The 109,830-nt window shown below is 46.6% G+C and overlaps 5 protein-coding genes and 1 long non-coding RNA gene across 21 annotated transcripts; 2 read left to right on the forward strand and 4 right to left on the reverse strand.

Annotated features, from left to right (window-relative positions):
• Window positions 1-6,116: 6,116 nt before the first annotated feature.
• ZFP3 (ZFP3 zinc finger protein) lies at window positions 6,117-20,432 on the forward strand. Its single transcript, XM_014832693.3, has 2 exons — window positions 6,117-7,723; window positions 17,864-20,432. The coding sequence occupies exons 1-2, from the start codon at window positions 7,618-7,620 to the stop codon at window positions 19,381-19,383; spliced, it is 1,626 nt and encodes a 541-aa protein (XP_014688179.1). The 5' UTR covers window positions 6,117-7,617; the 3' UTR covers window positions 19,384-20,432.
• A 2,021-nt stretch (window positions 20,433-22,453) lies between these two features.
• ZNF232 (zinc finger protein 232) lies at window positions 22,454-35,266 on the reverse strand. The gene is given in 8 exon segments (XM_070482489.1): window positions 22,454-28,806; window positions 28,808-28,992; window positions 28,995-29,212; window positions 29,214-29,255; window positions 29,257-29,515; window positions 31,791-31,917; window positions 32,188-32,659; window positions 33,245-35,266. Coding segments are annotated over 8 exon segments (1,359 nt in total). The 5' UTR covers window positions 33,256-35,266; the 3' UTR covers window positions 22,454-28,761.
• A 100-nt stretch (window positions 35,267-35,366) lies between these two features.
• LOC106825650 (zinc finger protein 594-like) lies at window positions 35,367-44,275 on the reverse strand. Its single transcript, XM_070482185.1, has 3 exons — window positions 44,071-44,275; window positions 39,936-41,006; window positions 35,367-36,750 (listed from the first exon to the last, which is right to left on the reverse strand). The coding sequence occupies exons 1-3, from the start codon at window positions 44,273-44,275 to the stop codon at window positions 36,728-36,730; spliced, it is 1,299 nt and encodes a 432-aa protein (XP_070338286.1). The 3' UTR covers window positions 35,367-36,727.
• Window positions 44,276-47,826: 3,551 nt separating this feature from the next.
• ZNF594 (zinc finger protein 594) lies at window positions 47,827-62,236 on the reverse strand. Of its 16 annotated transcripts, none has more exons than XM_070482499.1 (7): window positions 61,879-62,059; window positions 60,105-60,409; window positions 58,461-58,627; window positions 57,336-57,459; window positions 52,762-52,818; window positions 51,459-51,590; window positions 47,827-51,362 (listed from the first exon to the last, which is right to left on the reverse strand). In XM_070482499.1, the coding sequence occupies exon 7, from the start codon at window positions 51,360-51,362 to the stop codon at window positions 49,362-49,364; it is 2,001 nt and encodes a 666-aa protein (XP_070338600.1). In that variant the 5' UTR covers window positions 51,459-51,590; window positions 52,762-52,818; window positions 57,336-57,459; window positions 58,461-58,627; window positions 60,105-60,409; window positions 61,879-62,059; the 3' UTR covers window positions 47,827-49,361. The 16 variants fall into 16 exon arrangements, with proteins under 16 accessions (XP_070338600.1, XP_070338597.1, XP_070338596.1 ...); XM_070482496.1 differs by having other exon boundaries at window positions 59,844-60,409; XM_070482495.1 differs by having other exon boundaries at window positions 51,459-51,656; window positions 59,844-60,409.
• Window positions 62,237-73,670: 11,434 nt separating this feature from the next.
• On the reverse strand, window positions 73,671-97,210 carry SCIMP (SLP adaptor and CSK interacting membrane protein). Its single transcript, XM_014832696.3, has 5 exons — window positions 97,047-97,210; window positions 83,737-83,860; window positions 82,026-82,080; window positions 79,043-79,116; window positions 73,671-76,929 (listed from the first exon to the last, which is right to left on the reverse strand). Exons 1-5 carry the CDS (start codon window positions 97,053-97,055, stop codon window positions 76,721-76,723), a joined length of 471 nt encoding a protein of 156 aa, XP_014688182.1. The 5' UTR covers window positions 97,056-97,210; the 3' UTR covers window positions 73,671-76,720.
• LOC139040014 (uncharacterized) lies at window positions 74,735-85,760 on the forward strand. Its single transcript, XR_011493606.1, has 3 exons — window positions 74,735-74,843; window positions 79,266-79,411; window positions 85,458-85,760. It is a non-coding gene; the product is annotated as an uncharacterized lncRNA (long non-coding RNA).
• Window positions 97,211-109,830: the final 12,620 nt, after the last annotated feature.

The raw sequence follows: 109,830 nt of genomic DNA on the forward strand, positions 1-109,830 counted from the left end.
TCGCATCAGACCAGCCTCAATGGAATATCGACATAGTTGGTGGTAATCAGAGTCCAATACTATATCGGTGGATAAAAAGGGCCTTCCATACAGGATTTCATAAGGGCTTAACCCTAAACTGTTCTTAGGGGCCGTTCTCATCCGTAGGAGGCCAATAGGTAAGAGTGTAATCCAAGTTTCCTGAGTCTCGAGACTTAACTTGGAGAGATGTCGTTTTAGAGTATGGTTTGCCTTCTCCACTTTCCCTGAGGATTGTGGATGCCAAGCCGAATGCAAATAATATTTGATTTGCAAAGCTGAAGAGACCTGTCGTGTTATTTGAGCTATGAAAGAAGGACCGTTATCGCTCTGTAAGGTCTTGGGCAAACCAAAGCGTGGGATAATCTCCCTTAAAAGGGCCTTTGTTACTTCGACTGCCCGTTCACTTCGACAAGGGAAGGCCTCAATTCAGCCTGTAAAGGTATCGACAAATACCAAAAGATATTTATAGCCATGACATGGAGGCATTTGGGTAAAATCTAGTTGCCAATCTTCCCCGGGATAGGTGCCCCGTCTTTGTATAGGCTGTAACAGAGGAGGTGGTCTAGCTGCCCCCTCTGGATTGATTCGAGCACAAGTGGCACAAGAGCGGCAGACCTGTCTAATGGTGGCATGGAAAGTAAGGCCATCGAAGGATTTAAAAAGTAGCTGAGTCAATGATTGTTTGCCAAAATGGGTAGCCTGATGAATTCCATTAACTAATTTCCATTGAAGGCTTTTAGGTAAGAAAATTTTTCCCTGGTCATTAATTAGCCAAGACTGTTTTGTTTCCTGGGTATATCCCTTTTCTTGAGCCAGGGTTATTTCTTGAGTTGTATAAGTAGGACTAATAAGGCCCAAAGCAGGGGGAGTGGGAAGTAAGCTTAAAAGGGTACTTTGTTTAGCTGCCTGTTTAGCTTCCCGGTCAGCAAAGTTATTACCCTTGCTCTCAAGGGATAAATCCTTCTGATGTCCCCGGCAGTGGACCACAGCCACTTGCTTAGGAAGAAGCACAGAGTTTAAAAGAGCCAAAATCTCTGCTCCGTATTTGATAGGGGAGTTTTTTGTATTGAGTAAACCCCTTTCCTTCCATATGATCCCATGTGCATGTAGGACCAAGAAGGCATATTTTGAGTCAGTGTAAATATTGATAACCATATCCTTCGCCAGGTGAAGGGCTCGGGTAAGAGCGATGAGTTCAGCCTTTTGGGCAGACGTATTGGCTGGAAGGGCTTGTGCCTCAATGACGTGCAAGGCGTTTACTATGGCATAGCCTGCCTTGCGTATGCCCTGCTCTATGAAGCTACTGCCATCTATAAACCAGGTGTCCTCTGCATTATCTATGGGGGAATCCAGCAGGTCAGGCCTGCTAGAGTACACTTGTTCTATGACTTCAGAGCATGTATGCTCCAAGTCCTGGACCGGGTAGTCAGGACCGGGCATAAGTTCTGCTGGATTAATTGTCTGACAAACCTTAAGGATGATATTAGGGGTGTCTAGGAGGATGGCCTGATATCTAGTTAGACGTCCTCCAGTCATCCATTGATGTCCCTTAGTTTGTAACATGGCTTGTACCTGATGAGGAGTCATGACTGTTAAAGGCTGTCCCATAGTTAATTTAGAGGCCTCCTCAACTAACAGAGCTGTAGCTGCTACAGCCCTTAAGCATGCTGGCCATCCCAAAACCACTGAGTCTAGAGTCTTTGAGAAATATCCAACAATTTGGGTCTCTGGGCCTAGTCTTTGGGTGAGGTTAACGAGGGCCTGGCCCTGCTTTTCAGTAACATAAAGAGTAAAAGGCTTGTTGACATTAGGCAGAGCCAGGGCTGGGGCGGAAGACAGCTGCTGTTGAATCGACCGAAAGGCCTTGTCTTCCTTTTGTGTCCACTCCAGAGGTTCTGTATCAGGTCCTCTGGTTGCTTCATATAAAGGCTTTGCTATTACCCCGAACTGAGGAAGCCATAAACGACAGAATCCTGCCATACCCAGGAAAGTGTGAAGTTGTCTTTTTGTCTTTGGTGGTCCAAGTTCGAGGATAGCCTTTTTCCTATTTATAGAAAGTGCCCGGTGTCCTGGGGTTAAATCATAGCCCAGATAGGTCACTTGCTGTTGTGAAATTTGTGCCTTTTGTGGGGACACTCGATATCCCCGTTGGGCTAAGAAATTAAGGACAAGGACAGTATTGTGGTCAGAATTCTCCTTTGTGGGACTACAAATAAGAATATCATCAACATATTGTATTAAACCACCAACAGGGAGTTGGACATCCCTCAGATCCTTGCCTAGGGCACTTCCAAACAAATGGGGGCTATCCCGAAAACCTTGAGGGAGGACTGTCCACGTCAGCTGGATAGGAAGAGCTTCATTAGGAAACTTCCATTCGAAGGCGAATAAAGGTTGGGAAGTTTCATCCAGAGGAATACAAAAGAAAGCATCCTTTAAGTCCAGGACTGTAAACCAATTTGAGTTTTCTGGGATCTGGGAAAGTATAGTATATGGGTTAGGCATGATGGGGTGGATGGGAACAGTGGCCTCATTAATTATGCGGAGGTCCTGGACCAAACGATAATCTCCATTTGGCTTCTTTACAGGCAAGATAGGAGTGTTATAGGGAGATTGACATCGTTTAAGGAGGCCATGACTGAGGAATTTTAATATAAGGGGTTGTAATCCTTCAATTGCCTCTGGCTTTAAAGGGTATTGCCTCTTATGAGGTACAAGAGAAGAGTCCCGCAGAGTAATAGAGACTGGCTGTGCTGTTATAGCTCTTCCTGGAAGAGAGCAGTCCCAAACCTGGGGATCAACTGCTTCCCATATATGGGGTGGAATATTAGAGGGTATCTGGGAAACAACAGAGCTTGGAAACAGAGCGACAAACAAGCCATCCTCCTCACGTGTTAGAATAAATTGGCTTCCTAATTTTTTCATTAAGTCTCGCCCTAATAGTGGAGTAGGACAAGTAGGTAGGACTAGGAAAGTATGGGAAAACACCTGAGTTCGATATTGGCAACTTAAAGGAAAAGTTTGGTAACAAAACTTAGAGTCACCCTCTATTCCGACAATTTTTTGATGGGACTTACGAGTTGGGCCAGAGTGGCAAACAAGTACAGAGTAAGTGGCTCCTGTATCAATAAGAAAATTGATCTGCTTACCTTCCACATCCAGAGTAACCCGGGGCTCAGTCTGTTCGATGGTGATGGGAGCCGGACTGGCCTCTGGGCCCCTTCAGGCGGAGTCCTCAGGATCACATCTCCGGGCAGGGAAGTGTGTTCTTGGCCCCTCCTCACTCTGGAGGCGAGGACAATCACGCTTCCAATGTCCCTCTCGCTTGCAGAGAGGACAAGGCCCAGGAGGAAGATCCTTTCTTGGGCACTGTCTGCTCCAGTGTCCAAATTGACCGCAACGGTAACAAGGGGACTTACCTGAGCCTCCGGCAATGGTAGTCTGAGACTTGGGCCCCTGGTTAGCCTGTTTCTGTGGCATATCTGCAATGGCGGCTGCTAAAATGTGAGCCTGTACCTTACCCTGTAACTTTGCCCTTCTGTCCTTATCCTGTTTAAGAGTCAAGTCCCAATCATTAAACACCTGAGTAGCAACCTCCAAAAGTCTCTGTACAGGTGTTTGAGGACCTAAGGCCAGTTTAGTCAGTTTTCGGCGTATGTCTGGGGCAGATTGACTAATGAAATGCATGTTTAGAATAGTAATCTCTTCTGGAGAAGTAGGGTCTAGATTAGTGTATTTTCGAATAGCTTCGGCTAAACTACCCTGAAAAAGGGCAGGGTTTTCATCTGTTCCCTGAGTTATTTCCCGGAGTTTGTCAAAATTGACTGGCTTTGTAAATCCCTTCTTCATTCCCTCTATTAAACAAGTAACCATGTGGTTCCGTCGTCCTCGATCTTCTTCATCCCTATAATCCCATTTGGGGTCTGTATCTGGCACTGCAGTGCCTCCTACTGGATATTTATGTCTGTCTCTAGTATGTAATTCATCTGCAAATTCACGTGCTCCCGCCCAAATACAATTTCTTTCATCTGTAGCACAGCAATGAGTAAGAATAATATAAATATCCTGCCAAGTCAACTCAAACATCATGACAAGCTGTTGAAAGCCATCAATAAACTGGGAAGGATTTTCTGAATATCTACCCAGTTGTGTCTTAAGTTGAGCCATATCCGACATTGAAAATGGCACATGGACTCGAATGGTCCCCATTTCCCCATTTGCTACCTCACGGAGGGGGAAATGTCCAGTATTATATGAGGTCCCACTCCTCGTACAACCTGTAGGGCTTATGGGGATTGAGGCCTCAATTTTAGGTTCCCTGTCATAGGGAGGGGGCATTTTGGTCTTTGAATCCTCAGGAGAGGTTAATTCGGCAGGAGCTGCAGGAGCCTTAGGAATAGGTCTAACAAGGCAGTCATCATCTAATATATCAGGGGTAGGTTTTTCTACTTTAGTTGGGGAAGCTAGACACATGTGACAAACCGCTCTGAGTTCAGGATCTTGATATAGGGCCATGAATGCTTGAATATAAGGGATTTCAGACCATTTTCCCAGGTGGCGGCAAAATAAGTCTAGTTGAAGAATAGCATTAAAGCTTAGGGTGCCGTTCGTGGGCCATTTTTCCTCATTCAGATTATATTGAGGCCAAACAGTATTACAGTAAAAGATACGTCTCTTTTTCTTTAGATCTTGTAGGTCAAATTTTGCCCAGTTATTTAAAAGGCAACCCAAAGGTGAATCCTTAGGTATGGAATTAGAGGCTCCCATGGTCCTAAGAAGCAAAAAGACAAAAGAAGAGAGATGAAAGAGACGGGTCCATTACCTTGAAAAATCCCCCCTGAACCTAGGGCAGCGTCCTAACCATTGTTCCTGCTGTGGGGTTCCTATAGCAAGGGGTGATGGGGGCGTCCCCCGGCATTGCATCCCTTGTATACCTTCCCTGTTATGCCTGGCAGTAACAGGTGCCTGGTGCCTATTCTGCCTGACAGCATAGGCCTGGTGAATGGTCCCCGAGAGAAAAGGAGAAAGAAAAGGGGCCATTACCTTGAAAATCCCCCCATTGGGGTTCCTGTAGCAAGGGATGATGGGGGCATCCCTTGAACATCTTCCCTATTCTGCCTGGCAGGAATAGGTGCCTGGTGAATGGTCCCAGAGAAAGGGAGCCATTACCTTGAAAATCCCCCCAATGGAGTTCCTGTAGCAAGGGATGATGGGGGCATCCCTTGAACATCTTCCCTATTCTGCCTGACAGTGATAGGTGCCTGGCGAATGGTCCCCAGGATAAAAGGACAAAGACAGTGAGAAAGAGAAAGACAGTGAGGAATTTTCCGCCAGTCTGGGGGACATTCTACCCAATTGCATCCTGGAGCCATTCTCCCAAGAAGGGGTTCCCATACTCCACCAAAGGTTAGAGTTTGGTACTTCCCTTGAACTGGAGCCCCGAGTGGGACTTTCCTCGCAGTTCAGAGCGTGGTCAGGTGCCAGAGGGAGGGATCCCAATCCAGCCTTAGGAAAAGAAACCTTCCACGGGAGTCTTGGAGATTGGCGGCCGTCCTAATGACTTAAGTGGCCGACCCGCGCCCACGTAAAATTTGTCTATTAGAGATAGAGTCAGGAAGGAATGGATTAATTCATTCTCCATCACCCTGAGGCTTAAGGTACTGATTCTCTTCAAGCTGAATGCCACAATTTGCCCCATGGAGTAGCCATGGGCAGCAAACGTGGATTCATACAGCTGTCCGAGAAAGTTCCCGATGGAGCAGTGAATCTAGATCCATCCTTGAAAAAGAGCAGGAAGGAATGGATTAATTCATTTTCTATCACCCTCAGGCTTAAGGTACTGATTCTCTTCAGGCTGAATGCCACAGTTTGCCCCATAGAGTAGCCATGGGCAGCAAACGTGGATTCATACAGCCATCCAAGAAAGTTCCTGATGGAGAAGTGAATTTAGATCCATCCTTGAAAAAGAGAAAGGCACAAGGAAGAAAAGGGCACTTACCAGAACTCGAGCTCACAAGCCGATGAAGCAATTCCCTGTACGGGCCACCAGAAATGATGCAGGGTCGGTTAGCCGAGGAGTCAAAAGAAAGATTTCTTAGACTCTCAAGATCTGGCAGTAGTGCTCTTTTATTTAGAGAATAGTGTGGAATAGCATGGGGACAGGACCCATGGGCAGTCAGAGCTTCTGCTGCCGCCGCTTCTGCTGCCCCCGCTGGCATGGGGACAGGACCCATGGGCAGGCAGAGCTGGTGCGTGGGGACAGGACCCACGGGCGGTCAGAGCTCCTGCTGCTGCCCCCACTGGCACGGGGACAGGACCCATGGGCAGGCAGAGCTGGGGTGTGGGGACAAGACCCACGGGCAGTCAGAGCTCCTGCTGCTGCCCTGAGTTGAGGGTTAGGGCTAATTTTATAAGGCATGGGTACGTGACTTATTTTTACTGGAAAAAAAAGAAAAGATGATGTAAAAAGTCATTAAATGATTTCAGTGCAGATGGGGTCTGGTTATTGTGCGGTCATATAACTTTAGATACGAATCTGGCCATATAGCTCGGCATGCAGGTGAGGATGCCCCGGGCTTCTCTCCCTGGGGCAGTCCTAATTCATACCATAAAAAAAGTCCACTGGGTCATATAGTTTGGCATGTAGGCCAGGTCACCTTGGGCTTCTCTAGCTGGGGCAGCCTTAATCCACATCAATTCTACCACCCTTTTCCCGTGGGTACAATGATTGGTTCAGGGTTGAGCACCAGACCCAAACAGGGCCAATCATAGTCCTTCCCTGTATTTGATATGTGGGAGGGGTGGTGTAATTTGAGGCAACATTAGATAGGAAGGCTTCTCCAACCGGGGACATGAATAACACGAAGCTCGTTGGGCAAAGGAAGGGCAGAGGAAGTAACACGTGACAAGCACACAGGTTCTGAGGAGAAACGAGCCAAGCTTGTTCAAGAGATAAGGCTAGCTAGCGTAGAATGCTGTTCCCATTGCCTGAACCGCTCTCCCCCTCACTCTTAACCTGGGTAAATTCCCGCAAACCTTCAGATCAGATTTCAGTCCAAACACCACTCCCTCCTGTAAGCCCTTTCTGACCTCAGAGCAGGTCTCCTCTCGCCCCAGCAGAGGACCAGCCTCTTCCAGAGATCTAGGGGAATGTGTTTACCAGACTCATGGAGCTTAGGGAAGGGAGCGACGGGATAACGGGTGCGGGTTGGGGGCATTAAGGGGGTCGCGCAACCCCTACCCCGCGAGAAAGGGAAGCCAAATCCCAACTTCTCAAACCCAGATCCATGCTTGAGGAGCGACGGCAGCGCGCAGAGTGGCCGGTCACAGGGCGGAAGTGCATCCCTGGAGCCGTTCTAGGAAATCCGGAGGACCCAGCTCGTCAGTGATCCTGGGGCTGCAGTGGGCATCGTCCGGGACACAGGGCCACTCCAGGGAGCAGGCAGAGGCGAGATGGCACTCGGGTTAGGCCGAGAACCGCCAAAACGCAAGGCTGGAGAAGGTGAGGAGGCGTCGGCGCGCTGACCACCTGTGCCTCCGGCGGAGTGCGGCGCGCGCTGATTGGCTGGAGTGCAGCCCGGGTACCGGAAGTGGCCGATGCCTGTCGCCAGTGAAACCAGGACAACAGCTGCGGGTTCTGCGCCAGCGGCGGAGCGGCGCCGGGAGCCCGAGCGGAGCGGGCGAGGGGCGGCGGCGGCCTGCGGTGAGAGCTCGTTCCGTCACAGCAGGGGGGAGGAGGGCACTGGGCTCCCGACTCCCCGGCCCGCGAGCCCCGCGGAAACCCAGCGTTTGGGCCCGTTCTTGACCCGGGCTCGCTGTGTGACCTTGGGCTTTACGGTCCCCATGTCCCCCCCTGCACACGGGGGCTCTGGGGCCTGGACACCGCCAGGGCGCATCCCCGCTCCAGTTCGCTGCTTGTCAGCCGCAGGGGCGGGAGAAGCAGGGACCCTTTCCTCGGTCCCGACGTGGGCGCCGCTGGGAGCTGTGCTTTTCTCAGACGTTCTATCCCCTAGTAAACCGCGGGGACGAAATGGCGGGCAGCGTCAAAAACTTAAGGCCCCTGCGGCAGATTGTGCCCCGTCCTGGCAGACAGGATGCTGGATTCTGAGGGTTAGTCGTGAGAAGGAGGCAGGTTTGAGCGCAGAGTTGTTAGAACATTCTTAATCGTGCGACCCAGGGGGAGGACAGAGGAAAGGAGAATAACAGTGCCTTAAATTAAATATCCTGTAGATTGGCAGAAGGAACTTATTTTTACAAATAGCTATTGACATCAGCTATGTGTCAGACACTTTCCTAGGCTCTTTAGATACAAAAATGAATGAAGTGTCCTTAGTCCCCACGAGTGTCACAGATTCCTAATGCAGATAAGATGTTTACACAGATTCATTTACCAAATATTTACTAGGTGCCCAAAATGTGCTAGGCACTGGGAATACCAAGATGAATAGAACATCATCCTTGTCACTGTCTAAAGAAGATAGCAGACATGAAAATAGACTAACAATACCATGAAGTAACTACTACAAGATGAAGGAGATCTGTCTGTCTTGGGTTCAGGGGCAGGGAAGAAAATGGGACTGTCTGTGCATGAGCTGAATCTTGTAGGTGTTTGCTGAGTGCACAAGGTGGGCAGTAGTGTCTCAGGAAATGGGAATAACCTGTTCTCAAAGGCAAAGAAGCTTTAAAGAACAGCAAGTGTTTGAACTACCGGACCCTGAGCATGACTGCAGCTTCCAGCAGTCACTGGAGGGTGTGGGACAGGAGATGGGAAGGGGGCCAGGGGCCTGACCAGGAGGGCATTATGAGCCTTGTTAAGTTTTTATTCTGTAGGCCTTGGGGAGCAGTGGAAGCGACATGATAAGTATAGTACAAAGAAAGAGGTAAGTGAAAGGCTGGTTGAGAGGACCAAGAGAGGACCTCCTTGCTGTAGAGCTTAGTGAAGACTTTGGCAAGGAGGTGATCCTTGTCCAGATATTAAGCATTTGGTAGGCTCTGGCCTCTCAGAAGTTAAGGGAAAGTATTTGTATTAGTTAAGATGCTCTTCTCTGTAAGTAACAGAATCCAACCCACGCTGGCTTCAAAATATGCAGGTGTCTAAGCTCTCATAATTGGCAGTCGAGAAGTATAGTGGTTTCAGGATTGACTTAATCTAGTGGCCCTGGCTCCACTTCCCCTCGATTTTCTTAGCTCTACCTGCCTTTTTCCACAAGCTGGTAGTGAGATGGCAGCAGCAGTTCTAGGCAACAATATATAGAAGTCTTTCCCTGTGGTTGTCTCAGATAGCAGGAATCTATTCTCAGAAGCTTCCAGCTAACTTCCTCAAAATATCATTGACCCAGATGAAGGCATTTGTCCATTCCTGGACCAATCGCTGCTGGTTTGAACGGTGACTTGCAAGGGGGATGGTATTAATTTGACTGGGTTAACTCAGTTGTGGCTTACTCTTGGGTGCGGTCAGATCTCCTGCAAAGAGAGCAAAGCCACTGCAAACTTTTTTGCTCAAATACCCCATCAAATAATTTGAAAAGCTTTGTATCCCCTTACACATTTGTAAGTTGACCTCCAAAATGTTTCATCATTTTTTCATCATAAATTGTAATAGTTGCAAAGGATATTATTGTTGGTGTATTATAATTTGGACATTTCAAAATAAAACTTCATCCCAGTTTCCAGGATACCTGCCCTTGGTTCTGTGTGTTCACCACATTCTTTACCCTTTCTGTGAACTCCATCTGTTAGCATCCCACCTCCCAACTTCCCCCACTTCCTTCTCCTCCCTGTCTCACTCAGCCATCTCAGCTGTGTCCTGGCTAACATCCCCAACCTCACTCCCTCAGTCTTCCACCTCACATGTCCCCAGCTTCCCAGCCTGCTCTGGGGCTTTCAGAAGCGGTGCTGGAGGAAGTCAGTGTAGCATGCTGACTGGCTCCTCCTCACACTGATGCTCTCCATTCCACTTGTCTCGTAGGGAGGTTGTGAATGTTTAACAAGGGAGTGGCTATAAATTGCTTAGCACACAGCACATAGTAAGTGCTCTTCATTTACTCTCCACATCACAGTGTCAGCGCACCCTCACTTCTCTCTTTCCATATTAACTCCAACTCTGCACATGCTACATTGAGTCAGAATGTCCTCTCTGTTACCTTTCTTACTGCTTCTGTACTTGGCGTCTGAGGCTTTGCTTGCCCATTCTCTATCCAGAATGCTGAGGTGCAGTCTGACCTGAAGTACTTGGAGGGGGTATACAGACACATTCTGTAATGGCTGTGGGCACGTGGATTGTTAAATGGGAATCAGTTTCTAGATCTTTGACTTCAGTTTGTATCCTTGCTTGAAAATGGGCCTGTGGCCTGTAGCTTTCTCTTTTCTCACCTCCTCTTTCACAAGTGCTCTTTTCGTCTTTTATAAAAAAAGACATACCTCTTACTCACGTCCTCCTTGTTTTTCTGTGGCGCATCACTCTGGGGTGGAAAATCCTCTGGAGTGCCACACAAAGGGGCAGTTTGTTGAGGAAGTAAATGATTTTTGGACCTTTTGTAACTGAAGTCCCGATTTTTACTTTTAAAAAAATATTAAAAAGACCTACTCAGACCATCTGCTGATAGATCTGCTGATAGATTAATTTTTGTTTACTACAAATCACAACGTGATTTTTGGCAGATAAAGTTCAAAGAATTAAGTGATATTGCTATCACAAGAGATTGCTGTAAACTGTGATTTAGGCAGTTTAGGCCAACTCAGGTCCAGTAACTCGGGTCGGTCTGATAAACATAACGGAAATGTGATTTTTAATCCAGAAAAGGGGATCTAGTCAGTTGTATTTTTAAGATTTTATTTTTTCCTTTTTCTTCCCAAAGCCCCCCAGTACATAGATGTATATTCTTCATTGTGGGTCCTTCTAGTTGTGGCATGTGGGACGCTGCCTCATTGTGGTTTGATGAGCAATGCCATGTCCGCACCCAGGATTCGAACCAACGAAACACTGGGCCGCCTGCAGCGGAGCGTGCAAACTTAACCGCTCGGCCATGCGGCCAGCCCCTAGTCAGTTGTAGTTTATCTGCCCAGTCTGCTCTCGGAAGTTTAGGGTAGAGGAGGGGCAGTCAAGATGGAGGGTAGGAGAAAAGAAGTCAGAGCAGGAACTGGCCGGGTACCTGTAATGCTGCTGCCTCACATGTGTGTTGATCTCCTTGGGAGATGAGACCTGGGATAGAGATGGATGTGGCAGATTGAGAGTGGGATAACTCCAGTCATTAAGACTGTAACACAGGGGCAGCCCGGTGGCACAGCGATTAAGTTTGCATGTTCTGCTTCTTGGCGGCCCGGGGTTCACCAGTTCAGATCCCGGGTGCGCACATGGCACCGCTTGGCAAAAAGCCATGCTGTGGTAGGCGTCCCACGTATAAAATAGAGGAAGATGGGCACAGATGTTAGCTCAGGGCCAGTCTTCCTCAGCAAAAAGAGGAGGATTAGCAGTAGTTAGCTCAGGGCTAATCTTCCTCAAAAAAAAAAAGACTGTAACACAGTGGTTTCCAAACCTGGCAGGGCATCAGAATCACCTGGGGCACTTGTTAAAAATACAGATCCCTTAGCCCACCCCTGAAGATTCTAATTCTGGGAGGTCTGAGTTGAGACTGGAAATTAGTATTTTTAACAGATTTTCCCAGTTAATTCTTATGCATCTAGCCTAATTCCAGGCTAAAAACCATTATTTAAGAATCATTCACTAAAAAGAAAAGATCTTCCTGCTATGATTGCAAGCCTATTAAACAGTTTTCAGTTTTATGTGGCTTCCCATGCAGATTTTCATCTAGGTAGTGATCTTTTCAAAGTTTTATTTCTTCCTGTTAATTAATAGGTGGGTATCTGGTTTGTGCATCAGTATTTTGTGAGTGAGGCCTTCTGAGCCTGCTCTCCTCGAGTGCATTGGAAAAAACAAATGCAGGTCTGCAGAGTCGAAGACCGTCTTTTGAACTACGGAGGCTTAGTAGAGGTCTGCGTGTCGTCCCCCAGACTGAGGACCAAGGAGGTCAACCTCCTCCTCGGGGGCACGTCCATCTCATCTCTCTTCAGAAACAGCTAATTTCAGATTTAGAAAAAGGAAGATGTGAGAAGCAGAAAGATAGGAAATTATGTTTGGAAATTTGAATTTAGGCTACGAGTAATGGACTATTTCCACCTGAGGCTGAGGTCTGATGTGTGGCTGTCCCTCTGGGGAAATCAACCAAATGGAGATTGGGTTTGATGTGTATATGAGAAGGGACCTATAAAGCAGTATTTAACAAATGACTTAACATTGTGTCCCTGGCAGAATGTGAAGTAAAAGAATGGTCAGAGAGGATCACATTTAGTTGGGGAAGATTTTCTGGATTTGAATTTTGAACCAGGTCTTGCTAGGCATAGAGACATACCCAACTTCTGCACCTTGTATCTTGTTGTTCTGTAGACAAGTGATTTTCCAACTACAAGTGATGTAAATTCTAAGTTCTATAAATGCTGATGTGGTAAAGAGCTAGATGTTGGAAAAGCAGTAACTATAGAGGCGATGAAGGTGAAAAGGAAAGACCAGAGAGGGGATTAGAAGTAGATAGAGACAGAAATATCAGCTGTGGAACTTGTTCTTGGCTGAGGATTTGAGAGAAATATATTTAAACTGTACTTCCCAACTCAGATGGTACCGTGGATGAAGAAGACAAAGATAGCTAAATTCTTTACAGTGGGTCTTTACAATTTTATAGGTACATATTATCTATAGTTTTCGAAAATTTCAACACAAAGGAGAAATCCAGCTGTTGGGTACTTGCCCTTACTCCATGGAAAAATTAGAGAAGATGCTGATGGGGGGAAAGTTGAAGAAGATTCCAGGTCGTTTTGAGGGGTAGCACCAAGAGCTTCCAAGGCTTCAGGATTCCAGTAGCTCAGGTTCCTTCTAGGTGTCAGGGCAGGGGCGTTACCGGGGCTGCCCTGATGAGTGAGCAGAGAGGCCCCAGGGAGGACGGGATGGATGACTGGCGGCTGGGCAGGGGAAAAGAGCAACACAAAGGTCACCCCAAATCACCACTTTCCCCTTCCCTCAAGCTTGACCCGTCTCTTCTGCCTTTCAGGGTCTTCATTTCTTTAGGAATCTCATCTTAACCCGCTTCTCTCTTCTGGCACCATCTCTTCTAATATAAACATATTCAGATCTCTCCCATCAGGGAAAATCCTTTGATCCCATAGCACATTCACATTACTGCCCATCATGATCCTCTTTTTTCATCTAAAATTTTTTTTTTTGGAGGAACATTAGCCCTGAGCTAACATCTGCTGACAGTCCTCTTTTTGCTGAGGGAGACTGACCCTGAGCTAACATCTGTGCCCATCTTCCTCTACTTTATATGTGGGATGCCTGCCACAGCATGGCTTGACAAGTGGTGCCATGTCGGCACCCAGGATCTGAACTGACGAACCCTGGGCCACTGAAGCGGAACGTGCGCACTTAACTGCTGTGCCACCGGGCCAGCCCCTCATCCAAATTTTTTGAAAGAAGCAGCAAATTCATTCATCAGTCCACTGCCACTTGGCTTCTGCCTCTGCCATTCCACTGAATCTGTTCTCACAGGTCACCTGTGACTGCCTAATTGTTCCAGTAGATGTTTTCCAGTTCTTATCCTACTGCATCTCTCAACTGTGTGACACTTTTTAATTCCCTCTGCCTTTGCCCTGGTGACTTCTATGACTCATATTCTGGTCCTTCTCCTATTTCACCAGCCATTCTTTCTCTTACTGGCAGGCTTCTCTTCCTCCACCCACCCCTTTATTATTAGAGTCCAAATAGGAAATAGCTCACTCAAATTGGGATAATTTGAGAAAGGTTTATTTGCAAAGAGTTTAATTATAAATGATATAGCTGTGGGCAGGGTGTTGAGGAACCTGGGGCTGGCAGTGGTGGAGTGTCAGCAGCCCGGCCTGAAGAGACAAGAGGTAGGAGAAGTACTGAAATCTAGACAGTCAGATGATTGAGTAGGATAGGCTCCTTGAGAGGAGGAGTGACCTTCAATTGAGGGACATCACCAGCCCAAGGCGACCTCATAGGAAAGAGCCTGGGGAGTAAATACCCTGGCCTTACTCTGCTTCCTCCTTCCAGCCTCCTGATGGGGCTACCCATTGGTGGAGCACAACTGGGTATGCCGGATAGGTTAGCCTTCTGGGGCAGAGGGCAGGGGGAGAAAGGTGGAAAGATCTGGAGGGGAAAATGGAAGATAACTGGAGTGCTCTTGCATGTTAGCTTTGGCTTTCTAGGTTCTGTCCTTAGTCTCTGACAGTTCTCACACTATACTCATTACCGTCTATGCTGAGTACTCTCACGTCTGTCTCCAGTTCTAATGCTCAGAGCTTTAGACCAGTGTATTTTGATTGATTCATTGATGCCTCTGTATGGATATCTTGAAACTCATCTTGTCCAAAGCAGAGCTCCATCTATCGTCTTACCTCCTCAACTAGCCACTCTCCGGTACAGTAGTCCCCCCTCAGCCACAGTTTTGCTCTCCATGCTTTCAGTTACCCATGGTCAACCACGGTCTGAAAATATTAAGTGAAAAATTCCAGAAATAAACAATTCATAAGTTTTAAGTAGTGCACTGTTCTGAGCAGCGTGATGAGATCTCATGCTTTCCCTCTCTGTCCTGCCCAGGACGTGAATCATCCTTCTGTCTGGCATATCCGTGCTGTACACACTACCAGCCCATTAGTCACTTAGTAGCCATCTCAGCTATCAGATGGACTGTCATGGTATCACAGTGTTTGTATTCAAGTCACCCTTATTTTAGTTAATAATGGTCCCAAAGCTCAAGAGTGATGCTCCTGGCAATTCAGATATGCCAAAGAGAAGCCATAAAGTGCTTCTTTTACATGAAAAGGTGAAAGTTCTTGATTTAATAAGGAAAGAAAAAAAAAATCATATGCTGAGGTTGCTAACGTTTATGGTAACTTTTATTACGGTATATTGTTATAGATATTCTATTGTATTATTAGTTATTGTTCTTAATCCCTTACTGTGCTTAATTTATAAATTAAACTTTATCATAGGTATGAATGTATAGGAAAAAACATAGTATATATATAGGGTTTGGTACTGTCCATGGTTTCAGACATCCACTGTGGGTTCTTAGAAGATTTCCCCTGTGGATAAGGAGGGACTGCTGTATTCCCGACCTCGGTGGCACCGCTGTGCTTCCAGCTACCATTTCTCAAATAAAGGGAGATCTGGGCAGCATCTTTGACTCCTCCCTCTCCCTTACACCTAGAGCCAATCACACACCAAGTCTTACAGAATTTGACCTCTTAAACATTTCTCCAGTCTGTCTCCTCTTCATTCCCACTCCCACTGATGGCCTAGTTAGATCTCATCACCCCTTGCCTTGAGGACTGCATCAGCCTTCTAACTGATCGCCCTGTATCCAGGCCTGCTGCTTTCTAGTTAAGCCACCAAATGGCCACTAATGTGCATTTACCTGAAATGCTAACTGACCACGGACTGTGTCACTCGGGCTTCAAAACCATTCCACGACTTTCGTTGTCTGAAGGATGAAGTCCCCTAGCTTCCCATTCCCCTTTGAGAATCAGCTTCCACAGTTAACTTCTACTGATGGTTGGATTGTGTTCCTCAGATTTGCTGTGGTGCACAAATGCGCTGCCCTAGGCACTTCAATATTAGCTCTGGGTTGCTTACTACCTGAACAGAGGCCAGGCTCATTCTCCTAACATTTGAAGCTCATTTCTGTGACAGAGATGGCTAAATCCCCAGGGCTGTTGTACCAGTTAGGAATAGGTTTGGCTTCACAAATAAATAAAAAGTGATGGCTTGGGGGCCGGCCCCGTGGCCGAGTGGTTAAGTATGTGTGCTCTGCTTCGGTGGCCCAGGGTTTTGCCAGTTCGAATCCTGGGTGCGGACATGGCACATCAGGCCACACTGAGGCGGCATCCCACATGCCACAACTAGAAGGACCCACAACTAAAAATACACAGCTATGTACCAGGGGGCTTTGGGAGAAAAAGGAAAAATAAAATCTTTAAAAAAAAAAAAGTAATGGCTTAAGCAAGGCAAAAGCTTACTTCTCTCTTGGATAAAAGAAGTCCAGAGGCAGGCATTCCAAGGCTGGTGTGGCAGCTCCAGGGAGTCATCCGGGACCCAGGTTCCTTCCAGCTCTGGTCTTGTCGTAGCGTGTGCTGGTGTATTCATGGTCCAAGATGGCACTCCAACTATGACGTAATGCCCCAGGCACAGCATGGAAGACGAGGGTAAGGAAATGCATCCCCTCACCCTTAAGGAGACTTCCCAGAAGTCTCATGCACTTTCACTTCATTTTACTGTCTCATTGGCCAGAATTTGGTCACATGGGCAAACCTAGCTGCAAAGAAAGCTGAGGAATGTATTTCTTTAGCTAGGCTCATTGCCACACTAAATAAATTCATTATTCTGTTGCTGATGAAGCAGGGAAGAATGGATGTTGGGGTGACAGTTAAAATCTTTGCCACAGCCTTTTAGAAGTTAAAAAAATATATAGGCTTTAAGATCTATAAAAGTATTAAGAAAATTCCATGAAGAGGCTGATTACAAAATTAGTATGTAAAAATCAACAGCATTGCTATACGTATATATAAGTAGTGAGCAGTTAGAAAATGTAAGAAAAACTCACTAAGAGAAAAGACATACACAGACATTCTGGATATGAAAATATCAGAATAAGTTTGGGAATTTTATAAAATTATACTAAAATTTATTTGGAAAAATATGAGAATAGACAGAAAATATTTGAAACAGAAGACTGAGAGAGAACTTTCTCTAACATATTAAAAATTTTAATAAAACTACAGTAGGTTGAACAGTTTGGTATTGGAGCAGGAATAGATAGATCAATAGAACTGAGTGGAGTCCAGAAATTGACCCAAAGATTTATGGACATTTAGACTATGGTATAGGTGGCCTTTCAAATCTGTAGGGAAAAGAAAAGTAGGTATTGATACAGTTTACTAACCTTCTGGAGAAAATTAAGCTGTTACCTTACTCCATCCAAATGTAAGGGAGCCAAGAGTAGTTACTTCTGTTCTAGTTATAGGTAAGTCACATTAACCCTCTGCATGCTAACCCCTGTATATACAATTCCCTGATGTGTAGAGCTGGTGCGTACCACAGGACTGAACTATGGATATTGTGGTTACTGCCTCTATAAACCCCAAAGTTAGTTCTTTCCTTTTTTTGAGGAGGAGGATTGGCCCTGAGCGGACATCTCTGACCATCTTCCTCTATTTTATATGTGGGATGCCACCACAGTATGGCTTGCTAGGCGGTGTGTAGGTCCACGCCTGGGATCTGAACCGGTGAACCCTGGGCTGCCGAAGCAGAACACGGGAACTTAACTGCTGCTCCACCAGGCCAGCCCAAAGTTATTTCTATTAATTTGTCATTTTCACCCCTTCTCTGAACCTTTCCCATATACCCATCTATTAATATGGCCACCGTTTTCCCTCAATATTTTCCTTGCTACCAAAGTCAGGTTCCACTCCAACTCACTGTTAATATTGCAGAACTTTCATCAGCATCTCCTTAACATCTGTTTCCTATTTCTCTCCTTAAATCTCTTCCTCTGATAATTTCTCTCACTCTTTTCAGTCAGTGTTTGCTGTTTGTTGAGCATGTCCACCATAATCTTAAATCTCCTTCTTTAACAGCACCCTGTCATTTCACCAGATACTAGGACTGTGTTTGAGTGCTGTGAGCACCATGACAAAGCTCCATACTCCTCTAGCATTAGCTTCCTTTAGATATGATACAGCCACTTTACATACTTGCCCTCTCTCATTTCAGACTGTGAGATGGGGACTGAGAACAAGGAGGTGATTCCCAAGGAAGAAATTTCTGAAGAATCTGAGCCACATGGGGCAATATTAGAAAAACTTCCAAAGGTGGTTTGCCAGGGTCATGAGTTTGGAGCAGCATGTGAAGAAGACATGTTGGGGGAGCATTTGAGAGAGTCCACAGAGAACATTATGGAGCAGATGTCTCCTCAGGAGAGAGACTTTGCATCAGGGTTGATTATCTTTAAGAAGTCACCCTCAAGTGAGAAAGACCAGGAGAATAATGAGAGTGAGAGAGTCTGTAGACCCAGCCCAAACCTGATTGCACATCATCGAGGTCCTGCAGCCGAGGCAGTGAGCACATTTGCTGCCTCTGGCCAAAACTTCATAGAGAACTTGGAACCTAACAAAACACAGAGAAGTGCTGTGGGAGAAAAGCCTCATACTTGTAAAGAATGTGGGAAAGCCTTCAATCAGAACTCACATCTTATCCAGCATATGAGAGTTCATAGTGGAGAGAAACCCTTTGAATGCAAAGAATGTGGAAAAACATTTGGAACTAACTCAAGCCTTCGAAGGCATCTGAGAATTCATGCTGGAGAGAAACCCTTTGCTTGTAATGAATGTGGAAAGGCCTTCATTCAGAGTTCACATCTTATCCACCATCATAGAATTCATACTGGAGAGAGACCTTATAAATGTGAAGAATGTGGTAAAGCCTTCAGTCAGAATTCAGCCCTCATTCTACATCAGAGAATCCACACTGGAGAGAAACCATATGAATGTAATGAATGTGGGAAGACCTTTAGGGTTAGCTCACAGCTGATTCAGCATCAGAGAATTCATACTGAAGAAAGATATCATGAATGCAATGAGTGTGGCAAGGCCTTCAAGCATAGCTCAGGCCTTATTAGACACCAGAAAATTCATACTGGAGAAAAACCTTACCTGTGTAACGAATGTGGGAAAGGCTTTGGTCAGAGTTCTGAGCTTATTCGGCATCAAAGAATTCATACAGGGGACAAACCGTATGAGTGTAATGAATGTGGGAAAACTTTTGGCCAGAACTCAGAGATTATTAGACATATTAGAATTCATACTGGTGAGAAGCCCTATGTATGTAAGGAATGTGGGAAGGCCTTCAGGGGGAACTCAGAACTTCTTAGACACGAGAGAATTCACACTGGAGAGAAACCCTATGAATGCTTTGAGTGTGGAAAGGCTTTTAGGCGGACCTCTCACCTTATTGTCCACCAGAGAATTCATACTGGAGAGAAACCTCATCAGTGTAATGAATGTGCAAGAACCTTTTGGGATAATTCTGAGCTGCTTCTCCACCAGAAAATTCATATTGGAGAGAAACCTTATGAATGCAATGAGTGTGAGAAAACATTCAGCCAGCATTCCCAACTTATCATACATCAGAGAATTCACACTGGAGAGAAGCCTTACGAGTGCCAAGAATGTCAGAAGACCTTTAGTCGGAGCTCTCACCTCCTCCGACATCAGAGCATTCACTGTATGGAATGATCAGCAAAAGAAGAAGCTTTCTGTGGGAAAGCTGAAGTCGTACTTATTAATTTGTTCATAATCTGCACTCCAAGTTTTTAGATCAAATGAATGGACAGACCGTCTCTGTCCTTCCACTGATTTTTATTTAAATAGTTGAAAAGGATGAGGCACTTTTATGAACTATTCATTGAGAAGTTTAGTGTACTGAGTTAAAGCATAAAAGCTGTTTCAGGCCTTAATTCTCCTCTGTCCCTTTTTCCTTCTTCCCTCCTCCCCTAGTGGATCACATGACATTAGGGGTCTGTTCCAGTCATCCAGCCTGAATTGTTAACTCTTCAGGAAAAATGGAGGAACGTGATTCCATCACCTCCTGAAAATGAGAGAGTTGACTCATTGAATGTTTTCCCCTGAAATGTCAGAAAGTTGTGGCCTAGAGGACACACCTTGTTTTCCTGTCCACTGTTTAGCATTGGAATAATTTAGTAAGCTTTTATTAGCTTCAAAATCTTCCAAATATGCTATCAAGTTCCCTTAGAAGATGGCAGCATTAATGAAGTGGGAAGCTTGGGTCATTTTACATCTCCCGCTGTGCTTCCTCGCCTGTCTGAAGAGGGTGCCATGATGGAGGAAACTGACAGGCAATTCACAGGATTCTAAGTGAAGGCCCTTAGAATCCAGAGGGGGTGATGAGCAAAGCCAGGGGATAAAGAAGTGAGGCCAGACTGCTCAGCAGGGGCAGAAGCAGCTCTTTAGCAGCTACTCCCCACTTGAGGGCTGCTCAGACTTGACTGCTCCCAAGAACTCTGCTGCATTCACTTGGCACCAGTTCCTGTTGCTGCTGACAGATCCTGTGTCAGGAAGTAGCCAGTGTCATCAGGACCTGGCCACAGTGATGAGCTGGTTCACCTGACTGACCAGGGCCTTCCCTCGCCAAAGCACTTAAGCTCTCATGACCTGGAGTCCGCTGCTGGGGGCCCTGGCTGATGGGCCAGGATGTAACGCCTCTTCTCTGTGCCCTTGGCCTTGTAATTCTCTCTCCAACATCTCTACATGAGTTTTCTGTGTTTTCCTGTGTGTTATTTTTTTTTTGAGGAAGCACATCCTCGATTTTTCACGTGTCTATGTTGCTGAGGGAGTGGGTGGGAGTGGGAAGTGCACTAATGGGGATCCAGCAGGCCTGGGGTCTGGTAGAAGACCTTGAATGAGGCACTTCACCTGCTGGGCCCTAACTTTCTCATCTGGAAAATGAAGGGACTTGAACTGAATGATCTCTGAAGTTTCAACCAGCCCAATAATTCCTTGATTCTTTTTTTTTTAATCTAACTTTATAATCTTCAGTGTTCTATGCTTTAATCTCTTCTTTATTACATTAATACTAATCACTAGTATTATTTATTGTTTATTATATGCCAGGCACAGTGCCAGATAGTCTACATTTTTATTTTCACAGCATCTCAATGATGTGAGTACTCTTAAAAAAAATGTTTTATTGAGGTATAATTGACACACCATAAAATTCACCTGCTTTTAAGTGTTCAGCTTTTTAGTTAATTTACAGAGTTGCACCACCATCAATGATGTGAGTGCTCTTACCCTGATTTTAAAGATGCAGAGGGGCAGGGGATAAGTACCTTACCCCTTGATCACCCAGCTGGTAAGTCCGACAGCCAAGACTCCAACCCTGGTCTGGGCTCTTAACCCCTATGCTGTGTTATGGATAGGCAGATTCATTACTGCCTTATTTGAAACCTTGTGCACATTTTTTACTAGTTATTAATTACTACATGGATTTGAATATAATAGATTTAAATCGTGTCCTTGGAAGCATAACTGGTCACAGCCAAAACCCACAAAGTGGCTTTATTCTGTACCCCAGTATGTGTTCCCCAGGTTCAGACCCTTGACTTGAGGGCTGTACACACAGATCACAGTTTCCACATCATGTACCTCTGCCTCCAGCAGTCAGACTCTCAGCAGAAGTTCTGTGACATCTCTTTCCTTACAGTGATTACAAGTGCAGTGTGCTCTCCTTCCTTTGTTTGTTGCTCATGTTCAAATTGAATTATACCCAGACTACCTTTCTCACGTGAAACCTGTATGTCACCTATCTCTTTAACTTCTTATTCCTGTGTTTGCATATTTTATTTCCACATTCACCCCTTGCCAGCCCCTGATATAGAACTCAGCAACTCTTCAAGCTCCCGCCAAAGAATCCACTCACACAAACGCATCCATGAGTAGTATGGACTTTACTGAAGATGCTGTAAGAGGTAGAGAAGGGGGTACATCCTATTAGACATTTTGTTCTCAGAAGTCCCTCTTGGCCAACCTGCCACTGTAGGTTTTTCTCTTTGTCTTCCCCCTCTCCGGGCTCAGTCACCTCAACAACTTTTTTCTTGCCGGATATCCAATCTTCTCCCCCAGCTTAATTACCGTCTTAAACCCACTACTTAGCAAAAGAAAAGGCCCTTTAGTTAACAGTCCACGCATTGGAACCTTAGAAGCCAATTTAGTGACCCACTTGTACTGTACCTGAGCATATTCTTAAAGGGACGTCTCACATTTCATTCCAAGAAGAATCTTCCAGTATATATATGCACACATATTAGTGCTTTCCCAAGAGGAATTCTTGTGAATGAAATGATCTCCACCTTGTTACATACGCCATGCACACTTTCTGTAACTTCGTTCCCTGGTACACCTCTCACCTGGTTATCTCAGGAAGATTGCTCTCTTTTCTTCTGTTTGCCTCCTTCCCTCTCAATTTACTTGGGAGTCAAAATCTGACCATAATTATGACTGGTAGTCACAATTTTGTGCAAATAGAATTCTATCAAGGGAAAGAAAAGACATGAATTTTCTTAATTTTAGACCATTAGAAAAACCAGGCCTCACAATCTCAAAGATCTACCTAAATACCCAGAAATACCCTTCAGAATTTTTGCAGCTATGTCCATATACATTTTCATCCTTCTCAAACAGTTTTACTGGTATACTCACACTTTTAGGTGAATAAAGTATTTCTTTACAATTTTACTGATTTGATACCTTTCTAATGTTTATTATTCCAAAGTACATTATTTCATTATGGTTTTAATATGACTTTGTATGCCAGTTTCATTTCCGTCCTGTAAGTTTCACCCTTACCTAAGTACTCCACATGCTGTGCTCTGCTAGCGTCTGGTGTTGCATGTGCTCTTCACTCTGTCCTTGATGTGCTTTCCTTGCTGAGATCCTTTACCTTTCATAACAGAACAAGTGTTATCTATTTTGTTAATATATATATGAATATATTTATCTGTATATATAAATAATATATTAGGGGTATATTTACACGTTTTTCATGATTCACTTAATGTAAGAGATTCTGAATCTGGATAGTCTATTTTTTTAAAAAAAATCACATTATTGAAACTGAAGGGTTGGTGTCTATTATTGTTATTATTACGTGTTTGTACGTGTTTTCTAAGTGACTCCTGGTGTAAGGCAGGTTCCTAAGGTTAGGTCAGGGATCTCTGAGTCTCAGGAAAGCTCTGCCTAGAAAAATGTGCATGCAATTTCAGGGAATTCATGAACCACCTGCAACCCATCCTTGGACCCCTGTACTCCTTTACACTTTCCTAAAAGCAAACTTTTACTTTTCAAAAAGATTACCAAGTAACCTGCAATAACCTATCCCTCAGCGCATTCCTCAGCGTTGGGGATGAAGCTAAGTCAAAACAACCTACCTGAGTGAACCCCTGAAAATGGACAAGAGCTGGAACCTCACTAAAACCCAGTGGGAAGGGGCGGGGACGATTCTGGCAATAACCTGAGGAAGGGCGCCTCAGTAACGCAGGTCGGTGCGCGGTCATCAACCACTTGCTGAGTGCCTGCGAAGCGTTACGACCTGTGCTAGGCGCGGGGGCCGAGCTCTAAGCGACACGGCGGGCAGCGCCGCGGAGCAGGAGAAGGCGTCGCTGCCGCAGTCCGCAGGTGATCACCCGGCGCCCCGCTCTCCCGCAGCTCTGAGAGCTGGGAACGAGAGAGGCGGCGTGAGGGCGGCGGACCGCACAGGCGAAGCCGCCTCCACGAGCCGGGACCCAAGCTCGCTCCCTTCTCCATGCCCCGCGCCGCCCCTCCCCGTCCTGGTCTCCCAGCCTGGGGCTTGGCACGGGACTCGGCCCGACTCCAGTGTCTCCTGCAGTACCGCCGACGGGAACACTCATTTTTCACTTGTTTGTAACACGCTTTGCAGCCAGGGTTTTCCTCTGGGGGACCCAACTCTGCCTGCACCAGCCGCTTCGCCACAAAGTCGCCAGCTGCGCTCGGCCGCCACCCCGCCTCCGGGAGAGAGAGAGGCAGGAGCTCCCCCGAGAGAAGCGCCGGCCGCGGTCGCTGGGGCCGCTCTAGGAAGCCGGGAGGACCCCTCGTTAGCGCAGGACCGCGGCGGGCCCGGGGGCGGGGCTTGAGGGCCTGGGGCCCGGCGCGGCGCGCGGGTTGATTGAGGTCTGCGGTGCCTTTTTGCCGGTGACCAACGGAGTCAGGACGCTAAGGACCGAGCGAACTCCGGGTGGGTTGTCCGCCGCGAGCGCAGTCTGTGGAGCGCCAGCTGACTCTTACGTCCGTGTCCTGGGGGCGACGGCGGGGCACTTGGGCCTTTGTCTCTCAGCCGGATGTGATTTATAGGTTGTGAACATATTTCACATCCCAGAGTGTGATTCATTCATCCATTCCACAGACATTTATGGAGTCCTTGCCGCGGTCCAGGTCCTTCAGGACTTCCAAACAGGCCTGTTAAGATAATTATCTGATGACTAATCATTAAAATTTAATATAGTTGCAGTAGGAAATGATAGATTCAAAGTACGGAAGGCAGAGTTGGCTTTAGAAAGAAGGAAGAAGGCACGGTCCTCAGAGACGGCAGGAAGGACTAAGAAGTTAAATGTGGAGTGATGAGTGCTGCGCCAGCAGAGTTGATCGTTTGAGGCCTTTTTGCTGAGAAGGTGGGTGGTTATGCGTTGGCAGTGGGCAGAGGTCTGGGACAGCTGCTGGGCAGATTACCCAAAAACTCCGAAAAAGGAGCAAAATGCTTCCATGCTCTTGATCTGCTGGTTATGTCTGGCATTCTCTAAGCTGGACTTGGGTGGGGATGGGGAGGCACTTTGGTCAGAGTAGGACTATAATCCACACTCCACTCCACTCACTCCCAAGTGGGGGGAATCCCAGGAGTGCAGCGAAGGTGGGAAAGACCTGGGAGGTCTTCATGCCGTTGGGTGGAGAAGTCTTCAGGTGGAGCTCGGAATTCTTTGCTGAATTGTGTCCTCCTCAAAATTCGTTATGTTGAAGTCCTAACCCCTATGACCTCAGAACGTGACTGTGTTTGGAGATAGTCTTTAAAGAGGTAGTTAAGTTAAAATGAGGTTATTAGGGTGGGCCCTAATAATTAGGCCACAGACACGCAGAGAGGGAAGACCATGTGAAGACACAGGGAGATGATGGCCATCTACAAGCCAAGGAGAGAGGCCTCAGAGAAACCAACCCCACGACACTTTGATCTTGGATGTCTAGCCTCCAGAGTTGTAATAAATTTCTGTTTAAGCCGCCCAGCCTGTGGTGCTTTGTCAGCGCAGCCCTAGCAAACTCATACACAAGGTCACTACAGCGGCTAAGTACTGAATTCTGGGGTTTGTACCGGCTGCCTGCCTCAAGGATCCACACACCACTGCTACACTGTCCACTGCTGCTGAGACGGGTTCTACCAACTGTAACCCAGAGCCCCTGCAGGCTGGGGACTGCACAGCGCAGACTGCTGCTCAAGAGCCATCTGCTGAACAGAACAGAAGATGCTTGAACCCTTGAAGATGTTCTAGGCAGGAACTGTTGCACTCTCTCCATGCCACCCAATCCCCAGACAGTCTGCCTTCTCAGGGGCAATTTCTGAAGCGGCTGCCCTCCTCAGCGGCCACACCCTAAAAACCATGGTGCAAGGGAAACCTAGAAGACAGGACAGAGAGAGGCTCCTGCCAGATCAAACGCCCAAACCCCTTGGCTCAGTCTGTGAGTGCCTTCCTCCACAGTCCACATCCTCACTCCAGACACGGCTATCTTGCTTCTTACCTCTCCCCCCTTCTGCAGTTTTCCTGGTGGAGCCAAAGAAATAAACATCATGGAAGAGAACTCACCTGAAAGTCTACGATCTTGTAAATGAAACTGTTCTAATTGCAATTATTCCCTCATCTTGGTTTTGTTATATTAAAAGACTTTGCTCACGATCCCTGAAGAGGGGTCCAGGAATTGACTCGTTTGCATAAACATAATCTTTTTCTCTTTCTGTAGGCATACAAGTGCCTTGCTCACCCCTTCTGGTGGGAGAGCTTGCCCTGGATGTGTAATGGAATAAACAAGCAGCTCTGTACCTGTCAGGTAGAGGACAATCTTTTGTCTGTATTTCTTACCAACCCCAGTGGTCTTGGCCCTCAATGTACCTGGGTACCCACTTCCTCCAGACCAGGTCACCAGTATCCAGTACAGTGAATCTGCTGTGGAATCTCTACTAAGGGTGTTTATATGGCATCCCTAGGTGGTCCATCAGCTTCCCGAGACAAGGTACAGTCTGTTTCTTCCTTTTTCTCCTGCTGTTGACCAAAGACCACACTCTTGTTAGCAGGTACCTGTTCTTTTGTTTATTCAGCCGCACAGCTGGGGGGACCTCCTGCTATCAGTGAATTCCAAAATGCGCATGTGGGGCCAGCCCCAGTGGCCTAGTGGTTAAGTTTGGCGCTCTCTGCTTTGGCGGCCCAGCTTCAGTTCTTGGGCGTGGACCTACACCAATGTCTGTCAGTGGCCATGCTGTGGTGGCAGCTCACGTACAAAAAGAGGAAGACTGGCAGCAGATGTTAGCTCAGGGCGAATCTTCCTCAGCAAACAAAACAAAAAAACCCAAAATGCACATGAGCAAGGTACTCATACACAACAGGACCAGATTATGATTATACAAGTATGGCACCTTCAACTCCCAGGATCCCCTCAAGGATAAGGAACTAGTTCCTGTAACATTAAACTAAGCACACAGAACCTCTGTTGTTGGAATACATCCTTTTGTCCTAATGAAGTCAAAACAGATGGTTTCAGGTCAACACTTTGGCTACAAAATGTTTTTCTGGTTTCAGCTCTTCTCAGAGTGCCAAATACAGGGCACTGGAGCCAGAACGATGGCTGCTTCCGGAGTGACCACCACCAAGGGCAGAGATCTAACCCACAGCCTTGACCTCTTGTCCTCAGCCTGTTTCCCAGATCCTGCTCTGCCTTTTCTGGGACCAGGACTCTCCTTCCCTGGTCAATTAGCAGCACCAGGTTGCAGCAGTGGGGAGATGTCCCATGGGGTGGAGTGCTGCTCATTGTCTTCCCAAATCTATTCTCTCCTTCTCCATGTAAGAGAATTTTATTGGGCAAATGGCCATCCTGCCGGAGGTGTTTTCCAGCCTCCCTGGAAGATAGATGTGGCCGCGTAATTGAGTTTTCACCAAAGGACTGCGGCGCCTCCTGTGACACTTGCTGAGAAGGAACTGTCCTTGTGATCATCACTCTGCTTTTCCTGTAGCTGGAATATGGCTACAGGAAAGATCCAGCTCCAACCATGTGGACAAAACCATTCTAGCTCATGGGACGGAAGAGCAAGACGGAAAGTACATGGGTTCCTGAGGCATCAGGTGAAATGAAACCAAGCAGCTCCTTACGCCAGGGCTTCACAAACTTTTTCCATAAAGGGCCAGACAGTAAATATTTTAGGCTTTGCAGGCCACATACAGTCTCTGATACTTGTTCTTTTTTTCCTGCTTTTTATAACACTTAAAAAATGTACAAACCATTCTTAGCTTTTGGGCCATAAAAAAAAATGGGCCGGGGCTGGCCCCGTGGCCAAGTGGTTAAGTTTGCGTGCTCTGCTTCGGTGGCCCAGGGTTTCGCCAGTTCAAATCCTGGGCGGGGACATGGCACCGCTCATCAGGCCATGCTGAGGCGGTGTCCCACATGCCACAACTGGAAGGACCCACAACTGAAAATAATACACAACTATGTACCGGGGTGCTTTGGGAGAGGAAGGAAAAATAAAACCTTTAAAAAAAAAGGGCCATGAGCTGGATTTGCATTTGGCCTGTGGGCTGTAGTGTGCTGACCACCGACTTACCTCTGGGCATTGCTGTGACAGAGAAATAAAACTTGTATCTTAAGAGTCAGGGAAGGCTTCTTGGAAGAGGTGACAATGAAGTAGAGGTCTAGATAAAGTAAGGGGTGACGTACGTAACTCTCCGGGGGAAAAGCATGGAGGCAGGGAGGTGAATGAGGACAGAGGTCCTGACGTGGCAATGCACTTGTGACACAGGCCAGTTAGCAACTTATTGTCTCCTAACTCCAAACCTGCCGTTCTCTGCCCTAGTTCATGATACGGGAACTGGACCTGGAGACATCTTCCCTTTGCCAGCAGACACAATGTTAGGCTTTGCCAGTAAAGCGCACTGGAGGGACAAGGCAAACAGGAAGGGGCTTCTCCTGGTTCCGGCAGTTTTTCCTTTTGTTCCTCCAGTGCAGCACCCAACCTCTGCTGAGTTCGCTGGCACCTCCACCAAGTGGTTCCTACTTTGGCCCCTCGGTGAACTTCGCCATCTGGTGGGCTGTAGCCAGTCTTGTATTGGTAACTATTTAACTAATTCAAAAAGAACAATAGCCCTGACTTGTAGCGTTGACTGACTTCCATGGTGTGAATACTCCAACGTGACCAATTTCATTGTAGGGTTGGGAAGAGAGGTGCAAAATTGGCTCTTGCAAGCCTGTACAGACCAGCTCCAGCACGCCACTGGACCCACACCCTGTCCAGGAAGGTCTGAATTTCAGTCTTGGCTGGGGGCCCCCTTCTCAGGGTGCTTCTTCATTGGCTCTCCCTCAGCCCTAGAGGTAGGAGCTGCTCCCCACGAAGCTATTCCTATATCCTTTAAGATCTCTCCTTAACCATTAGCAGATAATCTCCTTTTACTGGTCAATACTTCTTTATATTAAACTTTCCCTGTTCAAATGACTAGTGTGGTTTGTTTCATGCCTGGACACTTGCAGATGTGCCCCTGTCCAGAGGGGAAGACCAGTGTCGGTCTGAGAAAGGGCCAGGACCAAAGACCCATTCACAGTAATACTGACAGAAAAACCTCCACTGGCTGAGCAGCCGCTCTGTGCCAGGCCCAGAGCCCTGACGGAGGAAGCATTCTGGCTATCACTCGCAGCAGAAGGCATCCTAACTGACACAGTCTCTTACTCAGAGGACAGGAGGTGATGATCTGCAGGTGGGGGCAGGTAAACAGTTTGTCCTAAATCAAGAAAGACACAGGAAAAACCTTAAAGTGCTTATAACTTTTACGGAATCTAGCCCTAAAATTGACTAGACAAAAGGACAGTTCTGTCTGGGGACTTTCTCACCTTCAGAACACTGGGAAGGCTCTTTTCTGGCATGAACTCTCTGACGTCTAATAAGCTCTGAACTCCACCTGGAGGCTTTCCCACATTCTTTACAGATGAACGGTTTCCCTCCCCTGTGGATTCTCAGATGCTGACTCAGATACGAGCTTTGACCGGAGGCCTTCCCACACTCATTGCACTCAGAGGCTTCTCTCCTGAATGAATCCTCCGATGCTGAACAACACGGGCACGCCACCTGAAGGACTTTCCACATGCACTACATTCATAGGGTTTCTCTCCTGTATGACTTCTCTGACGCTGAACGAGGTTTGAGCTCTGATTGAAAGTTTTCCCACAGTCACTACACCTAAAGGGCTTCTCTCCAGAATGAATTCTCTGGTGGATTATAAGGTGTGAGCTATATGAAGGCTTTACCACATTCACGACATTCATGTTGGAGTTTTCCTATGGGTGACAACCAACCACCCGAAACTTTTCCCTTGGGCAGGGCACCGCCTCAGTCCCTTCACTTCGGGATTTCTCTGCTGCTGCTCTGAAGCACCCTCAACTTCAGAAGAAGCTTCAAATGCAAAGGTGCCGGTGGTGGGTTTTTCTGAGAACACCTGAGATTCCACTCCAGTAATGGGCGGTTGTGCCAAGGATCCTCTGTCCTTGGGCTCCGGGTCATCTTCCGCAACAACTGGTGGAAAATGTAAACATCCCTGCTCTGGATGTACAGAAAGATGACACTTGGGTTAGGATTCACACTTCTGGCATGAAAATAAAAGCTTAAAAAATATTCAACAAACACACAACAAAGTCTGGAAGGGTATTTACTTAAATGTGAACAAAAGTTCTCTCTTGGTGATGGGACTGTACAGCGGAGAGCATTTCTTCTGTTTTCTTTTCCCCTTGCTGATCTGTTTTTTCTAATTTTTCCTTAACGGAACACTGTAAAATGTTATTTGAAAAATAAAATATGTTTCAAGGTAAGATCTTTGTAAGATTTACTCTTAAAAAATGAGAAAAAATGGTGGCATGGTTAAGTTCGCATGCTCCGCTTTGGTGGCCCAGGGTTCTCGGGTTTGGATCCCAGGTGAGGGACCTACACATTGCTCATCAAGCCATGCTGTGGTGGCCTCCCACATACAAAATAGAGGAAGATGGGCACAGATGTTAACTCAGTGCCACTCTTCCTCAAGCAAAAAGAGGAAGATTAGCAACAAGTGCTAGCTCAGGGCCAATCTTCCTCACACACATGCACACACACACAAATCAAAAAAAAAAAAAAGAGAGAAAAAGTAGTATTTCCAAGAAATTGGGGACTGGTCAAGTGATGTTGTGAGGGAAGGGAAAAGCAAGAAAGCAGCAGCACCGGGTTAGGGGAAAAGAGGTGCCTCCCAAAGGCAGAACGACTCTGCCCCTCCTGACTCTACCCCGCACCTCTTCCCATTCATCCCAGCCCCATAAATCTGCAGCCACTGCAAAGGATCCCCAAGCAGCGGCCTCCTTTACTGAAGGGCCGACCGCCAGTTCGGGGCCTCCTCCCTGCTTGGTGCTCCCTGCCTTTCCCTGTGGCCTGCTCCTTAGAAAAAGAAGAGAAGAGTGCTTTGCCTTGTTTTTAACTGTCTGTGACACTTTTTGTGTTTTATCTGTAACACTCTCTGTAGTCTGCAGAGGACAAAAAGCAACTGCTGTAAGAGACAACTCAAGAACATCTGATTTAAAACATACCTCTTGTTTTTTCAGGTTAAAAGCTTGTGGTTAAAGAAATCTGCAAGATTAAAGAAATCTTGCTGAAAAAACATGAAACGATAGCTAGCTTCTTTTCAAAAGTATCAAGCTGATAAATGAATAGAGACTTACTAAATAGAAGTAAAAGAGGCAAGAAAAAGTCTGGAAGTCAGGCAAGGAAGCGCCGGGAGGTAAAAACACACTTTTGGAATAGACTCTAAGATTAATCTCCATTTCTAGTTTCTCCATTTTTCCACTTTGTTTCTAACAAGAATTTGGTTTTTCAGAAGCTGTTGTTTGGTGGTGGGGCTGTGGTGTAAAACCAAATATTAAATAGAATCTTCTTCTTTTTTTTTTTTTTTGAGGAAGATTAGCCCTGAGCTAACATCTGCTGCCAATCCTCCTCTTTTTGCTGAGAAAGCCTGGCCCTGAGCTAAGATCCATGCCCATCTTCCTCTACTTTATATGTGGGACGCCTGCCACAGCATGGCCTGCTAAGTGGTGCCGTGTCTGCACTCGGGATCCGAACTGGCGAACCCTGGGCTGCGAAAGCGGAACGTGCACACTTAACTGCTGCACCACTGGGCCGGCCCCTAGAAACTTCTTGACTAGCAACACATTCACGTTCTGTCACAATGGTTCACAACGGTTCACAGTCCTGCGGCTGAGTCTAGAGTCTGGCACAGAGGCGAGGATGTCTCTGAGGGTGTATGCAGGCTGGGAAGGAAGTTTTTGCAGTAAATTGGAAGGGTAGAGCGTAAGGGTTGACATAAGGGAGTTTCAAATAGAGCTTTCAGATGGGGTAAGTGGTACATAAAGGTCATGACAGGCTGTAGCTCACATGGCAGTTGCTCTAAGCTTAAAGTGTGTTTTGGGAGGCATGGGGAAGTTACAAGAGAAATGATCTCAAGGCTGGCCTCCAGCTCGGGTCAGAGGTATTATGAACTAGGAGTCAGAAGCAGTGGAGATGATGAAGCAGGAAGTGAATGAGCTATTTCCTGGTCCTGTTTTAGGGCTCTCTAAAGCTAGGAGAAGCTGGTGGGGCTTTATAGCTAGATATGATATAAGTTTTATTTAATCTTCAGAGTGACCTTATGAGGTAGATGATTATTATTCCTAATTTTACAGGTGATGAAACAGGCTAAGTCTCTCCCCTAGCAGGTAAGAATAATAAGGCCAGGATGATGATAGCCAACTTCTGAGCACGGCTATGTGCCCTTTATACTCCCTCCTGCTCCTCTCCCTCCCCACAGAATCCTGCTCCTCACCACTCTCTGGGAAAGGCTGGGTCTCCTGAGGCTGGAGCCGGATGCTTGGAGCCTCCTGGGCTGCTCCCAGAGGTGCCTTCTCCTCCCACGGCTCTTCCTGGGCAAGTCCATGTGCAGGGCCTGGGACCTGGAGGTGATCAGGCACCACTCCGTTTATGCGGGACCAAAGCTAACAAGGAGACTTCAGAGAGCCTCCCCAGGGTCAGCACAGGGGAAGGAAGAGGAGCTGGAGTCTCATTCAGGCTTGAGGGCAGGAAAGACAGACAGAAACACACACTAACCGCTCCACCTGGCCTCAGAGAGGTCTGAACTTGGCAGCTGCCCCCACTGCTGCCCTCTGTTCCGCCCGAAGCTCACTGATCTGGCTCCCACAACAGAGCACATTTTCCCTTCCCACCTGCAGTCCCGCTTCCTCAAGTCCTTTCTCTAAACCCTCCAGCACAGTCACAGCCTCCTCTCTACTTTCAGGGTGATGTCCCCGCACACAGGATTGGAGCTCCCCAGGCAGGATGGTCAGGAATTGCTCCAGCACCAGTAACTCCAGGATCTGCTCCTTGGTGTGCCTGTCGGGCCTCAGCCACTCGCAGCAGAGCACCCCGGCCTCCCGGGGACCAGGTGTCTCCTGGTGGCAGAGCTGCCTGAAGCGTCCGCAGAAGATCTCTTGACTGGGAGAGTGGTGCCCATGTAGCCTGGGCTCATACCCCCAAGCCTGTTCCTCTTCCTTTGGCTCCATTGTCATTGTCATAATCTTCTCTTGATCCTGTCTACCCTGAAGGGCCAGAATTTCAGCTGCCGTTGGTGATACAGCCATCCTAGCCTGGACCAGCTCTGGAGAAGGCCCATACCGGCTGGAGTCTTCCAGGGGCACTCTGTAACACAAGAAATCATCATTCTTTTTTTCTTCATTCATCAAACACACATCAGCATCTACACAGAGCCAAACCTTGTGCTATACCCTTTAATCCTTTTTCCTCCATCTCTCCCCAGAATCCTGTTTCACTAAGAGTCACTGCCTCTGAGAAACTTGCAATCTGGTAGACAGCGATGTAAAGTGTCTTCTACAATACCACCAGATAAATGCTAAAGCAGGAAAAATAGCGTTCTGGGAGTCTACAGGAAGAAACAAGTTTGGAGCAAAACCCCAGTTTCCAGATTTAGAGCCTAGCGGTGAACAGCTTTCAGCGCCAGGTGACTTGCGTGTTTTCAATTTTGATTCTCTCAAAGATGCTGGAGAGGCAGCCTCCTTCCAAATGGCCCCCATTATCTTTTCTCAAATTTCTGGAGCGGCCACAGCAAAACATACATATATATTTAAATTCCTTCGAAGGGGTTAGATCTTATTCAAACGCCCAGGATATGTACAGGGCCTTGTTACGGCTGCTATGAGTAAGACTTGACCTTGGGTGAAGTGTCCAGCGTCAGGAAAATCCAAGAGGGAAGGAGGTGGGACTCACCCAGAGGCCATTAAAGTGCATAAACGGGCTGTTGGCCGAGGACAAAGGCGGCGCGGACCAGCACCGCAGCAGCCTGATTCTCAAGGCGCTGCCCGGCGGCCCCAGCCCAGCTCCACGTCCACGCACGGCCTTGGGCAGGTGCCCGCCCGGCGGCCCTGGGGACGGGGCTGCAGTCCAGGCCAGCTACAACTCTCCACTCCCGCCGTTCACTTTCTCCTGGGATCTCGAGAATGGGGAAGGGGGCACCGCCCCCCCCCACGCCCCCACACCACGTGACGCAAGCCCTGCAGCGGAGCGCGGGGACCGCGGGGACCCAGACCGCTTCCGCGCAGACACGCGCAGCCCTGGCCTCGGCTCCTCGCGGGTCTGCCTGCGGGGTGGGCTCGGGGCAGAAAGCGCCGCTGCCTCCGGGACCCGCACGCCGGGAGGCGTCCGGGAGCTCAGCCTCGCAGGCGGAGGCGGGCCGGCGCGAGCGGCTGATGGGGCCCGCGGTCGGCGGGCCGCGCCCCGCTGTGCAGTTGTCCCCAAGGGGCGGTCCAGGCGGGCTGAACCGGCTGGGAAATTCCAGACCCGAGCACGGCCGGTTGCAGCACTTCCTCCTGTATATTATTTTCCAGTTGCGTCTTCCTAGACCTGCTCTGAGAATCACAGCTGAGGAAGAAGATATCCTCGAGGAGAAAATATTCCCCACCACCGACCTACCCGTGTCCGTTGGTAAATAAACAGTCCCTGGGGAGGAGAGAAAAGAAATCTAAGGTTTCACATACTGGGGTAGGGGAAATAGGACTTGTTGGTGGAGAGAGTTATTGCTATCTTGTTTTCCAGTACTGATAGAGAAACACGCATCCGATGAGGAGTTCTAGGGAGGGCAAGGGGACCATTATGAGAATGGAAGAGTACCACAGAACAAACTATAACAAGGGAAAAAATAGAATGCACTAGAACTATTGCAAACCAGCAAAAACCAGAAAGACTCCAGTTGGATCAAAAGAGGACATCAAAAGCAAAATTACAAAGTGTCTAGAAGGCAATGAAAAGAACACTTCACGGTAAAAGCTAGGGGACCCAGCAACAGCCATCCTTGAAAACGTATGGCCTTCATTACCTCCCTAATCAATGAAGACAGATATAAAAGAATTTAAAATTCACTCTAAGAAACCTTACAAGCATAGTAAGATAAACCCAAAGAAGCAAGGAAAAGTGAATCAATAAAGATAAAAACTAATGACATGGGGGCCGGCCCCGTGGCCAGTGGTTAAATTTGCGCACTCCCCTTCGGTGGCCCAGAGTTTCCCTGGTTGGGATCCCGGGCGCGGACTTGGCACCGCTCATCAGGCCACGCTGAGGCGGTGTCCCACATGCCACAACTAGAAGGAACCACAACTAAAGAATATACTAGTATGTACTGGGGGGATTTAGGGGAGAAAAAGCAGGGGGAAAAAAAAAGAAGAGTGGCAACAGTTGTTAGCTCAGGTGCCAATCTTTTAAAAAAAAACACTAATGACATGGAAAAGTTAAAAATAGTAGAAGGCATAAATTCAAATGCTAATTTCTTTGAAAAGAGCAATAAAGTAGATAAACTTGTTTAGATCCTGATTAAGAAAGGGAAATACAAATTAACAAGAATAGGAATGAGAAATAAAACATAACCACAGAATCAGAAGAGATTAAAAGAATTAGAGACTATTACATTCAACTTAACGGTAGCATATTTGAAAACCTAGACGAAATTTGAAACCCTAGATGATCTTCTGGTAAAATATAAATTACCAAAATCATGTGCACCAGCTAAATGTTTGTAAAACAACCCTGACTCCGGTGGAAGAGCCCAAGAAAGTGCTACGGAGGAATTCCATTTAGATGTAACATGAAGCACTGTGTTCAGGCAGACATTTCTAAATGGGAATCAAAATATTTAACTAGAAACCAACCCTGAAGTTTAATTTGAAATAAATGAATACTTTGCCCAAGCAAAAGCTTGTTTAACCTGAGTTTTTTCTGTAATGTATAGTTTATGCTTATATCTAGAGGAGAAAGAAAAGCTAAGAAAATTACACACACTCTGCTCTTGTGATGAATATAGTTTTCAATTAAAAAAACTAGACAGTTAAAAACTTAGACATTCGTTCAAGCATTTATTGAACAAAAATACATATGTAAATCGGGGTCTGGGTTGGAGGTGAGGGGACACACACAGTTCCCTGCTTTCAAAAAGCTCAGTGTCTAGGTAGTGGGGAGTGTGAAGAAAACAAGAGAAAATACATAAAAGATTGACAGTATAATAATGGCTTCCTGTAAGCTGCGAGATTGCAGAAACAAAGGTTTATTCATTCAAACAAATTCTGCTTGAGTGTTTGATTTTTTCTTACAATGAACAATGTAAAAAAAGGAAAAAAAAAGAAAAGCGCCACAGCATTTCTCTTTAAAGAATTGAGGGGCCGGCCTGGTGGTGCAGTGGTTGGTTAAGTTTGCACGTTCTGCTTCAGCAGCTTGGGGTTCGCTGGTTCGGATCCCGGGTGTGGACATGGCACCGCTAGACAAGCCATACTGTGGCAGGCGTCCCACATATAAAGTAGAGGAAGATGGGCACGGATGTTAGCTCAGGGTCAGGCTTCCTTAGCAAAAAGAGGATTGGCAGCAGATGTTAGCTCAGGGCTAATCTTCCTCAAAAAACCAAACCAAAACAAAAAAAACAAAGAATTGAGTTGTATGCCTGACAGAACTTGTCAAACGTGTTACCTGCATTTAAAGAAAAAGTTAAAGTGGTAGGGACTCTAAAAGCTACAGGGGATCAGAGGGCCTGAGATAGAGAACTGGACCTTAAAGGAGTTAGCACGAGGCGGTGGCTGTTTAGGGAGAGTAATTAGACCAGACCACTGGAGGGTCTCATGAAGTGAGAGACCAGTCTGTATGGGATCTGACGAGAGAGCGTATTAAATGCCACGCTAAGACCTTTTACTTTACCTTTACTTCAGGCAGCCACCGGCTTTGTTTTTGAGTGTGAGTTTCCATGTGTTTGTGTGTGAGAGCATGAGAGCAGTGTTTTGAGAAAATCAAATAGAGGTGTATGTGACGGCTTAGAAAGGTCAACAGTTTCGAGGCTACTGTAAGAACAATGGAGGACCGAGGCTCGGAGAAGAAGCGTTGCTGCGCTGTCACCCTCAGGACCTAAAGGTGCTGCCAGAGCTGACCCAGCGATTCTTTATGCGCACAGGAAAGAAAGCACAGGGGGTGGTCTCCGTGATCACACATGCACAAACATGGTCTTGGGTGCCTTTCAGAGGTAATCGGGAGAAACCATTTTACCCAAGATTCTCATCAAGCTCCTTCAAACTTGCCCCGTGCCGTTCAAGGCCCTCTTCACCACAGGCTTAACTCAGGCTCCCCAGACAAGACACGGTCATAGTGTCACCTCCTTTACCAGAAGTTTAGGTCTTCTAAGCTCATCAACTTCAAAGGCAGAGGCAAAGTTCCTCCAAATCTTCATTTCTTCAGAGATTCAGAAGCTGGAAGGAGAAATGATGTGCACTCTCACTCCAGTCAAGGGACATCAACATATTTACCCGCTATGTTTTCAACATCCTCAGCTGCTACATTCAAACCCATCCTGCTTCAGGGAAGAAATGGTTTAGAAGAAGGCAGCTAGATAAGGAGTAGATTTAGTGACCAATGTCATTGGAGTGCTTGGTAAAAGCAGATTTGATAAGAGGGTTGGGAGAGGAACCTCAATGGGTTGAGGAAGAGGCATAAAGAATTGGAGACAATGAATGCAGACAAGTCTTTAGATAAAAATTGGCTATGAAGAGAGATGGTATAAGCTAAAAATGGGATCAGGAGAGGGAGGGTTCAGTTTTGCTTGCTTTGTTTTTTAGGATGGAAGACACCGGAACATACTTTTTCACATTTGGGAAGGGGCAGTGGAGAAGAACGTTGAAGATACAGGAAAGAGATGGGATAATTGGATGGAGCGAGGTCCCAGAGGGAGTGGGATAGGAAGCAGAGATAGAAAGGAGTTCTTCTATTGAAAAGGGAGCAAAGATGCAGGTGGATACATGTATGAGAGACAGTTGAGGGATGAGGATGGGAGCAGAAAGTTGAAAACGTTTCTGTGAAGGTCTCTAATTTCTCTGTGAAGTAACAGATAAGATGATAAGAAGGGGTGGTGGGTGGGTAGTTAGCTGTGTAAAGAGGGAGGGCAGGTATGAAGTGGTTATTAGAGACAGTGGGAGAGAATGCTGACCGGAGACTGCATTCGTGTTGAGTGCCCAAGGGCATAAGTCTCCCTAGGTGTGTGATTTTCTTCCTCAAGCCAGGTGCAGGCTCAGAAAAGGGCACAGTTGGGGGTGTCCACAGCAGGTTTTTATTTTGGCTAGGTACATGCGACTGAAGGACACTGAGGCAAAAAGGTAAATGAGGCAAAGATATTGGTGAAAGTTGCGGAAGCATCGGGCAATGGTCTAGCAGGGAACGAGTTAAACCAGGAAGGACGATGGATGGAACATAGGAGAAAGGTCACCGGACTGGAGAGCCTGGGGAGGTATAAGAATGCAAAGATTAAAGCACACCACAGGGCCTTGGCTCCTCTGAAATAATTCAGATGGTCCAAAGAACCTTTCCCAACTCACTAAAATTTGCCTTCAGATATGAAAAAGTTAAGACTTCCTCATTCTCTCTGATTATTACCTTCTCAAAACCAGTTAAGGCACCTAGTGGAATTAAACTTCTCGCACTGTCATATTCACAGGGTATTTATCGATCTGATCTCTCAATACTTTCATAAAACAGCTTAATCTTAGCCTCTCCAAGAAAAATCCTGATTCCACTCTGTAGGACTATAGAAACGTTTCTCAATTTAACTGCTAAATTTGTGTCTCCGAGACATAGCAGCCTACGGAAGGACACACACTGCACGGTTCCACTTATACGAAGTATCTAAAATAGTCAAAGTCATAGAAGCAGAGAGTAGAATGGCGGTTGCCTGGGGGAGGGGGAAGAAGGGAGCGGCTGTTCAACGGGTGCAGTTTCAGTTATGGAAGCTGAGTAGGTTCTAGAGATCTGCTGCATGTTGTGCCTACAGTTATCAATACTATAGTGTACACTTCAACGTTTGCTAAGAGGGTAAATCTCATGTTGAATGTTCTTAACAACAAAAAAGAAAAAAGATATAGCATCCTTGAAAATTTGTAAAAATTCCTGCCCCACTCCTTGCCATTTACTTAGATTTCCACTAGGCCAAGCCCCTTCTAACTTCAGGCAGGATCGGGAAATGCAGGATGCTGTGATCTTCCAGAAGGCTTGAGCAGGGAGAACGCGTCGTCTCCTTTCCTTCAAAGTGCCTAAGGTAAGCACTGCCCAGGGGAGCTGCTGAGAGCAGCGGCTGCCGTTTGTCGTCTACTGTGTGTCTAGAACTACGCTAGTGCTGAACGAAACTGTCTCATTTCCTCTTCACAACAGCCCCACGAGGAGGGATCATTATTGTGATGTTACAGATAAGAAAACCAAGGCTCAGAAATGTGATAAAAACTTGCCTAAGGTCACACAGATAAAAGTGACAGAGCCTGGAATGTCAGTACGTCAGACTCCAAAGTGCCATTAAACTTTTAAATCCTGCAGAAGAGATTCAGTTACAACTTCCACACTCACGTGAAAGAAGACAGCTGTCCTATGACTCACTATCCACTTCCTTTTCCTAGGTTAGCTGCTTCTATATATAATTTTACTAGGAATAGAGAAACAGGCTCAAACTCCCTAATCTATATATTGACATTTATTTATTCTAACGAGAAAACCTCAGGACCATTTGCAGACTTTGGGATTAGACTGCGTCCCAGGAAGGACCCCCCACCCTGGAGTTCAGGATGGCATCCTGTATGTTCCCCTGGGACAGTTCATATTACAGATAAAAAGACAGGGGAAAAGCTATTAGATTCCTGGTGCTGCTGGATAGGACGTACAAGGGCACCATTCCGTGATGATATAGGTGTTTTATACCAAGTTCCTCCATTTGCAGGATTTCTCTGTGGTGTGGAATCTCTGATGATAAAGGGGTAAAAATGTAATTAAAGGCTTACCCCATCAAGGTTTCTGTGGGATGCATTTAAGAAGGACATACCTGCACATGGCCTGAGGCTAAGTACTCTAAACCGAATCAGACAGAAATCACTCTTAGGAAGCTTAGAATTTTCCAAGTAGTTATGATGCCTAGGTAGACACAACAGTAATTAAAAACAAACAAATATCTATATATCTCCATCCACCCATCTATCTATCTGTCTATCTATGTATCCGTGTACGTATGTATGTATGTGTCTATCTGTCCATCTGTCTGTCTGTCTGTCTTTATCATTACTGTCTTCCTAGGGTTATGATCCTGTGTGGTTTCTCTGAGGCTAAGACCTGAGCTCTGACTGAAAGGATTTCTGCACTCGTTATGTTCATGAACTTTCTCTCCAGTGTTAATTTTCTGACACCTAATAAGGTCTGAGCTCCATCTGAAGGCTTTTCCACATTCTTTACATTCATAGGGCTTCTCTCCACTATGAACATCTGTGATGTTGAGCTCTGGTTAAAAGTCTTGGACACTGACTGCATTCATAGGGTTTCTTTCCACTGTGAATTCTTTGATGCTGAGTAAGCTGTGAGCTCCCCCGAAAGCCTTTCCCACATTCGCTGCATTTATAAGGCCTCTCACCTGAATGGATTCTCTGATGTTCTATAAGGACTGAGTTCCTACTGAAGGCCTTTCCACATTCACTGCATTCATAAGGTTTTTCTCCAGTGTGAACTGTTTGATGTCTAATAAGATCTGAGCTGCCCTGGAAGGTTTTTCCACATTTATTACATTCATAAGGTTTCTTTTCCTTGTGAATTTTCTCTTGTCCACTAAGTTCTGGATCTGAACTAAACGCTTTCTCATATTTAAGTTTTTCTCCAATATGAAGTCTTTGATGTTTAAGAAAAACTGTGTGCCCACTGAAGGCTTTCCCACATTCAGGGCATTCATAGGGTTTTTCTCCACCATGGGTTCTTTGATGCTGAATAAGAAGGGAAGTCTGCCTGAAGGCTTTTCCACATTTGCTGCATTCATAGGGTTTCTCCCCAGTATGAATTCTCTGGTGGGTAACGAGATGTGAGCTCTGACTGAAAGCTTTCCCACAGTCACTACTTTCATAGGGTTTCTCTCCAGTGTGAATTCTGTGATATATAGTAAGATCTGAGCTTTGATCGAAGGCCTTTCCACATTCATTACATATATACGGCTTCCCTCCACTATGAATTCTCCGGTGCAGGACACGGTTTGAGCTTCCCCTGAAAGCTTTTCCACACTGATTACATTCACAGGGATTCTCCTCACTATGAATTCGCTGATGTCGAATGAGATTGGAGCTCTGACTAAAGTCTTTGCCACAGTCACCACAAACATAAGGTTTCCTTCCTGTGTGAATTCTTTGATGTGTAACCAGGTTTGAACTCCTAGTGAAAACCTTTCCGCATTCATTGCACTTACAGGTTCTCTTTATGGTATGGATTTTCTGATGCTGAGTAAGTCCTGACTTCTGTTTGAAGCTCTGGCCACTTGCCTTGCCCCTATAGGTTCTTTCCTCTGCAGAAACTCTCTGATGTGTAACAAATGGGCTCAGATCACAAATTCTCACCTGCTTATCATATTTAAGTTTTCCCTCTCTTATAAGGGTTTTCTTAAGGATAATGTTCACTTGACTGAAGGTCCTGTCCTCAAAAGAGGATTGTGCCGGTCCAGCCTCTCACGGGTTTACCTGCTGCCTCTCCAAGCTGTTCTTAAAGTCACTGGATCCTAAGAATTTACATCCATGGGGTATTTGTATTGGGTGTCCTGATTCTATTTCTTCAGAAATTTCCTGCTTTAGCTTCCATTTCTTCTGTTAGTTTTCTTTTCATTATCTGAAACATAAATTAAAAGTATAAATGGTTGCCTTCTCATGCTAGGAGAAAAGAAACTCTTAGAAGGTGGCAAATAATCAAAGGAAAGCATTTCTGTGTTTGGGTTGAGCTTCTAAATTCTCAAAAACAGTTTTATAACCTGAGAAAGAGAGAGGCTTCTAAAGCTAACTTTTATGGTTTATGAAAGCAGTTCCCAAACTTGACTGATTGTCAGAAACACATGGGACAGCTACTGAATCAGAATTTGAGTCCACTTCATTCTTCTCTCTGCAGACCGTCTTTCTCTTTTATTACCTCAGCCCTTGGATCTTAAAATTTCCTTTATTTGGAAGACCAGCCCTGGATGAACTAGAATTTTTTAATTCCAGTTCCAAAATCTTAGAAAAAAGAGTCAGCTGTCCCAGTTTAGGTCAGGTGTCAACTTCTCTCTAACCAGGGGTGGCAGGGTGAGTGCAGGGCTTGGGGGATCACACAGGGTAAACTTGTCTGCTGGGAGTCCCTCTGTAGGTGAGAAGGACGGGGAGATCATGGTGAGCAGCCTCGAGACTTCAAAAGTTGTTTATGACATAATTTTTGCCTGAGAGGTGAGACCTTCACTACAGTTTCATCTTCTTGGCCATTTAGTGGATATACTCAATATATAGGGGGAAGAATGGCAAGTGGCTTTTATCTCAAGTGTCAACCATGAAGGACTGAAAACTGGTTGGCTTAAAACACCAGTTTAAGCGCTGAGGCTGTTCGTGGGCTCGTAAGAACAGAGTACTGTGTACAGGCAGAGTGTGGATTACTTAAATTCGCCATGGGTGTGCGGGGGAATCCAGAGAGTAGTGGAGGTAAAGGAAGGACGGGATGGGCTTGCTGTCCCTACATAGGAGCAAAGGAAAGATGCCAACAGAACATAGAAAAGATTACTCTTGGGGCCAGCCCTGTGGCCGAGTGGTTGAGTTTGCGTGCTCCGCTTTGGCAGCCCAGGGTTTTACCGGTTCAGATCCTGGGTGCGGACATGGCACCGCTCATCAGGTCATCCTGAGGCGGCGTCCCACATAGCACAACCAGAAGGACCTACATCTAGAATATGCAACTATGTACTGGGGGGCTTTGGGGAGAAAAAGGAAAAATAAAATCTTTAAAAAAAAAGAAAAGAATATGGGCTCTGGATACAGACTCCTGAGTCTGCCTCTGCCATTTACTTGCTGTGTGGCCTTTAGTTACTTAACCTTTCTGTGCTTCTGTTTCCTCATCTGTAAAATGTGGACAGTAATAGAACCTAAGAGAGGTTTTGTGAGGATTAAATGAGTCAATACATGTAAAGTGCTTAGCCTGGCTCAGTTAGCTTTCAGTAAATAATGCATAGTTTAAATTTTGTTACTTGGTTAATAATCTTGACACCAAGATCTGCTCCAGTTCAGATTAGACAATGCTGTTAGTTATACATCAGTTTCATCAGGTTAATCACTGTTCAAAAACCTTTACTTCTCCCTATTTATTACTGTATCAGATCTAACTTTCCTTTACTTTTTATTTATTTTTAAAAGATTTTATTTTTCCTTTTTTCTCCCCGAAGTACCCCGGAACATAGTTGTGTATTTTTAGTTGTGGGTCCTTCTAGTTGTGGCATGTGGGACGCCGCCTCAGCATGGCCTGATGAGCAGTGCCATGTCTGCACCCAGGATTCGAACCGGGGAAACCCTGGGCCGCTGAAGCAGAGCGCACGAACTTAACCACTCCGCCACGGGGCAGGCCCCTATTTTATTTGACTTTGACAGATGTCCATAATCTGGTCCCAACATAGTCGTCTGTTGTGATTTTCCTTTACTCTGTAAGGGCAGGGTGGTTGTTCCGTGTGGTATCCCAGTGCCTACAACAGAGTTTGGCACGTTGTATTCACTCAGTAATTACCCATTCAGTGAGTGAATACAGCAATTCAAAACTGCTGCTCTAAATAAGCCAAGTCCTCCTCTGACTTCCACATCCAAACCAGGCTCTCCCTCCTTTTGAGGGTCTTTCTGGGAAAGTGGTTAAGAGCACAGACTTTGGAACCAGACTTGCTTCCAATTCTGGCTCTGCCATTCTCTAACTGGAGACCTCAGATGCGTTTCCTGACATCTCTGTATCTTACCTATTTATGGGGTTTCCACCTTTGTAGGGTTTTCACCTGCTTTGTAGGGTTGATAAGGATTAACTGAATGAATATAAAGCACTTAGAATGGTGCCTGCCACACAGTAGGCACTAGGTAAGTATTAGGGGAAAAACAAGTACACAAAATATGAGACCCAAATTTAACTTTTAGTTATACACAGTCATATTGTCTCCCAAGCTCCAGATCATTTGACCTTTTCTCCTCTCTTGACTTTTCAATTGTTATTAAAATATCTCTTTTATTGGTTTTTCCTTTCAACTCTTAACGTTACAAATTAGGAGTGTATCATTCTCTATTTGCACCATTTCAACAGTTTCAAAGCTGGTGTTCCCTGCCTTCCTCTAATCTTATCTATTTCTCTTTCACTACTGTGAAAATACTTTTTCTACATTAACACTTACCGTGTGGGACTCTGATTCGAAGCGCAAATATTCCGGATTCGGGAGCAGTCTAAGATCTAGGCCTCCGACTGTAGCGACAGCTCTTCCATCACAGCCCATCTTAGATTTCCACTGGAGTCAGCCCCCTGCTAGTTAAGCGCGGGCATCAGTGCAAGATATCAGGATGGCCCCTTTGATTTGCTAGAGGCATTTCTGGGGGTAGAGGAGATAAGGACGTGGGCAGGGAGCCTCTGACTTTTTAGAGAGGACATTTCACAACAGGGAACAGAGACAGTTCTGTATCCCAGAGGGATTTAGACGCCTGTGATGCTTGCTCAAAATTCAAGAAGCCACCGCCCTGACACCCATCCAATCCGGAAGAAACTTCGTTTTGCGAAGGTCAAAAGGTCCCCATTAACAACCTTCGAGTCCCTGAAGAAGCTCCTCACGCGGAAGCCCGGGGCCCTCCACGCTCCTGCGCTCGGTCCTCGCCGCGCTCGCCTTGCGCGCGGGCCGGCAGAGCACAGCGCCCGCCGCGGCTCTGGGCGCGGGGACCACAGTTCTGGCGCCGGCCGGCTAGCGAGAGCCATCCTGCCGGCCCGGACCAGCGGCCTCCGTGCGGTGGGGCCGCGAGCGGGGAGCCGAGCGCTGGGCCGGGCCGGACGGGGCCCAAGCGGCTCGGTCAGAGGGGCAAAGCCGGCAGCCCGGAGCCCGGGCGCCCCGCTCCGCGCGCGCGGCCACTGCGCGGGCTCGTCGCCAGGCTGCCATCGGTGTCCCCGTCACTGAGCGCCTCCTCCGCAGCCTCGGCCATCGTGCCCCACCGCGACTGGTAACCGGGAGCCGCGGCCGCTCGGGGAAGCTTGCGGCCGGCACTCCCCACCCCTCGGCGCGCGCCACTGGCTCCGGCTCCCGGCGGCGCGCCCGGCCACCGAGTCGAGTCCTCCTTCCTTCCTAGACAAGGCCGGAGGGAGGGCCGCGCTGTCGCCACGCGAGCCCTCGTCTCTCCCGTGTCTGGGGCTCGGCTCTCCGCCAGGTGTCGGGGGACCTGTAGAGAGGACCCAGTCCCCGCCCAGGAAGGGCTCAGTCTAGTGGCGCGACAAGTAAATGCTAACTGCTGTGCTGTGCCGGCTGGTCTGTGGGAGCACAGCGGGAGCACCCAACCCCGACCGGGCGTCGATGGGGGAGGGCATGTGCGGGAACTGGGAGATGCTGCTGCCCTGCCTAGGAAAACGGGCATTGGAGTGAGGCCTGAATTTGAATTCCAGTTTCTTCTCTTACTAGTTCTGGGTCTCTGAGCAAATTACCTTGTCTTCTGACCTTAGTTTCCTGTTTAGAAAACCGGGATAACAGTAGGACCACCAATGAAGACAGAGACTAAGAATCTAAGAGAAATTGGTGTTAAGTTCTTACCATGGTACCCAACGCTAGGAAGTAGTAAAAAAAATAACGGAGCTAGGGAAGGAGGGAGGGAGCATGCCTGGCAGAGGGAACAGCCTGCGGAAAGGCCATAGGGCAAGAGGGCAGTGCCTAGGTCCTTGGGAACTGCAGACAGTTCAGGGGTAAATGTTGGATTTAGAAAGGTAAGCACTTTGCAGAAAGCCCTCCCCAACTCGGTCAAACTCCCCACTGCAGTAGCATGCGTCTCCTTTGTGGCACTTAACCAGGCTTGTGTTAACCTGCAAACAAAGAGCCAAAAGGAGAGCCAGGCGTTTATTTTGGCATGAAAGAATTGCAATTCTGGGAGCAGAGATTCTGGCAGCAACCCAAATAGTGTCCCGCTAGGGAGTAAAAGTCACGGGCTTTTAAAGGCAAAGAAGAGAGGTTGTATTACAAAGAATTTTAATTGGAGTTGGAGGCAGAGAGCTAGTTTTGGCTAAATATTGACTGACTATTGATTCTATCTTCAGAAAGTCCACCACCCTAGGTCTTTGTGATCAGGATGTACTTCTCCTGCTGACCGCCCAAACAATTGCTTGTAAACAACTGCAGTTTTAGCTCCGTCCAAGGTTCAAGGCAGTAAGGCAGTTTCTCTGGAAAGGCAGCTCCAACTCCATTTTAAAATGGCCCCACTAACGTCAATTTTGACAGTTGTCATTTTACTTATGATTCTAATTAGATCTGTCCTCTGCTATTAGAAGCTCCACCAGGGCAGAGACTGTTGTCTGCTTCTGCTCACCCCTCCTTGTACACCCCAGTGCCTGACACATATTAGAAACTCAACAAATATTCACCAGATGAGTGGATGAATGGGGCTAGGTCAGAACACGTGTGTCACATTAAGGACTGGACTTCGGGCTCAGGTTAGCGGGAAACCACTGCAGAAGTTTAGAGGGGTGGCGCCATCAGATTTGTTCTAAAGAAAGATCATTTAGGCTGCTCTGTAGAGAAATGGAAGCAAGGAGGCATATTAGGAGGCTGTGGTGATACAAGCAACAGATGATGATGGCCTCACTCTAAGGGCACCAAAAATCAAGCAAAGTGGACTAAATTGGCAGATTATTGGGTGACATTCCCTTCCTCTACTGTACTCACATGCTCTCTCTCCAAAGTGGTAGTAACAGTTTTGTTTCCTATGAAATATTTATATGGAGAAAACTCTTAACCCACACTCCAATCACCCCTGTTCCTCAAGGAGATTTGATAATCTCTCAGCTTTGGTCCTCCTGGAGTTTAGTTCCTTAGCTGTTTATGGTCTCATGAAGGCAAGCTTCTATCCTTTAGGCTCTTTTCTCAAAGTTCCAATGTACGCAGCTCCCTAACAGGTAGATCTTACTCTACGGAATTCAGACTTACAAATTGGACACTGCTACGTCCACTTGTACCCTAAAACTTTGAATGGGCCTTCATTTCATGAATTGTCTGCTTAATGGAATTAACTCCTTTGTCCTCCTCGAGCCCCCACTGGACTCTAGGCTCCTTGAAGAACCATGACTGTCTTTGTCTAGCCCTATCTATCTAATTGTGGCCCCTGGCATGTATTAGACACTCAATAAGTATTTCTTGCATAACTTTCATAGTTGAAAGTATTTCCATTCTGTAATAAAAATTTCCCCCTGCTTTCACAAGTCCAGTACACTCGATGTAATTCACATTCTATCAGGGATGAAATAAAAAGGTTAATTTTCAATCTGAGGTCTTCAAGCAATAGGTAATATTTTAAAAAGCCCAAGGCAAATTATGTATTTGCCCACTAATGGAATAAAAAGACTATTCCCTTCGAGACTTTCAATATCCTGCTTCTCCTTATGAACATCACTCTCACTGTACAGCACTGTGAGTACAGGTAAAGGAGATGGTGATGGGCTTTTCAGAATAAATTCCCAATTCCTTTCTTTTATAAAAATGGAATGCTAAAATGTTTCAGTTAGCTAAAAGTTTTGATCAGTTAGAATCTGGGATTCTAACTAGAATTCTAGGAACTAAAAAAATGTAAATATCTTTATTTTTCTTTTAAAGATTTTATTTTTCCTTTTTCTCCCCAAAGCCCCCCAGTACATACTGTGTATTTTTAGTTGTGGGTCCTTCTAGTTGTGGCATGTGGGATGCCATGTCAGCGTGGCTTGATGAGCAGTGCCGTATGTGCGCCCAAGATCCAAACCGGTGAAACCCTGGGCCGCAGAAGTGGAGCGCAAGAACTTAACCACTCGGCCACGGGGCCGGCCCCCTAAATATCTTTAATTTTTAATCCAAGTGTATCACTGATGATAGCTATTTTGAATTCCTTTTGCTTCCCAAATATATTTAAAAGATATTCTCATATAAAAACATCATTAAATTATGTGAGGTTACCGAAGAGCGTAAAGCTTTGAGGCAGGTGATGGGGGCGGCAGGCTTCTGGAGCCCCCGTACAACATCATCCGTAAGAAGCCAGCTGTGAAGGATGGTGTGGACGGCTTCTCCACTTCCAGACTTCCCACTACTGTTCAGGATGCCCCTCTGGGGAAGCCATAGCCTCTAATGCTTTGAACTTTAACAGATTATAGTCTTCACACCAGCCACCAGACACCACTGTATCCTATACATCTTACATTTCGCTTGTAAATACTTCCTCTTCTGTTTAAACACAATTAAAGCTCCAGATGCCCTTCTATATGTTAACAGTAAATTTCAGTTTTCTCATTTAAACCTCACAATTACACCATGAGGTATATTATTCGATCACCATTTTATTAATGAGGAAAATAAGAATCAGAGGGGTTACAAACTTTGCTCCAGGTCCCGAAGCCAATATGTTGTACTAGGATTCAAACCTGTGTCTGTGCTCCCTCCACTACACCGGACTGCCTTTCTTGAAACAGTTCATCAAACTAAAGGTTTCTATCAGACTCTGGGCTCCCCTTGGGGTGCACTGCCACTGCCCACATCTCCGTGAAACACTTGCTTAAATGGCCTCAGGTGACTAGTGTTCTAAATATCCATGGTCAACCATGGCACTATTGACATTTGGGGCCAGATAATTCCTTGTTGTGGGGGGTTGTGTATTATAAAATATTTAGCAACATCCCTGGTTTGGAATATTTTCTTCCCAGTTGTGACAACCAAAATGTCTCCAGACATTGCCAAATGTCCCCTGGGGAACAAAATCACTCCAGTTGAGAACCACTGGTCCCCTCCGTGCATCTCATAAGCTACTCCCACTGAGGAAAAATACGAGTTTGAAATTCTCCTTGCCTTACATTGTCCCATTCAAGTAACTTTCTCATCTGATGACTCATGTAAATTCATAGACAATCTGCCAGTAGTTCAGAGTACAAGAAATATTTGATGATTGAGTCTGATTGCACAGACAGGCAGGGCCTAACTACCAAAGTTAGCTATCAGGTTATATGACTGACCTTGCTTCAGAGTTCTGTTAGACATTCCAACCCTCAAGTAAGCTGTGCCCAATTACAAAGCCTTGGTTCAAGACAGAGCCCTCTCCCTATACTCACCGGACCTTTGACAGTAGTTGCTTTCTTCTAATTCCCACCAACTCACGTCACCTAAACGCTGTGCCCTGGCACTCAGTCTAATCCTGTGCCCAACACTTACTGTCCTCCTGTCCCTTCCCTTTTCATTTCCTGAAACCACTAGTAGTCACTACTCCTTCTCTGGGGAATACCTCACTGGCTCTTGTGTCCTGGCCTTTAGGTACTGTTGTCAAGTCCTTTCTATTACTTTTTGTTTCCTCTCAATTAGTGGATCATTCTAATTAGCACTATTACATCCGCATAAGCATATTTTTATAAGGAAGCTAAAAGAGGAACATGTATAAAATATATGTAAGGGGAAGAATTTATCCCAGAGAAAGATTTTATCACCCTAAAGTACTTAAAGCAGATTTATACTTGTCACTTGTCAAGACTGAACTGGCTCCTTCCATGAAGAATTTAGTTTTGGGATTATTGCCAAAGTGATTTCTAATGATTTTAATAATGACAGAAGTCCCCTAAAACATTCTCAAGTATGTTGGGACCATACTCCAGTGTCAACTCTGAGGCATAAAAAAGGTTATGATGTCCAAGAGCTTTTCCACCTGATTACACTCATATGTTTTCCATCTAGCCAGACTCTTCCAGTGTTTTCCTACCTTCAAATGGTTTTCAGCAATAAAAATCCTCTACAGTACAATAAGATGTGGTCTCCAGCAGGCTTTTCCTACATTCATTGGGTTTCGGTTACCTATCAGAATAGGTCCTATTGGAAGACTCTCTCACATTCCCCAAGTTCCTTTCCAGTATGAAGTTTCTGATGTTTAAGAAAAGCTGTGCGCCCACTGAAGGCCTTCGCACAGCTGCTACACTCAAAGGGTTTCTCTCCAGTGTGAATTCTCTGGTGACTAATAAGGTGTGAGTTCTGACTGAAGGCCTTCCCACATTCAGGGCATTCGTAGGGTTTCTCTCCAGTATGAACACGATGGTGTTTAATGAGATCTGAGCTGCCCCTAAAAGATTTCCCACATTTATTGCATATGTAAGGTTTTTCTCCACTATGAATTCTATGATGTCTCATAAGGTCCGAGCTCTGATTGAAAGTTTTCCCACAGTCTTTACATTCATACGGTTTCTCTCCTGTATGAGTCACCTCATGTCTAATGAGGTCGGAGCTGCCTCGGAAAGTTCTCCTGCACTGATTACACTGATAAGCTTGGTCTTCTTGGTGAATCCTCTGCTCAGCTTGAAGCAGCTCATCCTTGCTGAATGTTTCCTCACATTCCTCAAGTTTCTGTCCAGCATGCAGTCTCTGATGTTTGAGAAACGCTGTGCGCCAGATGAAGAGTTTTCCACATCCCTTACATTCATAGGGTGTCTCACCACTATGGATTCTCCGATGTTGAACAAGGAGTGAACGCTGCCGGAAGGCCTTCCCACACTCATCGCACTGATGGGGTTTCTCTCCACTATGAATCTTCTGATGTGTGACAAGGTGCGACCTCTGGCTAAAGGCTTTCCCACATTCGCTACATTCATAGGGTTTCTCCCCAGTATGAATTATCCAATGCCGAATCAGATCTGAACTTCCCCGGAAAGTTTTTCCACACTCAGTACACTCATAAGGTTTTTCTTCCCTATGAATTCTCTGTTGTTTGAGAAGGTCCAAGTTAGAAGTGCAGGCTGTTTCACATTCAAGTTCCTTTCCAGTGTGTAGTCTCTGATGTTTAAGAAACATCGTGCGTCCACTGAAGGATTTCCCACATTTGCTACATTCATAGGGTTTCTCCCCACTGTGGAGTCTCTGGTGTTCAGTAAGGCGTGAATGCTGCCTGAAGGCCTTTTCACATTCACTACACTTGAAGGGTTTCTCTCCAGTATGAATTCTCTGATGTGTGACAAGGTGTGAACTTTGACTGAAGGTCTGTCCACATGCATAACACTCATAAGGTTTCTCTCCAGTGTGAATTCTGTGATGTATTATAAGATCTGAGCTTTGATTGAAGGCCTTCCCACACTCACTACATATATATGGCTTCCCTCCACTATGAACTCTCTGGTGTAGGACAAGGTTTGAGCTTCCCTTGAAGGCCTTCCCACATTCTTTACATTCATAGGGATTCTCGCCACTATGAATTCTCTTATGTCTAACCAGATTAGAGCTCTGATTGAAGTCTTTTCCACATTCATGACATATATAAGGTTTCTTTCCTGTATGAATTCTCTGATGTATAATAAGATTTGAACTTTGATTAAAGTCTTTCCCACATTCACTACATACATATGGTTTCTTTCCTGTATGAATTCTCTGGTGTATAATCAGGTTTGAGCTCCGATTGAAAGTTTTTCCACATTCTTTACACTCATAGGTTTTCTTTATGTTATCAGTTTTCAGATGTTCACTTACTTCTGACTTCTCTTTGAAGCTCTGGTCACAGTCTTCATATCTGTGGGATTTGTCTCCTATAGAAAGTAGGTCTTCTCTTTCATGACATCCATGGCCTCTCTCTCCTGCAGTGGCTGTCTTGGGGATGAGATTCACTTCCCTGATACTTCTCTCTTGGGAAGGAGGATGTCTCACTGCCTCCTCTGAGGGGCTTGCCCAATGCCTCAATAACTTGTCCTCAGGATCCCAAGTTTCAAATAACCCACATTCCTGGGACATCTGTCTTTGGAATCTTTCTGATACGGCCCTGGCTGAATCTTTTTCTTCAGAAATTGCCATCTTTGACTTCCAGTCCTTCATCTTATTCCCTGGTCTCAGCATCTGAAATGATAAGTAGACCATTCTATAATTCCTAAAATACAAGTGTCACCTCTTCCTTATCCTGGGAAGTTTAACAGGGAGGAACAAAGAACTTACAAGAGGATTCTTACGTGCTGGGCCTGAGACTCAGACTTTTTTGAGAGATTGTGGCTACCACAGGAACACACACCCTACTGGTGAAGACGAAACTTGCCAGGGTGCAGGCTGGAGCTGGTGTGTGGGAGTGGCCTGCAGGGTGGTGGAAAAATTCACTGGAGGAGGTGGGAAGTCTGGAACTGGTCCATAGGAAGTGGCCTGTATGATGGGGGAGGGGGTAAGAACTTGCTGGATCCTGTGGTGGGTCCAGAACAGGTTTAGAGGAGGCAGCCCACTAGGGTGAGTACCCTCAGGCCTCCCACAAGTTGATCTGCTGGCAGCCACACCAATAAAAAAAATAAATAAATAGGGGCTGGCTCAGTGGCATAGTGGTTAAGTTTAAATGCTCTGCTTCAGTGGCCTGGGGTTTGCAGGTTCAGATCCTGGGTGCGGACCTACACACTGCTCATCAAGCCATCCTGTGGCAGCGTCCCACATACAAAAGAGAGGAAGATTGGCAGTGATGTTAGCTCAGGGACAATCTTCCTCAAAAAAAAGGAGGACTGGTAACAGATGCTAGCTCAGGGCCAATCTTCCTCACCAAAAACATAAATGAGTAAATAAATAAATTTAAAAAATTAGATTAAAATAAATAAATTTAATTTAATTTAAAAATCAAATAAATAAAATAAAATAACAGCATCCCAGCACCAGGAAGAGAAGTTCCTTCCTTTGTCCTACGGCCTTGCATTGCCCCTCCAGCATCCTCTATTGATGAAATATCAATCTTGTGCCACCTGGCAAAGGAGACATGGTCCAGATCCAGTAACACAAGCAAAACAAAGCAGGGTAGGTTTGAAGTTGAGAGGCAATAAATTAGTAACTGGCACACTACTCATTCCTCCCAATATACCACGACAATTAAACAAATCTGAAACTATGCCTCAAAATAAAAATGTTTGGGTGTCATTTTAATAGAATTCAATTCTCCCTTTCTCAGGCCCGACATTTTTCTTTTTGGTATCCTGGTGGAAACGACTCCTTTTGTCTGGCAATTTGGTATCTTTCTGCAATTGGAAGATGAATGAGCTTACTGCTCTTGAGGGTCCATATCATCAACTCCCTGACTTTGCCCAGTCACAAAACCCCTTTCTGAGCTCCCTGAGAGCCATTTCACCTTGGTCTGGTCAAGTGGCTGGCCCTGTCTAGTCATTAATCTTTTTGCAATGAACAAGAGGCGACACAGCACAGTGATTAAGAGCATGGACTCCTAGTGGACTGTAGGGCAAAGTGCCTGGGCTTGAATCCTGTTTCCATCACTTACTGACTGTGTGACCTTCCACAAGTCACTGGAGCTCTCTGTGCTGCAGTTTCTGCATCTCTAAAACGGAGAAAATAATAGTATTTACCTCATAGAGTTGTTATGAGAATTAAATATATGTAAAACATTTAGAACAATGCTTGGCGTATAGAAGCACTATATAAAGGCCAGCTGCTCTTGTTATTACTATTATTATTATGAATCTTTACCCTTTAAGCCTAAGAATTTTCATTAAGTAACGTGTCCCTAGCACAAGCCTCCATATCCAGGCTGGATTTCATTTAAATAACATTCAAATAAAATACCAGAAAGAATTTGTTTTGTCATAATTTTCTCTTCAAGTGCTTTTTTGGGGTTTGTTATGTTTGGGTTTGGCATATATTGTTCAAAATTCAAAAACAGATTATTAAAGATGGTAAAGGCATTTCTCAAAACCCACCGAAAATAACTAAAAGGATGACAAATGAGGTGAACTCCAACTTCAAAAAGAGGGCCATATACAGACATCTCTCAAGTCTCATGTTCCTGACTGGCAAATTCAGTGGTCTTCTGATTGCAGTGAAGCGATCCAGAGGCATGGTGGGGAGGGGTGTCACAGAGAAAGTGGGGACTGTCACTGTAGAGATCTCGTTTGACATATCAGAGGGGCGGGGGAGAAGATGCTAAAGAAGAAAGCACGCTGGCAGGTCGTTTCTATTACCTTCCACCTGGTTCCGAGCTAAGGAGCACTGACAAAGGTGATGGAAGGTGAAGGGGACAGTGTGACCGTCAAATTGTATCACAAAGAGCCTGGGATCTAAAGGGCTTCTTCCTGTGCTAGCTTGATCCCTGGAAACCAAACGCTGAAGGGGGCTAAGCCTGCAGATTTGATGAGAGGGTGTGGTGGCAGGAAATCTGCTTGAGGCTGGGAAGTGCCCGGTTCCCTTCCCTCTGCCTCTTCCCTCAGACTTTCCCAGAGAGCCACTCCACTCACTGCTGAGTAGTGATGGTTAAGGCAACTTAGTAGGATGCATGCTTGAAGATAAGATGATGTTGTTGTTTTAGGAAAGAAAGGAACACGAGTAACAGGGATTAGGAGCACACACCCCAAGAGAAATACCAAAGGAATTAATAGGAAGCATTCAGCAGAGTTCTCCACTATCTCAAAGAAATTATAGACAAAATCACTCTTTAAATAAAAACTCAAAGATGAGATAAAGCATAATGTAGATGAAATTGACCTAAGAAACAACAAAAATAATCACACAGTCATGATGAGGCCTGGAGAAATCATAGAATGAAATGGATATAAACACAATTATAGGGGCTGGCTCTGTGGCCGAGTGGTTAAGTTTGCACGCTCCGCTGTGGCGGCCCAGGGTTCAGATCCTGGGCGCGGACATGGCACTGCTCGTCAGGCCACGTTGAGGCGGCATCCCACGTCCCACAACTAGAAGGACCTGCAACTAAGATAGACAACTATGTACCAGGGGGGTTTGGGAAATAAAGCAGAAAAAAAAACCCAAAAAAACACAATTATAGAGAAGACCAGTAGCAATAGAAAGATATTCAGGGGCCAGCCCAGTGGCATAGTGGTTAAGTTCGTGCACTCCACTTCGGCAGCCCAGGGTTTGCAGGTTCGGATGCTGGGTGTGGACCTACACACTGCTCATCAAGCTATGCTGTGGCGGCGTCCCACATACAAAAGAGAGGAACATTGGCACAGATGTTAGCTCAGCAACAATATTCCTCAAGCAAAAAGAGGAAGACTGGCAACAGACGTTAGCTCAGGGCCAATCTTCCTCACCAAAAAAAAAAAAAAAAAAAAAAAGAAGAAGAAAAAGAAAGCTATTCAAATACATATAATTAGTGTTCCTAAAAAAAAGAACAAACAGAAAGAAAAATCCATTCAACTATATCACAGAAGAAAATGTTGCTGAAATAAAGACTTGACTATTGGCAGAGTACACTGCAGTCCATACAAAGTTGATATAGAACAGTCAACACCAAGACATATCCTGGTGAAGTAACCAAATTTCAGGAACAACTGAACAAATGGGCATCTAGGCAGAGAAGCAAGTAACGTGCAGGAGAGAACTTCAGGTTGACTCCGCACTTCTCCACAGCTACACTTCACGCCAGAAGACAGTGACGTCTGTAAAGTTCTCAAAAGAAACAAAGTGTGATGTGATCATTTTTTACCCACCAAAGTGTGCCCTCGTCTCAAAAGCAAAAGGCAAACATTCTCAAGTAGGTAAAACCTCAGGGAGTAGGACACCCACGAGCCCTTTTTGAAAAGAACTGCTGGGCAATGAGATACAGCCCATGAAGAAATGATTCAACATAGACATTCAGGAACTGAGAGGACCCTGTAAAGGAATGGACGGTGAGCAGCGAATCAATTTAAATGTAGAACGGAGATTAAACAATTGGAAACTACTTTTGTAGAATAGAAAGTAAATGCTTTAAACCATGACAATGTAAAAATAATTATATAAACTGCGCTGTGAGGAGGAGAGCTGAGGGAGTAAGTGTGAATTGTGCTAAGTTACCTGTCTTTCATGACAGGGAATCAATAGATACCTTAATCCAAAGCAGAAACGTATAATTTAAAATAAGGACTGCAATTCTTAATGTGTTTCTTAATTGTTTTTCATAATTTTAGAGAAGAATCTTTAAAAATTACATAGAAATACATTTCCATAACATTTTTTTATTGACAAAAATACTACATGCTTTTTATAGGAAAATCACAGAAAAGCACAGAAGGGTGCTCATAATCAGGGGATCCTGCCACCCAAAGACGACCACTGCCAGTGCTTTGTTGTATATTTTCCCAGTCTCATTTCTGGGCATATATTTTTTCTGATACAAAAATGGGATCATATTATACATGCCCTTTTGTCTTCTTTGCCCTACTTGTGGTACTGGAGCTGGACCCTGAAACATTTCTCCTTTGTCAGTAGAGGGCGCTAGAAGAACACCGTAAGCCACACAAAAAGAGATTTCTCTTCCTGGTAACTGAGGGCTGTTTTGCTTTTTGGTGGGGCCACCAAAGCAACATCTGGGAGGCTTGACGGCTTCTGGTGGACCAGCTCCAGCCGGCCCACACCCTCCGGTGAGTTCTTCTCACCCAGCAGGCCTTTCCTATGGACTACCTCCCGCCTGCCTACACCTTTCAGTAAATTTCTCTGCCATCGGGCAGGCCATGCTTATGGAACAGCTCTGGCCTGTGCCCTCTGACAAGTTTCTGCACCACCAGCAGGCTCTGTGCTCCTCTGGCAGCCACAACCTCTCCAAAAAGGTCTGAATCTCAGCTCTGGGGTGGGGGAGTCCTCTTTGAAATTCTCGGTTCTCTCCCTTAGTCCTGGAGGCAAGGCTGCTTCCTGCATTGTCTATTTCTATGTCCCTTAGAGCCCTCTTTTAACCCTTTCAGTAGTTAGCTAGCTTTCACTCATTAAAAATTCTTTATATTAAATGTCCCTTCTTTAAACTACTTGTGTAGTTTTTCTCTCCTGACTGGATCCTGACTGATATGGACACATAGTATCATTTCACTTTAGATTTAGAACAAAGTGAAGATGATACAAGAAAAGTACTAAGGGGCTAGAAAGGGGAAACAAAAAATTGTTTGGAAATAGTGATAAAAGATCACTTCTCTATAAGAATCATTGGGATCAACCTTTGCCACCAGCACGGTTGTGGCAAAGTACCCAGTCCTTAGTCCCACATAGCTCTCTCTGCAGAGATGAGCGGCAACACTGCTCAAATTTTTCATCCAATTCTATAGGTGAAAGGAATAGGGAGTAACTCAAGGAAATCTTCCCCTCCGAGGATGTCCGGAGCAGAAGGGTACAAAATAGGCTTGACCATAGGTGAGTCCTGCTCTACAGCCCAATTCAGCGGCACTCAGAGTTTGTGGGAAAACAGCATCAGTGTTTCACATCATCCACTGATTTGCTCACCTCATACACATTAACTGAGCACCCACCACACTCCACACATTGTACTAGGTACTGGGAATACAAAAATGAACATAGATATGGTCCCTGCTCTCAAGGAACTTGCAGTTTAAAGGAGGGGAGATAAATGTGTAAACGGATAATAAGATAGTGTGATCAGTGCTCCGTAAGGTAAGCACTGTCCACCATGGGAGAACCTAGAAGCAACAGAACAAGCTAATGGCATATGGGGGGAGAAAGGCATCAAGCACGACTTCCAGTTTTCTGACTTAGGCAGGGGGTGGGACACGGCACTGTTTATGAAGACAGAGGTCAGAGCAGGAAGAGGAGGTTTTGAGGGTGGGTTTTGAAGATCTGAAGAGGAGCTAAGTTTTGGTCATCTACTGGTTTCTAACAGGACTAGAAAGACAGAGATTGTGCAAGCTCAGCGAAAGTCAAGGAAATGTCGATTTCAACTCCACAGATCAGGCTAGACAACCTTCGACAAAGAGCAGAAGCATCCTGCCTCCAGGAGTCAAAGCCACTGGGAATCCTTAATGCTCTAATTTCACTGAGCTCTTTGCAAACTTTTCTTGGTTTTTGTTTTTCAAGAACTCAAGAGTGTATGGATTCCAAGCGGGAGGAGAGAGCCCTTACCCAGTGAGATCAGCTGTGTCCCCTCTCGCATCTCTTCTTTGCAGAGATTCCACCGGGCGCAGACCCGGCACCCAGCATCCTTCTGTGGTTCATTCACAGCCACATCCTGTAGCATCTTGAATTCCTGAAAGAGAAGTTCCTGCTCAGTAACTACCTAATAGAGAGTCAGTAGCAGATACTCTATACCTTCTCTTCTCTTTTTAAATCTCTACTACTTCCTGCCTTGGTCTAAGTACATAATCTTGCCCCTCGCTTTAAAAATGTGTGAGACCATGTGCTAAAAATCATCTCACATCACCCTGTCTTTTCAATGACTCTTCATCTTTACTGTATTTCTTCCATTCTCTAGTATTTATTTGCTCTTTAACGGAGCCCCCAGTATGAGCTGGGCACTGTGCTAGATGGTTAGAATACAGTCAAAAGGAGGACAGTGCCTGCCCTTGAGGAGCCTGCGGTGGCTGTTACAGACAATGTCGATTAAATGGGTTAAGTGTACAATAAGGGTAGGTATGGGGTGCTGTGGGACCTCAGAGGGAGAGCAGAACCTTGAGGGAAGGGATGGGTGAAGAAACTTCCTGAAGGAGCCAGTTTCTAAGGTGAGGTCTGAAAGACAATTTGAGATAACGAGACTAAATTTTCAGACTGAGGCTATCGTATGTACAAAGGCCAGGAGGTGAGAGAAGCTATGATGCATTCACTGATGCACCAGATGATGGTAGCCCCGAGGACAAGATAGTAAAGGATGAGGCTGGTGAAGTACTGATCAAATCACAGAGGGCCTTGTGTACCAGGCTGAGAAGTGTGGACATTCTCCTAAAGGCAATGGGGGGCCACTGAAGGAGTTAAAGCAAAAGAATGACATAATTGGATTTATCTTTTAAAAAGATTGGTAGGCTGCTTTATAGAGAAGGGCCTGGTGGGTGCGCAGCTGAAGGCTGGGACCTCAGTTAGGAAACGCAGCAGTGATCTGTGCTGGAGACAGGGAGGGCCTAAAGGAGCTAGTGGCAGGGGGGTGGACTGAGTCAATATACTGAAAAAGGCAAAACCGGGCAGAACTGGCGCTACCCTAGAGAGAGGGCGTGAGGGAAAAGAGCAGGCATTAAGGATGACATCCAAGTTCCTAACCTGATCAACTGCCCAAGTTGGGTAGCTGGGGTGAAACAGTGGAGGTGAGGGAGAGGCAGTGGTGCATTCCATTTCAGACACGTTCCGTGTGATGTACCCGTGAAGTATCCAGGAGGAAATGTCCAGGAAGCCGATGGATCAGCGGGTCAGGAACCCAGAAGGAAAATCTAGAATGGAGACACAGACTTTGGAATCATCAGCATTCAAGTAGTAACTAAAGCAGAGAAGTGACATTGGTGATGACAGCCTGGAGTCCTGAACAGAACACAGGCTTTGGAAGCAAGCAGGACCACGTTAGAATCCTGGCTCCCCAATGTCCCTCAACCGTCATCTCCTCAAATGCAAAACAATTAACACCACTTATTCCAAAGTGTTATTGCACAGATCAAGAAAAACCCCCAACACAAAGAAAGGCACACCCTACTACAGTGTAAGCCTCTCCAGGATATAAGCCCCATGGGGTGGGGGTCTTTGTTTTGTTCAGTGCTGGAATAGAACCTGGAACATAGTGGGCACTCAATAAAAAATTGTTGAGTAAATGAATAGTAGGTTAACCCTCTTCCCTCTTTCCCTTGACTAAATAATCTCTGAAATCCTCTTCTCCCTTGGCTTCTATAATGCATGATATTCCAATCACTCCACTTCTTCACTGACCTTGTCAGCTTTCTCCTTCTATTAAATGTTACTAAGGCTCAGCCCCTAGTCCTCTCTTTTTATATTTAACATCTCAGTGACCATATCCCCTCTGGCTTCAATTATCACCTTTGTACAGAATGAATCATAAATCTAAATCTCCTATTCCTCATCCACATTTTAGTGTATATTCACAATGCATCTTTGGTCCAATGTCTTGCTGACAGTCAAGACAAATCAAATGGATAAAAATGAACTCATTATTTTTGCTTCTAATCTTATGCCCGTCTTACTATCCATTTCTGCCCAAATGACTAGCTTTCATTGAACAAATATTTCTTGTGAGCCTATGTATTCAGGCAGTGTTCTAGGCCCTGGGATACACCAGCAAACAAGACAAAGTCCCTGCCCTCAGGGGGGCTTGTATTCTAGGGGTTTCTAAGCCAGAAACACAATAGTTTGGTGCTACCTAAAATGTGATCAACACACCAGCCTCACCCAGGAGCTTGGTAAAAATGCAAATTCTTAAGCATCATCCCAGACTTACTGAGTCAGAGCCTGTGGGGACGGGGCCCAGAAACTGCTTACCAAGCCACCCAGGTGACTCTTAGTTAGGCTGCAGTTTGAGAAGCCCTGCTCTAGTCATCCTGAACTCCTCCCTCTCCATCCCTCTATCTGTACCTACTCCCTCACTCTGAAAACTACTCCTTTGGCTCTCTCCAACCCCATCTTCACCCAGCACCTTCTCACCTCATGCCTAGATTGCTGTAAAATCTGTAAACATGCTTTCTGGCTCCAAATCATGCTGATAACACTGTCATACGAAATCATTTTCTAAAACGCTGCTTTCACTGACACCAACGATCAAAAGTTTACCATGAATTTTCTACCACCTATTAAAGGAAATAATAACTTGTTTTTGACTTTCAGAGCCGTATTAGTATCCCAGGGCTGTTGTAACAAAGCACCACAAATTGGGTGGCTTCAAACCACAAAAACTTATTCCCTCACGGTTCCGGAGGCTAGAAGTCTGAAATCAAAGTGTTGGCAGGGCTGCTTCCTTCTGCGGGATAAGTGCGGGATCCCTTCTGAGGAATAACTGTTCCACGCCTCACTCCTAGATTCTGGTGACAGCTGGGAATCCTTGTGCTCCTTGCTCTGTGGATGCCTCACTCCAATCTCTGCCTCCATCTTCACATGACAATCTCCCTGTGTCTTCATATGGCCATCTTCTTAGGAGGACCCACGTCATATTGAATTAGGGGCCCATTCTACTCCAGGATGACTTCATCTGAACTAATTACATCTGCAACAACCTGTTTCCAAATAAGATCATATTTTGAGGTACTGGGGGTTAGGACCTCAACCTACCTTTTCTGGGGGACCCAATTCAACCCATAACAATAGTACTGCTCTATGATTCGCCTAAGAGCAAATCTATGCTCTCGTATCCTAACTTTCCCATCTACTGTGCGTCTCCCCATTCCGTCCCTTTGCCCATGACTCTCCTGTGTGACTGCCTTCCTGCTTTCCTCCATCTACATTTGGAATCAAGAACTTGAATGGCTGCGAGGCCAGGCAGTTAATCAGGAGCGAAGCAAACTGGGTGATAAATGACAACTGATACTTTGTTTCAGTGTCAGAGAGACAATGGAGATTAGTGGGGACTGAGGATCTGGAAATTTTATGCTGAATGTAAAGAAGGGAGCTGCTACTCAACTCCTGCTAATTGCACCACGCAGGCATGTGGGCCCCGATTGGCCACATCTTCTGATTTTTAAAGCGATGCTGAAAGTATCGATTTTTGTGTGAGTGAATGTGAAAGAAATCTCCTGATTTGAAAATGTTGGCCATTTATTCAAATAAAAACAAACAGCATGAGCCAAGAAAACGTGTCTATAGTCCAATCTGGCCCAAGGGCCATCATTTTCAACCTCTGACTTACACAAATGCTTCCCACCTCAGTTAGTACCTTCTAACCCTTTCAATCCTTTAAAATTCATATTCACGTGCATGCATTAGGTGATGCAAAACAGAGTCCCCGCCTAGAGAGGGGCCTGGAAGACAGACACACGCACACACAAAACAAGGTAGTAAGTGCTTATGAATTAGATACTGAATAAGCACCGGCTAAATAAGCTAAAAAAGATGAAAAGCTTAAAGATGGCAGTATGGAGGTGGCAATCCTCGAATGCTTCCCAAAGGAAATGACTTTTGAAGCTACTCCTAAAAGGACATGCAGACCTTTACCAAAAAAAGGCCAGCCTAAACCTCTCCCTCCTCTGAACTCCAACAGTCCGGGTATTTTAGATCGGGTATTAAAACATGCCTGAACCATACAGTTCATTCCTCTGGTTCGGTCTATTCTCCCCAACGGACTGTCAGTAACTCCTGGAGCACGAAAACCAGATCTTACACTTTAAGTTACACGTACAAACGCGTCTCGGGCAGCGCCGAGCAAGGAATAGGGTCAATTTATGCCTGAGAATCGATTCCGGGCCTGGGGGGAGATGCACTTTGCAGTACCCACGAGAGGGAACTGGAGACCCGGCTGGGGGACGCGGCCGGGGGAGGGCCGTGCGCGGGGCAGCCGAGACCCGGCAGCGGGCTGGGGGCATGGAAGGCCCGACCCCGCGCACCAAGCGCCTTCGTCCCCGAGGCCCAACCTCTCCCCACTCGGAGAAATGAGGGATCAGGCGCCTGCCTCCGAAGATCTCTCCACCCCGCTTCCCTGAGGGACTCAGGCGTCGGGGCCCCCAGCTCTGCGGACGCAGCGGGGTCTCACCTCCAGGCCACCCCCAGCCTCCCGCTCGACCGGAGCCCCCTCCACGGCCGCCATCGCGCAGCCCCTGCTCCTCACTCGGGCGCGGCGCCACCACCCCGGTCCCCGCGCCCGGGGCCGGCGGCCACTCCCGGCGCGCTCCCCGGAGCTGTGGGCCCCCTGCCCCCGCTCCCCGCCAGTCCAGCAGTGCCTGCCAATCCGCGAGCGCGCCCCCAGGCGTCCTCCCACCGCTCAGGCCTCCGACTGCGCAGACTCGGCCAGTTCCGCCGCCCGTCCGGTCTCGCGTGAGCCGACTCCTGGAGGGTCCCGTGTCGCGCAGGTTGCTGCACCTGCCGGCGCCGCGCTACGTGAGCGAGGTTACCACCGAGACGCAGAGTCCTCCGGGGTCCTAGACGTGCCTCAGGCCGGGTTTTGGACTGTTGGTCCAGATGGGCGATTTCATCAAATCATCTTAGCTTTTAGTTCTGACTTTAGTCTTTTTCTTTTCCCCCTCCGCATCCCTTTGTCGTCTCGTCCATTGATGCCTTCTGTTAGCCATGCCCTGCCAAAGGCGTGGCAATACAGAGAGAGGCAAGGATAGCGTAATGTTTAAAAGGGCAAGTTCTGAAGTGAAGACGACACTCGAGTAAGAATCGCTAACCCACCCCTTATGGGCTGTGTGATTGAGCAAGTTGCTTAACCTCTCTGCGTCCCATTTAATGGATCATCCTCCTTTTCCTGATTTTTAAATGCTGTCTTTATCATTAACTAAGTTTACATATGTATTTTTTAATGTATTTTGGGGTATGTTTCTGTCCATTTATTTGTCTCTTCTTTGATAATAAAGGGTTGTAATTACTAGTGTGAACTTTTAAATATGTTTTAAAATCTGGTAGAGCTAGTCCTCTCTCCATTTACTCTTCTTTTCTCCTGAAAAGTTGTAGTCATGAATTTTATTTCTTATATTCCTTTTAACATAACAAAATAAAGGTGTTTTGTTTTGGTTTTTGGTTTTGATTTTGTTTTAAGAACCAGGAACTGCTTAAGCCAGAAAAATGAAAATCAAGGTCCAGGGAAGGACAGTAGCTACATTTTTGTTGAGAAATATAAAGTCATGGTAAGAGTGAAACTGAGCACAAAGAAATTAAGAAGTCTTCCCTGGGCTGGAGGAAGAGAACAAAAACTTCAAGATAAGCTTTGCTAACTGCAGCTGTGCATATTCAGCATAATCAACTGTTGTTTAAAACTGACCAGGTCTGTCACTCCCTCCTTAGCATAGGAGTGAGCTGTCGTTTCCAGGAAGTCGAGGTCCGGGCATCAAGATTCAGCCTCACAAGGCCAAACGCAGGCTGCACGTGAAAACTAACCAGAAAAGTCCAGACAGTCAAGGGAAAAGAAATTCAGTCTTCAAGGCCAAACGCGAGCTGTTGGGAAGGCGCCAACCAGCAAGGCCACATGCTCCCCGTCGCCTACCTGAAACCCCAGATAAAACCCCTACTTTTTCCCTTCTGGGAGGTGGAAGTGAGTTCTAAGTCCCCTCTCCTGTCTGGCTGCCTTTTGACAATAGTAAACCTCTTTCCTTTCTGTAAGTCTGACGTGTCAGTTCTTGGCCTTACTGTGCTGTGGGTGAAAGAACCAGTGTTTGGGTTTGGTAACAAGTGTGGCTTATTTTGGCTTTTTAGCCTTTTTTTTTAAAGAACAAAGAACTCTTCTTTCTGATCTCTTCTGGGCTTAACATGCTGCCCTTGTGTGGATTCACTATGTAATTCATTTGTTCTACACACATTTATGGAGTGCCCGCTCTCTGCCAGGCGCTGGTGAACGTTAAGCAAAACCCAAAGGCCCTCTCGTGGAACTTAAAGTCACGTGGAGGAGATACTTAAACAATTCCAAGCATAAATGTAATGTGCTAACGGGTGAGTGCTATGCTGCAGAGTACATAGTGCCCTAAGAGCTTATAAAAGAAGATCTGACTTTCACAGAAAGGTCAATAAAGGCTTTCTGCGGAGAGTTAGGCAGATGAAGGATGATGAACAACCCTAACTTGAGCATAACTTGGTTCATGTAACAGGAAAGTCCAGGGGGTAGACTGGCCAGAATTCAGGGACTTAAGCATTGTCATCAGGACTCCTTTCTCTCTCTCTGTATCTTAATTTTGCCTCTTTCTCTGTGTTGACTCAATAGATTTTTTTTTTCCCACCAGTAGATATGTTTCAGTGCCCGGGATTACGGAAGGAGAGCCTCTATAGCAATTACAGAGAAGGGACTCTGATGGGGTCTGCTTGGATCACATGTCCAAAGCTGTATCCAGTGGTTGAAGTATTCTGATTGGCCAGCTTGAATTACATGTTGGATAGGGAAAGGGAGCCACGTTACTACAAGATCCATCAGGTGATGGAGAGAAAAGACATGTTTTTGTTTTTGTTTATAGCAGAAAAATAAGACAGCTCTTTGGCCAGGCAACGTAGCAGATGTCTACTATGGGAGGCTGTGGGGGGAGAGCATTAAAGTAGCAGGAACTACACGTGCAAGGCCCTGTGGCAGCTGGCAACGCATCGTGGAAACTGAAGGCCAGTGTGGATGGTCGGGCACAAGGAGTGCAGAGTGGCATGAGATGAGCTTGGAAAGATTGTGCCACACCACAGAGCGTCTGGAAAGCCATATGTATGCTTTTTGGCTTTATCCCAAGAGCAGTGGAGACCTATTAGGGGTTAAACAGGGCAGGGCACCTGAGTGTGAGGAGGCAGAGCTGCAATCCTACTACAACTGCGTGAGACCGCAACCCAGAACTGCCCAGCCCAGCCCCTTGCAAATTCCTGACCAAAGAAATGGTGAGAGAGAATTAAATGATTGTTATTATTTTAAGCCAGTAAATTTTGGGGGGATTTGTTATGCTGCAATAGATAGCTAGAACAGGAAGCATCTATCATTATCATGTAATCATCTTTGTATCAGTTTTCTCTGCCATGTTCTCATTTGTCAATGGCTTTGGTTGTGATTCAAGCAATTTCCCCCATCACTTTTATGAACTTTGTGAAATCCTTCTTCTTTGATGGAAGATTTGCAATTTTACTTTGTAATGAATTTTCATTGTACCATATTTTTATTTTATTATACAATGTTTACATCACCTGAGGGACAAGATGTTAACGAGATCAGTGGGGATAGACGTGAATATTAACTGGGGAGGGATTTTTGCAAGGGGACTAATTGGAAGTCGATGGGTGAATATTTTCACGTTTTGATGAATTTTCCCTACCCAGGCTTATAACTATGAAGATTTAGATAATGAATATTTGAAAAATGAGGATCCCCAGTAATAAATCTTTAGAGCAGGGCTGTTTCATTGGTGATAAAGGGTAAGAAGATTTGAACCCCTTTATTGTCAGTGCAATGATTTTAGGTTGCCTTTGAAATCTTCATAATTTACCATGGCTTCTTTGTCATAGTTATTAATGTTCTAGAATCACAGAGATGGAAGGGACTCTGAACATCATAGCCTTCTATCTCTTTTTTGAGCATCATCAGCCTTTATTCCTCTCCTCCATCTTCTCTCCTTCTCACCCCAATATTTTTTGGGCTTTCGTGTGCTAGACGTTGAAAATACAAAAATGAACAAAACCAGGTATTTTAAAAAAAGGCCCTGATGGAGCTGGCCTGGTGGCATAGTGGTTAAGTTCTTGTGCTCTACTTTGATGGCCCAGGTTCATGGGTTTGGATCCCGGGCACAGACTTACACACGACTCATCAAGCCATGCTGTGGCAGCATCCCACATACGAAATAGAGGAAGATGGACACAGATGTTAGCTCAGGGACTATCTTTCTTGAGCAAAAAGAGGAGGACTGGCAACAGATGTTAGCTTAGGGCCAATCTTCCTCACCAAAAAAACCCCCACAAAAAACCCACCAAGGGGCCGGCCCTGTGGCCGAGTGGTTAAATTCATGCACTGTGATTCGGCAGCCTGGGGTTTCACCAGTTCAGATCCTGGGTGTGGACCTAGCACTGCTCATCAGGCCATGCTGAAGCGGTGTCCCACATGCCACAACTAGAAGGACCTACAACTAAAATATACAACTATGCACTGGGGTGCTTTGGGGAGAGGAAGGAAAAATAAAATCTTTAAAAAAAACCAAAACCCGCCGTGAATGTTTGTGTTTCCTTCTCAGCAGCAAGCATTTATTGAGCATTACTATGCACTGCTATTTTTTTCTGCATGCAGTTTTAAAACTGTCTCACCGTGTAAATCAGAGACCAAGAAAATCAAGAAAAGAGGAAATAAAAAGACCCTTAAACAAAGAAAATAATTTATTAACTTGTTTTTTTTTTTTTAAAGATTTTATTTTTTTTCCTTTTTCTCCTCAAAGCCCCCAGGTACACAGTTGTATATTCTTCGTTGTGGGTCCTTCTAGTTGTGGCATGTGGGACGCTGCCTCAGCGTGGTCTGATGAGCAGTGCCATGTCCGCGCCCAGGATTCAAACCAACGAAACACTGGGCCGCCTGCAGCGGAGCAAGTGAACTTAACCACTCGGCCACGGGGCCAACCCCTCTATTAACTTGTTTTAACCATTGGTTTTGTTGTTTGGTCTGAGAAATATTAACAAATTTACCTAAATATCTTAAGAAAATCCTCCGGTATACATGCAAATTACAAGGGTAACAAAGAGGTCTACGTTGATTATCTCATTTCTAGAAAGGCCTTTAAGTAAATGGCTCAATTTTCTGTCTGAATTACAGAATACCCCCAAAGAAAATATGGGCAAGCTATTCAGTTATTTTTTCTTAACAGCAAAGGCCATTTTGCGCATAGTGTGTGGGCTTCCTAAAACAACGGTAGGTGGCAGTGGTTTGTAGCCCATGGTGATTAGCAGATCAAAACGTCTTAAATACACCTTTATTTTTGGACAACAGAAGAATACGCTTACTAGTTATAGAACAATCACATGGCTTTTGGCCACTCCTACCCTGTGAACTAACAGTCTATGTCTGTGAAAAGATGGCCCCAGAATAGGGTTAAATTTTAAAGCAAGTTGCAGAACAATATGTATACTTCCTCCCTTTCTCCCTCAATGGCCCTCTCACTTCCTTCCCTCCGCCCACACGTTTTACTGACCAACACCTTCTCAGTCACTGGAAATACAGTGGTGAGAAAAACAGCATTGGTGCAGCCCCCTATAGATGGACAGATGTGTAGGTTGCACTTTCTCATTATAACGATACCGTGACGAAGAACATTGTTATACATGAGCTTCAGTTTCTCTAGGGCGCTGGTTCTCACAGTGTGGTCTGGGCCATGAGATCAAAACTATTTTCATAATAATACTAAGATATTACTTGCCCTTGTTCATGCTTACTCTCTCATGAATGTACAGTGGAGCTTTCCAGAGGCTGCATGATAATGATGTTGCAACAGATTGACTGCAGAAGTAGATATGAGAATCCGGATGCTTTCTATTAAGCCAAACCTTAAAGAGATGCACAAAAATGTAACACAATGTTGCTCGTCTCACTAATTTTTTTTGTTTGGGAAAATAGAATTATTTTAATAAAAATGTTATTTATGTTAACATGACTGGGTTCATTGCTATTTTATTTATTTATGTATTTATTTATTTGGAAGATTAGCCCTGAGTTAACCTCTGCTGCCAATCCTCCTCTTTTTGCTGAGGAAGACTGGCTCTGAGCTCACATCCGTGCCCATCTTCCTCCACTTTATTTTTTATTTATTTATTTATTTTTTTTAAAGATTTTTTTTTATTTTTTCCTTTTTCTCCCCAAAGCCCCCCGGTACATAGTTGTGCATTCTTCGTTGTGGGTTCTTCTAGTTGTGGCATGTGGGACGCTGCCTCAGCGTGGTCTGATGAGCAGTGCCATGTCCGCGCCCAGGATTCGAACCAACGAAACACTGGGCCGCCTGCAGCAGAGCGCGCGAACCTAACCACTCGGCCACGGGGCCAGCCCCTTCCTCCACTTTATATGTGGGATGCCTACCACAGCATGGTTTGACAAGCAGTGGCATGTTTTCACCTGAGATCTGAACTGGGACCCCTGGGCCGCCGAAGCAGAACGTGCAAACTTAACTGCTGTGCCACTGGGCCGGCCCCTATTGCTATTTTAAATGAATTAATAAATCTTTTAAATCTTTCTCAGTTTTAATTTCCACTAACGTAAATATCAATAGATATCTTCTGCGTATGAAAAATCTCTTTGGTGTCTTTGGTCATTTTTAAGAGTGGAATGGAGATCTGGTACCAAAAAAGTTTGGAAGCTCCTTTCTAGGGTATATATCCCTGAAGTGGAGTTGCTGGGTCATGCAGGGTGTCCACATTTTCTTTCTTTCTTTTTTTTTTGAGGAAGATTGGCCCTGAGCTAACATCCATGCCAATCTTCCTCTATTTTGTATGTGGGACGCCACCACAGCATAGTTTAATGCACGGTGTGTAGGTCTGCACCTAGGATCCAAACCCACAAACCCTGGGCCACCGAAGCGGAGTGCATGAATTCAACCACCACGCCACTGCACTGGCCCCTACGTTTTCAATTTTAATAGAATTTGCTGGGGCTGGCCCGGTGGTGCAGCGGTTAAGTGTGCACGTTCCACTCCGGCAGCCTGGGGTTTGCTGGTTCGGATCCCTGGTGCGGACATAGCACTGCTTTGCAAGCCATACTAAGGCGCATCCCACATATAAAGTAGAGGAAGGTGGGCACGGATGTTAGCTCAGGGCCAGTCTTCCTCAGCAAAAAGAGGAGGATTGGCAGCAGAGGTTAGCTCAGGGCTAATCTTCCTCAAAAAAAAAAAAAAAGAAATTTGCCAAATTGCTCCCCAAAGTGACTAAAGCTGACCTTTAAAAAAAAAATCCATATATAGGTTTTTTTTCAGGCAAATCTCAAAGTGTAAAGAATTTTGGAATTATTATTCAACTAGGCGAGTAATACAACAGAGATTTGATCTATGAAATAGTGATTGAATATCTTTTCTAAACAGCAGTGAGAAATGCAGGGCAATATTTATTTTTAGTGTACTCAGAGGAAGTTTTTCTTGGTGACTAAAAATAGCATTGTAGAGCGTCAATATTAAATGTATCGGAAAATTTATTTTGGTTTGTGCCTCCTGGGAGATAGAGGTACACAAGTTATGCAAATAAGCTATTTTTTTTGCCATCAGGGGAATTTCATTTTTCTTAAATACTACCTTCTGCAATTTTTGTTAAAACCTAAGCCACGTTTGATTGACATCCAATTTGTAAAAAAATGCCGAGGCAGCTAATGTTAAAAGAAAACAATTCAAAGGCTGATAGTTTATAGGTCATTTTATAAGGGACCAAGTTTATTTTAAGCAATTTGGTGTTGTTTTCTGATTGCAGAATATTAAAATTGTTCAAGTGTAGCTGATCTAAAACTTTAGCTGCACTAAATTTTGGCAGCAAGTTGTGGGTAAATATAAAAAGCTGAGTTTTACAGTTGAAGGGCCAAGATGCAACGATATTAACCGGCTGTTTCTTACAATGGTTTTGCACGTGGTGATTTGCACACTCTGCGCTAGTAAAATGAAATGTGACCACAGTCCATTGTTACCTGTCTATTTATGGCGGACGGCTTTGGGCGACCAAGTGTTAATCTAGGTGAGATTTCATCCTGCTGCTTGGCCATGGCAGAGCCTGCACATGTGCCCCTGGGGAAAGCAGATGGAGTAGGTTAGATACTGAAGCACGCTACCATTCAGGAGCTGTGTCTGGATAGTAATGATACTATTGACGCAACATGCATCACAGAACAAGTGGAAATTGTTTTTTATCTGTTGTTAGAGCCACAGCGGGGCTGACGGAGGGAACCAGGTCTTCAGTCGAGGAGATCTGCTGTACCTACTGTGTCAATAGCCAGACTCCCAGCAGGCAGAGATCCCTGAAGTTGTGGATCTAGGCAGAAACATGTTTGAATGTGGAAATCTGTACGCAGGGTCCTTTTCAAAGGGAAGAGAAATCGAAACTGCTGGTCTTAGCCTTTTGTCTTACTGACTTTACTTGAATCACTTTAAGCAGTAAAGAACTTAAAACGGTCTAATTCAGCTGTTTACTTGATGGTAGAAAATGAGACCTAGGAAGGATCACTTACTCTTTCATGCATTCGTTTGGGAAATATTTTTTAACACTCACTCACTCTGTGCTGACACTGACCTAATCATGAATAAGTAGGGTGAACATGTAACTTATCATCCAAACCAGGACATCTTTGAAAATGGGTGCTAATAATAATTATACGAAGACATCAAACAAATGACACAACAGTCCTGAGCAAACCCGAATGTAGTTTGCAGGATTGTGTAGACATAATCCTACCCCTCAAGGAGCCCATCATCTAATGGGAAGGAGAGATGTGTAACCACAAGATGGGGACCATTACGTGCTGTGGTAAGCCATGCGGGCTTGGTGAGCCAAGGAATTGAAAGAAAGATTTCTTGGACTCTCAAGGTCTGGTAGTAGTGCTCTTTTATTCAGGGAATAGCATGGGGACAGGGCCCAAGGGCAGTGAAGGGCTGCAGGCATGGGGACAGGACCCATGGGCAGTGAAGGGCTGCAGGCATGGGGACAGGACCCATGGGCAGTGAAGGGCTGCAGGCATGGGGACAGGACCCATGGGCAGTGAAGGGCTGCAGGCATGGGGACAGGACCCATGGGCAGTGAAGGGCTGCAGGCATGGGGACAGGACCCAAGGGCACTGAAGGGCTGCAGGCATGGGGACAGGACCCAAGGGCACTGAAGGGCTGCAATGTGTTGAGGGTTAGGGCTAAATTTATAAGGCATGGGTACATGACTTATTTTTACCAGACAAACGAAAGATGATGTAAAAAGTCATTAAAATGGTATCAGTGCAGGTGGGCTCTGGTTATTGTGTGGTCGCATAACTTTAGATATGAGTCGGGTCACATAGATCGGCATGTAGGCCAGGATGCCTTGCTCTTCTCTCCCTGGGGGCGGCCCTGATCCGTATCAGTAAGTGCCTGAGAAATGCTGAGGAAGGGTGTGCCTGAGCCCGTGAGGAAAGCTCTTTCAGAGAAAGCCCTGCTCCAGCCGGGGCTGTAGGGGCGAGTTGCAGTTTATCAGGTAGAGAAGGAGGGGAAGGGTGTTCTCAGCAGAGGGAAGAGAATAAACAAAGACTTGGCACCATTTTGATGTTTTGGGGAGCTGCAAGTGGTTTCCCACCATCAGGGTGCATGGTGGGAGGAGAGGAGGAGCTGAAACAAGGCCCGCGGGGACCAGGTTATGAGGGCCTTGGCTGGTGCACAAAGGAGTGTGGATTTTATCCTCATGAGCACAGGGAGCCGTTGAAGGATTTTAAGCGGGGCTGTGACCTAATCAGATTTGTGTTTCAGATAGTTCATTCTGACAGCAAGCGGGAGATGGATTGGAGGAGGAGAGAACAGGCAAGAGGCTTCTGCATTCAGCCGGATGAAAGAGGACGAGACCAAGATTAGGCAGCAATGGTGGGGATGGGCCTGAAGGGGCAGAGTTGAAAGCATTTAAAGAACATTGGTTCATGTAACGAAAAAATTCAGAGGTCATGCCTGCATCAAGCATGGCTGCATACAGGAGCTCAAACAGTGGCGCTAGGATCTGGGTTCTCTTCTTGTCTCAGCTCAGTGTCCTCTATGGCAGATGCCACCTTGAGAACTCAGATCCCCTCAGCTTCAAATCGAGTGGGAAGGAACACCTGCCCTGGTACTCAGAGCATCAGGCCGTCAGTCACCATGGCTAAGGGACTGGAGGTCTCTGATCACCCCGGCGGGGTCACGTGCTCTGGCCCTGAGTTGGGGATGAGGGTCCATGCAAACCGCACCGACTTAGAGAAGAGGAAGAAGTGGATCCAACCGGAAAATCGGAGGCTTTTGCTGGGAAGAGTGGAATACATATTGGGGGGGCGAAGCACAGGCTTCCGCCCTGCAGGCAGAGCTGGGCTGACCCCCGGGACACTGCTCTGCCTGCTGCCCCTTGGCAGCTCTGGAGAGGGCCGCGGAGCAAGGTCAGGGAAAGGTCATCCTTAGTCAGGAGGGAGCCTTATCCTCTTTCTCTCAATTTCCATGGAGGAGGAGAGTCCCTTTCTCTTCCTACAAGGAGGAGACTGGAGGGACTAACTGACTGAATTGAGTCCAAAGCGTTAGCTGAGAATGTAGATGGAGTAATCTTGCCTCCAAAAGGAGGACAGACTCCAGCGCCTCTCTCCGACCCATGCACAGCTGCTCCTCCATTTTCTCTCCGGGAGAAGCGTGGAGGTGATAACAAGAGCTGAGGGTGGTCACAGGAGGCTCCGTGTTTCCCTCACGCCTAACGCACAGGCTCTACAGCCACCCTGTCCTTGGGTGACTTCAAGGTGAGTTGCAGACGTCGTGCACTTCCCCCTAAGTACTTGAGTGTGCCTGTCGCTAACTGGAGCTTGATATTTGTTCACAGTTTTTTCTTTCGGGGTAAAATTTACTTAGGTTGAAATGCAGAAATCTTGTGTGTATTCGCTGAATTTTAACAAATGCATACACCTGTGTAACCCACACCTGGAGGGCTTCTGGTGACCTCAGAGTGACAGGAAAGCCAAGGGCCCTGGCCTGAGATTTTATCCAAGGGGGTGGGGAAGAACCAGCCCGTCAGAGTGGGCTTCAAGGAGCAGCGGGGGGGAGGAGGTGGAGGGAGGAGAAAGCTCTCTGAGGACACCCAGCAGCCCCGCCTGTGCCAGGTCATGGGGACACTGCACCGTGAAGCCCCTGGAGCTCAGTCACTGGCGGCTCCTGATGCTGTTGCTATTGCCGTTCTGTTATTAACCTCATCTGACGGGCAGTCCCTTCTGCGTTATTATTGGTCAAAACCCTGTAGGAGAAGAAGGGTGAATGGTAGAATCTGGACACCACACCTCACCCTGAACTCCCCAACACATCTGAGATTGTAATGGAAAAAATAGTAAATAAAGAACAGTGTTATTTGCTAAAGTGAACTGACCCAGGGAGATGACAGGCTGCCTATCCAGCAGCTATTCCCTCTTTTTTCCTTGAGGGCAAAGCCAACCTCCAGCCAGAAAGGCTGAAAATGCCCCATGTACACTCCCCAGCCTTTCCTATAGGTGGGCATGTGAACCAATCCAGGCCAATGAGACATTAGAGAGAGTTGCTGGGGGCTTCTGGGAAAGAATTTCCTCCCTAATAAAAAGAGCTACATGGGAGGAAATGCCCCTTTCCTTCCTAACTTTGTTTGTTATCATGTGAGGATGTGATGCTTGAAGCTATGGCAGCCGCCTTGCCACCATGAGGGTAAAGCTAAGAGAATCAAAGAAAAGTCAGTCCATACTCCTGAGTCTCAGAGTTGCTGAATTCTGGAGTGATTACCTGTAGGCTTCCTGATTTGCAGGGTCATAAATTCCTCACTGTTTAAGCTATCTTTAGTTGGAAAGCCTGTTCCTTGCAGCCCAAAGCATACTAACTAATACACATGATTTGTAAAATTTGTTGCTGGTAATGCTGGAGCATTTCCTGAAAACAATCTTATTTATACCACAAAGAAGATCAGAACTTTAACTATTTTAAAGAAAACTATAATCCACCAATTTGTGATATGAGTAAACCATCAGTTCTCAAAATAGTTAAGTTATCAGAACAGGAGTTGTTTTAAAATGATGGTTTTCGATATGCGTAGGGATGTCAACACCAACATAGTCATCTTCGGGCTCCACATGGCTCGGGATGGAAACTATCTTCTTATTTCTGACTTTATGAATATGTAGCTGGTAGCTGACTTAGGGTTTCCCGTAGGGCTAGAATACACAAAAAAAATCCTGAGAAATCTTAACATATTTAATTCTATCTTCCAAACTGGTAGCAATTTTTTTTAACCAAACTGGTAAAAACATGGCTTTATTACAGGTGTCCCGTACAAAATCTCAACCAAATTACACACGCCCAGACAGAAAAGGCTTGTCTGTTTGTTTTTGTCAAACTGACTGGTAGGTTTCCCGTTAATGTTCAAGATCCAGTAAGTATTTATTAAATGCCAGGGTCTGTGCTGGACGTTGGGAATATAGCAGTGAGCTAGGCAAGTTCCACCCCAAGGAGTCCCCAGATTAGAAAGGAGGATGGAAAAGTAGCCAGACAATTATAGCGCAGACGGAGAAGCGTTTCCACAGGGCCAAGTACAGGGAAGGGTGAGATCCCAGAGGACTTCATTCATCCATTCATTCATTCATTCAACATATTTGTTAAGCATCTCCAAAGTGTCTGGGCACTGTGCTGGGAACAGAGAAAACAACGGGGGAAAAAGAGACACAGTTCTTGCCCTCACGTTTTTCTCAGTCTAGGGGGGGAGAAAGACAGGTAAATGGGTAGTTACAGCGTGCTAATGCCATGAGAGGAGAGCACCTAAGTGAGCGCCAGACCCAAATTTGGGGGGTTGAGGAAAGGATCTAAGCAGACGATCAGAAGGTGAGGAAGAACGTTCCAGACAGAGGGGAGAGTAGTGTGCCTAGCCACAGGGCCAGGAGAACCACAGACGAGGTCATTTCAAATGGCCGGAGCAAAAATTTGGGTGGAGTGGAAGTTGCCAGGGGGTGAGGAGGAGAAGGTCGGCGAGAGATAACCGGGGACGAGATCCTGACAAATCTGTAACCCACATGAAGGAGCTGGGCTTTTTCTGAGGATAATGGGGAAAGAAGAGAGTTAGCAAGGGAATGAAGTGGTCAGATGTTCACTTTAGAAGATCGCCGGCTGCCATGTAGCAAGGGGTTTGGAGGGCGAGACGCCAGGGCAGGAGGCCAGCGGGAGGCTGTCCTCTTGGCAAGTGCTGGCAATGGCCTGGCCTGGGAAGGGCGATGGAGACGTGGGGACTGACTGGAAACCTCCTCAAGCGGCACAGTCAGCAGGAGGCGGGAACACTGGAAGGAGGGACTCCGGACGGTGCGCTGGCCTCTGACTTCAGCAATTAAGAAGACAGCAGAGCACAAGAAGCCTGGAATTGGGGGTAGGTGATCAGCTCTTTTCAGTGTATATTGAACTCGAGGAGCCTCCGGGAGAAGCATATGGGGATGTCCTGGAGGCAGCCAGGTCTGCAACTGGAGAGAGAGAGCCCAGCTGGGGTCTGCGATTTGGAAGTCATTAGAGTAGAGGGGGCCCTGAGCCCATCGGTGAGATCCCTCCTGAGGGTTTAGAGTGAGATGAGGGCAGGGACCGGGACAGAATCCTGAGGAAGACCAGCATTGACGAGATGTTCAGAGAGAAAGGGGGCTCCCAAACAAGACTGAGACAGGCCAGACGGGCAGGAGGAGAATGAGGAGACGGTGGGGTCCCAGACACCAAGGAGGAGTTAACATTTACCTGGAATTTGTTTTTAACTTTTGTCATCGATGCAAATGGCTTACAGAAAATTTCTAAGAGGAGAGTATACATGCGAAATTCTTCTATCCTTTATCTTTTTTTTCTATAATTTGGGAAAAGAGTCCTCTCTCTGGCTGGTGGAATATCAGAGTTCCATAAGACGACAGTTAGTGAACCACTGGCCTGAAATAAGGAAGTACGACCATGCAGCTGGAGGTCTCCACAGCATCTAGAAAGAGAGAAGCCGGGAGGAAGCACGTGTCCCCACTGGTCCAGCAGTGGTTGAGGGAGGAAGCCTCACTGTGGTGGGAACACAGTTTCCAATTCTCGAGGAGCAGCTCAGTCCAAGGGCCACGCCTGGGCCTTTTCACGGTTCATCGTGCTCTCCCTGCAAGCCTGCTCTTTTCTGGATTTCCCAGGGATTGCTTAGGAATCAGCCTCTTGTGAGTCTGGTTAGAAAGTGTCCAGTCCTAGGGCTCTAGGAAATGAGCTCGAAGGAAGTGATGAAGTTGAGGAGCCTACGAAGTTGACCTGGGCCTTGGCAGCGAGAGCACTCGTTTACCGGACAGCAGCCCACTTCCCCAGCATCTCATTGACTGCGGCACATCGCACTGGAGTTTCTGCTTCCAGTGGCTCGGGAACAGTGATCTGGAAGGAAGGGGCTTGGCGCTGTTCTCATAGCACTTTATCCTAGGGAGGAGGCAGTAATGGAAATGATGGGGGAGGCCAGTGAGCCCCCTGAACTCTCATCTTGAGTTTGCCATTTAATCTCCCTTTCTTTCTTGTTCCCCATGATTTTTCCTGGGGAAACCCACTTTTCCTATAGCTCCCGCAATGCACATATGGCAAAATGACACCTCCTTGTGTAACTTCTGTCCTTTGTTGACTGTTATGGGGCAACGGGGGAGCACAGGAGAAAACCTCCTGTGAGAGCTTGAGTTTCCACGGTCAGTCTGGCCAAGGTCACAGAGAGGCACCGGGGTGTGGGTGTGTGCAGGTGGGGAGAGTTCACGTGAACACAAAGCACTCCCTCCCTTGAAGAACCCAGAAGCCTTGACGCAGTTACTTGCGCACAAGAGCGCTCAGCTGTAACTACCACCCACAGCCCCTCAATGTGAGAAGTGGGTGGGGCGGGTGGGGACAAGACCGTTTGCTCAGTGAGGGCCATGCTGGGGATGGGAACCCGAGAGGTTGTGCACAATCGAACCCCAAGATTTAAGATCACTTAGAACCACACAAACAAGGGAAGGAAACAAGGAAGAGTGCTGAGAACTGAGTGGTTTCTCACGGGTAGGAGCAGGGAACCGAGCTCCTCCCCGTGGGACTCGCTCAACAGAAGCTCAAGGTCTGGCTCCTCTGGGTCTTCAAGGCTGAGCATCTGCTTCTTTCCTCTGCCTGCGGTCATCTGATCGCTGACACGCCTGTGTCTAAGGTTCAGGAAGTGCTTATCTTACAGAGCTTCGTAACATTGCCGCTGGCTTTCGGGACTGGGTACCTACTGAACTTCAACCACTCTTGATTGTTTTAAAATAAGTTGTGTGAACCTTCTTCAGCTGGCCAAAAAGGAGACATGGAGGTTTCTAAGTGATGCTTTTCCATATTTTCAGGGATAGCAACATCGTCATAGTCTTCTTCAGGCTCAACATAGCTTGGGATGGAAGTTACCTTCTTATTTCTAAGTTTATTTACCAGGGTGTATGTAGCTGGTGGCGGACTTGGGGTTTCCTGTGGGGCTAGAAAACACAAATAGGTCCTTAGATGCAAAGCTACTGTGTCTACATAATTTTGACCAAGTGGCTCAGTGTGATTTTCACGGGTTTTGGTGATCTTCCCACTTCTTGGTGGACCAGATCTCCATTTTGACACAGTCTCAGGATCACCCAAGTGAGTAAATGGCTAATATTGGTCGTACATCTTGACTCTGTGTCCCTCTGCCTAAGACTGTACTGGAGGGGGAACCATGAAACAAAAGCTGAGATAAGAAACTGACCAGAGCCAGTTGCCAGATGAGTAGTGTTGTGTTTACAGATCCTAACTCTCCTAAGGAAGTGATACAAAACCGTATTTCCTTTTTGGCACATGCCTCCCAATGACTTACACTGTTCTCCAGAACTATCCGTAACTGCTCATGCACGAATCTCTCTGCTAAAAAGGAAGGGGACAGCTGTGTTTCTAAAGGCGGAATTAGTAGAGAACGCGTACATTGCAAGAGGACTGACGTGGCCAGACGAGGGCTGATGAAACAGCTCACTCCACCTTTGCTAGGGATCGGAACTGCCTCCACCGCAATCTCATCTTTTCCTAAGAGAACCTGAAAAACCACCACCGTTTCATTTCCTGCAGAACTCTGCAGTTAGACGGACCCAAGTTCATATTCCGGCTCCAGCAGTCACGAGCTGTGTGGCCGTGGGCGAGTCACATAAGTCCTCTGTGCCTCAGTGTCCTCAACTGTCAAAGGGGAATAATAACGTACCTGCCTTGTAGAGTTGTTGCGAGGATTAAAGGAGACAACGCCTGTAAAAAGCCCAGTGTGGGGCCTGACACACAGTGCGTGCTCATTGAATGTCAGCTATTATTATTGTTTATCCGCTCAATCAAAACATTCCTATTAATTATCTACTACGCCCCAGGCACTGTTCTTAGTGGTGGGTAAACAGGGGTGAACAAGATGAGAAAGGTTCCTGTTTCCTGGAGTTTACATTTCTAGTGGAGGAGAGACAAAATGAATGAACGGATGATAACTAAATGACACAATTTTGGATAATTCCCATAAGTGTCATGGAAAATTAGCAGGATTACTTTAGATAGGGTGGTCAGGCATGGCCTCTTTGAGATGGTGACATCTGAGCTGCCACCTGAAGGATGAAGTAAAGCCAGCTTTGTGAAGAGCTTAAAGGACCTTCCAGTCAAGGGAACCAGGCAGTTTTTCTGATAGGAAGTGTGAGAGGCCCAGGGACACGCCTACGTTCCTTTTATTCATGCTCCAAGCTGGGATTTCAGTATGGATTTACACATCGAGTATCAGGAGCATTGGCACTTCTTCTGCCCCCTTTTAATTTAATCATCTTTTTTAAAGAGGATGCTGCCATCTGCAAATCCTAGTGTTATGGACTGAATGTTTGTGTCCCCACAAAATTCATACATTGACACTCCCTTCCTTCCTCCAACGAGTGTGGCCATATTTGGAGATGGGGCCTCTAAGAAGGTGATTAAGGTCAAATAAGAGTTGGGTCCTGGGGCCGGCCCGGTGGTGCAGCAGTTAAGTTCGCACGTTCCGCTTCCCGGAGGCCCCGGGTTCGCCGGTTTGGATCCCGGGCACGGACATGGCACCGCTTGGCAAAAGCCATGCTGTGGTAGGCGTCCCACATATAAAATAGAGGAAGATGGGGACAGATGTTAGCTCAGGGCCAGTCTTCCTCAGCAAAAAGAGGAGGATTGGCAGTAGTTAGCTCAGGGCTAATCTTCCTCAAAAAAAAAAAAAAAAAGAGTGGGGTCCTGATCCCATAGGATTAGTGTCCTTGTAAGAAGAGACATCAGAGAGCTGTCTCTCTCTCTTCTCTACCCCTCACCCCCCCATCCCCATGCACACACTGAGGAGAGGCCACGTGAGGACACAGCAAGAAGGCAGCCCACTAAATGCCAGGAAGAGAGCCCTCACTAGAAGCCAAATCGGCTGGCATCTTGATCTTGGACTTCTAGCCTCCAGATCCACGAGAAAATAAATTTCTGTTGTTTAAGACACCCTGTCTATGGTATTTTGTTGTGGGCAGCCTGAGCTGACTAAGACCTTTGGATAAATGTGTTATCCTATCCCGAATGAAACTGTTATCAGCAAAATATACTCACAGGCACGTTCTGAAGACAGCAAACCCCGGGGTGGCAGGGGGGGTAATTGAACTGACGACTGATTAGTAACATTCCTGGGGAGAGAAAAAGGAGAGGAGTCAGGATTTGGATTTGACTATGCCTGCCATCAGCAGAGGTAAAGGAAAACATCAAAGCAAATGGACAGGGTTGAACATTCAAATCTTGGTCCCTAAAAATTGGCAGCATTTCCTTCCGTTTCTAGGTCTGGCATCCCATTTGTAACTGGCACTCGAAAGAAACCATTTCCTCCAGCCCAGGGACCCGCTGGATTTGAGAAGAAGCAGCTCTGGCCCTTAGAGCATGGAGCACATCTTCCTTTGTTCACTCGAGCTGGATGATGAGGGCGAGGTAAGCGCCAGGTGTATTTTGATTTGTAAACAGATATACTCCTAAAGCTATATGTACACACACTGTGTGACAGCAATTCCACCACTGGATATATACCCTACTGAACACCTGCTTGCATATGTTCACCAAGAGACATGTACCAGAATGTTCATAGTAGATTTATTCATAACAACCCCAGACTGGACACTGCCCAAATGTCCATCAGCAGCAGAATGGATGAATTCATCCTGGTATGCTCCCAGAGTGGAAGGCTCTATAGCAATGAGAATGAACAGTCTACAACCACACATGAGGACTCTCACAAAAAATGGCGAGCAAAAGAAGCCAAACATCAAATAAGACATACTGTCAAATCTCATTTATATAAAGCACAAACACAAGAAAAAACTAACCTATACTATTCCAGATAGTGGTTATCTTTGGGGTGTAATAGCTGAAAGGGAATAGAAGGTGTTGAGGTGCCAGTAATTTTGTTTCTTGATCTGGGTGCCAGCTACCTGGGCCCGTGTAGTTTGCAAAAACTCATTGAGTTGTACTCTTACCATAGCCAGCCCTGGTGGTCTAGTGATGAAGATTTGGCGCTCTCACCAACACAGCCTGGGTTCATTTCTTGGTCAGGGAACCACACCACCCATCTGTGGGCTGTCACACTGTGGTGGCTACATGTTGCTGTGATGCTGAAAGCTATGCCACCAGTGTTTCAAATACCAGCAGGGTCACCCATGATGGACAGGTTTCAGTGGAGCTTCCAGACTAAGAGAGACTAGGAAGAAGGACCTGGCCATCTACTTCTGAAAATTGGCCATGAAAACCCTGTGAATAGCAGTGGAGCGCTATCTAACAGAGCTTTAGAAGGTGAGAGGACAGCACAGAAAGACTGGGCAGGGTTCTGCTCTGCTGTACACAGCGTCGCTAGAGTTTGAATCCATTCAATGACAATGGCAATAAACTCTTGCTGTGTGCACTTTTCTGTATTCATATTATACTTTGCTAAGAAGTTTTAACAAAAAGCCTCTTTACCTAGACCCCCATTTCCCTTCATGTACTCTGATTTCCAAAATGGTACTAGATTCTTCTGAGCCAAGTTTTGGCCTCCTGTATGTGGTTAAGTCCCCCTGGGAGTGTAAGCATATTTAGGTTGTTGGCATGAGTGGAGAAGGGGACACATGGCAAGAGCTCCATTGGTTGCTTCTCTCTACCCCCCTCCCTGACCATGGCTCTTCCCATGAGAAGAGGGAAATTTATCTGGCTTTGGGAAAGATCCAGCTCCTCCCACTTTCTCCTGCAGAGCCAGCCTAACTTCAAAAAGCATATATTCTGCTCGGGTCTTTGTCATCAGAGAAAGGGGCTGCCCTGCCGGGGAGACCTGAGATCTCCAGGGCTGCCTGTGCACTGTGCAGGAAAGTTTGCTTGGCTTTGAATGAGGAAATTCACTTGCTCACGGAGAAGAGTCACCTTCTGCAATGCCAGTTTGATTCTCGATAAAGGCAATATTTTGGGTCTCGAACTGCATGACACATTTGTCTTACTCTTCAAGGAGATCAGAATTGGTGGGGAAGAGGTCTATTATTTGCTGGATCCTTTGAGCCCTAACAAAAGTCATTTTAGAAAAACAGATTTTGTTTCAGATAGTGAGTACATTCCAAAGAAAGGACTGGATTCGACCAGCTCCTGGGAGGTAACCTCTAAGCTCTTAAAATATCCTGCCTGATAAGAATGTCTTTGTATACCTGGGGCTTTGGGCCAGCCAGATAGTTTATGCTAATAAGCTGATTGAGGGGGAATGCCAGCTTGTGTTTGCCTGGGGTCCTAGGTCATACTGTAGCCGTTTGGCCTCTGGAAGGGCTGGAGACTGAGAGGCTAAAGTAGGTGATGAGCGCACTTTGTGCTAATGTGACTGACCGCCAACAAAAACCCTAGACACTAAGGCTCAGGTGACCTTCTCTGCTTGGTAATGCTTCGCTTGCTGATGTTGGGAGGATTAAGTGTGGTCTGTGTGATTTCACCAGGAGAGGACAACTGGAAGCTTGTACCTGGTTTCTCCTGGACTCCACCCTGTAAGCCTTTTCCATTTTCTGAGTTTAATCTGTATCCTTTTGCTGTAATAATCCATAACTGTGAATATAATAGCTTTTCTGGGTCCTGTGAGTCCTTCTAGCGAATCATCAAGCTAAAGGTGGTCTTGGGGACCTCAACACAGATGGCAATCATAAAGCCCCAAACAGAGCACAAAATGCAAAAGTAAAGCCAATGGCCTATTTTTGTTCAACACAGTTGCTTTTAGAAGACTAGACTTGTAATCCAAATAAAGAAAGGAAAAGCAGCCCTAACACTGAGTGGTGGGCCCAGAACACAACGCCCAACCTGTGACCTCTATCAAACCAGATGAGACGAGGAGGACCTGGAGAGGAGAGAGAGCCAGATGGGGCCCCGAACCCCCAAAGCCCTGAGACCTTTCCCCTTAAAGAGGGGAGAGTTGGCAGATGTGACATTTCACCCGCTCCATGGGAAGAGTGGGTGTTTCAGTCTTACTAGCACACCAGCGTAGGTGCAGGAGTGGAAGTGAATGGGCGGTTCTCAAAATTAAAAAGCAGAAGGATTTCACCCCGCTTACTCATACATCTTTTCTTCATCTTGTTTCACGGGCCTGGCAATTTCAAATTTCTTGCCTAAGGAAAAAAAATAAGCATATTCATTTAGGAAGAATTAGCAAAAGCTGTGATTTTAGAGTTTAGAAGTCCTCAGACACCAGGAGGGGTCAGGACATGTAGAAGGAGAATCATCAAGAGGAAACAGACTTAGGGACACAGACCAATAAGTGGTGGAGCCAGAACTGAACCTGGGCTACCTGACCACAGAGCTTTGGGCTAAGCCTTCGAGGGTAGGACCATGCGTGCTGTGTTTATTTCCTCACTGCCTGTTATCATGCCTGGTGGGTAGTTGACATTCAGAAATATTGGCTGAAGAAACAACCAAAAGTGTGGCTGGGAGGAAATGAGATAAAGAATGGGAAAAGCAGTTTGTAAATTGTGACATGCTGGATGTATAAGTTATTATTAATCATAACCTGCTTTTTAATAGGAGTGGGTTAAGATAAAAGAGAATAGGTAAAGTTTTGGTTCAGGGTCATACATTTGTCCCTATCTGAGAATGAAACGTTCTAAGATGGCAAATGGATAGAGGACTATAGGGGCCAGAATACACTTTTTGTATTAATAAAAACTAATTACCATCAAGGGGTGGAGGGGAAAGAACATTGAACAGGGAGCCCAGCAGACCCACCTTCTGGTCCCAACTCTGCCACTAGCCCCTATGAGACCTTAACCAAGGCTTCACCTCTCTCTGAATCTTAATTTTCTTGTTATCTAAAAAGAGATCGAGAAGAATGACAAGAAGATTTCACTTCTTGGGCAGTCCTGTCTTTCACCACTGGGCTGAGCAGGATTCTGAGGCTGTGTCTAGATGTAACTGGAGGACAGTGCCTTAATCTCGGAGGGATGTCTGCCTGGGTGCCCCAGGGGAAGGTGGCTGTGCCTTTCAGAGTGTTTACCGTCCCCAGGTGTACTCCAGGCTCAGGTCATCATGTAAAGGGATAAGATCTCAAGAAAACACAGTGTTGAATCAAGGATATCATGTTTCTGGAGATGAATAGCAAGATGGAAAACCTACTTGTAGATAGTCTAAAGTTAACCTCCAGGTAGCTGCTTATTTATGTCTGAGGATGTCAAGAACCAGTCGCCAAGGTGGATATAATACCAGAAATTCAGAGTATTATCTTAGAGTAGGCGATCATGGTGGCCAAACATGTCGATCATGGATTGAGTCCATTTTTCATACCTCAAGACAGTTTTTTTTAAACCACTTTATTGAGGTATGATTGACATACAAAAAGCTGTACGTATTTAATATGTACAACAAGTATACAACTTGATGAGTTTGGAATCAAGACAGTTTTTGACTTTTCATGGACTTGTGCTCTCTTTTGACTCTCAGAGATAAGACGCTATAATCAGCAGCCACTCTGGAGAAAGAAAACACTGGAGCATAGTGTGCCTTGAAACAGATTCTGCTGTCACCCAAGCCCTTGGGGCTGGAAGATTAGTTAACCTTGGGGATTAGTTAACTTCCCTCCCTTCACTATGCAGATGGGGAAACTGAGGCCCAGAGATAAAAGTTAGGAGCAGGGCTGGGACTCAAACCCAGAAAGCATGATGCTTACTTCAACGTTCAGGCGCAGTTCTAATCTTGCCCTAAAGGAGCCCTATGTTCTGATAACCACTGCTCCTCTCCCCTCCCTCCACCTGCCTAGGTGACATGGCCATTACCTTGTCTAAGCAGCAACCTACAGACACAGTACAGGATGATGCTCAGGCCCGTGGAGACAATGATGATGGTCACAGCTAAGATGATCCAGAAATTTCTCTTCCACCAATCCATTTCAGTGGAAACCTGAGACGAATAGAGATAGAAGAATGAGGCATGAGTGAAAGGCACCCAGGGCTGGTGGGGGCAGTTAGCTACCATGTTGTAGAGAGACATCTGCTTAGGGATCAGGCGGGTGCTGGTTCACAGTCAGACTTTGCCGACTAGCAGCTGGGAGACCTCAGGCAAGTCACTCAACCCTCTCCGAGATTCTGCGTTCTCATCTGCAAGATAGGCGTGATACCATCTACCACTTCACAGGGGATTTATGAGGATTGGAGATAAGACAGGTACTTACGAGGCACTCTAGAAACGGACAGAATCACTGCTCTTTCTCATATTGTCAAACATGCGGCAGGAGGAGGAAATGCCATTTAAAGTAATAACTGACTACTGTACTTGTTTTTATAACAAGGCGGCCGCGTAGACTTAATTCATAACAGGGGAGATAGAATTTCGAGAGTTTGTTTTGGTTTTTCTTTTGAGGTGGGGGTTAGGAAAATGCCTTGCTGGATCTCTTTGAGTGAGGCATGGTCAGAAGGGGGAAGGCAAAGATGCAAAGCAACCTGAATTGGTCTGCACGAGAAAAGTAACAGGAATTTGGGGGCTGAAGGCTGGCCGGCTGGTGAGGAGGAGAGTCGGGGAAGAGGGTAGCAGCAGAGAGAGAGCTCAAGAAGAGCGTAGATCTGAAATGTCCTCCCCATAAAAAAGCAATGGCTATTGGGTGTCAGGATGGAGGTGGTAGCTAACCTATGGCGGTAATCATATTAAAACATATAAGTGGCATCAAGTCAACACCTTGTGCACCTTAAACTTACACAGTGTTATAGTCACTTATATCCCAATAAAGCTGGGAAAAAAGGAAGAACAGAGCAGAAAGTCCCCACAATGGACAATGACCAGTGCATTTGTAGAAGTTCTGTATAACATTCTGTCTCCAGTTGCTGCCTGTATAATGCTGTGTTGCAATCTTCTGTTGCCATCAAATTTCCAATTAAATTGTACAACAAAAACTTGTATGAACAGAGCTGGGGGAGAAATGACATGTGTACAGTGGTTTTCCAAGCCAGTGGTGACACGTGGGCAAGCAGAGCGAAGAACAGCTGCCAGGCACCAAGTGACAGTGGGGAACAGACTGCAGGACAGAGTCAGAGGAGCAGCCTCCAGGAACGCAAGGAACTCTTGGGGAGGGGCTGGGCTCCTCTCATCCGTGGAATGGATACTTTGCCAGTCCGTTTGTATATTAAAATAAAAATGATCCTTGAGGGCTAGGAGATATCTTGACATATGCTGGTTATATGAGAATCAACTTCCTGTGTCACCACTTAGTCAGTGGAAATTCACCCATGCATGTTTGGGTGGTGCCATTTCTGATTCATGCTTTTGAGTAATATTAATGATATAAACAGGGACCCAGGCAGGTGGAAGAGGAATAGGGGCAAAATGAGGCTACTGCTAAAGCCATTATTTCTACAAAAACCTTCTAACTTGGCTTACTCTGTAAACATGTGTTTGTATTACTAACTTGGTGTCTTCATTTATTTGTTGTTATATCATGATTTGGATTTTAGTTCCAAATTTTGTTTATTTTATTTTATTTATTTAATTTTATTTTTTGAGGAAGATTAGCCCCGAGCTAACATCTGCTGCCAATCCTCCTCTTTTTGCTGAGGAAGACCGGCCCTGAGCTAACATCCGTACTCATCTTCCTCTACTTTATATGTGGGACGCCTACCAGAGCATGGCTTGTCAAGCGGTGCCATGTCTGCACCCAGGATCCGAACCGGCGAACCCTGGGCCGCTGAAGCGGAACATGTGAACTTAACTGCTGTGCCACCGGGCCGGCCCCCAAATTTTGTTTATTTTAGTGAAAGTTTGGTTTCATCAAATATAACATTCTCTGGCTATTAATAAAGCTATATGTGGCAAAATCAATCATGTGTAATCATGTGTTACTTTTTTGCTCAACATTATGCTTTTGTCATTTATCCACGTTGGTGGATGTGCTGGGGATTTACACTTAAAAGGAAGTGTCAGCCACCCAGGTTAACTCGCCCCCAAAGCATGTACAGGCAGAGGTTTTGTTGTAGATCACCTTTTCAGGATGCACAAAAGAAAGCAGTAGAGAAAGAAGAGCAAAGGGAAAGAGAAAAACCATGGAGACTGGAAACTTGGCTTTCAGTAGGGGCCTGGAAAATTTCGTTTAGCCGGGCCCAATGAGGTCAAAGGGCACTGGCCTTGAGAAGACACCACATATCAGCAGGAAACCTCTGTTCATCAAACCTAAATTGGAATCTCACCTTCTTTACCTCTGGGGAACCAGATGGATGGGTGGATGGATGGAGGAAGGGAGGGATGGATGGATGGATGGATGGATGGATAGATGGATGGATGGATAGAATTTTCTTCCTTCCATTTTCTCATTCTTTTCTCTTATTCAAATATTTGTCTCCTGATTTTTGGTCTAATTTTCCTCTCATATTTTCTATCTCTTTGTCTTCTTGTTTTCCTCTTGAAGGATTTCTCCAAAAAGCAACATAAACATACTCTTTTTTGTTTTTTTTTTTTGTGAGGAAGATCGTCGTTGAGCTAACATCTGTGCCAATCTTCCTCTGCTTTATGTGGGATGCTGCCACAGCGTGGCTTGACGAGCGCTGCTAGGGATCTAAATCTGCAAACCCCGGGCTGCCGAAGCAGAGCACGCAAACTTAACCACTATGCCACCGGGCCGCCCCATAAACATACTCTTTAGAGCTGTAGAAGTAAATACCAAGACACAAGAGTTAAAAGCTGTCGCATCTGAGGAGTAGGACTGGTTGGAAGGATGGAAGTGGGAAGACAGGGTGCTGTAACTTTCCACCATGTACCCTCTGAATCAGCTGACTTTTTAACTATTTGCATTCACTTTGATAAAACTGAAAAAAGAGTCAATCAACCATGTAGCGTAGCTTCCACGAAAAACCACTGCTCAGATTTCAAGTTCAAAGAAATTTCATTCGTACCAGATTCCTAGGGAAGAAAGAGGAAGTAGAATGATGTCAGAAAGTAAAACTATGGGTCACTCTTCAGAACCACATAGAGTGATAAGTATTTTGTAGTTTTGTTCTTATAAATCGAATGGATTTGATTTGCCATCAGATGTTTCAAGGGTATTCAGGGCACCAAGCAGTCTGCAAGTGCGTTCTCATCTCTCACCTCATTTCATCCTCCCCACTACATTCTTTTCCAGACAGGGAGCTGAGATTGAGGTGAAATGATCTGCTCAAGACCCTCCAGGTAGGAAGGAGGGTGGAATGGCTGTCTCTCTATGTCACAGGGCCCTCCTCTGTTGATGTTAGGTCATGATGCCCCTGAGTCACCAAGGAAAGGCCAAATGGGGTTCAGGATATCTTACTTAAGGGGAGCATTGCTGTGGTAGTGATATGGTGGTGTGAAGGGCCAAGGAATTCCACAGAATGAATGATCAGGGCCCACAGTTGCAAATCAAAGTCCCAAGTTCCCCACATTCTAAGACTAGAGAAACAGCACTCTTCCCCATGGATTGCTGAGAAATGCCTCTTAGAACTAAAAAAAGCTTATCTTTCTGGGAGACCGCGGCAGGGAGAGTGGGTCCCCAAGAGAATCACATACCATTCCCAGTTGGATGTCCTCTGAGCTACCAGCCTAGTTTCATGGCCAGGGTGCCACCAGAGAGGGGAGAGGAGCTCTGGAGAGAGATGGCAGGAAGTACAGCCAGTGGCGTGGGGGTGGTGGGGTGGGCACGGCGGTGGGTGTGTAATGGCTGCATGATCAAGTTCGGGCCCTAGAAAGGTGTGGAAGCTGAATCCTACCTGTGTCAGCAGACCTGGAACAGATAAGATTGTGGGATGCAGGCCCCCGAGAGCTCCTGAAGCATGGCCAAAGGAGTGTTTGCATGAGAAGATGCTGACAGTCAGCCCAAAGATGCAGGTGAGTCTCTCAAGGGACCACAAGGGACCTCTCAAGGGCCAGGGGTTGAGTCTCCACCCAACAACACAAAGTAGATCCACAGGAATGGTCCACTGATGAGAGACTTCCCGTAGAAAGCTGTTTATCCCTGTCTTTCCCCCGCAATCCAGTACCAGGGAAGTAAGGCAGGCAAGGAGGGCTGGGGATGCTGAGGCAGCCCCACCTCTCTCCACTCCCCTCACTGAGGCCAAGAGTGGAGCTTTGAGTCAAAGACTGAAGTTTTAAAATGAGCATGACTAAAATTTTAAAACTGAAATGAGTCTGCTTGACAATCAAAAGTAACTTGAAAGTTTTGGAATTGGACTGAAACGTCCTTGGGGGAGGCCACTTCCCAATGGAACAAGTGCGAGGCCAGGCAGCAGCGTTGTGAGAAACAAACTGTATTCGTTTCCTGTGGTTGCGCTAACAAATGACCACAAAAGGAGTGGTTTAAAACAACACAAATGTGTTGTCTTACAGTTCTGGAGGTCAGAAGTCCAGCATGATGTCACTGGGCTGAAACTGAAGTGTAGGCAGGGCTGTGTGCCTTCTGGAGGCTCCACCGGAGAAGCCATTTCCTTGTTCTTTTCAGCTCCTGGAAGCCACTCATGTTCCTTGGCTCATGGCCCTTTCCTCCATCTTATAGCCAGCAATGTCGCATCCATCTGACAGATAATTATTCCATAGTCACATCTCCCTCTGACCTCCTCTTCTGCCTCTCTCTCCCGTTTATAAGGACTCTTGTGATCACATTGGGTCCACCCGGATAATCCAGAGTCATCTCCCCATCTCCGGGTCACCTGATTAGGAAACTTAATTCCACCTGCAACCTTAATTCTCCTTCGCCGTGTAATCTGGCAAATCCACAGCTCTGGGGATTGGGATGTAGGCGTCGTGGGGTAGGCGGGCTCACCACACAAACCACTTCAAGCTCATACCTCCAGGAGACTCTAGTTAAAGTGGTTCCATGAGTTTATATATTGTAAAAATTTATTTTTTCCTTCTTTTTTGTTTTTAAAGATTTTTTTTTTCCTTTTTCTCCCCAAAGCCACCCAGTACATAGTTGTATATTCTTCGTTGTGGGTCCTTCTAGTTGTGGCATGTGGGACGCCGCCTCAGCATGGTTTGATGAGCAGCGCCATGTCCGCGCCCAGGATTCGAACCAACGAAACACTGGGCCGCCTGCAGCGGAGCGCATGAACTTAACCACTCGGCCACGGGGCCAGCCCCCATTTTTTTTCTTCTATTGATGTCTCCGGAAGGAAAGGGGAAAAAAAGTGAGTGGCAATTCTTCTATCTTTGACTGGAAATCTACCACATAGTGTCTGACGTTGCTGACCCAGTCAAGAAGCGTGGGGACCTGCCACACGGTTGGGGACAGACACTATTTAACATAGACAGGTCTCTGTTTCTGGGAGGAGACACTGCCACATGGGAGGGAAAATCTGTTTTCAAGAGTTTGAGAACATAGAAATGTTTTCAAGGGTCGGCCCCGTGACCGAGTGGTTAAGTTTGCGCGCTCCGATTCTGAGGCCCAGGGTTTTGCCAGTTCGGATCCTGGGTGCGGACACGGCACCGCTCATCAAGCCACGCTGAGGTGACATCCCACATGCCACAACTAGAAGGACCCACAACTAAAGATACACAGCTACGTACCAGGGGCCTTTGGGGAGAAAAAAAGGGAAAAAAGTAAAATAAAATAAATGTAAAAAAGAAAGAAAGAAGGAAATGTTCTCAAGGCAGGACTCGGGCTCAGAAATAAAGCAGGGCCCTGTGAGCCAGAGTGGGGTCCCACGGTTCAGGATAGACAAGATGAGGGTAGGGTCTAATGTGGGGCCAGAGCTGGTCTAACCTCGAACCATAGGTTAGCAGGTCCCAGGGCATGTGGGGATGAGGGACTGAGTCCACAGGTACAGGTGTCTGGGTCCCAGCTGCCAGGAGGGGGTCAGGGAGCTGCAGACCCTGACCTCAGTCTCAGTCAACTGGGGGAGCATTTGGAGGACACCATGCACGGGGGAAAGAAGAGTGAGAGGAACTATGGGAACTCCCTTTGCTTATCAGTTGTCCAGTACCTGGGTGCGTCAGGCCCTGGGCCAAGAACTTGAGGAATATTGGAAGTTTCCAACCCTGCCTGAACCCTGGAGTCATCTGGGGAGCCTGAAAAACTGCTGCTGTTTGCACTCCATCAGATACTCTGATTCTGTGGACCTGGGGTGGGGCCTGGCCAGTGGGGTTTTGTTTGTTTGTTTTAAGAAAGTTCTCCAGATGATTCAATATGAAGCCAGGTTGAGGACCAGTGATATACATGTTATCACTTAATCCTTATTGTCACCTAGCAGAGAGCTATTATTACTCCTATTTGACAAATGAAGAAATAGAACTCAGAGAGATTAAGCAATTTGCTAAAGGCAACACAGCTAGAAATTGACTAACCTAAGACTGCAGCTCAGCCCAATTTCATGCCAAAGTTCACGTCCTTTTTACTTTGCCAGGCTGACACTAACCTAATAAATATTTCTTTTCATAACAGAACTGAAAGCAGAAGCCTCGTTCAAGAACTTCCAATATTGGCAAGACCTCAGCCCTTAGCTGTAACTTGTTCCACATAATAAGCAGCCCAGTATGAAAATGCACTTTAGAAAAGTAACATGCATCATGCGCTAACTTACCACAACTCTATGTGCCCAGTCTCATTTAATCCTTACAAAGGCTCTATCAGGCAGGTTGTAGTCACTATCCCATTTTACAGATAAGAAAACTGAGGCTTAGGAGAGCCCAATAACTTGCCCAAGATTGCAGAGCTAGTAAGTGGAAAAATCAGACAGCAAACCCAGGCCTCTCTGACTCCAGGGCCCTAACTTGTGCCAGGCAGGCCCGGGCTTTGGGAAATGGATTGCAATGCGGATACCAGGGTCCCACTCCCTATCCACTCCCAATTCTAATTTGTAGGTCTGGTGTGGGACTCGGGCATCAGCATTTTAATAAGCACTCAAGGTGGTTCCCGGGCCTCGGGGAGGAACCCTGCCTCCAGCCAGTCTGCAGAGGCCCCAGCTGGGGCAGGTGGGGAGGCTGGAAGCTGGTTCCCTACAACGGTCAAAGGCAGTAGCAGCAGCAGCTGGGGGGAGTAAAAGGCACTAAAAAAGACTCCTTGAACCCAAATACCTTTCCCGTTTGCTTGTCACAGTGCCTGGAATTTCATCATCAATAAATCACTTCTCTCCAGAGCAGAGTTCCATGCCCTCCTCTCCCCACTTCCCTTCCAATTAAACTCATTTGCCTGGGTGTGCCAGACATTGAGGAAGAGAAACTGATTCTTACTAGCGTGTGAACGAGTTCACTGGATCCTCAGGATTCCTTCTCTGGGCCATTGGTAGGAGCAGGGGCAGCCCGGGACCTCGCCCAAAGGCCTTAGAGGACAGGCATAACTGAATACAATAGGAATGAAGACCCAAAGACCCTGTTGTCCAGACATTGTCCTCCTTGCTTGTTGTCCCCTCCCTGCCCAGGAGCTCAGTGCGCCTGTATTCCCTTTCCCCATCTCTCCCTAGTCATTCTGCCCTCAGGACAGACTCTGAATCTCACTCACTCTGTAACCTCTATGTCTGATAACAGCTTAAAGGGGCCTCCCCGGTCAGTGTGAGGGAAGCTCAGAAGGCAGGGGAAGCTTGAATTTCAAGAAGGGAGGAAACCGAGGTTGAGGAAAGGTTGCTTGTTTAGAATACGAGAGACTTCAGTGTGTTGATAAACTATGAAGGGCCAGCAGAGAGGACGAGGATGAAATACAGAGATAGGAGGGAGAGCTGAAGTGAGATCCGAAGAAGAGCAGAGGAGAGACCTTCGTGGGCACAGATGGAAGAATGAGCTTTGGAACGGGAACAAGGGTTGAGACAGGGGTGTGCCCTGAACCGAGCCCAATGGGGCGTGGGACAGGAAGTGGAGAGCTTACACCCAAGCTCCCATTCTCTCTGGAGTAGGAGGCAAAGTCAACGGGCTGGGGGCTGGGTGCTGGGTGCTGGGTGGGACAGGTAGGGCGGGGTGGGAGGCAGACCCCCTGCAATGTGCTGTGATCAAGATGCAAAATGCATTTTTCTTCTGAGCTGTCTCTTGGTTTATTTGTCCATTGTCTGTCTCTCACACTGGTGTGTAAGCTCCACGAGAGCAAGGGCCTACCTCTCTCTTTACCACTGTTTCCAGTGCCTAGACCTCCACCTGGAACACAGTGGGCACTCCATATGTTTCTGTGAATATGTGAATGAATGGCTGATGCCTCTGCCTCTCTCCTTGGCTACTAGTGGACTTGCCTTCTGATAAGCAGGGTGATAGGCAGTTTGGATCCGGGGTCTGAAATTCAAGCGCTGTGCATTCTAACTAAAGCACCTAACCTGGACACATGACCTGGGCAGGCTCCCTGCTCTCCATGTGCCATCGGCTGCTGGCGTGAAGCAGCTGGCTGGGAAGCAGAGGCCCTGCGAGTGTTGGGGGCTGGAGTTCCAGCCTCTCTCTTATTTCTCCCCGTTCCTCCAATAACCTAGGACATTCTCCCCCAGTAGCAATTCTGAGTGTGTCAGAGTGGGAGGCACTTACTCAGGGTAAGGGCAACCACCAGCCCAGCCCCAACTTTCACTTCCTCCAAAGGCATTTCTGGGCATTCAGCAAAAGAAATCATGCTCACCATCCATTGCTGGGAATTCCAGAGACTGTGGGTTTGTTCCACATTTGGGTATTTTTTTTAAAACCAAGATCCTCAGAGGAAGAAATACAATTTACAGTGTGACAGCTTCTCATATAGTCACATAAATGAGCAAGTTTCACAAAATGTCTTGATGACACAAGATGCACTCCAACATTTTCTCACCTATTTGAGCCTATGTCCTGAAAAAAAGTACTGAGTGTAAGCCCTTAAATTTATTTCAAAACCCACTCATGGTCATGTCCTGTATATTGAAAAACTTGAGTTTCTCTTATGAAAAATAAGTGCTCTGAAATAGCCGTGAGTCCCGAAAGGTGTGGGTAGAATGCAAGGATCGGGGGAACATTAGAGTTTCAGAAAGTTGGAGTCAGAAGAGGCCTCGAAAAAGCCTCTGTTGGAAGAGGCAGATTTGCACACTGCTCAGCAGGAAGCTGGAAAGACCTGGATTCCACTCTAGCTCCTTGCTCTCTGCCGTTAATGGCTGTGCGGCCTCCGACACAGACCCCCTTACCTAAGGCTGGCACTGTCCACGACAGCAGCCACTGACCCCATGAGTCTATCGACCACTTGCTGGTGGCAGGCTGGAGCTGAAGTGTGCTGTACCTGTAAACTGCACACTGGATTTTAAAGACTCGGTATGGAAAGAAGAATGCAAAGATTGCATCAATAAATGTTTATATCGATTACATGTTGAAACGATGTTTTCGATATACTGGGTTAAGTTAAATGTATAATTAAAATGAAATTCAGCTTTTTTTTCTTTTCTTTTTCTTTTTCCTCCACTTGAAATTTTTCCCCCTCTGCCCTGCTTACACTCAGATTCTTAGGATCAACCATCTGGGCATGTTGTACTCACGGATGTCAGCTCCAAAAATGTAAAACTGTACAAAAATAGAATGGAACTCAACAGAAGAATGAGTAAACAGACATTTCATAGTTATGCAAAGAAATGCTACCCAGAAATTTTAAACAAATGAATTTCTGATACACACAACAACGTAGATGAATCTCGATCATATAACATTCGGTGAGGGGAGCCAGATACAGGAGGGGACAACCTGTAGGAGTCTCTCTGTATGCAGTTCAAGAACGCGCTATACTGTCTGGTGATGGAAACCCCGTAGCGGTTGCTATGGGGGAGGAAAGAGTCTGGTTAGAAAGAGGCAAGAGAAATTTCTGGGGTAAAGTTTCTACATCTTGTTTGGGGCAATGGTTAGAGTATATACAATTGTCAAACGTACTGAACTGTATTGAACACTTAAGACATGCATTTTATTACTATTAATGATACGTCATTAGAAAATAAAAACGAAAAACAGAATGAGATGCCTTTAAAGGACTTAGCTGGCTGGGCAGGGAATGAAGTTTGCTGGCAGGAACTGGAGACTGTTGAATTCTTCTGCATCTTGGGGGGGAATTCGGGGTGCTAGGGGAGAAGGGCACAAGGAGGAATGGGAGAAGGAGAGGAAGGGGAGCCATCCGGATGGTACAGAAGTGGAAGAAGAGACTGGTGGGAAGTGCTCAGGGATGGGGCGGCCAAGACACTTTAAGAACAGAGCGGTATTATGTTCAGCGTGCACTTGTCTACATCGCTGCATTCGGAACCTCTCAGTGGCCCCTGCAAAATCTTTAGTAAAGCCTCCTGCCTCTGCCAGCGCTCTGGTGAGCAGTCTTGTTTTGAGTATGGGGAAGCAAGAAAGGGGCTGAGTTTCACCCCCGGGTCAGTGCAGTCTGAGGCTCACCCGCAGGGGCTCGGAGGCAGTGCCAATCATGGGAAAGAGTTGGCCTCCTGGGGAACCCACAGTTTTGAACTTCGAACTTCAGCAGGGCGTGGAACAAGGGTTTGAGCTGCTCTCTACCTAGATCTCGAGGGTCTGGGAGGCCGTAGGTAATATTTAGGCTACCCTTGCAAGTCAGCATGAGCAGTTCTTGCCCAAATTCACCTCCAGTTCCCAGACTGTCACTGCCCGTGCTCGGTGAGGCCAAGTTCCCACCTGACTTCCTCGCTGATGTCAGCCCCAGAAATGGCCGTGTGGATAGTTGATGGCAACTTAAAATCCACGTGTGCACAGGGAAGGGCAGGGCAGCGTGACTAAAAGGAGTCCAGCCTCTCTTCTCCCTCTCTCTGTCCCCCCATTTCTGTGAAAGGCTGAGTATAAATGCAAGAGGACTAAGAAGAGGGTGAGCTGAACACGCCCTTTTTGGCTTTGCAGAGCTGTGCTGATGGCCGGGCTTGCTTTAGAGCAATGGCTGATCGCACTGATAACGGCTCTCAGGTTAGTCTTGCGTCTGATTTATCTCATTACAGGACTCGACTCTGTTCGTACGTGCTCGTCCATCATAGTTTATTGCTCCCCTGGCATATTTGTTGGCCAACAGATAGAAACTACATCTATTGGCTAGTAAAAATGAAAAATAATGATAAAAGCCTATTCTGGCGAAGTTGTGGTGAAACGGATCCTTCCACATGGCCAGTGGCAGTATACACTGATTTAAAAAAAGGTTTTTGAAAGCAAATGGTAACATATTTTTAAAAATGGTCATATCCTTTGAGTCCATAGTATCATTTTTAGAAATCTAGCCTAAAAAGCAATCCAGAGGAAGTGATACCTAAATGCATAAGTGTTTACCTCACTATAGATAAACAGAGAGCTACCTAGCAAACTGTGGGGGTTGGGGAAGAAAATTCCGGAAGGGTCACCTGATGGGATAGAATGCAGCAATTGAGTGATAGGAAGAAAACATCGTGAGAGGACTACTTGGAAAGCACTTAAAATGAAAAAGGCAGAATACAGCATTGTGTCTCTGCGGCAGCCACATCTTCACACAATGCGACCTGAGAGTGTGGCTGGAGACAACTGGGAGAAAACACGGAAAAAAGATCTTGACTTTTTAGTGTGTGAGAGTAGGATCTTTCTTTCTTTCTCTACTACTTGGCCTTGCGGTGAAGCAGAAAATAAACGCATTTTCAAAAATTTAGGAATCATATCTTAAAAGAGCTCCTGCTGCCTGCTCCCAGAGAAGTCACTTTTCTGGTATTTCCGAGATGCTTGCTGTGATGTGTTCGCCCTTAGGTGAGCCTTCTAGATTTGCAGATTATTCAAGCTTCCTAGTAAGTTTATCCCGGGATTTCTACAACCCAGAAGTCCTTCCTGGGGTTCAACCGCAAGTTGTCTCTTGCGGTTGCCAACTTTTCTTATTTGTTTGGTTCTAAGAATGTGGAGGAAAACTCAAAACCTGTCACTCAGTGGCTGTCTGGCAATAATGCTGGTGTTGTAAGTGGGTAGAGGGGCCTGGGGATGCCTGTGCCTCCACGACAGCAGTGAAGTCTAAATTTCTATTTCTAGAATGTATTTACATCAAAATAAAACAATGATAACTTTTCTTTTTTTTAGAGGAAGATTAGCCCTGACCTAAGATCTGCTGCCAATCTTTTTTTTTTTTTTTTTTTTTTTTTTTGCTGAGGAAGACTGGCCGTGAGCTAATATCCTTGTTCATTTTCCTCTACTTTATATGTGGGACGCCTACCACAGCATGGCTTGTCAAGCGGTGCCATGTCCATACCTGGGATCCGAACCAGTGAATTCCAGGCCACTGAAGTGGAATGTGCGCACTTAACCACTGTGCCACCGGCCTGGTCCCAATAACAACTTTTCAAAATATCCATGCCTAGGAAAAAAGACTAGAAGGCAAAACACCAAGGACTTTACCGCAGTTGTTGTGAGGGGGCGGGAGTGGGATTTGAGGTCATTGTTCTCCCCATTTCTCGGCAGTTTTATAATTTTCAGAGAGGAAACAAAAGATCCTAGAAAAATGAGAAGAAGCTCCCAGGCCTTGTCTTCTCTAGGCTTAGCAGCCCCCTTTCGATGCTCCCTCAGAGGTCCCTGCGTGCAAAGGGGCCAGGAAAGGGAGTGGCTTTAGGGACAAGTGATGCGTGAGAAGTCAGAAGTGGAAGTGACAAAGCCGACCCCAGGTCTCCTCTGTGGTAATTTTCCAGAGGGCAGGAGCAGATGACTCAACCAAGATCTGACCCCAGCCCCACACACCTGGATCCCGATGCCGTTGGAAGGCAGGATGCCTTATAAATAAATAAATCCCTGAAGACCAGAGAGGCAGTGACAAAGACACCAAAGCTGGTGGTGTTCCAGCTTCTTCATCCGAGGGCTCCAAAGTGTAGACCAAAGTTGACATGGAGTCAATGCCTCAACCCCCACCCCTGCTCCAGCACCCGCCCATTAGGGTCCTGTCACGTATCAGTCACCAATCTCGCCATCAGAGTCCAGAGAGTGAGAACAGCCCCTCTACAGTACACACATCTCACTCCGGGTCCTTAAGTCATTTCAGCCTGCAAGGTGGGTTCTTCATCACCGCAACACACACACACACACAAGAGAACGGAGGCTCGGAGGGGTGAAGGGATGCTGAGGTCATCCGGTCGGTGACCGGCAGAGTGGACTTTTCAAGGCCAGTGTCTCTCCAACTCCACCCAGCCGTCGTACCAAGACCCCAGCCCAAGCCCAGGTGGCCACTCACACTGACACACGCTCAGATGCTTACCTTGGCCATCAGGGTGACCAGATGTGAGTGGCTGAGGAGACAGCAGTGTCCCGAGTGCGGTGGCTCAGGCACAGCTGGTGAGAGACGTCCTTGCCCACAGACCTTCCACCCACCACAGAGCAGTGAACGCCAGCTTGTCCACACTTCCCCTTTCTGCTCAGCCCACCGGGGAGAGGCCCAGGCGCCACCACCAGGCAGCCAATGTCTGTTCCTGGGAGGCCACTCTTTAGGCTTTCTGGGACCCAGAATCTTCTCACTGTCCCTTGTGCTCCCACAAGGCCCACCAGAGGACCATCCTGGTGTGGAAGGGTCAGGCCCCAGGGTACAGACTTGGCAGCATATGGCAGGGGTGGGGGTGGCGGTGTCCCCACAGACGAGCCCGTCCTGAGCATTCCTGGAACTCTGGAGGTGTGAGAGGACCCCCTCCCACCCAGAGACAGATCTGGGTAAGAAACCAGCTCATGTGTGACTAACACACCATCCCACAAGGAAAGGAGCTCTTGCCAACCCCGGGGAACCATGGAACGGCCGACCCAGCTTCTGCTCAGGGAGGCGAGGGAAAAGCTCCTGTTTCTAAGGGTGTGTAACAGGCCGCATCAAGAAATGGGTCCAGGGGTTAAGTTTGCGTGCTCTGTTTCAGTGGCCCGGAGTTTCGTGCGTTTGGATCCTGGGTGCGGACACGGCACCGCTCATCAGGCCATGCTGGGGTGGCGTCCCACATAGCACAACCAGAGGCACTCACGAGTAGAATACACAACTACGTACTGGGGGGATTTGGGGAGAAAAAGCAGAAAAAAAAGAAAAGAAAAGGATTGGCAACAGATGTTAGCTCAGGTGCCAATCTTAAAAAACAAAGAAAAGAAAAGAAATGGGTCCAGTTGACCATTTTGACTGAATTGGGTCCCTCCCCAAAACAATACAAGCCAGAGTTCCCAGTAAGGCTCATGGCTCCTAAAATGGGGGCCGGGGTGGGGAAACCAATCAACCATTTTGTTGAATTGACTGTTGTGACCGAAATGAGCGGTCATGCCGGTAAAAATAGCTAAACTTGCGTGCGTTGCGTCTGCTCGGAGGGAACAAGTTATTCTCGGCGAGAGTGATGACACCTGGGATGTCTGGTGTTTAACAACCGGCTCTCAAGAAAGAAAAGATTCCTGATGTGTAGTGTTTGCTAATTTCCGTGATGTAAGTTTTCCTGCCGTGGCCACTTTCAAGCTACCAACAGGACGTCACGGGGCTTGGAACTGGAAGGAAATGTGCACCATCAGCTGCACAGGAGTGACAAATCCCATTACTGAGCACCTGCTGGGGACCCGGGCCTGAAACCTGTGTTTTCCATGCCTGATCTCACCTCCTCTCACTTACCTGGAAGGTTATCATCTCCATTTTGCAGGTAGGAACATCGGGGCTCTGGGAGGTCACATCATCAATCTACTCTTTGGTTTGTTTTCCATTGATTCATCCAGTAAACGATTCCGCTAAGCCCTTGGATGGCCCTGTTCAGCTGGGATACAGCGAACTTGCTAGAACTATTGTTTCCCTCAACGCATTTTGCACAGCAAGTCCACGCCTGGGGTGTTGGGAGGTCAGAATTCCAGGCTCAGTTTGTCAACAACTTCCTAGATGAATCCTCCCCTCTCTGAGCCTCAGTTTCCTCGTTTGTAAAATGGAAGACCGATGAAGATCCAGGTGCTCCAAGGGTGGTGCCACGGATCTCTCTTCTGTTATTGTCTGCTCTCCCAAGCTGGGACGGGGGCTCCTCTCCACTCCCCAACCACGGCACCCAGCACAGTCCTGGGCACGGCAGAAAATGCCTCATGGGTACATGTTGACTGAAAACAGAGCCAGGTCATCCACAGAGAGAAGTGGGTTACTCACACAGAAGGAGGCCACTTCATTCTAGCAAACGTGAGGGCCTACTTTGCTAGGCCCTGTGCTGGGCAGTGAGGGCCAGAGAGAAGGAAGAATCAGACCCAGCGCCTGCCCTCAGGGAGGTCTCTCAGGGTGTAGGAGGAAAGTGAAGACAGAATACATTGCAGGTGAAGTTCAATGCCCTTCACTTTGTGCCAGGCCCCGTGCTCACAAGCTCACTTTGTGCCAGGCCCCGTGCTCACAAGCCTCTACTTGGAGCTGAGCTGTCATGGTCCCGGTGGAGCCCATGTTCTCCGGGAGAGAAGGGCACGTAAGTGATTACTACTGAAAACAATGAATGCTGGCACCGTGGGAGCACAGAACCGGGAGGGCTGGGAGAATACTAGCAGCAGCATTTGAAGTGGGCCTTGAAGGATGTGCGGGAGCTCAGCAAGTGGAGAGAATGTGGATAGACCAAGCCAGAGCATCTGGAGAGTAGCAGAGGGTTGTGTAGTTGACCCAGAGCAAATGTGTTAGCGGAGGGAGGCCTGAAGGCAAAGTTTAGGGCCCCACACCAGGGCACCTGGACCTGCCCACTTCCTTGCCACCCACACTCTTCCCCTGGCTCCACTATTGTCTTTCCACCACAAGAGGAGGGCAGGAAGTAAGGGTGGTTGTGTTTGGCCTTCTTTCTGCACGTCGGAAATGCAGCCTGCGGGTCTGGGCAGTTAAGGAGGGCCCTGAGTGGGGTGGTCCAGGAGCATGGAGGGCGCCCTCTGGTGGTCATCTGTGTGCTTTCCCCTTCCCCTCAGCACTGGGGGTCCAGCTTGACCTCCCAAGGGGGATGGCTGGAGACACAAGACATTCACCTCTTAAAGCCATCAAACCGGAGACCATCAGACTAGAGGAGACTCAGAAGGGATTTTAGTCTATTCCTCACCCCATGATTCAATGTCCTTGTCCATATCCTGCCAGGCAGCATGCTGTCTCTTGTCAGTAAGGCATCCAAGTCACATATAAAACGAGGGTCTAACCCTTGTGCCACTTGACAAGTGTCAATTAATCAGTGTCATGAGCAGCAGTTGAAGAAAGGGCTGTATGGGACTATACGGGCAGAAGAAGTGTTTAAAGGGGTTGTGATTTCTGGCCACTAATAGTAAAAGTGCCAACACAGGGAGGAAGCTTCCACTTGTATTGTGTGGCATCAAAACATAGAACCAGAAGCGACGGGCAGAAGCTCTCAGTGTGTAAGAAAGCCCTCATGGTGGCAGCTGGCAGGAGTGGTCACTGCGGGGTAGAGGCCAGGAAGCTTAACATAGTGTAGTCTCATACCTTGAACCGCAGGGCACAGTTGGGCAACCTGATACGGTGGAAAGAGTGCTCAGTTTGGCAAATTCAGATTCGAGTGAGGTCCTCCCAGCTGCAGACTGAGAGACCTTCCCACTGTGCCAAGCCGCTGATGACCTGGAAACAGAGTGCCAGGACTTGGGTGGAAAACTCTCTCTTATTAATGGTTTTAACTCTTCCTCCTGCCTTCTTGTTGAACCCCTTACATCAAGTCCAACAACTTCATCACCCTAAGGTTCAAAGTATCAAACTGCCTTAAACTGAAAGAAAAAAAACCCCAACAGTTCCTATTTTGGACTATAGTCTAGTGTTTTCCCATGGAGACTTATAACCATTGTCCGTTCCATGACACAGTGAAATGATCTGCTCAGGGCCTTGGTCCACGTGCTCTGTGGCTCAGGTCGCTTTCTGGGGAGCTCACCTAGCTGGAAATGCAAACAGGAGGCAGCCGTTGGAGTGGGAGCCTCCCTTTGATCATCGAACTCCCTCTGAGCGGTCCCTTCGTGTGCACACACTCCACGGGAGACGAGCAGCAGTTGTGCATCTGCACTGGGGGGTAGGACACCCCAGGAAAAAGCGCAATGGTGCCTCATGACACCATCTGTCAGCACTCGTGGATTTGGTCAAATGGTTACTGAGTGTCTCCTCTGTGCCGGTCACCAAGCACAATGGTGAACAGGACCAGTGGTTGTCTTCAAGTGACTCACAGACCATTGGGAATAAAGACAAGTGAGTAGATTGCTACAGTCAGGATAACTGTGACTGTGATCACAATAAAGAGTCAAAAGAGACTCCAGGACACTGAGAATTGAGGATGCGATGGAGGTGGCATTCGCATCAGCTGGAGAAGATGGATTATTCACTGCATGGTACTGTCCAGTCTCTAAAAAGCGACCTGATTCCAATCTCCTTTCTCACAGGAAAATACATTCCAGGGATGGCAAAGATTTAACTTTAAAACATGACATTATAGAAGTACCAGAAGAAAACATGGATAATTTTCTTTTTAAAATTATCATGGGTGGGGAAAGACTTTCTCTAAGCTTTCTGTAAAACCAAAAACCATAGAAGAAAGCTACAAAAAATTTGATTATATTTTTAAAAGCTTTCTGAGGGATAAGAGAAAGCAGACACATGGGTGAAAGATAGATGCCTAAAAGGGGAAAAATATTCAGTCCATAAATGGGAACGGGTCAATGTTTCTCATTTGAAAACATTTCTCACAAGCAAATAAGAAATAAAATGAACATCCCAATAGAAAAACGGGCAAAAGGTATAAACAGGCAATTCACAGGAGAAATGCAAATAGTTGGCAAACATATAAAAATTTATGACACCTTATCATTCATAAAAGAAATGTACCTAAAGACAGTTTATTACAAGGAGAATTTAAACTCAGACAGCCTTTCTGGAGGGCAGTTGGGCTATATGCCTTGTGTTGCTTTGCGGGGGCTGCTGTAACAAAGTACCAGAAATGGCTTGGTTTAAAACAAAAGAAATTTGTCTCACAGTTCTGGAGGCTAGAAGTTCAAAATCAAGGTGCCAGTAGGACGCTTTGCCTCTTCCCAGCTTTTGGTGATGACCAGCATCCTTGGCACTCCTTCCCTGCAGCTGCATCAGTCCAGTCTCTGCCTTTGTCATCATGTGGAAAGACACCAGCCGGTTGGATTAGAACCCACCCTAATGACTTCATCCACCCTTAATCAGCTGCAAAGATCCTATTTCCGAGTAAGGTCACGTTCACAGGTACGAGGGGTTAGGACTGCAACATGTCCTTTTGGGGGACACAATTTAACCCATAATAGCATCCAAATGTAAAATGAGCCTCCCTTTGACTCGGTCACCCCATGTTTAGAAATTTACCCTAAAGAGATGCCTAGACAGATAGCAAAGAGGCTCGGGGTAGTATTGTTCATATTAGTGAAAAACTAGAAGCACCTTAGCAGTCAATTGCATACTAGTTAAATATATTATCCCGTACAACACCATAAAAGCAACAGAGATGGAGATGTAATTCTATATTTTTTTGCCGTAGAAAAGCGATCACAACCTATCATTGAGTGAATGAAGCCGATTACAAAGCGGCGTGTATAACGATTTTGTAAACACGTTGACTTAAATCTGTGTCAAGAAAGATGAACTTCAGTGTGTTAACAGCGGTTACCTCTGAGTTGGTGGGATTTTTAGGGATTTAAATTGTCTTCTTTCTATTGTCTGACGATGTTTGGGTACATTTGTAAATCAAAAACGAGAACTCATCTTTAAAGAGCTCTGAGGGCTATGGGCGGCCAAAGCAGCCGGTGGAACTGGGAGTCGTCACCAAGCCCACGTGGATGCTCTTTGCAGCCCCAACAACCACCAAACACGTGTTGCAACTCCTCTCTCCCGTCCCTGCCCTGAGGTCACTGCGGTGAGATCTTGCTGGCCCAGAGGTAAGGTCAGTGTGTCGATATCGGGGATGGGTGGGCAGGAGGCAGCCACCTTTTGTGTATGAAAGGGGTCCCTGCCCACTTCTCCTGATTCCTGGAGGTGAAGGTCCCCATGAGAGGGTGCGGGGAGCGTTAACAGTCCTTTCCTTACCCACGCACTTTCACAGAAAGGCCCTGCATCCCCAGAACCCATGAACGTGTTACCTTACATGGACGAAGGGACCTTGCAGATGTGGTTAAGATAAGGACTCTGAGATGGGAGATTATCCTGGATGATCCAGAGGGGCCCAGGTAATCACAAGGGTCCTCCCAAGGGGGAGGCAGGAGGGTCAGAGTCAGTAGTAGGAGATGCGACCATGGAAGCGAGAGGTGGGACTGATGGAAGGAGAGCCATGAGCCAGGGGCTGCAGGTGGCCTCTAGGAGGTGAAAAAGCTGAGGACACAGATGCTCCCCTGGGCCAGGGATGTGGAGACAGAAGTGATTTCAGCTCCCGCCCCTGAACCTTTTCTCCTCCTTTTCATTCCCAAACGCTAGCTCACTAGGCCTGCCACCGTTCAACTCTGATTGGGGGTCAAGTTGGTCGCTCTCCACTTGTTATTTACCTGTCGACAAGATCTAGAAGTTGTCTGTGGCCTGTCAACTCAGCCCAGCGCCGTGTCACTCCTCTGGGCAACCTCCCCTAGATATCCTTTGCAGTGGTTTTAAAACAAGTCCACACATTGTTTGACATTCCTCCCATTGAGAAGGGGGATCTCTGTCTCCTCTACTTGAGACTGGGTGACCTTGGTGACTCATTAATCACCCACGGAATGCAGTGAAAGTGAAGCTGCGTAACTGAGGAAGCCAGGTCCCAAAAGGTTGCAGTTTCTGCCCGGTCACTTGGGATGGAAGGTGGGGTGAGGAGGAGGCAAGCCGCCACATAAGAAGTCCAGCAGCTCTGAGTCCCCGCCATGCTGGAGAGGCCATGTGGGACACTCGGTTGGCAGCCCCGCTGAGCTCCCAGGTATCAGCCGGTGTGAGTGGCCAGCCACGCGAGTGAGCCATCATGGACGTCCAGCCCAGTCTGGCCTTCAGATGACATCTGAGCAACTGCCTGAGAGATGTGGAGGGAGAGCGGCCCAGCTAAGCCCTTCCTCAATTCCCCTCTTCTTTTGTGAATAGCAATCCTTTCCTTTGAGAAAGTTCCCCTCTGCCCCCACCCCCCATATCAACCATGTGTTTCCAGTAAGAGCTGCTATGCTCGTACTTACTGAGGGCCCCTCACCCCCACCTCCACGCTGCTATGATTGGTCCAGGGATAAGCACCTGGCCTACAGTGTCTTAGATTAAGATGCCCCAGAAGCAGACCCTGAGGAAGAATTTGAGGACAAGCAGTTTATTTGGTAGCTAGCCCCAGGTGGCACCAGCAGGGGCCTGGGACAGTGATATGGGGAAGGGACGGAAGTCAACACAGGGAGCACCAACAAGCAGGTTTCCACTGTGAGCACCTGGGACTCAGTCCTGCCGGGGACCTCAGGGGGGTTGTAGAGAGCACTCTTGTATTTTTCATTTTTGTGAGGAAGATTGGCCCTGAGCTAACATCCGTTGTCAATCTTCCTCTTTTTCCCTGAGGAGGATTGTCGCTGAGCTAACATCTGTGCCCACCTTCCTCTATTTTATGTGGGATGCTGCCACAGCATGGCTTGATGAGTGGTGCTAGGTCCGTGCCTGGATCCGAGCCTGTGAACCTCGAGCCCCACAACTGAGCACGCGTGCTTAACCACTTCACCACTGCACCAGCCCCTGGAGAGCACTCTTTAGACTTCTCCCACCCATGGGGCAAGGGAGCTCAGGTCTTTGTCCACCAACTCCGGTCAGCCATTGATTGATAGCCCACTGCCTGGACTTTCACCTCCACGGTTGACTTCCTAGCATTTCCAGCTGGCCTGAGGCAGAGCTCACCATAGTGGCCAGAGAAAGGCCAGGCCAAGAGCCACAGGGCTGGCAGCAGGAAGCTTGTTGTGCGTGCAGAGGAGCAGTGAGTGAGGAGCCCAGGGGTGTAGGTGGGGCACCAACAGCATCTGCCACACAAGGCAAGCCATTAATAATCCTTCCCTGGGGCTTTGCAAACCGGACAGAGAGAGAGGCAAACTTTCTCCTCTGGAACGTGAGGTTCAGGAGTTGCAGGTGGACGCAGTTCCAGCCATGAGGAAAAAGTGGGTCTGTAAAGGAGAGAGGAATAGCAACCACAGAGGGAGAAGCAGAATCGAGGCTGTCACACATCTATCCATCCATTCATTCATGGCGTCGGCATTTGAGTCCCTGGCTCAGTGGACCCCAAAGCCCAGCTGCCTTCCTTCTCTTCCCCGGGTTTGGTCCTTCAGCTCTTCAAAGATCTGATTACATGGATCCCCCACACATTCCCCGGCCCTCGGGTCACACGTCAGCACACAAAGGCGAGTGGTTGACTTAGTTTCAAGGATGTGGACATAGAGATGTACCCAAGGGGCACAGAAAGTATATAACGACTAGAAAGACCTTTGTCACATCATCCCAAAGAGCCTGCCAGTGTACGAAAGGTGAACGAAGCACAAAGGAAGCCCAGAAGGAGCCAGAGACACCCCTCCCCGGGCAGGATGGAGGGAGGAATATGAGGTACTGATGATGGTTAACAATCTAACAAGCACATCTGAATACATGCAATTTAGGATTACTGTCTGGATGGGGATGTCCAGGCATGTCCCCAGGAGCCTCACTAACCCTCTGTGGTGAGATGAATAATGACCCCCAAAGACACCTCAGTCCCCAGACGGAACCTGTGAATATGTTACTTTCTACCGTAAAAGGGACTCTGCAGATGTGATTAAATTAAGGGTTTTGAGATTGAGAGATTTTCCTGGACTATCCAGGTGAGCCCAATGCCATCGGAGGGTTCTTCCAAGAGGTAGGCAGAAGGTCAGAGTCAGAAGTAGGTGATGTGACCACCAGAGCAAGAGGTTGGAGTGATAGAAGAAGGGGCCACAGAGGCAGGGCTGGTTCCTTCTGGAGACTCAGGAGAGAATCTGTGTCCTCACCTTTTTTAGCTCCTAGAGGCTGCCAGCATCTCCAGGATCCTCCCAATACCGTCTTCTTGTTTACGTCTCCGGGATGGTTTCTGTCATTTGCTACCAAAACAATCCTTTCAGAATGACAGCAAGGGTCACATTGACAGACTGTCTCCCCCTCACACTTTCAGCTCCTTCTTTTTATCTCCTCCCTTCTGTTCCATAGAGCCTTTGAGACGGTGGGTCACTGTTTGTCGTTTGGTTGATAACCAGGGGGGTGGGGCGGGAGGAGGAAGGGTTATTTTTAAAAATCACACACACACAAAGTTAGTCTCTGAGAAGCTGTGAAATCTTGTCCAATTTCAGCTTTCCTCACAGGAATCCACCCAGAACAGTATTCAAATTCGCAACTCTCTCTCTCTTTTTTTATTTTGGTAAAATGTAAACAACATAAAATTTACCATTTTAACCTTTTTTTTTTTTTTTTGAGGAAGATTAGCCCTGAGCTAACACCTGCTGCCAATCCTCCTCTTTTTGCTGAGGAAGCCTGGCCCTGAGCTCACATCCGTGCCCATCTTCCTCCACGTTATATGTGGGACGCCTATCACAGCATGGCTTGTCAAGCTGTGCCATGTCCACACCCGGGATCCGAACCGGCGAACCTCGGGCCACCAAAGTGGAATGTGTGAACTTAACCGCTGCACCACGGGCCGGCCCCTTAACCATTTTTTAAGTGCACAGTTTGGTGGCATTGAGTATATTTACTCTGTTGCGTGACCATCGCCACCATTCATCTCCAGAACTTTTTCGTCTTCCCAAACAGAGACTCTGTCCCCATTAAACACGAACTCCCCAGCCTCCCTTCCCCCAGCCCCTGGTAGCAACTTTTTCTTGAAAAACGCTAAAGCATTTTCAAAAGCCAGCCATTTGACCTCCTGGCAGGTGCAAGAATGGCCAGGCTCCTGAGCTATGTTTGAACTGTTTCTGGGCAAAACAACACAGAAAACTTCAAAGCAAGCCTCCTGCCACCCATCCAGAAAAATCTCAACTTTGCCTTCGTGACATGTTCTCCAACAACCTGTGCTGCAACCTGTGGGGACCAGGACACCGAGGTGAGGTCTCCTCCGGAGGCTAGAGGGCAACTAAAGGGGAACCAGGTCACCCGGTTGCTCCCCCCCCTAAACCAGGACCCCTTCAGCTCTTGATGCTGAAAAAGTAGGCTTTTCTGGGGCAGGGGCCTGCCTAGTTTTAGCGTTAAAAGCTAATTTTGAATGAAACATAAAATCATGAATCTTGTGCAGATATAAAAACGAACACCTGTTAGAGATTTTATTCTAGTCCTTAATGAGGGAGTCAGGCAGATGTTATAATAGGTTTAGAAGAAAATCCAAGGGCCAGACACATTTATAGATCAGGAATATTGAAGTGAATGTGCAGATGGAAGCAAAACTGGTTTATCCACAAAGCAGGTGGGGGAGGGAGGAAAGCCAGTTCAACCTCTCTAAGATGGGACAGAATTCTCATATCTATAGGCCAGAATTATTATCACTATTATTATTATTTTTTTTCTTTACAGAGAAGTGGGATCAGAAAACCCAGAGGGATGTCCCCTAGAGTTTAGACAATGCATGGTTTTCCACTGAAACACAGATTTCTCACATGAAAGATGGCAGGGTTGAAGCTAAGGGATTAGAAGGAGCAAATCCTTGGAGCTTCTGAGAAAGGGAGGCATCAGGAGCAGTTTGCAGACCGAGAACAAGGGCCCTCACATTTCTAGAGGATAGCAGAGCTTCCCTTGTTAAATTGTGATCCATTGTCTGGATCCCTGCTGAATTTTGTGGTTAAAATTCTGATGTGAAAGACCGGAGGGCTTGCTTCAGGGACAGCCAGGAAGGTGAAGCCACCCAGCAAGGCCGGACCCCAGAGCCTTCGTGGGCAGGAGGCCCACAAGTGTTGGCGAGGGAGGTAGAGCTGCAGGGGAGCGGCATGTGGCGCCACTCAGGCGGCCTGACCAAGGCTGGACCGCTCAGATCAGGTGCTGCCTTGAATGTTCTGCACACCAGGCAGGCCCTGAGGGCCGGGCCTGAATGGAGGGATGTGCATTCCAGAACTGCAGCCAGAAAGGACAAGGTTACCCCAAAAGAGCCCCAGGGATTCCCTGAAGGAGGAATTTGGGGGCTCTGTGAGGGAATTCCTGCTTATGGGAGCAAGACACGCTGGAGCCCCTGTGAACACAGCATGCGGAGCTCTGCCGGTGATCTCCACCCTGTCACCTCCAAAGCTGAGTGGAGGGAGGAAGCACTTCAGTACCCGCTGAACTGAAGAGATTCTCCAAAAAAGTTATAGCGTGACTGGAGGCGCAAAACCCTGCCTCTACCTCCATCCAGCCTCCTGATAAATTGCGGAAAGTCTGGAAACATTCTCACTTCTACCACCAGATGGCGCCATCGACACATTCCCCCCGCCCCCACAACCGCCGCACGCCCCCGGCTAATTGTTAAACCAGACAAGAAGCCCTCACATCTATAAAGGAGCCTGGTAGATCCCAAACGACCCTCTGGCTCAGGGCATGCACAGAAACCATGGGAATTCCAAGTGTGTGAGGGGAGGAGCAGAGGAAAGCAGATACTGCCTGGAGAGCTGAGAACCCAGACAGTGAAAGGCCATCCAGATCAGAAATCTCTATTTCTCCAACCCTCTTCACTACACACTGCTCTTGTTCTTTTTATTGTCTCACTTCCCTTTGTACAAAGATTGAAGTTCCAACTATTGAAAATTCAGTGGTTGGGGCTGGCCCTGTGGGGCAGCTTAGTGGTTAAGTTCATATGCTCAGCTTCCACCACCCAGGGTTCATGGGTTCTGATCCTGGTCTGGACTTATGAGCCACTCATCAAGCCATGCTGTGGCAGGCGTCCCACATATGAAACAGAGGAAGATGGGCACAGATCGTAGCTCAGGGCCAGTCTTCCTCAGCAAAAAGAGGAGAATTGGTGACAGATGTTAGCTCAGGGCTAGTCTTCCTCAAAAAAAAAAAAAAAAAAGAGCCAGACAACCTGACTGAAAAATGGAGAAAGGAATTGAACAGACATTTCTCCAAAGAAGATATACAAATGGCCAAGAAGCACATGAAAACATGCTCAACATCATTAATCATTCAGGGAAATGCAAATCAAAACCATGAGATACTACCTTACACCCATTAGGATGGCTATTCTTTTTTTTTTTTTTTTGAGGAAGATTAGCCCTGAGCTAGCATCTGCTGCCAATCCTCCTCTTTTTGTTGAGGAAGACTGGCCCTGAGCTAACATCTGTGCCCTACTTTATATGTGGGACGCCTACCACAGCATGGCTTGCCAAGCAGTGCCATGTCCACACCCGGGATCTGAACCAGCTAACCCTGGGCCTCTAAACAGGAACGTGTGAACTTAACCCCTGTGCCACTGGGCCAGCTCCAGGATAGCTATTCTTTAAAAAAAAAAAAGGGGTCAGAAAATAACAAGTGTTGGCAGGGATTTGGAGAAATTGTAATCCTTGTGTACTGATGGTGGATATGTATAATGGTGCAGCTGGTATGAAAAACAGGTGGCGCCTCAAAATATTGAAAATAAAATTACCATATGATCTAGCAATTACACTTCTGAGTATATACTCCAAAGAATTAAAAGCAAGATCTCAAAGAGATTTTTATACACTCATGTTCATAGCAGCATATTCACAATAGCCAAAAAGTGGAAACAACCCAAAAGTCTTATCGGTGGATGAGTAGATAAATGTGGTATTTACATACAATGGAATATTATTCAGCCTTAAAAAGAAAGGAAACTCTGACACGTGCTACAGCACGAATGAACCTTGAGGACATTCTGCTAAGTGAAATAACCCAGTCAGAAAAGGACAGATATTTTATGATTCCACTTATATGATGAACCTGGAGCAGTTAAATTCATCAAGACAGGAAGTAAAACGGTGGTTGCCAAGGGCTGAGGGGAAGGGAGAAAATTCATCAGTAAAATTGGAATCATACTTCATGCATCAAAATTAATTCCAAGCAGATTTTAAAGTTTAAATGTAAAAAAAAAAATTCTTTAAGTGGGAAAGCCTTTCTAAATATGTTTTAAAGTCAGAAACTATAA

Source organism: Equus asinus, chromosome 13 (genome assembly GCF_041296235.1).
Source record: "Equus asinus isolate D_3611 breed Donkey chromosome 13, EquAss-T2T_v2, whole genome shotgun sequence".
In the NCBI taxonomy this organism is placed as follows: domain Eukaryota; kingdom Metazoa; phylum Chordata; class Mammalia; order Perissodactyla; family Equidae; genus Equus; species Equus asinus.

Excerpts from the sequence above, each read along its gene's own strand:
- ZNF594 (XM_044745364.2), bottom strand. The coding sequence starts at position 51,362 with ATGCTGAGACCAGGGAATAAGATGAAGGACTGGAAGTCAAAGATGGCA.
- LOC106825650 (XM_070482185.1), bottom strand. The coding sequence starts at position 44,275 with ATGGCTCTCGCTAGCCGGCCGGCGCCAGAACTGTGGTCCCCGCGCCCA. Across the intron at positions 41,007-44,070 it reads TTTGACCTTCGCAAAACGAA|AGGCTGGACCGGCACAATCC; the intron begins GTTTCTTCCGGA and ends TAAACCCGTGAG. Across the intron at positions 36,751-39,935 it reads ACATCAGAGAATCCATTCAG|CTTCTGAATCTCTGAAGAAA; the intron begins GTGAGAGGCCTT and ends TTCTCCTTCCAG.
- SCIMP (XM_014832696.3), bottom strand. Across the intron at positions 82,081-83,736 it reads TAGGTTGCTGCTTAGACAAG|GCAAGAAATTTGAAATTGCC; the intron begins GTAATGGCCATG and ends TTTTTTCCTTAG. Across the intron at positions 76,930-79,042 it reads GCTGTCTTCAGAACGTGCCT|CCCCACAGGAAACCCCAAGT; the intron begins GTGAGTATATTT and ends TGTGTTTTCTAG.
- ZFP3 (XM_014832693.3), top strand. The coding sequence starts at position 7,618 with ATGCCTGTCGCCAGTGAAACCAGGACAACAGCTGCGGGTTCTGCGCCA. Across the intron at positions 7,724-17,863 it reads AGGGGCGGCGGCGGCCTGCG|ACTGTGAGATGGGGACTGAG; the intron begins GTGAGAGCTCGT and ends CTCTCATTTCAG.